General features: G+C 43.0%; 1 protein-coding gene across 1 annotated transcript; it reads left to right on the forward strand.

Moving 5' to 3' along the window:
• The first annotated feature begins 40697 nt into the window (after positions 1-40697).
• Positions 40698-115289, forward strand: LOC136676207 (uncharacterized). The gene is made up of 2 exons (XM_066653049.1): positions 40698-40752; positions 111499-115289. Exon 2 carries the CDS (start codon positions 111897-111899, stop codon positions 112815-112817), a length of 921 nt encoding a protein of 306 aa, XP_066509146.1. The 5' UTR covers positions 40698-40752; positions 111499-111896; the 3' UTR covers positions 112818-115289.
• Positions 115290-144179: the final 28890 nt, after the last annotated feature.

Below are 144179 nucleotides of genomic sequence, written 5' to 3' on the forward strand. Positions count from 1 at the left end.
ATCTGCTGATGAGAAATAAGTACTTTCCAATATTTATGGCTCAAATATAAATGCATATGAACAAAAATATTTGAGAGTGTACTACTATGTGAATATTTAGCAAAAATAGACATATGTGGTGTCAGCGGAATCCTAAGGAACTGAACTATAATAATTATCCAAAAAACCTTGCACTTTTATTACTATGTAGCTTACAGGCCCCTCCCAAAAAGAGAGATCCAGCATGTATTCCACAAGTCAAATATATGCCATATATGTACATTTATATACACCTATAACTCAAAAACGCTTTCACCAAAAATTAAAAAAATTCAAAGACTTGATAAGCCTGAGGAGCAGATGTCATAATTAAATTATGGTGCCACTGCCATCCTAGATGGCGCTATAACACATAAAAAGCGTTTTAATCAGTTATTGTCCAATTGTAGTGCCCCCTTTTGCTGGATTTAGGCCATAATAGACACGCTCCTTCAGGGTATGGTCTTACATAATCCTATAAAGTTTGGTCTGGATTGGGCTTCTTTTCTTGGAGTTATAGATGAAAGCAGCTCACACTTCAGTTTATTGACATGTTGTAACAACACAATGTTAAAAAGTCATACTTTTTTTAAAGATTATTTACCTACAGACTCTACAGATTCCAACAAGACCAATTGTTTGGGAATAGCACCAGATTCCACGGACTAGTTCGAAAACTTCAATTTTCAAACAACTGGCCATTGAGAAAAATCAATACATTTCTTGACAATACTTGCTATTACAAAGTTGTTAGGCAATATACAGAGTACAGAGTCCAGCAAACTGCATGTCAATATGCTTAATTTTCGCTGAGATATTACATATTTTCTTGTTATAGCGCCCCCTAGTGGCTATCATCACGAAACGTCTTCTGCTCTTAGGAAGTGCGTCCATGGACATGCCAGTCAAGTATCATAATGATTGACCTTTGTCAAGCTTGTCAGGGAGCTGCTGAGTTCTGATTGGCCAATGACGTTACAATTTGGCGAGTATCGACTTGTCCTTTATTTTCCACTTAGAGCCTTGCCTAAAGCAGCTGTATGCCAAGCGGCGGACTGATCGGACTTGCGGATGCTGAGATATGAATTTCTAGTATTTAGAGCGCCCCCTATGTGAATTTTCGCACCACCGACGACATGCTACCTCAAAATCATGTCCCTAAGCAGAATCTGAAATTGCAACCCATTTGAGTAAAGTATGCAGAAGTAACAGCTGTTCATGTAAAAAGGGCGATAAGCCGATAAGGTTCATTTGCATATGGCAGCTGCATTGAATTGAAATGTCAACGTTTTTTTGATGATTATTAAGCTTCAGACTCCTGCGAGCGTTTTGACACCAAGCTCAAGAAAATTGGACAAAAATCCACGGACTAGTACGCAAAAGTACTTTTATTTTTTTTTTTTTTTTTTTTTTTTTTTTTTAACCTTGTTCCTGTTTTGTATCATTGTATGTTATGTAGTGTTATGGATGTGATTGTCTTTATGTGTTCATCATCTGATTGTAACAGCGTCTTTGGGTTACTGAAAAGCGCTTTAAAAATTCCATTTATTATTATTATTATTAAAAGTAGGTTTTGCAAATTATGCAAAATAGCAAAAAATCTAAGTGGGCGGAGCTTAGTGGTTGTATCGACCTTTTTGATTCGGCAGGACTCAAGGAATCAGGGGGAAAAAAAATTTCGTCTCTACGCCTCACGTGGTAGAAGCCCCGTAAGAAAAGGTGTTGTCCTTCGCTGTAGCGCCCCCATGAGGCCAATCAGTCTGATTTTTTGCGCCTGAGTAGCGGGAGGGTTTACTACCTACTGGCCAAGCCTCAAGTCTGTAGGCCTTACGGTTTGGGCTGTGCGATCACTTTTAGTGCAGAAAAAGAACCGGAAGAATAATAATAATAATAAAAATCCTAACAATTATAATAGGGTTTCAAGCACTTCGTGCTCGAACCCCTAATAAAAATCCTAACAATTATAATAGGGTTTCAAGCACTTCGTGCTCGAACCCCTAATAAAAATCCTAACAATTATAATAGGGTTTCAAGCACTTCGTGCTCGAACCCCTAATAAAAATAAAAATCCTAACAATTATAATAGGGTTTCAAGCACTTCGTGCTCGAACCCCTAATCAGAACAAAAACAATAGGCTTCCTTTGCACTTTGTGCTCGGAAGCCTAAAAATCCTAACAATTATAATAGGATTTCAAGCACTTCGTGCTCGAACCCCTAATAAATATAGCCGCAAGCGACAATTAACGGGGTTCTCGCAAAATAGGCCTGTCTGGAAACAATAGGCCTATATCGCTGATATGGTACCCTTAAAATCATGTTCTTAAGTAGAATCTGAAATTTGAACCCAGTTGCGTAAAGTATGAAGGAGATACAGACGTTCAAGTGAAACTTGTGATTAGCTGAAGAGGTTCATTTGCATATGGAGGCCATCTTGAATCGAAATGTCAACATTGTTTCTATAATTACCTAGTGTCAGATTCATGTGAATGTTTTGGCACCATGCTCAAGAGAATTGGACAAAAATGCACAGACTTATTGACAAAAGTATGTTTTGCAAATTATGCAAATTAGCTCGAAATCTAAGTGGGCGGAGCTAAATGATCCAAATAGCAGATTAGTTTGTCTTAAGCCAAGGAATCAGGGAAAAAAAAGATTTCGTCTCTAGGCCTTAGGGTTTGGGAGATATAGACCTCAATGCTTTTCCATTTGCTATAGCGCCACCATCTGGCCAAAGGTTGTCATTTTCCTTGGCTGAGTCATTTCACACCTGCTGTACCTTGCTGGTAAGTGTGGTCTTTCTGAACCTTACAGTCTTTGCTCCACATTGCATTTGGCATAACAACTCACATCCACAGCAAAATGTGTAGTCTTAGACTGCCATCTGCTGATGAGAAATAAGTACTTTCCAATATTTATGGCTCAAATATAAATGCATATGAACAAAAATATTTGAGAGTGTACTACTATGTGAATATTTAGCAAAAATGGACATATGTGGTGTCAGCGGAATCCTAAGGAACTGAACTATAATAATTATCCAAAAAACCTTGCACTTTTATTACTATGTAGCTTACAGGCCCCTCCCAAAAAGAGAGATCCAGCATGTATTCCACAAGTCAAATATATGCCATATATGTACATTTATATACACCTATAACTCAAAAACGCTTTCACCAAAAATTAAAAAAATTCAAAGGCTTGATAAGCCTGAGGAGCAGATGTCATAATTAAATTATGGTGCCACTGCAATCCTAGATGGCGCTATAACACACAAAAAGCGTTTTAATCAGTTATTGTCCAATTGTAGTGCCCCCTTTTGCTGGATTTAGGCCATAATAGACACGCTCCTTCAGGGTATGGTCTTACATAATCCTATAAAGTTTGGTCTGGATTGGGCTTCTTTTCTTGGAGTTATAGATGAAAGAACCTATAAAGCAGCTCACACTTCAGTTTATTGACATGTTGTAACAACACAATGTTAAAAAGTCATACTTTTTTTAAAGATTATTTACCTACAGACTCTACAGATTCCAACAAGACCAATTGTTTGGGAATAGCACCAGATTCCACGGACTAGTTCGAAAACTTCAATTTTCAAACAACTGGCCATTGAGAAAAATCAATACATTTCTTGACAATACTTGCTATTACAAAGTTGTTAGGCAATATACAGAGTACAGAGTCCAGCAAACTGCATGTCAATATGCTTAATTTTCGCTGAGATATTACATATTTTCTTGTTATAGCGCCCCCTAGTGGCTATCATCACGAAACGTCTTCTGCTCTTAGGAAGTGCGTCCATGGACATGCCAGTCAAGTATCATAATGATTGACCTTTGTCAAGCTTGTCAGGGAGCTGCTGAGTTCTGATTGGCCGATGACGTTACAATTTGGCGAGTATCGACTTGTCCTTTATTTTCCACTTAGAGCCTTGCCTAAAGCAGCTGTATGCCAAGCGGCGGACTGATCGGACTTGCGGATGCTGAGATATGAATTTCTAGTATTTAGAGCACCCCCTATGTGAATTTTCGCACCACCGACGACATGCTACCTCAAAATCATGTCCCTAAGCAGAATCTGAAATTGCAACCCATTTGAGTAAAGTATGCAGAAGTAACAGCTGTTCATGTAAAAAGGGCGATAAGCCGATAAGGTTCATTTGCATATGGCAGCTACATTGAATTGAAATGTCAACGTTTTTTTGATGATTATTAAGCTTCAGACTCCTGCGAGCGTTTTGACACCAAGCTCAAGAAAATTGGACAAAAATCCACGGACTAGTACGCAAAAGTACTTTTTTTTTTTTTTTTTTTTTTTTTTTTTTTTTTTTTAAAACCTTGTTCCTGCTTTGTATCATTGTATGTTATGTAGTGTTATGGATGTGATTGTCTTTATGTGTTCATCATCTGATTGTAACAGCGTCTTTGGGTTACTGAAAAGCGCTTTAAAAATTCCATTTATTATTATTATTATTAAAAGTAGGTTTTGCAAATTATGCAAAATAGCAAAAAATCTAAGTGGGCGGAGCTTAGTGGTTGTATCGACCTTTTTGATTCGGCAGGACTCAAGGAATCAGGGGGAAAAAAAATTTCGTCTCTACGCCTCACGTGGTAGAAGCCCCGTAAGAAAAGGTGTTGTCCTTCGCTGTAGCGCCCCCATGAGACCAATCAGTCTGATTTTTTGCGCCTGAGTAGCGGGAGGGTTTACTACCTACTGGCCAAGCCTCAAGTCTGTAGGCCTTACGGTTTGGGCTGTGCGATCACTTTTAGTGCAGAAAAAGAACCGGAAGAATAATAATAATAATAAAAATCCTAACAATTATAATAGGGTTTCAAGCACTTCGTGCTCGAACCCCTAATAAAAATCCTAACAATTATAATAGGGTTTCAAGCACTTCGTGCTCGAACCCCTAATAAAAATAAAAATCCTAACAATTATAATAGGGTTTCAAGCACTTCGTGCTCGAACCCCTAATCAGAACAAAAACAATAGGCTTCCTTTGCACTTTGTGCTCGGAAGCCTAAAAATCCTAACAATTATAATAGGGTTTCAAGCACTTCGTGCTCGAACCCCTAATAATAATAAAAATAAAAATCCTAACAATTATAATAGGGTTTCAAGCACTTCGTGCTCGAACCCCTAATAAAAATCCTAACAATTATAATAGGGTTTCAAGCACTTTGTGCTCGAACCCCTAATAATAATAATAAAAATAAAAATCCTAACAATTATAATAGGGTTTCAAGCACTTCGTGCTCGAACCCCTAAAAATAAAAATCCTAACAATTATAATAGGGTTTCAAGCACTTCGTGCTCGAACCCCTAAAAATCCTAACAATTATAATAGGGTTTCAAGCACTTTGTGCTCGAACCCCTAAAAATCCTAACAATTACAATATGGTCCTACACTACTTGTTAGGACCATAATAAATATAGCCGCAAGCGACAATTCCCGGGGTCCAAGCTGGTATTCGCTGGTAGAAGAACAATGTGCTAGCATATGAGCTGTCCTGAGATAGTAGGGGCTTTTGGGGAAGTTTGTGTAGTGTTTGTAAGGTGTTTTATTCATATGAGGTGTCCTGAGATAGTAGGGGCTTTTGGGGAAGTTTGTGTAGTGTTTATAAGGTGTTCCATGCTGTTCTGGCATCTCTTTGGAGGTGTAGCATGAGCTGGAGGAGTAGCGGATGACAGAGACAGCATAGAGCACAGAAGTCACTCTGGAGTTGCACTCTGGTTTCTCACCCTAATGTTCAGGACCCCCAAACAGCAGATATGATGTGGAGTAGCTTGTACTCGAGTCTGTCATCAGTGGACACAGGACACTCTCTGCTGGCTGTGTTTGGCTGTGGACTATTCTCTGTCCAGCAGTGATGCTGAGGGATTTACAACTCCAACACCTGAGTCATACCTGCTGAATAGGTGTCCAGACCATTGAAGAGCAGGTTGAAAGTGAGCAGTCTTTGCAGAGCAAGAAAGTAGCATATGACATTTCCTGATACAGGAGCCACACTTTAAGATAGATTTTGTAGTGCTTTAAAATGTGATCCTTGGTGCTCTGACTTCTAAGAAGAAAGGGTAGTAGATGAGTGAGTGAATTTCTGGTCTGCAGACAGGTGAACGTGGGGCTTGGGTTACAGAGACAGCCCAGAGCACAGAACTGAATCTGGAATTTCACCCTGGATTCTGACCCAATGTTCAGGACCCCACAAAGCATATATAATTTGGGTAGTGGATAATTCGCAGCACTGCAGTGATACTGACATTGTGGTGATATGGCAGTGTGTGTAGTGCTCTTATGAGTGGATAAGACACAGCAGTGCTGCTAGAGATTTTAACACCTGTGTCAACTCACTGTCCACACTGAGATACATATATTTTATTGGTCAAACTTATAGACATAAATTCAGACAGTATCTCATACATTCTCAGCACTGTAGTGACACTGACATTGTGGTACTATCTCAGTTTGTATTGTGCTCTTATGAGTGGATTAGAAAGAGCAGTGCTGATGGATAATTTAAAAACCTGTGTCCACTCACTGTCTACACTGTTACACACACATACTCTGTTGGTCCACATTATAGATAAAAAAGGCAGAGACAGTAGGTCATACATTTTCAGCATATCTGCTCTGTATGTGTCCTGACCATTGAAGAACATGTGAAAGCAAGAGGTGCACCCCTCTCTGTAATGTTAGATCTACAAAGTGCTACTTTGGACAGTGGAGCTGAAAACATGGATACTGAAACTAAAATAAGGAGGTGGTCATTATGTTACTGTTGATTTGTTTAAAACTGCTTTCAATTGTCTGTGTCCTCTGGCCCTCTCTGACTGGCAGGGGGGAGGGGAGGGGGAGAGGTGACAGTCTGTGTGTGAGAAGGAGAAGGAGGGGCTGAGGGGGGATTCAGCAAAAAAGAGAAGACTCCAGGCAGGTGAGTGGGAACAGACATGTATTTGAGCATGAACTAGTGCTTGGATCAAAAGCCAATATGGACATATGTGTTATCATGAGATTCATAAGAACCTGAACTTTAATAATTATCAACAAAATGTGAAACTTTCATTACTGTGTGATAGCAGGATCTGCTTAAAAAGAGCAGTACAGCTTGTATTCAAAACTTCACATAACTAACAGCTGAAAGTGAAAAATGCTTTAGCCAAATGATATGAAAACGCACAAGCTCCTTTCCCATGGTCATCAGAATATAACTGTTTCATCTTGCTGGTACTGCAGTGTAGGTGGCAGTGTAATCAATTATGAACCTATGCAACCAGTTGTTGTCTAATTGTAGCGCCCCCTTTCTGTGCAATGCGGGCATATTTAGCAGACTGCTTCAGAGTAATGACGTACATATGTGCACCAAGTTGTGTTTGATTTGGGTGAAGTTTGTTGTAGTTGTAGCTCAAAGAGTGCATCGAGCCCCGCCCATGCACATTTGTTAAATTACTGCCGCAACAGCATGTCAAAAGTTCAAATTTTGTGAATAATTATTGACCTACAGTCTATACAGATTGCAAAAATACCAGTTGTTTATTGATAAGACAAATTTCCAGGGAGGAATACGAAAAGCTCCATTTTCACATATCTGACTATTGTGGATAAACTATGCATTTTTTGAAAATAGTTGGAATTGCAAAGTTGTAAGACACTATGCAGAGTATGCAATAAAGCAAACTGCTTGTCAATATGTTTATATTTCGCTGAGATATTCCATATTTTCATGTAGAAAATTTGAAATGCGCCCCCTAGTGGCTATCGTAATGAAAATTGTTATGTGCTTAGGAAGTGCTGCCATGGACATACCATGCAAGTGTCATGATGATAGGACCTTGTTAAGGTCATGAAACAGCTGCTGAAATTTGATTGGTCGATGGCGGCCATGTTTTTTCGAATATGACATCATCGTCATAGAATCTAAGTCAGCTCATCACCCACTACACGCATACCAATCGGCATGTCAATCGGACAATCCTGTGAAGCGTAACAATTTTTTTGCTTTTACAGCGCCCCCTAGGCTTGCGGTTGCACAGCCAAGTACTTATGGCTTCCATCCCTTATAGGGATCAAGCATGTGAAATATCGTAACATTCGGAGAAAGTGTTTGTGAGTTATAGCTGTATTTGTGTGATATTTGGAACTCGAGCTCCACCCCTGTATTTGGGCGGAGTCTGGAAGCCGACCAGTGATGGAATTCCAACTTTTTTTGAATAATTATTAAAGTTCAGGTTCTTAGGATTCTGCTGATACCACATATGTCCATATTGGGTACATTTCCAGAGACTAGTTCGCGCTCAAAAATTTGTGCGATTTTGCATATTATGCAAATTAGCTCAAAATCTAAGTAGGCGGAGCTTATGGGTTCTTGAGGCTTTTTTGTAGGGTCTGACCTGAGGAATCAGGGAAAAAAAGAATTTCGTCTCTACGCTACACGGAGCAGGAGATATAGGGAGCGACGCGTTCCGCGTCGCTATAGCGCCACCATCAGGCTGATTGGGCTGATTCTTTGCGCCTGAGTAGCGGGAGGGTTTACTACCAGTTGACCAAATGACAAGTCTGTAGGACCTACGGTTTGGGCTGCCCATCGCGTTTCATCGGAGAAAAAGAAGAAGAAGAAGAAGAAGAAGAAGAAGAGGAAACAGAGCAAAAACAATAGGGCTCCAGCACTTGCAGTGCTTGGACCCCTAATAATAATTAAAATCAGAACAAAAACAATAGGCTTCTTTGCACTTCGTGCTCAGAAGCCTAATAATAACAAATTAAAATCAGAACAAACACAATAGGGTTTCAAGCACTTCGTGCTCGAACCCCTAATAATAAAAATCAGAACAAAAACAATAGGCTTCTTTTGCACTTTGTGCTCAGAAGCCTAATAATAAAAATCAGAACAAAAACAATAGGCTTCTTTTGCACTTCGTGCTCAGAAGCCTAATAATAATAAAAATCTGAACAAAAACAATAGGCTTCTTTGCACTTCGTGCTCAGAAGCCTAATAATAACAAATTAAAATCAGAACAAACACAATAGGGTTTCAAGCACTTCGTGCTCGAACCCCTAAAAGAAAAAGCGGAAAAAACGGAACAAAAACAATAGGGCTCCAGCACTTGCAGTGCTTGGACCCCTAATAATAATAATAAGAAGAAGAAAAAACCCGACAATCGCTATAGGATCCCCACACTACGTGCTAGGACCCTAATAAATAATTGCATAGGAGAATTCTTTTATATATAAATTCTCATAAACTCATCATTTATAAACAATAGTTGAATAATTACATACAGTTTGAATATGTGGACAGATAACTTTTCTATATACACTACACTCTTAAAAATAAAGGTGCTCCAAAAGGTTCTTAGAGCAGTGCCAGAGAGATTGCAAGAAAGAGCCAGAGAGCAATGCAAGAACCATTTTTTTGCCAATTTTGTGGCGTGCAAGCAGGAGCAAGAGTATCGCACAAAACTTGCATTCTTTCTTGGAACATTTATTGCTCTCTTAGTGCAAAAGAATACAAGCATCAGTCTGTTTTACCTCCCCGCGATGCTCACAGAACTGCTTGGGTCTATATATCTCCCACACCCCACAAAAACGGTAACACACTCAATAAACACATGTAACTACATAGAACAAGACCTACCTTAACACTAAACCAGACCCACAAAATGACATGAAATAAAACAGCACACATAAACAAATATTAGCAATTATAGTCAACTATCTATACGCAAGCAGTTCTGGGTATTCCGGGTAATGACGTACCCCCCCCCCCTCACAAACACAGTGGTGGATGCCACAATATGTTTAAATGGGTAAAAAACCCTTAAGATTAAGTGATGGAAATTGAAACATTTAAAAGTTTATTCATACTCACACATCTCTTAAACAATCAAAGTAAGCATCACTCAAAGAACCCTTTGTAGCATGTTTATTTTTTAGCATGTTCATTTACAAAATTTTGTAGGCACCTCTTCTAATGAGTAAATTCATCTACTTTAAGCTGTATCAAGGTCAATTGTGCAAACCCAGCTTGCCTAATCTCTGTAGAAAATCATATAATGAAATGGTGTATTCTAGAACAGCTGCACATGAGCTTAAGGTCACCATACATGTATTGAGTCAGGAGGAATATTAAACCAAGAAAAATGTCCCCAACAGTGCTCAGTGACTAGTGTGGCCTATAGAGGTAATGCCAATGGAACTTTTTTTTCAGATACAGAAATAAACATCCAACATCAGTACCTGACCTCAATAACAATCTCTAAATTTACAACCAAATGCCCACAGAAATACTCCAATACATGATGTAAAGCCTTTCTAGAAGTGTAGAGGCTGTTACAGCAACAAAGTTTTCCCTATAAAGAGAACTGAACCAAATATCAGTATTTTTAACCAAGAAATCTATATTTAAACTAAAATTAAAACAAAAAAAATTAAAAGTCAAAAAAAAAAAAAAGAAAGAAAATTCCAAGAGTCATAAATGAAAACATATATTAAAAGAAGCTTACCTGTCAACAACACGAAGATGAGACCTAGGGGTGCATTTCTTTCCATTTTAACAAGAATAGTTGCCTCACCCTTTGCAGACTGTTGTTATATTGCTTTGCATAAGCTTCTGCCAGCCCTGTGCATGATCCTGTAATGGAAACATCTATTTAAAACCTCTGAAACTTCAAAAAAAGAAGGAAGTTACTGGCTTCCTTCAACAATATTTGAATAAGCAGTAAGGAATGTCCAGTTTCATTATTAGTGCTCTCATTATATAAATCAATGAAGCATGTACTCTTAAACTGGGCAGTAAAAGTAAATACTACGTGCCAAATATTACATATTAAACATTTATTAATAACTGTATTCATTCTTTTTTTTCATCCTCAGAAACCAGCAACGATAACAGTCTTAAAAGGAAGAACTGGTAGAAGGACACACTGCTGAGAAAGTCATATATCTTGCTTATAAAGTATTTACAGGTCACACGTTTTTAATTATAAAAAAGAAGTGTGGTCAAAATCATTGGATAAAAAAAACTGTTCTGGTGTGAAATTACAATAGATTTATGAATTTAGAGAGATGCACCAATACTGGAATTGTTTTATTGAGACCAATATCCAGTATTTTCAGCAATATACATTTGCTGCAGTTACTGCCTCTGCTTCTCTGCAAAGGCTTTACACCAGATGTCTGTGAGTACTTGGTTAGATATTGATTTCGGAAGATTAGTTCTGGCTACACCAAACATGCCAACTCATTCCAATGGTATTGAACACAATCCATCACTCCATAGCTCCATAGAACACAGCTCTACTGCTGAGTAGATCATAAAACGTCAACTATGACAATAATAAAGCTGGGTCTGAGAAATATATGATTTTACATGCAGCAGCAAAGGCCTCAAAATCTTTGACTGAATAACATGCTTATAAAAATTAAAGAAAAAAAAAGAAAAAATCTTTTTTTCCAGAAAGTCAGAGAAATGGAAATATCTGTCTTAAAATGATGAGAAATGAATAATTATTATATATCTCAGCTTTTTAACTGGAAATAATATTTAGACCACTGGGGGGCGTGCATGATGCATGATTATTGACTTGACCTTTGCTTCTGGAATCTGCAGTTTGTAGCCAAGAATTTGTGAACACCTGCTCATCTAATACTATACTTTTCAGATTAAGTGAACTCGTAGGTTGTTCCAATTGGTCCAACTTGGTCCAACTTGAACTTTTCTTGGGCTTTACACTATACATTAAAACATTTCTTTAAGATAAACATTAAGTACATTACTGTAGAATTGAATATAGATAATATATATACACTATATATATATATATATATATATATATATATATATATATATATATATATATTAATTTGTATTAAAAGGTACAATTTGTTCTTAATCTTTTTTTCTGCTTATATTTACCTTGACTAATATTAAAAGAAAACTGTTGCAAATCACAAAAAAATATATAGCCATTATTTCTCATGTTAATAGACCTGTTTAATGAAGAGTATCATTTGTGAAACTAATTTGTTAAAATGAAAGGGAAACTGAAATATACCTAAACAGACTAGTGACTGAAGAAAAACTTTCACTAGCTAGAGTTTCTTTATTAAGACAAAAGTTTTCAAGTAATCGTAAAAAACCTTCATTACATAATACATAATGAGTCATCATGAATATGCATGAAGTAAGCAGGTTTCATGCATACCTTAATGCAGGAGCAAAGTGTTAATTAATGTCATAATTAAGGTATTGCCCTGTGAAGGACTGGCGGCCCCTCCAGGGTGTATTCCCACCTTGCGCCCAATGACTCCAGGTAGGCTCTGGACCCACCACAACCCTGAACTGGATAAGGATTACAGATAATGAATGAATGAATAATTAAGGTACAAATATCATTAGGTTACATGGGTTTTTCATGATGTTCATACAGGTCTTCATGGTAGTCATTAGATAAATGGTGGTAAAAACTGACTGACCAGCCAACACCTAATAGAACAAGATTGTTAGGCATTACTAAATCATCACGTCTTCATGTGTTCATGATGTGTGTGGCCCTCAAAGTAAAGTGGTGAAATACTTATGGCATAGTATAGATCTTCAAGGCAAGCCCGTGAAATGGCCACAGCATGCGGACAAGTCTTGTCATGTTGGAATAGCACACCAGAGTGTGTTTAGAAAAGGTGCAGGCCATGAGCAAAGGGACGACAGGTCACATGTGCCATGATGTCAAACCTACCCACCAAGTTACATTCCTGTTGGCTGATTTCTTCTTGGTGCAACAATTATTTGACAGAGTGAATTATTTTTTCACAACAGTTTAAATTTAGTAAATAAATAAAAATTGTACTCCAACACTTACAGTACCAAGTTTCTTCGTAACACTTTATTGTAGGTCACTTTTTGAAAGCTACATCACACCTTCGTGACAGCTGACAAAAACATACATAAACATTTATAAATGCATATTCCAAAAGGCGCCAATAGTTATAAGGGGTGTATTTGATGTCAAGTTGAGATAACTATAGAATTTTGGAGACATTAGGCTTTGCCGTGACATTTTCTCAGATGAACAACTGATTTTGTGGCTCTTTATGTTGTTTTATTGTGACAGTTTGACAGATATTCACTGACCCTTAAGTAAAGTGATTTGCATTTTACTCTTTATTTGAATGAAAACCCATAAAAATATTATAAATAATAAAATGCAACTCACTTCAATTAAGTGCCTGTGCAAACATATGGCATTACAGTGTCATAGTATTTGTATAACCAGGGAGTGATCTAAGTATCTCTTTGTGCATTAAAATGTTTGTGTATCTTTAAGAGCTGCATCCAGAAGGAATGACATCAGCGGAGCAGGAAATGAGAAAAGCCAGGCACAATATTTTGAGAACCGTGCTCCATCTAGAGTCATCCTTAATTTAGATTTAAATTTAGATTTAGAGTTATATGTTAATAATCATATAAGAATAGTTAGTTTTACTTATTATTATATGTGCATAAATGTATATTTTGTCATTTAAACATAGGTCCAGTAGGCATTGTGTGAACAGAGGTGAGCTTTGAAGCATAAATAACTATTGTGCTGGGAGTGGTCATAAAACTGTGGAAACTTACTAATGAATTTTTTCTTTTTATGTTAGTACTGTCACTACCATTAATTATACTGTGTTTCGTTCTGTTTCTTACCATTGTTTTTGTTAGTTACATCAGATAGCTAGGAGACAGCAGACCACAGTTGGTCATCTGTAAATTTGAGGTCCATTAAAATTTGGCACTGCATTTTCTGGGCAGACAACTCGACATTAAACAGAATTTTAGACATAATGCCACATTCAGGCACTTTTCAATTTACACAGTCCAATTTACTATTTTTTTCCTTCATTACTACCTACAGCCCTACCTTACCCTTTACCATCAACAACGGTAAATCCACAATGGCCTCCCTGAAGACTAGGGCTGTACCTAGCCCCACTGGCACCATTAATGCATCCTGAGTGTCACCATTTCCATGTGAACTTTATGTGCTACATCGTCAAAAATAACAGTAGCGTTCCTACAGTGCATTTCCAATTCAGTGTACTTCAGCTTCTTCCTTTCAAATATATTTTGTAATTCTATATTAACAAAATGTACATTTATATTTGTCTTCCAACCATTTTCATTTCTGAAAATTAAAACAAAGGTTACACTTTTATAATGCCTTTCTAAACACCCGAAGTCGTTTTACAATCAAGTCTGTACAGAACATCCTTCCATTCAACATTCAATGAACACACTGGTGAGAAGCAGCAGTCAAACACACACAGTTCATTCACTCACACCAGGACAGTGGTGTTTTGTTTGTTTGTTTGTTTTTTAGCAAATTCCTTAACCCAACCTGTTTTTGGAGTGCGGGAGAAAACAGGAGACCACACAGACATAGGGAGAATATGGAAACTCCATCCAGATGGGACTTGAACCCAAGATCCCAGCACTGAAAGGTGAACATGCTAACCACCAAGCCACAGTGCCACCCGTTTCACCCAAGAAAAATGAACAAGATATTAAAACTGACTGAGACAGTCCTTTGCAGGGAATGGGGTTTGTCCTAACCTGTCCTTCAACTATCATTAATAGGAATCTAACATGTACCCAGACTGACAGCTTTAGCCAACAGGGTGTTTCCAGAGTCTCTGAGTGGGCAAGTCCAGTAATGATCATGGACTGGGGTAATCCCCATATTATATCCCTGTTTTAATCCTTATACAACATGAATTTTGGCTTGACAGATTTAAACAAAACAAGAGTGCATTGTCAACTAGCATTTAGCTGTTGTAGCCTGAGGTGCCTTTATAGTGACAGGGCAGGAACAGACGACAAAACACCAAAGCAACAGCTACTGTGTGTTCTATTTGTCAGACTAGTTCAAGCAGATAGTCCTCAGCAGGGATGTTTTAATCTGTCCAGTTATATTAGGACATAAACTACAAAAAAATAATGCTTCTGTCAGATAAATTAATTAATTGAGTGCATCAATCATCGATTTGAGACCTAGCCAGCATACTTGAACACTGAAGCACAAGTGTGTGTGTGTGTGTGAATAATATACACAAAACAAACACTGTTATTCTTGCAGAAATGCTTGTAAATAAGTGACAACACATATGTTGCAGTTTGATGCTTAATTTATTAGCCTCTAGTTATGCTAGATAACAAGATGATGTTATGGCTTTTATAACAGTATATTTTGTGTGTGGTATACTTAAGATAGAAGTGTTTAATTCCGACATCGACCAGCTGACATTTCAATATGTGTATATGTTGTGAAGATCAGAGCATTTAACTATGTGTGGTCAGTGTGTGAGGAGTGCCCCCTGGAGGCCAGCTGGTAAAAATCGCATTAAAAGTGACTGGAAATTTCCGTTGTGTTTTTGGTTATGTGAGAGAATGCATTGAAGACATTTGGGGTGCTAGTGGAATAGTTCTTAGTTTTTCTTGGTGATCCTCTTTGGTGTGTGTGAAGGTGTGCCTCCAAAGAGTTGTGAGTATTTGTTTTTCACATATAGCAGTAAAATGTCTGAGATGTGTATGTAAGATGTTTGTTCGGATACTTTGCTTTGAATTTTAGTTGCTAATGCTAAGTCTGCTAATGTTAAGTCAATGATTAATGTAGGCTATATAAGGATATTGAGCATTACTAGGTTATTTACTAACACTATTTAGTTCCTTATTGTGTTCAGTAATGTTTTTCAATATTATTGTGTTAAGAGAAATTATTTTGTTTTTCTAGAACCACCCACACGGACATGTACATAACTGTTGAAGTAAATGTACATTGGGAGACGGAATAAATAGAATTGGTGGAATTTTTCTAATTTGTGCATCCTTACCGATTGCCCACTCAGTGATTACATCTTTATACAATCAGCAAAAAAACATATTCCTCTTCAAAATATGGTCCTTCGAGCCGGATAGGGTGATTACTGAGTGAAAATGACTAACATTCCACCAGAAACTGTGCGTCGCAGGAGAACGATACGTCCACCACTGTGGTTGGAGGATTATGAAACAAACAGCTTTCCACTAACTACAAGCAATCCTGTTGTGGTAGAGGATACATTTCCAGGCAGAGAGGGTTTTGCCGAGATGACGCCCCTCCATACATACCAATGCCCTCCAATGGTGATGGATGCATTACATCAACTACAGGAGGAAAACAGGAGCCTGCAGATGACAGTGATGGAAATGAAGCGTCAAATGGATAAAAGTGGTGTGTTGCCACCACCATCCATACTGAAACATTCAGCACCTCAGGAGCAGTCTCGAGAGCAATGCAAACCTTGTGTGGTACCGGCCGAAGAGGTAAAGGATGGGAATTGTCCACCTCCTCCTCCACCCATAAGGTTCACAGACACCATTCCTGAACCCCCTCCAGTACAGAAAAAGGAACCAGCTTAACCTCCAGGACTCTTAGAAGAGCTCAGAGAACGTCTGAACAAATTAGAAATGTTTATGTTATCACGCCCATCATCACCCTACTATTATGAACCAGGTGAAGATCACAGAGAACCTGCTAATCCCTTTCCTGATCAGCAAGGTATGCCTAACCGCAACCCCTGGTTCTCTACACCACAGCAGAAGCAGGAATTCACACCACTAAGTAGTCAAGAGAAAATATATAGAGGGCCCAAGCCTTCCATTCCCAAGTTTACACAAGATGACCCAAGGGAGTTTGCTAGGTTGAAAGTTGCATTGGAAAATATCCTTCCAGCTGATTCAACAGAGAGATTTAAATATCAGGTTCTGTGTGATCACTTGAAGTTTGAAGAGGCCCTCCTGATCGCTGACTCATACAGCAACTCCAAATATCCTTACACTGCCACCATGACTTCACTGATCAATCAGTATGGCCAGCCTCATCATTTGTCCCTAAGGCGATTATCGGAGTTGATGGATGAGCCTAACATATGCCAAGGTGACACAGCTGGATTCCGGAAATTTGCACTGAGAGTCCGTGCGTTAGTGGGGATACTGGAGCAGCTTGGTGAAGATGGAAGAATTGAGCTGCAGTGTGGATCCCATGTGGTAAGGTTGATTAGGAAGTTACCACAAGATCTCCGTGCCACGTTTTGCCGCTTTCTTTATGGGAGGAAGGATGGAATCCCTTCACTGCTGGACTTTTCTCACTGGTTAGAACATGAACTGCTGATTCAAGAGGGAGGGGATAGTCTGGATCGCATAGAGGAGGGAAAGCAGAAGAATAACAGACTCAAAAGGGAATAGGGCAGAAAATCAGACAGTACACAGAGTAACAACAGTCCTACATGGCACAACCATGGACATAGTCCCAGAATCAAGTACAGGAGAAGCCTCCTCTATTAGAGGGCAAGAGGGGAAGAATAAGGCTTATTGTCCATATTGTTGTAACAACTATCATTTTCTGGACCAGTTTTCCAACTTTAAGCACCTCACTAAAGATCAAAAGCTTATGTGGATAAAGTCCAATAATCATTGTTGGCGTTGTGGACGTCAGCACATGGCTGCACAGTGTCGATTAAAAGTATTGTGTAAGACATTGCAAAGGGAAACATCTTGAAGCTTTGCATGATGTTAATACTAAGACTGTTGTAAAGGAGAGAGCCATAGGCTCTGCAACTGGAGAGATAGTGGAGGCTCCCACTGAGGTCCTGTATCTGGATCATCGTGCAGGCTGTAACCAGGTCCTGCTTAAGATCAGCAAGGTTCTCTTGCGTAATGGAGATATCTCCCTGGAGACTTATGCCATACTGGATGATGGCTCAGAGAGGACAATCTTACTCCAGGAAGCAGCAAAGCCTGAAGCTCCAGGGTCACTCAGAGAAACTGACACTGAGGACACTGCAGGGCTCATCCGTTACATTTACTATTTCCCCGGTTAATCAGCCATCAAGAACATTCACAGTGGGAAAAGCTTTTACTGCAGCACAGTTGGGACTGGCTGAACATAGTTACCCAGTAGAGAGATTGAAGAAGAAGTTCAAGCACCTGAAGACAGTTCCTCTGGAGCCCTTCACGAATGTTAGGCCACTTCTACTTATAGGGTCTGATCACCCACACTTAATAACCCCTGTCAAGCCAGTTCGTCTTGGGCCTCCCGGTGGCCCGGCAGCAGTGATGACACGACTTGGGTGGACCCTGCAAGGGCCAGTGAAGTACATGCAATAACAAATTAGTCCTCAGTAGTGCCTGTTTCTGTCTATATGCTCCACTGATTCTGAACTCCACAGTCAGGTAGAGAAGCTCTGGCAGCTGGATATCCTTCCATACCAAAGTGAGAAACAGGTGACTCGATCACGGCGGGACAAAGAGGCTGTTGACTTGCTGGAGGCTAAAACACAACGTGTTGAAGTTGATGGGATACACTGTTATGCCACACCCTTGCTACGAGTTAAAAACATGCCCACACTAAAGGCAGCACCAGAAGTGGTATTTCCCCATTTGCGAGCAACAGAGAAGCGACTCTTGAAAGATACAGTAAAGGCAGAGGCCTACAAGGCAGAGCTCCGAAAGTTGGAAGAATCAGGTTATGTAATGAGGGTTGAACCTGATGTGGTAAAAAACAGTGTGGAATCGTGGTTCATCTCCCATCACTTAGTGACACATAATGAAAAAAAACGTGTTGTGTTCAATTGCTCCTTTAATTATAAGGACCAGAATGTAAATGAGCTGCTATTGACTGGCCCAAATCTGGGGCCCTCTCTTCTTGGTGTACTGCTAAGGTTTAGGGAGCATTCAATTGCGATCAGCAGTGACATAAAAGGAATGTTTCACCAGGTGCGACTGTTACCTGAGGATCGCTCCCTTATGAGATTTCTCTGGCGCGATTTACAGAGAGACTCCAAACCTGACATTTACAAGTGGCAAGTCCTTCCCTTTGGGACAACGTGCTCACCATGTTGTGCAATCTACGCTCTTCAGCGGCATGTTCGTGACCACAGCCAAGATGGAGCAGAAATGAGTCAGGTGGTGGAAAGATATTTTTACGTCAACAATTGGCTCCAGAGTTTCCGTTCTGTGAGTGAAGCCAGGATGATAGTTGATACATTGAAGGCTGTCTTGAGTGAAGGAGGATTTGACTTGCGTCAGTGGGCAAGTAATCGATCAGAGGTTATATGTCACCTGCCTGAGGAGATCAGATCAAAGAGCAATTAGCAGTGGTTGAACCATAATGACATGGAGCTTCAAGAGCCGGCATTGGGGTTACGTTGGATGTGCCTGACAGACACATTACGATATAAGTCATGGATGCTGAAGTCCTATCCTACCACATTGAGAAATATATACAGGGTCTTGGCCAGCCTGTATGACCCCCTTGGATTCCTCACACCATACACGACAAGGGCCAAGATCATTGTTCAACAGTTGTGGGACAAGAAAAGGGAATGGGATGACCCATTGCTTCCTGCAGATTTACTGACTGTTTGGCAGACCTGGGAAGAGGAACTTCAGCATCTAGACAGCATCTGCTTACCTCGCTGTTACGTGAAGGCCGAATTAGATCATATTGACAGTAAACAGGAGGTGCACATCTTCTGTGATGGGCTGCTTCTAACAGCCCGCTCCAGAGTGGCTCCCAAACGACAACTTTCCATGCCACGTCTGGAGTTGTGTGCCGCTGTCACTGGGGCACAATTGGCTAGGGTGCTACAGAATGAGTTCACTGTGACAACCGATCGAGTCATAATGTGGACAGACTCCACGACTGTCCTTACATGGATCAAGTCAGACTCCTGTCGCTACAAGGTTTTCGTGGGTACTCGCATTGCAGAGATACAGGAGTTGACTGATTTGCAAGCCTGGCGGTATGTGGCATCTTCTGAAAATCCAGCTGATGACCTTACAAGTGGAAAGCCGCTGGCCAGCTTGACAAGGAAGAGTCGATGGGCATGTGGTCCTTCATTTCTATCTACACCACCTAATCAGTGGCCACCTAATGTCATAGAATCCATCAATGATAATTTAGATGAGTTACGGAGAGTTGCCACCTGTTTATTGACAACAGTAACACCTAATTTTGTTATACCAGATGCTCAACAATATAATCATTTCAGTGACATGGTTACTATGACAGCTCACCGTATTTATGGGGCGGCAGCTGAAGTAAATGGAAACTCAACAGTGGAACACTTTAAAGAAGCAGAACTCAGGCTTCTAAGAACTGTACAGCTGGAAAGTTTTCCTAAAGAGGTTCGGTGTCTTACAACTGGAATAGCACTACCTCATAATAGTCGCCTGATAACGTTGGCACCAGAGTTTGATCAGGATCTGCAGCTGATCAGAGTGGGTGGTCGCTTGCGTAGATGCAGTGAACTTGAGCTGAATACAATCCACCCTGTTGTATTAGACCCAAGACACCCTATCACCAGATAGCTCATTCAGCAGACAGACAGGGAGTTAAAGCATCCAGGTGCTGTGCGCTTGTTCGCAGAACTAAGAAGGAAATATTGGATCCTCAGAGGTCGAGAAGCTATAACGAAAGAACAATGGCAGAGTGCAGAGTGTCAGAAATGGAGAGCTAACCCAATTGTGCCAAAGATGCCAGACCTCCCCTCAGCCTGGTTTAGACTGCACAAACCAGCCTTTTTTTCTACTGGAATGGACTGTTTTGGTCCATTTCAAGTGAAGGTTGAGCGTCGAACTGAAAAATGTTGGGATCTATTATTCAAATGCCTAACAACCAGAGCCATGCACATTAAGTGCTTACCAGTATTAATACTGATTCATCCGCACAGCAGAAGTTCGTGTAAAGTATCGCACCTACATCAGACCTGTTAGTCGACTCATTAGATTGCCAGCCGTCCCTAAGGAAGACCAGCAATAGAAAACTTCAAATTTGCCTAACAAATTTGGGGGCGGCTGTTGTGAAGATCAGAGCATTTAACTGTGTGGTCAGTGTGTGTGGAGTGCCCCCTGCAGGCCAGCTAGTAAAAATCGCATTAAAAGTGACTGGAAATTTCCGTTGTGTTTTTGGTTATGCGAGAGAATGCATTGAAGACATTTGTGGTGCTAGTGGAATAGTTCTTAGTTTTTCTTGGTGATCTTTTTGGTGTGTGTGAAGGTGTGCGTCCAAAGAGTTGTGAGTATTTGTTTTTCACATATTGCAGTAAAATGTCTGAGATGTGTATGTAGGATGTTTGTTCGGATACTTTGCTTTGAATTTTAGTTGCTAATGCTAAGCCTGCTAATGTTAAGTCAATGATTAATGTAGGCTATATAAGGATATTGAGCATTACTAGGTTATTTACTAACACAATTTAGTACTTAATTGTGTTCAGTAATGTTTTTCAATATTATTGTGTTAAGAGAAATTATTTTGTTTTTCTAGAACCACCCACACACACATGTACATAACTGTTGAAGTAAATGTACATTGGGAGACAGAAGAAATAGAATTGGTGGAATTTCTCTAATTTGTGCATCCTTACTGATTGCCCACTCAGCGATTACATCTTTATACAATCAGCAAAAAAACATATTCCTCTTCAAAATAGTATATGATAAATACACTGTATTTTCATTTTCTGTTTGGGCATTCTTAATTCTGGATCACATTAACCATTGGCTTTTTTTGGCTCCTGGGCTCCCCCTGAAGTTGGTTATGTTTACAGTACTACTGTGAAATCAAGTCAAATACCCACTGCCCCCATCTCTCTCAATACAGTGGACCATGTTATTACAGGCTAACTCAGATAGTTTTGCAAGGTTGAAGACTCACCAGGCTTGCAATTTACAAAGACTGACCAAACATGCTGATATGAGATTTATTTGTAGTTCTGTCATATTAAAAATATTCAGTGAGGCAGAACCATTAATATTGCATTTTACACTTCAATAATTAATAAATAATATTGACAAGGATGTACGTCTTAGTATAGAGCCCTCAATTGTTCCATAAATATGCATTTTTTCAGTAAAATTACTTTGGAACAATGTTAGCATGTTCAGTTACTGTGTATTAATATTGTAAGGCTCATAATACAAATGGGAATGCTTGGATTTATTTAAAAACAAGAGGATTTCCACCTGTCAAATTGATATCCTTTTTGCTCCACAAACAGCCTAAAACTGTCTTCGTCTCCACCCGCTCTCTCAGACACACACACACACACACACACACACACACACACACAGGTTGTACAATAAGGAGCCCAGGGCTGTGGGCCAGGTGCGAGGCTTACCCTTTACTGACCAGACAACAGGAAAAGATGTGATGAGTAGTGACCTGATTCCCCCATTGCACCTCATCACCTCACACACAAATACCATAGTATCTCCATGGGGATTTTCACTGAAAAACATGTAATTTTATTTTGAAAAATGTTAAAATATTTAGAAAAACTAATGATTTGTCTTTCTTTTTTTTTTATTGCACAGTAAAGATATTGAAATGTCCCAAAAGTGATAAAATATTGGTGTAGTTGTCTACAGATTAAAGCAAAGCATTATAACAACATACACTAATGTATACATACAACTAAAAACATGAATCAATGTACATGGTGAAAAACAATGTTTGAATTTGTGGTATATATTAAACTGATATGCACATGAATGCCCAGACCTTAAGTCGGAGTTTCTCAAATTGTGGGGCGCGTACGTATTGCAAGTGGGGCACAAGGAATTGAAAGAAAACTTTCAATTGAAAGAAAATTTTTATGCCTATTTTTATTTATGCCTTGCCTGGAACCATAGTGCAAAAAATAGTAATTGGCATGTTAATTGAGGTGGAACGGAATAAACCGTACAACAGGGTAGTAGATGTGTGTATAATGTTTATGACATGTTGTGCTGTTTATATTTGCGATGTTTGAAAGGTGTTAGGACTGTGTGTTTTGTGAGTTTTATACAAAGAAGGTGAATGACAACATGATTGAAAGGTGTAAATACTATTGTTTGTTTTAAAGAAACTGAGGCAGATACTTTTAGTTACATGATGTACACTTGGTCATGTTTTAAATAGATAAAATGGGAAATAAGTGTTTCAAAATTTGTTTTGTTTATAAAACAAATACAAACATAAAATTAGCATTAGCTTCGCATAGCTGTTTAAGGGGGAAATGAGTATTCAATAGGAAGCTGGAGAATAACACAAATAAGACTCGTAAATGGACCAATTTAAGGTGGAACTAAATGCTTAAATACAAAAATTATGAATAAGAAGCAAGGGTCTGCCTCCTAAAATGACATTTATGGTTGAAGGGAAAATAACACCAGCCTTGTCTAGTCCAAAATTATAAGATGGTTTAGAGAGCAAATACTTGTAAAAGCAGGGAAACAGTTTGTGGATTGGTTTGTGTGAATTAAACTGATAAACTGGAATAACAACTGCTTCAAAAAGTTTCACAAGCTATACCACTAGCTTTGGCTCTTAAGGAAGAACAGAGAATTCAAGAAGCGAATAACGCCAATAAGGCTGATAAACAGACACACAAGATGGAACAAAACGTTTGACTATGAAACTTGTGAATAAGAAGCAAAATTCTGCCCCCTAAATGGCATTTATGGTATAAGGCAAACTCGATAAGTAACACCAGCCTTGTCTAGTCAAAATATTTAAGGTGGGTTTGGACAGTAAAGGATGGTGTAGTGGAGTACAGACCAGATAACCAGATCGAAATGAAAAGTTTTGAATTAATCTTTTCCAGTCTGAATAAAACCTCTCGTCTGTGACAACATCCATCCTTCCACAGGACTGTTTGTGCCCGCGGGGGTGCAAAGCCCCACACACACGCACACTCATAAGCTGAAACATCAAAGGACTTGAGAAGGACACTTTCAACACATGGCCCCAACACCCCCCCGTCTCTCTTTTAACTAACAGGAACTGTCGAGATAACCTATTTTATAATGCTCTTAAGAGACAGGAACCTCAAACAAAGAAGAGAGCTTTTACGGCCGTCTATGACAATGGCACCTAAATGTCGGCTCCTTATCTCGAGCCCACTAAACAGGGCCAACAAATGTTTTAACCAAAAGTGACCTCGAGTGAACCCCCGTGAATCACCCGCCGAAGCATGGATCAACAGCGACACCAAATGGACACTGGCGAAACTACGCCTCGCTCGGAGTCGCTGGAAAACAATAGCGGAAAATAATCAAACTCTGATTATTTGTGTATTAAACCTATATATTAATGTCACTTTCTGTACCCTCAGATGAATGCCTATCTCCTAATGAAATGTTGTATATTATGGACTGTTCCTATCATGAAGAGAAATCCTACCTCTGAATAGGACTAAACGAATTAATATTCTTTCCCAGCATAGCATCATAAATGGGACGTAAAGATGAAACCTTATGTAACTGTCTGATGTTAATAGTCCAATGTACTCATTGTTATATGTTGATAACGGGTATAAGAATTTTGATACGAGAAATTCATATTCTTTATGTGTGAATCAATGATTCAAACCCCCTTCGACTCTCTCCCCCTAGCGAGAGTCACGTGAGACTGAATTTGTGTCCAATCAGAAAGAGGACTCCTCCCGTTAAGGCGTGACCGCGCCAGCCTTGAAAACAGAGAACAGCCCAACGCAAGTCAGTTCGAAGTTCTGAAGAGTTATGAGGGCTCTACAGAAGTAACGGACCACGAAAGAAAGCTGGAAAGAGAGGACGCCGACGAGAAACTTTGAACAACAAACACTCTCTTCTCCACGACGACGACGAAACAAAAGAAAAACTCAGAGACTTCATTTAAAGCTTACGAGAGACGTCTCGAAATTAGCTAAGAGTATGAAGTTTTACTAATACGTCGAGTAATTTGAATATCTTTCTTTTCTTTAATCTTGTTTATGTTTATTACCTATCGAAGTGTGATCTCACGAGTGATCAAAGCGGGTGAAACTTATTTGTGGCCAAAGTAAGGTATCAACCGTTTGAGTAATCGATAACAGATATATTAACGTTATAAGCTGATTCCTGAAGACATCAATCCTGGAAAGCTGAACAACGAGACTAGCTAATACTCTGAAAAAGCCGCTCCACTACGGTGGAAAACCAGCCACGCCTGTGAAAGTCCACAGAAGGGAAATCTCGATCGACGCAGCTCAGCTCGGAATCGAAAGTCTTCAAATCGACTGGAAAGAGATCCTCCATAAGCGGGCCTGCTTCTCACCATGTGGAACGACGAGAGCACCCCAGGACACGGAGATTAAACAGCAGGACGCGACGGCTCGGTGAAACGGCGAACGAGTAAGCTAGCGTATTTAACACCTTTTCAGGAGCTGATGTCTAAATAAACCTTTTTTATAATTTACCATTTATTAACCTTAGTTAGCAACAATTTAATCACAAGACAGTAGTGCCTAGCCCACCTTAAGGTCAAAATCAGTTCCCCCTGCCGGACACCGTGAGATTACAAGGTTGTGCTATGTTAATTAAATATTTCTCTTTATTACTAAAACTCTCATTCTTGGAAATCACAGTGTTTGCAATTTGTTTATTAATTTCCTGAAAATCCTGACGGACTCATTTAGCATGATTATTATTCATTCTCAAACTAATTATTAATGTTTTAATTGCTTAAGCCAATTATAAATCTTAATTAATTTCATCAAGTCAAATATCAGAGATTGGAGGAGTTTGAATAAGGTCAAGGCTATAAAACAATTTATAAAATTATATGTATATGTATTTGTGGTGTACCTTACTACACTACATATACAGAACAACAAAATTATTTTTTTTTGGCGCCCAACGTGGGGCCAGGAAAAAGGCTTTTAATGAACAAACTGTAAAAACACTGAAACAATATCAGCTTGGGTTTATGAAATACTTTCCGCTGTTTGTGTTGCTGAATAACAATTGAGATTCAAAGCTTGATGTGGGTAATTTCGTGTTGTGTTTGTTACTGCTGAAAAACTGTTCTGTGATATATACCGGTTAGAAAATAAGCTTGGTTGTTTTTGAAAGAGCGCGGCTCTGCGCCATTTTGCATGCATTAAATTGAGGCCTGGGCACGTCTGAACTGCGCGAAATTCCGCTGTAAGACTTTGCCGTCGGATTCGACCTCCCGCCGCGAAACTCCGGCGAAGTGAGACCACCGAACCGAATACCCCCGTTCGTTTTAAACTGGGTCGCTACCAGCGTTAATAACGAGATCGCGCGCTAGGCGATTGGGAGGTTATTAAACAGCCGAAAATACGGCTTGTATGAAGAGCGGTCTGCTCTTGCCAGCTGTTCCTGTTAAACTGAACGCGTATTCAGAAAAGGAACGAACCCCTTTGAAGGGGCGGAGCTGAAACTAAGGAGGGAAATTCAAAACGCCCCCAAAACAGAGGAAGACAAATTCCCTCTTGTGGTATAAGTGCGTAATTGCAGGGAAAAATACTTCATAACTAGCGTCTATTGAAGCGTGTCCTCCCGTGCTCCTCCTTGTGGTCAAGCGGTGCTACCCTTGACGTTTGATTCCCGTACACCCTCTAGTGGTTGGGAGGTTGTCCGCCGAGACAACATAAGTGTTTAGCAGCCCTCTGGTGTTTAAAAGTTGTCATTACAGATGAAATTCTTTTAAAATACCTTAGTGTAAAATCTCTGTTCCCCTTTTTAGATTTTAAGTTTTATTTTTTTTTTGATAGAGTATCTGAGCGTTTAAAATCTTTATCCCATTTTAGATTTTAATCTGACAACGCCCTCTAGTGTTGAAACTTCCCGCTACAGTGGAAATTCCCACTTGTGTTATATTGTGTCTGCCCGTGCCGTGTTGATTGGGATTCCCACCAGCGCCAACTGGTGTCCATTGCTGCTATTGCATTGTAACTTGCTTGTCGCCCTCTGGTGTCCTAGTCTGGTATTACAATTTAAGTTCAACTTAAACACTGAAGCTCGCTGTTGCTGTTCAGACTTACCTTCAGTACCCTCTGGTGGAGAAAACTTGCTATCGCAATTGAAATTGTCGACCAGTTCACACTGATAAGACCTGGTATCACAGCTCTAGTGGCTGTCTCTAAACTCTGCACATCTGAATAATTACAAGTAAAGGCTTGGAAGCATAATAAGTTGATACAACTACAGCAGACAGTGTGCAGTAATTAGAGATTGACACTTTAACTTGATACCAGATCACAAACGCAGTTAAAAGAGAGAGTCTTTTGATTTCGCTGTTCTTAATAATTCTTCAATTCGGAAAATTCCTTTACTTTCATAATTCCTTAATTGGAAATTATATGTAGTAATAAATTTCACTTAATTCAAAATTCTTTAATCCAAATTTTTAATGATTTAATTATTGAAATTTAAAAAAAAAAAAAAAAAATTTCTCTCTTCTTGTATTCACTCGCGCATAGCAACTTTCACTCCACCCTCTCCTACTAACAGACTTCCCTTAGAGATTCACAAGTGAACTCTAACACCATACATACTAGCAGTTACTCTTAGAGCACTCGGTACAGGTGAATTTAGTTCAGATTTAGTTAGAAAAGGGATTAACGGAATTAATCCTAACTAAATAGAATTAAGTTACACCTCGCAGTTAAAACACAGCTAACATGGCAGAAGGGACTTTTTCCTCGGAAGTATATGTAGAAGGTTTGTGGGATGAGGCATTCTCTGTTCTGACCAGCATCACCAGTGATGTGATACCTGGACTCGCAGAAACTGTGCAGAAAACCTCACAGGCCCATCGTGACCACATGGTGGCTAAGTGGGTAGAGAACCACTTAACCGACATCCTCAAGGGCAAGCCCCGAACTGAGGCATTAGGTCAGATAGCCCTCCTCGCTGTAGTACAGCTCAGAGCCAGCGAACGTGAGCTTGAGGTATCACGGCGACAGCAGGCAAAGGTAGAGGCAGAGCTAAGACGACTTCAAAGCGAAATAGCTGAAGGGAACACACTGCCCCAGGTCACACCTGATGTGCCACCTAGTGCCGCTATAGAAAGACAGAACCAGCAGGAAGATAGTGAGGATCAGGAACCAGACTCAGGGACCGCAACCTTTAGAGCTGCTGCAGCACCTCCTCTGGTATCAACGGGTATCTCACCTTCCCCTGTGTCTCCTGTCAGTCGTCCCTTACACCGCCCTGCTAGACCCAGAGCACTGCAACCCAGTGTCTGGTCCCCTCAACCTTTACCCTCTCATGGTCCCTCATACAAGGACCTAGATAAAATCGCGCGTAATATAACCCGCTTTGATCCCAAACCTGACGGTTCTAATGATATCTTTTCCTACCTAAAAGATATTGACTTTTACCTCCAAAGGTTCCCCGGGATCACCATAGATGACAGACTATATGTGATTAAACTGACCTCCAACCGAGACGTCAGCAACTTCATTGAACGTCAGCCAGACTATGTAAAAGCGCGATATGATGTGCTGTGCCAAGCATTGGAGGAAGAATTCTCCAATCACCTGTCACAGACCGGACTGGCCGCTGCTTTGAATATAAAACAGCAACGCCAGGAATCCCCTCAGCAATATTATAACCGACTCAGACAGGCGTACTTCGGACCTAGAAATGACTCCGGAATGGAGGAAGAGTTAAATTTCAAATCACTATTTATCCAAAACCTCCATCCCCACACCAGTCATCAGTTGGGAGTCTCAGCTTGCCCTCGCACCCTGTCTAGCAGACAGCTGCGCGATTTAGCACTCAGAGGTTTCCTAAAATCCCAACAAATTCCCAACAGGCGGTCCGAAACACCCCAAGTCTTCAATGTCGACTCCAACTCCCCACATTTAGAGTTAGAAGGTGCCACCCAGGCCGATCCACAAAGATCCGCCCTGGACCCTTCCTCCACTCCGTGGACCAGTGAGGGCCCGAAACCTCATCTGCCCTCACACCAATACAAGCGCTACCCTCCTCGCAGGCCAGACAGAAATCACGACAAAGATTTCTGGAACCCTCGAGACAGGGCTGGGTATGGTCGTGACTATTACCCTGTAGAAAACCGCGGTGCGGGCCGTGGAAAACCATCACATCCCCATAAGGGATATGAGCGAACAGCTCCGAACCAGCTTTCTGAATCCTATAGAGAAAAGAAAGAGAAATACTGGTATCAAAATAAAGAAAATCACGCTAAAGACAAGCTTAAAGGCAAGGAACTCAGCTCTAAAGAGTTAGAGGACATCCGCCGAATGCTTGCAATGATTTGCAAAGAGAAAAAGAAAAAACCTGACGTTCTTTCTATCACCTCTTCGCGGTCTAACCCAAAGCCATCCTCTAACACCCCAGAAATGTTAGAGAGTTATGTAGGAGAAGTGACAAGCAAAGCTCCGTCTTGCAGCGCACCGTGCGATCTCCTCGTGACCCAAACAAACACTGAAAACCCAATGATACAGGGGGGTGACTTGCAACCACCCTCCAGTGCTGTTTTAGTTGTTCAGTTAGACGGTAAAGGAGGTTTAACGCCAAATGACCCTTCAGTCATTGAAGGCGACACACCCGTCCGACAATTCATGGGACACTTGACTGAGAAAGGGGTTGCACGCAAATTCTACTTGTCCACCATTGTGGAAAGAAGGCTAGTACATGAGGCCCTGTTGGACACTGCATCAGATGTCACGCTCATGTCTTCCGCCTTGTTCCACCAGGTTCGAGCCATTGCGCGGCGTGAAAATCGCGAGATACAGCTCCAAAACTGTTCTCTTAAAATTCAGCCGTATTCACATGCAGGCCTCACTATCCAATCTATGGCACTAATACACTTAGCCATTGGACCAATGACTTTAGTGCATCCAGTCCATGTGTCTCCTCTCGAAACAATTCCCTTCCTCATCGGCAAAGATCTCCTTAATCGCTTCGAACCACTGATTGACTTCAAAAGGTCAAAGATCTAGGCACAAGTGCGTGAGCCTTTACCCATCTGCACCCCACACCACCGGGAAGCTCAGTGTTGCCGTCTCGAAATCCGACCTGAATCAATAGGAGATCCACCAAGTCAGATCCCTCACTTCGAGGAAGAGGAAATTGAGCCTATGGCAGCCACGCCAGAGACAGCAGTCTCTCCCTGGCCCCCTAGTGCCATGTTAGAACAACGGAACACATTCCTGTGCACTTTCACACAGCCGTCCACAACAGACGCTGAATGGTCTCACAATGCAGGACTATCATGTAGACAATGCAGTTCTGGCTCTATGGACCGACCAGTCCGCCATAAGCCAAACCCTCTTTAACACTCTGCGCCTCACTCAACCAAATATTCCTTTGGTGAGCAGTCCTTGTCGTTTTCCTCTTAACCTGACATCAAAAGCAATGTCACCGTTCCACCGTCCAGTGGAACAAAAGGGTAATCACCCATTATTTCTTAGTCGTCCCTAACTTGCCGCACGACGTTTACATTGGAAGTGACTTCTTGGTGCGCCTCGACGTCCACATAGACACCCTCAATGGCGTGCTGTGGTCTTTGACTGATGTTTCAACGGAAACCTGGTCCTCTGATCTCAGCAACCTAGGCTCAGGACAAACTATTCCCGAGGTATGTCAGGTCACTAACCAAGGTTCACTTGTGGTACCTGTGAACGCAGCAAATGTACCCATCCGCTTAGTCATGCGACCTGGCCAACACTTAAGCCACGCGCATGCACTTTTCCAACCGTCACCTCAGTTCTTCGAACTAGGCCTCCCCCTCGAAGCCACACCTTTGGTGGAGACGTGAGCAAGATCCACCTATCTATTCGTACGGAACGAAACCACTCAACCCTTAACGATCCCTCACTCATCCCCTCTGGGTTGGTTAGTCAGTACGAAATTCCATGACTTCGAGTTGCGAATTCCGATCATAGGACCAATGCCTGAATCCCTGCTTCTTGACCATGCAGAATCAAAGGTGTTCTACACTCATCCGACACGAGCTGTTGCTCTCTTCTCAGCTCTGGACATGAGTAACGACGCCATTTGCAGGATAGATCTCGCTGACGACAATCAAATGACGATCACGGTTCTTTCCATAGATTCATCCCCGGAATCCTCCCGGGAACCATCTCTTCTTCCCGAAGCGGGAGAAAACATTTCAAATCCACGTACTTTGAAAGAACTATCTGACTCCGAATTTCGTATCCGAGTCGAACAAGTTCTAAAGGAGGCCGACGCCCTCCAAAGCAAAGAAGAACGTGAGAAACTCTGTGAAGTGCTCCTTAAATATCAAAAATCTTTTTCCAAAGATTCAACGGACTGTGGTCTCACTGACATTCATTCAGTACGCATTCCCACTCGTCCAGGAGCACCACCCACATTTGTCCGCCAATACAAAATTCCGTTGGCATCCTATGAACCGGTACAAGAAATCATTGATGACTTGCTGGAAAAGGGCATAATTCGACCCTGTAACAGCACGTACTCTGCACCATTATGGCCCGTCATAAAACCAAATGGTAAATGGCGCTTAACCATCGACTATCGGAAACTAAATCAACAGGTTCCCCTGTCTCGATGGCCGATGACGCAATTGGAGCAAGAACTTCCCTCGGTCCGAAACGCTAAATACTTTTCCACCATCGATGTAGCCTCTGGCTTCTGGACCATCCCGGTGCAAGCAGAAGACCAACACAAGCTCGCTTTCACTTTCGCAAACCGACAGTACACATTCACTCGGTGCCCTTTTGGATATGCCGACTCACCCGCGGAGTTTAACATTTTCTTAAACAAAGCATGCCCTGATGCCCGCGAGCGAGGCACCCTCATATATGTGGACGACATACTCATGCGTAACCACTCCCTACAGGCACACATTGACGAGATTGATCATGTTCTTGACCAGCTTACAACAGCAGGTGCGAAAATATCACTCTCCAAATGTCAGTGGTGCAGAACAAAAGTGAATTACGTCGGTCTGCTCGTAAGCACTGATGGTGTTGAACCACAAGTGAGTCGAGTGCAAGGGGTAACAAACCTCGCAGCACCCACCAATCTTAAGGAACTCCGCAGTTTCTTAGGAGTATGCAACTACTCACGACAATTCATAGAGAACTATGCGGACCTAGCTCGTCCACTTTATGACCTCCTGAAAAAGGACACTCCGTTCACCTGGGACAAAGCCCAGGAACACGCCATGCAGGCACTAAAATCGAAACTGTGCACGGCTCCATGCCTTGCCTATCCTGACAGTAGCAAAGAATTCTACCTAGAAGTAGGGTTCTCGGACCACTGTCTCAGCTCCGGTCTGTATCAATTACACGATAGAGACAAACGTGTCATAGCCTATGCTAGTAAAACTATGCTGGCTGCCGAAAACAAATACAGTGACTGCGAAAAAGCACTACTAGCAACAGTGTGGACAGTCAAACATTTCTCCAACTACCTAGGTGGTCAGAAGGTGATTGTTGAAACTCATCATCAACCAGTCACTTTCCTAAACAGCCAACGAATTCGAGAGGGTGTAGTAACTAACGCTCGAGTAGCATCCTGGCTAATGGCTCTCCAAAGCTTTGACTTAGAGGTGCGTTACGCGCAAAACTACAAGAGCCCCCTAGGCACAGGCCTTGCTTCCTGCAGGCGATGCGAAGGAAACATTCCTTCCCAAGTGCCACAATCTCCAGAAACCCTCGTACCCACCATGGCTAACCACCACTATTTCGATCCTAACACATGCAAAGACCTTGTCACTGCGTATGTAGATGGTTGTTCGTTCCGCCGAGAACACACCCTGATGGCAGGGGTGGGTATTATCGGAATAAACGGATGGCCTCACGAACCCCTAAGTTTCAAATTGGGTGCTCAGTCCTCCCAATATGCTGAAATAGCAGGAATTCTCATCACAATCCAGTCTGCAGTCCAGAAAAGCGTAAAAACGTTGGTGATCTGCACAGACTCCAACTACGCGCGCCTAAGTTTCACATGCCACTTGAGACTGTGGAAAACCAACAACTACACCACGTCAAACAAAAAGCCAGTTAAACACAAAGAGCTTTTCGCGGCATGCGAACACTTGGTAGACACACATGACCTGCAGATCTACTGGAAGAAAGTGAAGGGTCACTCCCGAGTCCCGGGAGATGACAAAGAATTCAATGATCAAGCAGATAGCTTAGCCAAACAAGGGGCCCGCGAAGGCACATCGTGGACATTCGATCCCTCCCTTTTTCCAAACCCACCCGACATCGAAGTCCTAGCTGTCACACGGTCTCGAACTGTAACGAAGGCGTCGCCTGACAATGCCAAAACTACCATTGTCTCTATTAACCCTGCTTTTTCGGACGCCGACTTAGTTACTCTCCAAGCTCGAGACCCATCAATTTCTAAAATGCTTAGCCATGTCTCTGACCCATCTACTAATCCAATCGCAGCACAGGATCTTGACACCATACCAGGCCTTAAAGACCTATACGGCGCCAGAGCGTCCCTCCAAGTCGTCAAAGGCTTGCTAGTTCATGCCACTGACTCGCACACTTCACCTACGTTCGTGGTTCCTCAGTGCCACAGGGGGGTGATGCTGATGCACGCCCATGACTCCCCATCTGCGGGACACAAAGGGGTCAAAGCAACACACCATGCGCTCAGGCAGGTGGCATATTGGCCCCACATGGTAAAAGATGTGGCTGACTACATTAAAGGCTGTCTGGTATGTTGCCAATTTCAACCCTCGAATCCTCTTCATAGAGCCTCACAAAGCTCAGGTCAGGTAGAGCGCGCCAACCGAACTGTTGTTAGCATACTGAAAAAGTACGTAGCAGCAAATCAACGAGACTGGGATGTCAAGCTACCCCTCGTACTGATGGCCATACGGGCGACCCCACACGACGTGGTCGGGGTCTCACCCTTTGAGTTGATGACAGGGAGACAAATGACTCTGCCTCTACATCTGTTATATCAGCCAGGTGAAGCTAGCATAGCCGTAGCCTACACCACTCATCAGTATATGGAGGACCTGCAGAAACACCTCAAAGCTACTTTCGCCTTTGCCCAGCAGAAATTGGAAAAAAGTGCAGAAGGTCGCAAAGCGTACTATGATCACAAAGCATCCCACGATGAACTCCAAATAGGGGACAAAGTATGGTACTACATCTTTGTCCAACCTGTTGGAAGGTCGCGAAAAACAGGGGGGAATTTGGCCCGCAAATTCCTACCCCGATGGTCCGGTCCCTATAAGATAACAGACAAACTGTCCCCCGTTGTTTACAGGATCAAAATAAACAAAACTCGGGGCAGTACCGAATTCAAATGGGTCCACCGCAACCAAATCCGACCACACACAACCCCCATGGGACTTGTAGGGGATACTAACGCTTGTGTTAGATCATAAACGACAGAACCAAAGGCAGGAAGGGTGTTAGTTAACAAACAACTATAACCTTCTACTCACACCTTAGTTCTCCTATCCCTTTTCTCTTTTTCTCTCACTCTTTAGCAGGCAACGAGCTTCTAACCAGACTGAGGACACTCAGGGTGCAAGATCCTAGTCCCTCATCGTCAATTATTATAAAGTGTTTACCCTAGGAAAATTTTATCAAAAGGGGGGTATCGTGAAAATTTTATAATTTGTCTAAACGACTCGCCGTAAATACCCTAAATCTAACCATGAGCATCTCTTCCGGTAGGATGGCCCCGCTGCTCATTCTCCTGATCGTCGGCTCCCTAGGAACCGCCGTGCTCCCTGAAGTGATCGAACCAGGTCCTGACTCAGGAATAATACTGAAAGACCAGCCGGGACTGCTAATCACTAATTGCCGCCTCCATACCCAGAGAGTATTTGTACGGTTGAATCCCGCCGAAGCGTGTAGCAAAAACCTACCGATAACCACTCTGCAGACTGGCCGGAATGGAGTTAGATGGACTGAGGAAGCTATCAGCCATGCTGAAGCCGACGTAACTCACATGCTCCGCCAGCTACAAAAGTTTACCGTGACGCAATCAGAACTAAATGGTTTTAATAAACGACCTAAACGCTTCATAGGCGGATTGCTAATGGCAGCTGCAACTGTGGGATCACTACTGAGTCTCGGAACGTCCGCCGTCAATGCCGTCAATGTAGCCACTGTTAAACGTCAAGTAGGGGAATTACAAACGGAAATTCCGAACATTAAAATCCAATTAGATAAACAGCAGCAGCACCTGCAAACCATTGGGCAAACCCTACGTGGCACCGTCGTAGTGCTCAACGCTCACAGTGTCACCTTGAACAAAACGCTCCAGACGGTTAACTCCATGCTTTCAGTAGTACAACTTGACCTTGCCCACATCCAGCTTGTGAATATGTTATTGTCTGATATGCTACAAGAAATCAGCTCCTCGGTAGATAGCCTAGCCATGGGGAGAATCCCTCCCTACCTGGTGCCTCTATCCTTAGTACAGGAGATTTTATCCACAGCAACTCGAGAAGTAGTTACCGACCTCTAGGCCCACCTAGCCTATACCTTAGGTAGCGCCATCCCAATTTATGTTAATCCTCAAGACCGAGAATTAGCATTCATTATTAACCTTCCCATAATGGCGCCCGAAAACATATACCGTTTGAAAGATGTTGTCAACGTTGGCTTCTGGCAAGATTCTGCCTACGTTCGTGTGAAAACATCTCTTGTAGCATACCAAGACGATAACCCTGACCTATACCTGGTACCCAATCTGCTTATGTGCACACTCACTAAAGACATTCACTACTTGTGCCCTAGCAAACCTTTCATTCGTGACAGCGCAAATGGGATCTGTGGCCTTAAGCCTATGATGAGTAATACTCAATGCCCGGTAGTCGTCACACCCCGACGTTTGGTAACCAGCACTCAAGCTGAAATTGTTGGAAATCGTTGGTTGGTTAACACCCTCTTTAGAGAGGCCCTACTAACCTATGATCAACATGACACCTCAGAAAGAGTACTCCTTCCTAGCCAAACCTTCTGGGTAGATGTCCCCGTAAACACAATCTTACATGTAGGAGACCTGGCCCTGTATCACCTAAACCCCGACCAATATGAGAGCGACATAGAAATCTCAGAGTTTTTCTCCAAACACACCATCGAGCTAGATACTAAAACACTAACTCGCCTAGAATATGAGGGAACCCAAGTCATTGACCTAACCCCCATAGATAACACTCTTAGAGAACTGTCGTCTCAACCCCTATGGCCAGTCCAGCCTGTCACCTATGCATGGTCCACCCCGGACACCTTACTAGTTACCCTGGTAGGATTAGGATATCTTCTGACCTTTGGTATAGCTTGGTTCTATTTCAAACGCACTCAAGCCCTCCAGAGCAGGTTAGAAACTTGGTCTAATAAAATGGTCAAATTCGTCAGACATAAAAGAGCCCAGAGAGGTGAACCCCCAAGTTTTAGATATGAAGCCGAAGGCCATGTCGAAGAATCAGCTCTCGAGGTTGCGTTTGAACAAGACCTACCCCTAAATAATTAGAATCCCTTCAGCATGCAAACATACACATTCCATATACACCCATACACTTACCTTCCTCCACAGCAAAAGTTCTTTTCAGCTCCATGATCCCTGCCGAACCATAAAACTGAAAAGAAAGGGGGGACTTACCTTCCTCCACAGCAAAAGTTCTTTTCAGCTCCATGATCCCTGCCGAACCATAAAACTGAAAAGAAAGGGGGGAATGTAGTGGAGTACAGACCAGATAACCAGATCGAAATGAAAAGTTTTGAATTAAACTTTTCCAGTCTGAATAAAACCTCTCGTCTGTGACAACATCCAACCTTCCACAGGACTGTTTGTGCCCGCGGGGGTGCAAAGCCCCACACACACGCACACTCATAAGCTGAAACATCAAAGGACTTGAGAAGGACACTTTCAACACATGGCCCCAACACCCCCCCGTCTCTCTTTTAACTAACAGGAACTGTCGAGATAACCTATTTTATAATGCTCTTAAGAGACAGGAACCTCAAACAAAGAAGAGAGCTTTTACGGCCGTCTATGACAATGGCACCTAAATGTCGGCTCCTTATCTCGAGCCCACTAAACAGGGCCAACAAATGTTTTAACCAAAAGTGACCTCGAGTGAACCCCCGTGAATCACCCGCCGAAGCATGGATCAACAGCGACACCAAATGGACACTGGCGAAACTACGCCTCGCTCGGAGTCGCTGGAAAACAATAGCGGAAAATAATCAAACTCTGATTATTTGTGTATTAAACCTATATATTAATGTCACTTTCTGTACCCTCAGATGAATGCCTATCTCCTAATGAAATGTTGTATATTATGGACTGTTCCTATCATGAAGAGAAATCCTACCTCTGAATAGGACTAAACGAATTAATATTCTTTCCCAGCATAGCATCATAAATGGGACGTAAAGATGAAACCTTATGTAACTGTCTGATGTTAATAGTCCAATGTACTCATTGTTATATGTTGATAACGGGTATAAGAATTTTGATACGAGAAATTCATATTCTTTATGTGTGAATCAATGATTCAAACCCCCTTCGACTCTCTCCCCCTAGCGAGAGTCACGTGAGACTGAATTTGTGTCCAATCAGAAAGAGGACTCCTCCCGTTAAGGCGTGACCGCGCCAGCCTTGAAAACAGAGAACAGCCCAACGCAAGTCAGTTCGAAGTTCTGAAGAGTTATGAGGGCTCTACAGAAGTAACGGACCACGAAAGAAAGCTGGAAAGAGAGGACGCCGACGAGAAACTTTGAACAACAAACACTCTCTTCTCCACGACGACGACGAAACAAAGGAAAAACTCAGAGACTTCATTTAAAGCTTACGAGAGACGTCTCGAAATTAGCTAAGAGTATGAAGTTTTACTAATACGTCGAGTAATTTGAATAGCTTTCTTTTCTTTAATCTTGTTTATGTTTATTACCTATCGAAGTGTGATCTCACGAGTGATCAAAGCGGGTGAAACTTATTTGTGGCCAAAGTAAGGTATCAACCGTTTGAGTAATCGATAACAGATATATTAACGTTATAAGCTGATTCCTGAAGACATCAATCCTGGAAAGCTGAACAACGAGACTAGCTAATACTCTGAAAAAGCCGCTCCACTACGGTGGAAAACCAGCCACGCCTGTGAAAGTCCACAGAAGGGAAATCTCGATCGACGCAGCTCAGCTCGGAATCGAAAGTCTTCAAATCGACTGGAAAGAGATCCTCCATAAGCGGGCCTGCTTCTCACCACGTGGAACGACGAGAGCACCCCAGGACACGGAGATTAAACAGCAGGACGCGACGGCTCGGTGAAACGGCGAACGAGTAAGCTAGCGTATTTAACACCTTTTCAGGAGCTGATGTCTAAATAAACCTTTTTTATAATTTACCATTTATTAACCTTAGTTAGCAACAATTTAATCACAAGACAGTAGTGCCTAGCCCACCTTAAGGTCAAAATCAGTTCCCCCTGCCGGACACCGTGAGATTACAAGGTTGTGCTATGTTAATTAAATATTTCTCTTTATTAATAAAACTCTCATTCTTGGAAATCACAGTGTTTGCAATTTGTTTATTAATTTCCTGAAAATCCTGACGGACTCATTTAGCATGATTATTATTCATTCTCAAACTAATTATTAATGTTTTAATTGCTTAAGCCAATTATAAATCTTAATTAATTTCATCAAGTCAAATATCAGAGATTGGAGGAGTTTGAATAAGGTCAAGGCTATAAAACAAATTATAAAATTATATGTATATGTATTTGTGGTGTACCTTACTACACTACAATGGTAAATGCATTCATTCCATTTTTTGTCTTTCTGTTGTGTACCTAGATGTTTCAGTGAAATGATGACCACTTTTCTGTGTAAATATGTTAATTATGGCACATATTTCTTAGCTATTACGGTCCAAAGTTTTTTGAGTCATCAGTAACTACTATTCATTCAGAAGATTAACTAATTTTCAGAGAGATAAACAAATCCAAAAGACCAAAATTAGTATCAGGCAAAAAGTCAGAAAAACAAAACAAACATTTTAACAAACAGGTGTCTCAGAATTGCAGAAATAGCACAAACTATACTCTGTAACTACGTAGGCAAAACAGAGCACTTAAAAGAACACTATGTATTATTTTTACCTTAAAATTACAGCTTCAAAATCACTGTGATGCTTCACTGGCCTGTAATTGTGAGAATAAAGCCTCTGTCGTTGCTACTCTTGGTTCAGCACTGTAGAAACTGCACTTTGTAACTTTTGGAGGAGGGTAGGAAACCACCTCTTCCCTCCCCCTCTCTACCAATTTCAGTACAGTGCTGTAAAAGTTAATTGCAGTACAGGGACCAATCACAGTCACTGTGGTCTGCATAGATGCAACAAATTCAATTTCTGAAGAGGTGTGCATCAAGTCGCGCTGCCTATGGCATAGGTTCAACACAGAAGCATACATTGGGCTTAATACACATGAGAGAGAGACCAGTTATTTGTTTATTTCGAGGGGACGCACCTTGGGTGTGTGTAATAGTTGCTATAACTTATTTCATTGTATTTAATCCTTGGCCATTTCTGCTGTGTTCTTCAGTGTCAGACTAATTACTGATATTCTATTAAAAGGCTGGGGAACCAAGAGTGACACTAGAGACTTTTCACCTACAATGTGTTAAACATGAACTTTGTTACAAAAATTATGATTAGGGCAATAGAGCCATAATACATCTTGGTACTATTATTTATTATTTTGAAGTTAAATACTTTTGTACTTTTACTCAAGTGAACATCTACAACGAGGACTTCTACTTTTGCTGGAGTAACATTTTACTTTGAGTATTCTTTACTTCTACTCAAGTACATAGATTGTGTACTTTGTCCACCACTGCTATGGACCCACTGCACCCTTGAACTGGATAAGTGGTTACAGACATTGAATGAATGAAACTTTGCACTTACCTCTTCCTCCAAGTCTCTTTTAAACCCTGACAGTGTCCCATACTGCGTCTTGACTAAAAGTCAATTTGTGGTCATCTTCGTTTTGATGCGGACTTGACTCTAAAGGTCTTGACCTCCCACTTTCAGGAGAAACGGCTCTCTCAGTCACTGAGCTACAGAAAGAAGCATGAATATATGATTGAGGCAGTCCCGATTTAATGAGTCCCCCAACTGATATAATATAGTAGCTGAATCTGAACAGCCCTGGAATCACGGATACCCATGTATATCTGCAAGCATTACGAACATGACTTTTGCCTACACAGCAAATTCACCAGTGTTAAATCAACACTTTTAATGTTAAATTAACAGCATAAGTTTAAATATTTAACATTCATCAACACTCAGTTTAACTCTAATAGTGCTGATTTAACACTGGTTAATCTCTCACAGCGCCCAGCATTGGGTTCTGAGATAATCAAAACATGAAAGTACATTCCACTTTCAAAGCTATGTGAGTGTAACTTTAAATTGTAAACCTTTCTGTCCAGTACCTGAAAGCTGAATCCAGATTCAAATCCAGGTTCACAATGATTTACAATGGCCAGGAAGTATGATACTATGTCTGGCTGGTCAGGTGCTTTAGCAGTGTAATACCAGCCAGCCTTCAGTGTTGAAGACCTCTGCTAAAGAGCATGTGCCTACCAAGGCAACCTGCCCCCTGGCAACAGCAAGCCGTTTAAATGACCTGTCAGCTCATAATTACTGGTCTAAGGAGGCTGTGTGGTGACGTCACCATAAAGGCAAGTTATATATATTGTATTTGCTTACTAATTTTATCCTGCAAGACAATACTACTTAAAACTTTTTATTAAAACTCATACTTCAAACTTAAACACTGAAACTTCAACTTTAAGCCTTTAAGTTTCAATTGGAATTAAAAAGTTGTATGTACTTTTGCAGAGAACTGTGGGAAACTGTGGAACTGAGGACCATGAAGGGAGGATAGCAGATAGTGATCTGGTCAGTATGACTTATGTAAACCTCACCATACTTTTTATTTTGGAACTCCTGCAACTAAACTAAAATATCTGAAGACTGAAGAGTGAAACATTTATAGAATTTAATGAGTGATAAAGCTGGTCTCTCTTAAAAATATCTATGCAGAAAACTCAATAGCAATTTATTTGTTTATGACTGTAGCGTATGTTAGGTTTTTAATCACACGTCACGATACCTTTGTGAATATATATTTAATATATATATATATTTATAATTTGTGTTTATAGCGTTGACCTTATTCAAACTCCTCCAATCTCTGATATTTGACTTAATGATATTAATTAAAATTTATAATTGGCTTAGGCAATTAAAACATTAATAATTAGTTTGAGAATGAATAATAATCACGCTAAATGAGTACTTCAGGATTTTCAGGAAAATAATGAACAAATTGCAAACACTGTGATTTCAAATAATGAAAGTTTTATTAACAAAGAGAAGATATTTAATTAACATAGCGTAGCCTTGTAATCTCACGGTATCACCGCAGGAGAAACCGGTTTTGACCTTAAGGTGGGCTAGGCACTGCTGGCTTGTGACTAAATTGTTGCTAACTAAGGTTTAATAAATGGTAAATTATAAAGGGATTTACTTAGACATCAGCTCCTGGAAAAAGTGTGAAATACGCTAGCTTACTCGTTTGCCGTGTCACCGAGCCGTCGCATCCTGCTGTGTAATCTCCGTGTTCTGGGGTTGTTTCTCGTCATTTCCACGTGGTGAGAGACAGGCCCACTTATGGAGGAGATTTCTTTCCGGTTGAGTTGGAAGCTCTCGGCTTCAGGCGGAGCTGCGTCGATCGAGATTTCCCCTTTTTGGATTTTCACAGGCGTGGCTGGTTTTCCACCGGAGTGGAGCGGCTTTTTCAGAGTATTAGCTCGTCTCGTTGTTCAGTTTTCCAGGAGTAATGTCTTCAGAAATCAGCTTATAACGTTAATATATCTGCTATCGACTAATCAAAAGGTTGATATCTTATTCTGGCCACGAATAAGTTTCGCCTACTTTGATTACTCGTGAGATCACACTTCGATGGGTAATAAAACATAAACAAGATTAAAAAGAAAGAAAATATTCAAATCGCTCGACGCATTATTAAAGCTTCATACTTTCAGCTAATTCAAGACGTCTCTTGTAAGCTTTTTGGATGAAGTCTGAGAGGGTTTTCTTTCGTGGTCCGTTACTTCTGTCGAGCTCTCGGGACTGCTGTCGAGCTCTCGTAACTGCTGTCGAGCTCTCGTAACTGAAGTGCGAGCAGTCGAGCTGCTATTTTTCAAAGTCAGCGCGATCACTCCCTAATGGGAGGCATTCTTTTCTGATTGGACACAAGTTCAGCCTCACGTGACCCTCACGAGGGGGAGAGAGTAGGAGGGGGTTTGAGTCAGTGATTCACAGAAAGAATATAAATTTCGCGTATCGAAATTTCTTATACATGTTAGTAACATATAACAATGAGTACACTGGGCTGTTAGTATCAAACACCCATATAAGATCCCATCTTGAGTACGTTGTTTACGTCCAATTCATGATGATACGCTGGAAAAGAACATTAATCCGTTTTCTCTATTAGGAGACAGAACTTCTTTTCATGATAGAAACAATCGGCAATATACACCATTTCATTAGAAGGTGGGCATTCATCTGAGGACACAGAAGTGACATTAATAAATTTGTTTATACACATTTAATCAGAATTTGACTATTTTCCGCTATTGTTTTAGGCGACTCCGAGCGAGGCGTAGTTTCGCCAATGTCCATTTGGGGTCGCTGTTGGTCCACGTTGTTGATGGGTGATTCACGGGGGTTCAACCGAGGTCACTTTTGGTTTAAACATTTGCTGGCCCTGTTTAGTGGGCTCGAGATAAGGAGAGACATTTAGGTGCCATTGTCATAAAAACGGGCCGTAAAAGCTCTCTTCTTTGTTCTGTGTTCCTGTTTCTCACAAGAGAAAAGGGGGATGTTTGGCCATGTGTCACTTGAAAGTGTTCTTAGGTGGGTGCGAGTGTGTGGGGGCTGCAAGGCCTTTGCCCCCTGTGGTTCGTGGAATGCTGACTTCGGGACCAGATGAAAGTTCTGGTCATAATGGAAAGTTTTGAATTAAAACTTTTCATTTCTACATTTATATTCGGTCCATATCTATCTTCGGTCCATACTCCACTACAATGACCACAGTTGATTGTTGATTCACTGTAAAAGTAACTTTATTAAAGAAGACCTTTATAATGAACTGCTGGATTAAGCTCTCCACAAATATTGTACAGTATGTACATAAAGAGAAAGCTTTATGAATCTAGTGGCTACTGGTGGTATTTCTACCTGAGGTGACCACAGAAATAAAACTCTTAAACATTACATGACAATGTCAAGTTAGATTCCTTATTAATTTGTGCAGTGCAATGTTCCAATCCTCTAGATGGCAAGCTCTTTATTTGTCCAGTGAACAATCACTTTAGCAGTTATCCCAACATTTGCCCTGCCGAGATATTTGACAGGAACCGCCACTGTCCTCTAATCTGACTTTTGTTTAACCTTGCGATTAAGAAATCACTTAATCACATTGTGCCTTTATCATGATTTATAACTGCCATGAAATATATATATATATATATATATATATATATATATATATATATATATATATGTTCTCTTGCATTCTCTGCTACAGTTTACTTTCAGTCTAAGATGGAAATAGCAACTGGAAAAAGATAAGGTTGTTCCAAATCTAGTTTCTCTGTGTGAACAGGACTAATAGGAATAGCCCCTTTAATACATGTACAGTAACCCAGAAGTTTTCTAGTCTTTAGCCAAAGGAGCTGTATTTGTGAATGCAAATCTCACTAAAATTTGTCTCGGATATTGCCCGTACTTTATCATGGCAGCACCCTAGTGCAAAATTTAGGTAAAATTCAAGTGAGCACACATGTGAACAGTGTCACGGAAATGCAAACAGAATAGATGCTCACAGGTTTCCAGCAGGAACAGGTTTACTTTACTGAAGTTTAAGTCCATCACACACCATAAGAAGAATGCATCCAAAACCAAAAGGAAAATCTAGAGAATAGTAAAATAGCAGGCAGAGGTCAGAAACACAAATCATCAAAGCACTAGTGGTCCGAATCCAAAAGACAGAGTCAAGAGAAACGTAAGAATAGGTCACACACAGGAAAGCTTTCATAAATAAGATAATGCTAAGTATGCAACAGAATAGTTAACAATACTTCACAAATGTGAAATGCCAAAGCCTGGGTAAATATACTAACTGGGTAAATATGTATAAACATAAAACAGCTGTTATTCAAAACTCAGGTGACCCAGAGAGCACAAAAGAGTTCTCATCGGTTGATGGAGTCATGTGCCCACTGGACCATGGGAATTGAAGTCCCTAGGGCAAGTCATAGACTCAAGTGGTAATGTAGCGTGAAGTGAGGGAGGAAGCGAGGCGTCCACACAGACAGGTGTGACAAACAGAGCCTGTAGTGTTCACTACATGTGTGAAAGGATAACTTGATTGGGCCCTGAACTTATTTTCTTTGAACTTACTTTTAAATCACAGTTGGTCCCTGGCTACAGACAGTAAAATGCGTGAATACTTAAAAAAATTATGTGAATAAATTCACTTTACATTTTTTTAATAACTTAAATAACTTTAATATATTAAGTGCATGGTGAGAGAAGCGGCGCTAATGGAGGTCTCTGTGTGGTCAAGACTAATGTGTTTACAAAGCCCCGGTGTCAGTAAATGACTAAAATAACAAACTATGTTGGTCTGGTATTCTAGGCTGTCTCTCTCTGCTCATGGCAGTGAAAAAAAGCATCTTGAGCTGTTTGGACAACAGAAAGTATGAACAGAGATGAGGATAATGCTCTATTACTGCTCCATGGGTGGGTAATATTGACTTGTTTCTGTTTCTGACGATATTCTATGATAGTACCAACAGTGAATAAAACAGTGAAAAAACAGCCATGTACAAACAATTTTTCCCCTCAAACATATCATTTCACCTTTAAAGGTGTGTAGCTTCTCAATGTAAACAAACCAGAGAGAACATCATAGGAATGACTGTTGTTTGTAAGTGGCTGAAATTTAACTTGTCTGTACGTTTTTATTCACTAAACTTTAATGCATTTATTTTCATGCAGTCTCTTGAATTTAAAGTATGTTCCTACCTAAATAATCTGAAATAGCAAATATAATTCAGTATAAGCCACCTATGGACCAGGAATAAATTGAGGGACAAGGAACAAATATGGAGGTAGGTGCAGGATAATAATTTGATGACATAAGGACACAAACAAAGACATGATACAGGAGACTGCAAACAGCTAAAGTAACAAAAACTAAACCAATTACTATAGAATACAATAGAACTAGAGAGAGAGGAAAGAATAAAAAAAACCTAAAACATAGAACTAGGAGACCAAACACAGATGCTAAGGGCTAAACAAAGAAGCCAGGGGCTAAACACAGACACCAAACACAGCTAGGAACTAAACACAGAGACCAAACACAGATGCTAAGTGCTAAACACAGAGACCAAACAAAGATACTAGGGCTAAAGACAGAAGCCAGGGGCTAAACACATAGACCAAATACAGATGCTAGGGGCTAATCACAGAGGCCAAGCACAGAGACTAGAGGCCAAACACAAATGCTAGAGGCCAATCACAGAGACCAGAGGCCAAACACAGGCCAAAGGGGCAATCACAGATGCCAGAGGCCAAACAGAAATGATAGATGGAGATGGAGGTAAGTGCGGAATAATAATTTAATGACATATGGACACAGACAAGATGCAAATAATAGAACTAGAACTAGAGAGAGGAAGAGAGAAATAATCCTAAAACACAACTAGGAGGCTAAAACTACAGAGACCAAACACAGATGCTAGGGGCTAAATACAGAGGCCATAGACCAAACACAGATGCTAGGGGCTAAATGCAGATGCCATAGACCAAACACAGATGCCACGGGCTAAATACAGAGGCCATAGACCAAACACAGATGCTAGGGGCTAAATACAGAGGCCATAGACCAAACACAGATGCTAGGGGCTAAACACAGAGGCTAGAGACCAAACACGGATGCTAGGGGCTAAACACAGAGGCTAGAGGCTAAACATAGATGCTAGGGACTAAACACAGAGACCAAACACAGATGCTAGGGGCTAATAATTAATAATAATTTAATGACATATGGACACAAAGAAAGACAAGATGCAAATAAAGTAACCAATTACTACAGAAAATAATAGAACTAGAACGAGAGAGAGAGAGAGAGAGAGAAATAATCCTAATACACAACTAGGAGACTAAAACCACAGAGACCACACACAGATGCTAGGGGCTAAACACAGAGACCAAACACAGATGCTAGGGGCTAAACACAGAGACCAGAGGCCAAACACAGATTCTAGGGGCTAAACACAGAGACCAAACACAGAAGCCAAACACAGATGCTAATGGCTTAACATAGAGGCCAAACACAGATGCTAATGGCTTAACATAGAGGCCAAACACAGATGCTAGGGGCTAAACACAGAGATCAAACAGAGATGCTAGGGGAGAAACAGGTAGTTATGTGACATTTGAAGTGAGATGTCGGAGGCTGTATCAAGCAAAAAGGGGCAAGCCACCACGTGACTGATAACAATCGAGCCTTCAGATTCTGAGGGACACGTGATTGTTTCATTTTGAGTGTCGCTACCACCTAAAGCCTCGCAGCATTTCATGGGATTTGTGTTGGTATTTGGTGTTGATGAGAGGTAGGCTACTGGAGTGTTTAGTTATTTTTAGTTAATTTAGTTATTATATCATAGATTATATCGGCTCGCGACCCGCCTGGCCCCCACACCACCTCCTCATGAAACTAGCACCGGAGGATGATATGGAGGCTTACCTCCATACGTTTGAGATAGTGGCCGAACGGGAAGTCTGGGATAGAGAGCTCTGGGTCAAAATACTTGCACCTTTCCTGTCGGGTGAGGCTCAGCTTGCGTATTATTCTCTAGCACCGGATCGTGCCCACGACTACGACCAGCTAAAGCGGGAGATCCTCGCACGAGTGGGTCTCAGCCCGGCGGCCGCCGCTATGGAATACCACCGGTGGACCTATCAGCCTGGCCAGACCCCCGGCAACAGATGCTGCAGCTACTATGGACCACCCGCCGCTGGCTACGTCCTGAGGTCCGGAGCTCAGAAGAGGTGGCAGAGCATGTAGCCATGGAGCGGTTCCTGAGGACCTTACCAACGGACCTGAGTAGGGCGGTTGCCATGCGGGACTCAATAAATCCCCGGGCCATGGTGGAGGCCACTGAGGCAGACGAGCGCATGCTCCACTCCTCCAAATCCGCACGAGGAGCCGATGCCTACAGAGCCCGAGTTAGGCCCTCCTCCCTGGCCGGCGAAGACCTGGCTTGCTGGGTGTGGTGTGCATGGGAATTTTCAGAAGGACGGCTCCTACCGCCTGCTGCATGTAGATGTCCGGGCGTTCATGGACTCGGGGAGTACCGTCACCTTCCTCCGCCCGGCTGAATTTCCCTGGCTCCAGCCCTCCCTCGAAACCCTACCCGTCACCTGCGTGCATGGGGAGGTGCGGCAGTTCCCCACTGCCCGCATCCTGTTGGGGGAGCAAGGACGTCAATGGCCCCTCACCGTGGGCCTTGTTCCCGATCTCCCTGTCCCTTTGCTCGTGGGACGGGATTTTCCTGGGTTCGCCCAAGGCCACAACCAGTTCCCCTCTCAGCGACGACGTCACCATCACAAGAGCCGGTCCAGGCCCTGGTCGGCTTTGTTGGCCCAGCCCCAGGAGGATAGCGCAGAAGCCAGCGGTGAAGGTGAGTGTCAGGATACCATTAATCCTCTCTCCTCTCTTTGTCAGCAGATACAAGCGGAGGGAGGGTTCGCCCGAGAGCAGAGGGAGGATGATCGGTTGAAGCAGGCCTGGGAGAACGTTGCGGTTCTGGATGGGGTTCCCCACGTTCCGGGTCCTCTTCCTGACCCACATTTCGCTGTCCATAAAAATCTCCTCTACCGGGTACGCCAACTCCCAGAGGGACCTCAGGAGGCTCTCGTCCTCCCCAGGTCCCACATTGACACGGTCATGCACCTGGCTCACCACCACCCACTGGGGGGACATCTAGCCTGGCAAAATACCTTGGCCCGTATCCTGCCCCGTTTCTACTGGCCCTCCATCCAGGCAGAAGTCAAGAACTACTGCCAGTGTTGTGCGAGGTGCCAACTAACTTCACCCAAGAAACCACCGCCAGCACCTCTCATCCCGCTCCCCATCATCGGAGTTCCTTTTGAGCGGATCGGGATGGACATTGTCAGGCCATTGCCGAAGTCTGGCCGGGGACATGAGTACATCCTGGTGATGGTAGACTATGCCACTAGGTATCCGGAGGCTGTCCCCCTCCGGAAGGCCACCTCCAAGGCGATTGCCCAGGAATTGTTCCTGCTATGCTCCCTAGTGGGGATCCCCAAAGACATTATTACTGACCAGGGCACCCCCTTCATATCCCGGCTGGTGGCGGACCTCTGTAAGCTCCTGCGGACACCTCCCCACCTCGGTCTACCACCCCCAGACAGACGGGTTAGTGGAACGATTCAACCAAACTCTGAAGCGGATGCTAAAAAAAGTGGTTGCTCAAGACGGACGGGACTGGGACCTGTTGGTACCCTATGTTCTCTTTGCAGTCCGGGAGGTCCCCTAGGCTTCGACAGGCTTTTCCCCCTTTGAGTTACTGTACTCTCGTAGGCCCAGAGGACTTCTCGATGTGGTGAGGGAAGCGTGGGAGCAGCAGCCGTCTCCGTACCGTTCCATCATTGAATATGTGCAGGAGATGCAACAGCGGGTGGATGCGTTAGCTCCGATCGTACAGGAGCATATGGAGGAAGCCCAGCGGGCCCAACAGCGCATCTACAACCACCCTGCCCAGCCCAGAGATTCCAGGTGGGGGACCTTGTCCTGGTTTTGGTCCCCACGACCACCTGCAAGTTCCTGGCTACTTGGCAGGGACCCTACACCATCCTTGAAAGAGTCGGCCCCGTGAATTATCGCCTTAACCAGCCTGGTCGGAGAAAAACCCAGCAGGTTTATCATGTGAACCTGCTTAAAAAGTGGGTGGAGCCGATCCCTCAGGTCTCTGGGTTTGCCTCCACTGAGAGTTCAGCTCGGGCGGAGATTCAGTGGGGCAACGACCTCAGCCTCGCCCAACACCAGGAGCTTGTAGAGTTGGTGGAGCGATTCCGGGACGTATTCTCTGCCACCCCAGGGCGGACCCAGTTTGTTCAACACGACATCCGAACCCCTGTGTGGGTGACAGTTCGACAGCGGCCTTACCGTGTCCCCGAGGCCCGCCAGGCAGCCATAGAGGAGGAGGTTGAGCGTATGTTGTCCGCCGGTATCATTGAGCCATCTAACAGTCCATGGTCTAGCCCCATTGTCCTGGTTCCCAAACTGGACGGTTCATGGAGATTCTGCAACGACTTCAGGAAACTGAATGAAGTCTCGCAGTTCGACTCCTACCCTCTTCCCAGGGTAGATGACTTGATCGATTGGCTAGGTAAGGCCCATTTAATTTCCACCTTAGACCTCACCAAGGGATACTGGCAGGTGGCTCTCACTCCAGAGGCCCATCCCAAGACGGCCTTCTCCACCCCTGCAGTAAACTGGCAGTATCGCGTTCTCCCGTTCGGCCTCCATGGGGCCCCAGCCACCTTCCAGCGTCTCATGGATGTGGTCCTAAGGCCACTTTTGCCTTTTGCGGCAGCCTATCTGGACAACGTCAGTCGACCACCTGAGGAGGGTATTGAGTCGACTCTGTGAGGCTGGACTCACCGCCAACCCCCGAAAGTGCCACCTGCCACTACCTCGGTTATCGGATTGGTCGAGGGCTCCTGAGGCCCCAGGTAAGGAAGGTTGAGGCCATCCTTAACTGCCCAAAACCCCGGTCCAAGAAACAGGTACGTGCCTTTTTGGGGTTGGCTGGCTACTACCAGCGGTTCATATCTAACTCCTCTATTGCCTCCCCTCTTTCTGACCTTACTAGGAAGGGCCAGCCGGAGACTGTTAATTGGACGCCCGAGGCCGAGGCCGCCTTCGAGCAACTGAAGGCATGCCTAACCTCCGAACCCGTCCTAAGGAGCCCGGACTTCGATCGACCATTCCGGGTCCAGACAGACGCTTCGGAGTGGGGGCTCGGGGCGGTCCTGGTGCAGGATTTCAACGGAGAGGAGCATCCTGTGTTGTACATAAGCCGTAAGTTAACTCCCCCCGAGCAACGCTATGCAGCCATGGAGCGAGAGGCCCTGGCCATCAAATGGACAATAGAGGAACTCCGGTTTTACCTTACGGGTAGACCATTTATCCTGGTCATGGACCATGCCCCTCTGCAGTGGCTGGCCCGGGCCAAGGATTCCAACCCTCGAGTCACCCGTTGGTTCCTCTCCTTACAGGACTTCTCGTTCTGGGTACAGCATAGGGCAGGGGTCCTACACGGCAACGCGGATGCCCTCTCCCGCTTGCCGGTCTGCTGGGCGTCCAGAGGCCCTCTTCCTGGCATGTCTCTAAGGGGGGGGGGGGGGGGGTGGGGTGGCCGGGGGCTGTCTCATCAATCCAGCAGCTCCATGCCACGCCAGACAACGCCTGGCAGTTACGGGGCCCAGCTCCTCCTACTTCCCAGGGCGGAAGCGACGACATAAAGGACCGCCGAGGGATCTCCGCGAGGGGAGAGAGAAAAGGGGTAACTACTTGTCGACACGAGAGATTGAGTTGTGCTGATCATTTCCCTCTCGTCTTTCTCTTCCCCCCCCCCCGTTGTTTTTCTGTTTATCTTCTCTGGAGCAGACTGATCTGGCGTGAACGTGCAGCCGCCCGCCGCCCTGGACGCTGCCCCGCTGTCCTAGAGAAGGAGAAGCCCTGGCATATTCACTGGCGTCGGCGCTCGTTGCACGTGGTTTTTTTTTTGAACGCCTGAGATTTTCGTTGTTAACTCTTTATGTTGTTGAGCATTAAAAGTAATGGCTGAGTGCTGAACTCTGACTTTAGTTCTCCTGTGGTCCCTCGCCACCGTCTAGAGCGTCACAATATATATATATATAAATATAAATATAAATTATCTGTATTATTATTATAGTGTGTAGGCTAGTTGTTTTCTGAATAAGAACCCATAAGCTATATTTGTCCCTTTCCCAATACTGCTCTCTTGCAGGTTATTGTCCTTCACTTCCAGTTTCATAAGCACACTTGCATTCAGTGTTCAGCATACATCAGTGATGAATTTACTTTGAGTGTTCACCATCACAACTCTCAACTAATAATATTTCCATTCAAACACACACTTTTATATTCAGACCGAGTGGCAAAAATAGTTTATTTTATAGATGGACTTTCCAGGATACTTTGGCTCAGTATTAATTTAGTCTGTTATACATGTCTTTGCACTATAAGCGTCACTAGTGAGAACGATTAAATGAGCCTGAACCTTTTGACTGGAAAGCCCCATTGATTCATGAAGCCTAGTTTTCCCATCACTTAGACAGAGGCTAAGGGCTAAACACAGAACAAGAGGGCAAAACAAGGAACACAAAGACAATAAACAGAACCAACACAGAAACCTTTTGATATAACCATGAAACAGACTGAGGACTGACAGCAGACAATCGACCCACAAACAGGAAACAAAGACATGGGCAATAGAAAGTAACCACAGACCAGATACACCTGGGAATAAATCAAGCCATGCAACACTAGAAACAGAGGGACGAGGAATCACATGACGGAAAACAATCACACAACAATGGGAGCATATACAGGAAACAACAGAACAGAACACAACAAAAGAGCATGTTAAAATATGTGTATGTAAACTCCCTAACCATACTCCCGATGCCCTGAGGACACACATTAAACAGCAATACTAAGCAGTTGCTATTCTCATTTAAACAGCCTGATTCAAACCCTATGGGCTTTTGAATGCAAGTCCAATTGCAAAGCATTTGTCATCTTAACTCATCAATTATTTGGGTCTGAGCAAGGAGGCATATTGGATACATAAGTTGAAAATTAGCTGTAATTGTGAATTTTTTATGAACACGAAGTATTCACACTTTGTGAATTCACAATATAATAAATAAATAGTAAGAAGAAATGTTACAGTAGGTGTAAAGAACAATTATGTAAAATGAAAATAATAATATATAAGTATTATTATAAATAACATCTATGATTGTGGGGTATTCCACGTCTTTTAAGGTGGAATAGTATGTTTGAGGGGAAAAAACCTTTTGCCAACAACCCAAACAATTTACTGTACATTTGATATACATATTTATATTTTTATTTTTTACTACTAAGCACTTCTGGATGGATGCAAACTGCATTTCGTTGCTTTGTACTTGCGACATGTGCAATGACAATAAAGTTGAATTCTATTCTAATTCTATTCTATTCTTTAATAGTTTAAAATAACACTATTTGGACACTGTTACAAAGCTAGTTCCCACTGAGTCTGGCTTACCATGGCAAAAACACAAGTACATAATGGTGAATGGCAGAAAATAAGGGAAAATGGCGTACATATTACAAATCAGACACAAATACAACAATGTTGTGTATTTCAGTCATCTATAAGCACATAAGAGTGTGTGGTTATGTATGTTGTACAAGGTGAGTAGGTCACCGGCATCAACCCTATTGATTATTTTAGTCCATCATATGTCACACTTATTTATAACTCCTTAGTCTTTAGCACAGGAATTTCAACACATACATACATGAAAAACATCTTGTGGGTATGTGAGGAAGATATGCATGTCTTTATGGAAAGCAGAACTCTTCCTTTGTGGAAAGGTTAGTATCTCAGGAAACAGACAAGATTCAATTTACATTCTACATGGTGAATGGTTCTGGCTGGGTGGGTTGTACAGTTCTTAAAGTTTGAAATATTTGCTTTAACCCAGTGAGACCTGACTATTCACTATTCAGTTTCAGACATAATATATTTGTATGGCGATATTTGGGTGAAAATATGGACAAATTAAAGGGTTCTTTGATGGTCGTGCAAAATCTTTAAATGTCTGGATGTGTTGACATCTGGAGACGGGGTCATCCAAAACACTTGATTTACATCATCATATTGCACATCTCTGATAGACTAAAACTCATGCCAGTGTTTATTTGTCTTGAGGGATGAGATAATATGCACTGTTCTTTGTGATAATCCTGTGCTGATACTGAATGCATAGTTTGAATGCATAGCATTCCTGGTCATGCCTAATTTGTCAGTCACCTTTTTAATCTATTCATCACTGGCTTCTGTCAAGCAGATATTTTCACCACCCAAAAAAAAAAGTTAGAGGTAAAAAAAAAAATCAGGCAAAAAAACTGGCGTTGTAGTAAGCAATTTGGTGGGGCACTAGAGGAAGGCTATTCTGAGGAATTTTCTGACCAGCACAGCAAGTTGAATCCTATTGATTGTACTGAAAGGCTGAAGACCCTGGAATGTACTGTTTGCTCAATCAATGTTTGCCACCTTGCAGGCCTAACAGCTCAATATGTGGTTTATCTTTTCCAACACCCCCCAAATCCAATGGTCTCCTGTCCCTCATTGATAAGATTCAGAGACAGATGGGGACAGACAGACAGACGGACCCACAGGACACAGTCTCTAAACTCCACTCACACCAGGTCCTGGTAAATCCCAGAGAGCAAGGGAACAGATCAATAAGGGAGAAAAAGTTCTGAAATCAGAGGAGAGTGAGGGATAAAAGGAGGACGGAGTGACCTTATTTTCTCTGTGGGGACAGAGGCAGTCTGAGTTTAAACTTTGCCAGCTCCTGTATGCTCTGAAATGCTGATTCTTATTGCGATTGGCCAAGGAGGATAGATTTGTTTGTGTACGTGTGAGAGTCTTAAACACAGGCTATGATAGAAATTAGCATGGTGGCGCAGCAGGTAGTGTCGCAGTCACACAGCTCCAGGGGCCTGGAGGTTGTGGGTTCGATTCCCGCTCCGGGTGACTGTCTGTAAGGAGTTGGTGTATTCTCCCCATGTCCGTGTGGGTTTCCACCCACAGTCCAAAAACACATGTTGGTAGGTGGATTGGCGACTCAAAAGTGACTGTGAGTGTGTGTGTGTTGCCCTGTGAAGAACTGGCACCCACTCCAGGGTGTATTCCCACCTTGCGCCCAATGATTCCAGATAGGCTCTGGACACACCGTGATTCCTCACATAATTCAGGGTTTTTATGGAGTCTAGTGACACAGCAATTTAAACAGTTACTCTACTGTTGTGTTCAGAAGGTAGATAGAATTTTATTTATGCTGACATATGTATTAATTATCATTACTAACTCTTACCCTTCCTTCCTCTCTCTCTCTTTCACACACACACACAAGAACACTCAGTTCTAAGTTTCTCTCTGTTTCTCTCTCTCTCTCTTTCTCTCTCTCTCTCTTCCCTTCATTTGTTTTATTTTTTATTTGCTGTGACTGCTCAACCTGCTGACAGATATGTGTAGCATGTGGTGAGTAGCTTATTTATTGATTCCTCTTGAGCTGCTGAGTGGTCACCTTGTCTCACTTTATCAGAACACATCCATGAAGATTTTCCATGAGTGTCAGGGTGGACACTGATAGTTTATGACTTACTGAGTGGTTCAACACTGTATTCCATCCCTGTGATGTTGTAACGATCTGGTACAAGCAGTTCAAATAAGGTGACCTGCATTGACTTCTAGAAGCAATTCTTGCCTGGATGTGAAGCAGTTTTCATTCATAAGCTGTGAAACACGCCAGCGATCATTCTCCTGGGATTTTTTTGCCACTGCTCGATGAACCGTATGATTGCATAAGCATTGATACACCTACAAATTTAGCTAATTCCTTCCGACCCTGGCATTTGGCATGCCCCAATGCAACCACTCTTTTTTGCCAGTCATTAACATTTGCTTTGATATCTATTTTCTACACATCAAACATGACATTCACTCTACTGTACCACCACTTCTCAATTTATAAATCCAATTGCACATCACACTGGTATGTATTGTCCAACCAGCCTTATGAAATTACAACCACCTTAAACAGACAAGGTGACAAATTTTTTGCCTGGAGATAATATATACATTTCTTTTTTGTGCCCATTGCCTTTCCTCGATATTCAGTGGTCCACATACTTTCACATAATACTTAATTGTTTTCTCAAAGTCGTGACTTTTGCACAGAAATGCAAGCAGCAATATTTGTCATGTCTTTTTTTAACAAGTAGATCGGTTGAAATGGACTTTGACATGTAATCTCCTGCCCCGCGAGGAGGCAGGACAAGGGCGGAGACAAGGACAATAACAGACAAAGCCATGTGCGGATAAAGCACATGGCAGGGACAACAAAACTGACAGGACGAAGGCGTGACAGATGCCCCCCCCCCTGAACGCGCAACTCCCGGGGCGCGTACACCTAAACCCCCCAGGAGCTGGCACAGGAGAGGGCAAGGAAAACAAGATAGACTAGGACAAGACAAGGAACCATGCGAGACAGGACTCAGGACAGGACGGGAACAGACAAAGGAAATGGAGCTGGGAACTTGACAGGACTGGATCTATGAGACGGGACTGGGGACATGACATGAGACTGACAAAGGGGGGCAACAAGAGACGGGACAGGTGACGGAATGGAGAACTGGGAATGGACAGGGGACTGGACATGAGACAAGACAGAGGGTTGAAACGGTGGCTGGACAGGAGACAAGACAGGTGATTGAACACTGGACGGATACAGGGACTGAACATGTTTGGGGACAGAAGACTGGACATGATTAACAGGGGACTGGAAATGAGACGAGATAGAGGGTTGAAACAGGGACTGGACTGGGGGCAAGACAGGTGATTGAACACTGGACAGACACAGGGACTGGACTTGACTAGGCAGGGGAAGAGGGACCAAGACATTCAGAGGGACAGACACGAATACAGTGACAGGGACTGGGACAGTGACAAAGGCAGACACGGGCACAGGGACAAGGACAGAGATAGGAACCAGGACAGGGACAGACAAGGGAACCAATATAACTGGGGAATGCCCAGGACTGGCAATAGTCTGTGGAGGAGTCTGAGGAACCAGCCTGGGCACAGTTCTGAGGACTTCGAGGCCGTCCTACGGGCACAACCAGGAGCGGCCGGGGCCACAGTCACGGATGCCGGAACGGCCGAAGCCACAGTCACAGGGGCAGAAACGGCCGAGGCCACAGTCACAGGGGCAGAAACGGCCGAGGCCACAGTCACAGGGGCAGAAACGGCCTTAGCCACAGTCACGGGGGCAGAAAAGGCCTTAGCCACAGTCACAGGGGCAGAAACGGCCTTAGCCACAGTCACGGGGGTAGAAACGGCCGTAGCCACAGTCACGGGGGCAGAAGCAGCTGAGGGAGCTGCCATTACGAAGACAGGAGGCCCTGCGACGACGTCCACGGAGGCAGGGGAACCTGCGACGACGTCCATGGAAACAAGAGGCCCTGCAATGTCGCCGCCAACGGAGACAGGAGGCCCTGCAGCGACGCCGTCCACGGAGGCAGGGGACCCTGCGACTCCGTCCACGGCGACAGGGGACCCTGCGACGACGTCCACGGAGGCAGGGGAACCTGCAGCGGCGTCCACAGAGGCAGGGGAACCTGCAGCGGCGTCCACGGAGGCAGGGGAACCTGCAGCGGCGTCCACGGAGGCAGTAGCGGCTGGAGACGCCGCTCTCACAGGGACAGGCGCGGCTGGAGGCGCTGCTTTCACGAAGACAGGTGCGGCTGGAGATGCCGCTTTCACGACGACAGGCGCGGCTGGAGGCGCCGTTCTCACGAAGACAGGCGCGGCTGGAGGCGCCGTTCTCATGGGAACAGAAGCGGCTGGTTTCACCGCCTTTCCGGAGACAGGAGCTGAGACTTCCACCGAGGCAGGGGCTCGTGCTGCTCGCCGAGCACGAGTTTTAGATATAGCGGGTTTAGGGGCACTGATGGGCGCACTCTCGAGGGACTTCTTTGACCGTAGTTCCCTCGGAGATGCGCCCCTGTTAGCCTCATCTCCCATGTCCAGTGATTTGAGGCTAACAGCCCCTGCCCCTAACCCCCCCCTCCAAAAAAAAAATCTCCCCTGACCTGAGGGGGTTATCCTCGCAAGCAGGGGTAACTGCAGAGACGTCCTCGGGAGCAGGGGTACCTGCAGAGCCGTGCTCAATAGCTGGGGTTCCTGCAGAAACATCCTTGGAAGCAGGGGTTCCTGCAGAGCCGTCCTCGGGAGCGGAGAATCTCTCCGTAAAGAGTTCAAAAAATGTCTCTACATCGATGTCATGAGATCTCTCCTTAATTACGGCTTCAGCCCACCGTAACGCCTCTCCTCTAAGGAGAGATTTCATGAACATGACTTGGACTAGAGCAGGAGTAGGAGGACCGGTTAAATATTCAAAATAGTTTCAACATTGGAATATGAATCCTTTCCAATTTGGACCTCTTTCTAACTCTGCTGTAACTCCCAGAAAAGATTGTAAAAGGAGAGATTGATCACCAACCCTCACGGCCAGTATATCCTCTGCCGTTTTTATGTTCTTCTCTGGGAGAATGTCCGTGTTAACTGCGTCCTTGTGGTCGAACATTCTGTCATGGATCACGAGGCGGACTGACGGAGGCGGACGCACTTGCTAAAACACGGAGGGTTTATTATAACAAAACAAAGGCAAGCTATAAAGAAAAACAACAAGACGAGGATATTAAACTAATAGGGACAGGGAAAACACTGAATGACAAAACTAGGGAACAAACATGACCTGATGAAACAACGGGAGATAAACAACACGACATGACTTAGGACAACGGAGAAAGGAGAAACTGTGAAGACAGACTAGCATAATACCATTAACAAGACATTGGACAAAGGGGAAATGAGAAATGTGAAATGTTCGACAAATGGGAGAGACACAAGGGAACTTAAATACAAGACATAAACAAGACACACCTGGACAGATAACGAGGAGGACGGGTTAACACATAACACAGACGAGGAGGCGGAACAAAGGCGGGACAAGGGCGGAGACAAGGACAATAACAGACAAAGCCATGTGCGGATAAAGCACATGGCAGGGACAACAAACCTGACAGGACGAGGGCGTGACACAGCCATCCCCAGCACTCAGGGTGCAGTTGGGGTTTAGGTGCCTCTACAACCATGGATGCTGAGGGAGGAGACAATTCAGCCCCAGCTGCTGAGCGAGGAGACAGTGCTGTTTCTCTTTGTCTGACTTAATTGCATTATTCTCTTTATGTAGTGTTTTGTGATATTGCTCAAGGTGATTAAAAAGTTTTGACATACAGGCTTTCTGTGTCCCCACTTTGACAAGACAGCCTCTGAACATCACCTCATTTTTTCTACATTCTCCTTCCTAACCCCAAATATTTCCAAACCGAGTACTTTTTGATTTTCCTGTATCCTATTCTGCACTGTTGTCTTTTGTTACACTAATTTCTACTATTTATTTTCCACACTTGCACACATTTTCCTCAAAGCATTTATTTGTAGTATCACTGCCATCTCTTAATCAAGAAAACTTTTTTTATTGGCCCTTTTTCACAGTTCATTCAGATCGTGTGCTCACCTTTTGCGGCATCTATGTCGTATATTTTCATACAGCGGTATATGTAAACAGTATACACTTCAGACTTAATGTATAAGATAACACTTAATCCTGAAGGAAACAGCTGACTATAAAATTGTATAGCATGTTTGTGAGGGACTGGGTTTATTTACTTAATTATTTTCCTTTTGGGGGCAAAGGGGTATGTAGTGGATGTTGGTCATACACCCCGATACATATACATATAATTTTATAATTTGTTTTATAGCCTTGACCTTATTCAAACTCCTCCAACCTCTGATATTTGACTTAATGATATTAATTAAGATTTATAATTGGTTTAAGCAATTAAAACATTAATAATTAGTTTGAGAATGAATAATAATCATGCTAAATGAGTTCTTCAGGATTTTCAGAAATTCTAATGAATAAATTGCAAACACTGTGACTTCAAATAATGAGAGTTTTATTAATAAAAAGAAGATATTTAGTTAACATAGCACAACCTTGTAATCTCACGGTGTCCGACAGGGGGAACTGATTTTGACCTTAAGGTGAGCCAGGCACTTTTAACTTGTGACTAGAGTTACTAACTAAGGTTTAATTAATACAGAATTTATCAAGAACTTAATTCGGTGTTCAGCTCTGGAAGTGCGTAAGTTTAGCTTACTTTTCGTCGGTCTTTCACCACTCGTTTGGATGCAGAGGCTCTTTGGAATCCTGGGAATGGAGGCGTCTCACTTAGTCTCGCGGTTCTTACCGCAGAAGCGTCCAGGCTGAGTTAGCTTGGAGTTCTTTCTTGGTTGATTGAGTTGTCTCGGGCGTACCCGGAGTGTGATGACGCAGGCGGCAGGATCCTCTCTTCGGCCTTCGGTCCGGAGTGGGAGAGTCCAAAATATGGACGTTTTAGACGAAAGTTCGCTGGTTGCTGCAGCTCCAGAACTGAACAACCGCTTCAATAAACTCACTTATTCTAAGACTCTATGGTACCTCGGCAGTGTTTCCTTATTCTGGCCACGAATAAGTTCACCTGCTTCGATTAGTCGTGAGATTAAACTTAGGTAGGTAATAAACATAAACAAGATTAAAAGAAAAGAAAGATATTCAAATTACTCGACTTATTAGTTAAACTTCATACTCTTAGCTAATTTCGAGACGTCTCTCGTAAGCTTTTCTGAAGTCTCTGAGAGGTTTTTCTTTGTTTGTTGTCGGCGTGGAGACGAGAGCGTTCCTTTGATCTCCTCGTGGTTATTATCGTCGACGTCCTCTCTTTTTCAGCGGTCCGTTACTTTTGTAGAGTCCTCGCGACTCTTCAAACTTCGAACTCTTTGTCTGTCTTGCTGTTTGGCCTTTTCAAGGCTGGCGCGGTCACGCTCTAACGGGAGGCGTCCTCTTTCTGATTGGACACAACTCCAGGCTCACGTGACTCTCGCGAGGGAGAGAGAGAGTAGGGGGGTGTTTGAATCTGTGATTCTTACATAAGGAATATGAGTTTCTCGTATCAAAATTCTTATACCTGTTATCAACATATAACAATGAGTACATTGGACTATTAATATCAGACATTTATATAAGGTCCCATCTTGAGTACATTGCTCAAGTCCAATTCGTGATGATACGCTGAAAAATAAAACATTAATCCATTTTCTCTCATTCAGAGACAAAACTGATTTTTGTAATGGAAACAATCGGCATTACACATCATTTCATTAGGAGATCGGCATTCATCTGAGGGTACAGAAAAGTGACATTAATACATTTGCTTATACACAAATAACTCGGAGTTTGACTATTTTCGCTATTGTCTTGCGGCGACTCCGAGCGAGGTGTAGTTCCGCCAGTGTCCATTTGGTGTCGCTGTTAATCCGTGTTTCGGTTAGTGATTCACGGGAGTTCACTCGAGGTCACTTTGGTTTGAACATCTGTTGATCCCCGTGAAAGATAAGGGGTATTGAGGCGCCACTTTGTCATAGGCGGCCGTAAAAGCTCTCTTCTTTGTTTGAGGTTCCTGTCTCTTTAAAAGCATCATAAAAGTTAGTTATCTCGACAGTTCCTGTTAGTTAAAAGAGAGACGGGGTTGTTGGGGCCATGTGTTACTTTAAAGGGTTCTTTGATGCTCTTAGCTTATGAGTGTGCGTGTGTGGGGCTTTACACCCCGTGGTTCAAACAGTCCTGTGGAATGTTGATTTCGGGACCAGACGAAGGTCCTGGTCAGAGTGAGAAAGGTTTAATTCAAAACCTTTCATTTCATTATTCCTTCATTGTCCAATATTCATATTTGGTCCATACTCCACTACATTCCCCCCTTTCTTTTCAGTTTTATGGTTCTGCAGGGAGCATGGAGCTGAGAAGAAACTTTGCTGTGGAGGAAGGTGAGATCAGCAAGCATATTCAAACACATTTCCAGAGCTGATGTATTCCTATTAGTGTATGGGTGCATATGGAATGTGTATGTTTGCAGGCTGAAGGGATCCTAATTATTTAGGGGCAGGTCTTGTTCAAACGCAACCTCGAGAGCTGATTCTTCGACATGGCCTTCGGCTTCATATCTAAAACTTGGGGGTTCACCTCTCTGGGCTCTCTTATGTCTAACGAATTTGACCATTTTATTAGACCAAGTTTCTAACCTGCTCTGGAGGGCTCGAGTGCGTTTGAAATAGAACCAAGCTATACCAAAGGTCAAAAGATATCCTAATCCTACCAGGGTAACTAGTAAGGTGTCCGGGGTGGACCATGCATAGGTGACAGGCTGAACTGGCCATAGGGGTTGAGACGATAGTTCTCTAAGAGTGTTATCTATGGGGGTTAGGTCAATGACTTGGGTTCCCTCATATTCTAGGCGAGTTAGTGTTTTAGTATCTAGCTCGATGGTGTGTTTAGAGAAGAACTCTGAGATTTCTATATCGCTCTCATATTGGTCAGGGTTTAGGTGATACAGGGCCAGGTCTCCTACATGTAAGATTGCGTTTACGGGGACGTCTACCCAGAAGGTTTGGCTAGGAAGGAGTACCCTTTCTGAGGTGTCATGTTGATCATAGGTTAGTAGGGCCTCTCTAAAGGGGGTGTTAACCAACCAACGATTTCCAACAATTTCAGCTTGAGTACTGGTTACCAAACGTCGGGGTGTGACGACTACCGGGCATTGAGTATTACTCATCATAGGCTTAAGGCCACAGATCCCATTTGCGCTGTCACGAATGAAAGGTTTGCTAGGGCACAAGTAGTGAATGTCTTTAGTGAGTGTGCACATAAGCAAATTGGGTACCAGATATAGGTCAGGGTTATCGTCTTGGTATGCTACAAGAGATGTTGTTTTCACACGAACGTAGGCAGAATCTTGCCAGAAACCAACGTTGACAACATCTTTCAAACGGTATATGTTTTCAGGCGCCATTATGGGAAGGTTAATAATGAATGCTAATTCTCGGTCTTGAGGATTAACATAAATTGGGATGGCGCTACCTAAGGTATAGGCTAGGTGGGCCTGGAGATCAGTAACTACTTCTCGAGTTGCTGTGGATAAAATCTCCTGTACTAAGGATAGGGGCACCAGGTAGGGAGGGATTCTCCCCATGGCTAGGCTATCTACAGAGGAGCTGATTTCTTGTAGCATATCAGACAATAACATATTCACAAGCTGGATGTGGGCAAGGTCAAGTTGTACTACTGAAAGCATGGAGTTAACCGTCTGGAGCGTTTTGTTCAAAGCGACACTGTGAGCGTTGAGCACTACGACGGTGCCACGTAGGGTTTGCCCAATGGTTTGCAGGTGCTGCTGCTGTTTGTCTAATTGGGTTTTAATGTTCGGAATTTCCGCTTGCAATTCCCCTACTTGACGTTTAACAGTGGCTACATTGACGGCATTGACGGCGGACGTTCCGAGACTCAGTAGTGATCCCACAGTTGCAGCTGCCATTAGTAATCCGCCTATGAAGCGTTTAGGTCGTTTATTAAAACCATTTAGTTCTGATTGCGTTACGGTAAACTTTTGTAGCTGGCGGAGCATATGAGTTACGTCGGCTTCAGCATGGCTGATAGCTTCCTCAGTCCATCTAACTCCATTCCGGCCAGTCTGCAGCGTGGTTATCGGTAGGTTTTTGCTACACGCTTCGGCGGGATTCAACCGTACAAATACTCTCTGGGTATGGAGGCGGCAATTAGTGATTAGCAGTCCCGGCTGGTCTTTCAGTATTATTCCTGAGTCAGGACCCGGTTCGATCACTTCAGGGAGCACGGCGGTTCCTAGGGAGCCGACGATCAGGAGAATGAGCAGCGGGGCCATCCTACCGGAAGAGATGCTCATGGTTAGATTTAGGGTATTTATGGCGAGTCGTTTAGACAAATTATAAAAATTTTCACGGTACCCCCCTTTTGATAAAATTTTCCTAGGGTAAGCACTCTATAATAATTGACGATGAGGGACTAGGGTCTTGCACCCTGAGTGTCCTCAGTTTGGTTAGAAGCTCGTTGCCTGTTAAAGAGTGAGAGAAAAAGGGAAAAGGGATAGGAGAACTAAGGTGTGAGTAGAAGGTTATAGTTGTTTGTTAACTAACACCCTTCCTGCCTTTGGTTCTGCCGTTTATGATCTAACACAAGCGTTAGTATCCCCTACAAGTCCCATGGGGGTTGTGTGTGGTCGGATTTGGTTGCGGTGGACCCATTTGAATTCAGTACTGCCCCGAGCTTTGTTTATTTTGATCCTGTAAACAACGGGGGACAGTTTGTCTGTTATCTTATAGGGACCGGACCATCGGGGTAGGAATTTGCGGGCCAAATTCCCCCCTGTTTTTCGCGACCTTCCAACAGGTTGGACAAAGATGTAGTACCATACCTTGTCCCCTATTTGGAGTTCATCGTGGGATGCTTTGTGATCGTAGTACGCTTTGCGACCTTCTGCACTTTTTTCCAGTTTCTGCTGGGCAAAGGCAAAGGTGGCTTTGAGGTGTTTCTGCAGATCCTCCATATACTGATGAGTGGTGTAGGCTACGGCTATGCTAGCTTCACCTGGCTGATATAACAGATGTAGAGGCAGAGTCATTTGTCTCCCTGTCATCAACTCAAAGGGTGAGACCCCGATCGCGTCGTGTGGGGTCGCCCGTATGGCCATCAGTACGAGGGGGAGTTTGACATCCCAGTCTCGTTGGTTTGCTGCTACGTACTTTTTTAGTATGCTAACAACAGTTCGGTTGGCTCGTTCTACCTGACCTGAGCTTTGAGGATGGTAGCTAATGTGAAGGCTGGCTTTTACTCCTAAGAGTTGCCAGAGCTGCTGCATGACCTCAGCTGTGAAATGTGTCCCTCTGTCAGAGTCGACACGGCTGGGTAGGCCAAACCGTGAGAAGACATGGTTCATCAGTAAGTATGCAGTGGTTAACGCTGTGTCATTCGGTGCGGGGAGGCATTCTACCCATTTAGTGAATGCACACGTGACTGTGAGGAAGTACTTGTTACCTCTTGCTGTTCGAGTGAGTGGTCCAACCCAGTCTATCTGGAGGTTTGACCAAGGGAAGGATACTCCTTTCTTTTGCAAGGGGGCTCTATGAAGAGGATTCGAGGGTTGAAATTGGCAACATACCAGACAGCCTTTAATGTAGTCAGCCACATCTTTTACCATGTGGGGCCAATATGCCACCTGCTTGAGCGCATGGTGTGTTGCTTTGACCCCTTTGTGTCCCGCAGATGGGGAGTCATGGGCGTGCATCAGCATCACCCCCCTGTGGCACTGAGGAACCACGAACGTAGGTGAAGTGTGCGAGTCAGTGGCATGAACTAGCAAGCCTTTGACGACTTGGAGGGACGCTTTGGCGCCGTATAGGTCTTTAAGGCCTGGTATGGTGTCAAGATCTTGTGCTGCGATGGGATTAGTAGATGGGTCAGAGACATGGCTAAGCATTTTAGAAATGGATGGGTCTCGAGCTTGGAGAGTAACTAAGTCAGCGTCCGAAAAAGCAGGGTTAATAGAGACAATGGTGGTTTTGGCATTGTCAGGCGACGCCTTTGTTACAGTTCGAGACCGTGTGACAGCTAGGACTTCGATGTCGGGTGGGTTTGGAAAAAGGGAGGGATCGAATGTCCACGATGTGCCTTCGCGGGCCCCTTGCTTGGCTAAGCTATCTGCTTGATCATTGAATTCTTTGTCATCTCCCGGGACTCGGGAGTGACCCTTCACTTTCTTCCAGTAGATCTGCAGGTCATGTGTGTCTACCAAGTGTTCGCATGCCGCGAAAAGCTCTTTGTGTTTAACTGGCTTTTTGTTTGACGTGGTGTAGTTGTTGGTTTTCCACAGTCTCAAGTGGCATGTGAAGCTTAGGCGCGCGTAGTTGGAGTCTGTGCAGATCACCAACGTTTTTATGCTTTTCTGGACTGCAGACTGGATTGTGATAAGAATTCCTGCTATTTCAGCATATTGGGAGGACTGAGCACCCAATTTGAAACTTAGGGGTTCGTGAGGCCATCCGTTTATTCCGATAATACCCACCCCTGCCATCAGGGTGTGTTCTCGGCGGAACGAACAACCATCTACATACGCAGTGACAAGGTCTTTGCATGTGTTAGGATCGAAATAGTGGTGGTTAGCCACGGTGGGTAAGAGGGTTTCTGGAGTTTGTGGCACTTGGGAAGGAATGTTTCCTTCGCATCGCCTGCAGGAAGCAAGGCCTGTGCCTAGGGGGCTCTTGTAGTTTTGCGCGTAACGCACTTCTAAGTCAAAGCTTTGGAGAGCCATTAGCCATGATGCTACTCGAGCGTTAGTTACTGCACCCTCTCGAATTCGTTGGCTGTTTAGGAAAGTGACTGGTTGATGATGAGTTTCAACAATCACCTTCTGACCACCTAGGTAGTTGGAGAAATGTTTGACTGCCCACACTGTTGCTAGTAGTGCTTTTTCGCAGTCACTGTATTTGTTTTCGGCAGCCAGCATAGTTTTACTAGCATAGGCTATGACACGTTTGTCTCTATCGTGTAATTGATACAGACCGGAGCTGAGACAGTGGTTCGAGAACCCTACTTCTAGGTAGAATTCTTTGCTACTGTCAGGATAGGCAAGGCATGGGGCCGTGCACAGTTTCGATTTTAGTGCCTGCATGGCGTGTTCCTGGGCTTCGCCCCAGGTGAACGGAGTGTCCTTTTTCAGGAGGTCATAAAGTGGACGAGCTAGGTCCGCATAGTTCTCTATGAATTGTCGTGAGTAGTTGCATACTCCTAAGAAACTGCGGAGTTCCTTAAGATTGGTGGGTGCTGCGAGGTTTGTTACCCCTTGCACTCGACTCACTTGTGGTTCAACACCATCAGTGCTTACGAGCAGACCGACGTAATTCACTTTTGTTCTGCACCACTGACATTTGGAGAGTGATATTTTCGCACCTGCTGTTGTAAGCTGGTCAAGAACATGATCAATCTCGTCAATGTGTGCCTGTAGGGAGTGGTTACGCATGAGTATGTCGTCCACATATATGAGGGTGCCTCGCTCGCGGGCATCAGGGCATGCTTTGTTTAAGAAAATATTAAACTCCGCGGGTGAGTTGGCATATCCAAAAGGGCACCGAGTGAATGTGTACTGTCGGTTTGCGAAAGTGAAAGCGAGCTTGTGTTGGTCTTCTGCTTGTACCGGGATGGTCCAGAAGCCAGAGGCTACATCGATGGTGGAAAAGTATTTAGCGTTTCGGACCGAGGGAAGCTCTTGCTCCAATTGTGTCATCGGCCATTGAGACAAGGGAACCTGTTGATTTAGTTTCCGATAGTCGATGGTTAAGCGCCATTTACCATTTGGTTTTATGACGGGCCATAATGGTGCCGAATATGTGCTATTACAGGGTCGATTTATGCCCTTTTCCAGCAAGTCATCAATGATTTCTTGTACCGGTTCATAGGATGCCAACGGAATTTTGTATTGGCGGACAAATGTGGGTGGTGCTCCTGGACGAGTGGGAATGCGTACTGAATGAATGTCAGTGAGACCACAGTCCGTTGAATCTTTGGAAAAAGATTTTTGATATTTAAGGAGCACTTCACAGAGTTTCTCACGTTCTTCTTTGCTTTGGAGGGCGTCGGCCTCCTTTAGAACTTGTTCGACTTGGCTACGAAATTCGGAGTCAGATAGTTCTTTCGAAGTACGCGGATTTGAAGTGTTTTCTCCCACTTCGGGAAGAAGAGATGGTTCCCGGGAGGATTCCGAGGATGAATCTATGGAAAGGACCGTGATCGTCATTTGACTGTCGTCGGCGAGATCTATCCTGCAAATGGCGTCGTTACTCATGTCCAGAGCTGAGAAGAGAGCAACAGCTCGTGTCGGATGAGTGTAGAACACCTTTGATTCTGCCTGGTCAAGAAGCAGGGATTCAGGCATTGGTCCTATGATCGGAATTCGCAACTCGAAGTCATGGAATTTCGTACTGACTAACCAACCCAGAGGAGATGAGTGAGGGATCGTCAAGGGTTGAGTGGTTTCGTTCCGTACGAATAGATAGGTGGATCTTGCTCGCGTCTCCACCAAAGGTGTGGCTTCGAGGGTGAGGCCTAGTTCGAAGAACTGAGGTGACGGTTGGAAAAGTGCATGCGTGTGGCTTAAGTGTTGGCCAGGTCGCATGACTAAGCGGATGGGTACATTTGCTGCGTTCGCAGGTACCACAAGTGCACCTTGGTTAGTGACCTGACATACCTCGGGAATAGTTTGTCCTGAGCCTAGGTTGCTGAGATCAGAGGACCAGGTTTCCGTTGAAACATCAGTCAAAGACCACAGTACACTATTGAGGGTGTCTACGTGGACGTCGAGGCGCACCAAGAAGTCACTTCCAATGTAAACGTCGTGCGGCAAGTTAGGGACGACTAAGAAATAATGGGTGATTACCCTTTTGTTCCACTGGACGGTTAAAGCGCAAATTCCATCAGTGGGTGACATTGCTTTTGATGCCAGGTTAAGAGGAAAGCGACAAGGACTGCTCACCAAAGGAATATTTGGTTGAGTGAGGCGCAGAGTGTTAAAGAGGGTTTGGCTTATGGCGGACTGGTCGGCCCATAGAGCCAGAACTGCATTGTCTACACGATAGTCCTGCATTGTGAGACCATTCACGATGGGAAGGCCTGGAGCGTCTGTTGTGGACGGCTGTGTGAAAGTGCATAGGAATGTGTTCCGTTGTTCTAACATGGCACTAGGGGGCCAGGGAGAGACTGCTGTCTCTGGTGTGGCTGCCATGGGCTCAGTTTCCTCTTCCTCGAAGTGAGGGATCTGACTTGGTGGATCTCCTATTGATTCAGGCCGGATTTCGAGGCGGCAACACTGAGCTTCCCGGTGGTGTGGGGTGCAGATGGGTAAAGGCTCACGCACTTGTGCCCAGATCTTTGACCTTTTGAAGTCAATCAGTGGTTCGAAGCGATTAAGGAGATCTTTGCCGATGAGGAAGGGAATTGTTTCGAGAGGAGACACATGGACTGGATGCACTAAGGTCATTGGTCCAATGGCTAAGTGTATTAGTGCCATAGACTGGATAGTGAGGCCTGCATGTGAATACGGCTGAATTTTAAGAGAACAGTTTTGGAGCTGTATCTCGCGATTTTCACGCCGCGCAATGGCTCGAACCTGGTGGAATAAGGCGGAAGACATGAGCGTGACATCTGATGCAGTGTCCAATAGGGCCTCATGTACTAGCCTTCTTTCCACAATGGTGGACAAGTAGAATTTGCGTGCAATCCCTTTCTCAGTTAAGTGTCCCATGAATTGTCGGACGGGTGTGTCGCCTTCAATGACTGAAGGGTCATTTGGCGTTAAACCTTCTTTACCGTCTAACTGAACAACCAAAACAGCACTGGAGGGTGGTTGCAAGTCACCCCCCTGTATCATCGGGTTTTCAGTGTTTGTTTGGGTCACGAGGAGATTGCGCGGTGCGCTAGAAGACGGAGCTTCGCTTGTCACTTCTCCTACATAACTCTCTAACATTTTTGGGGTGTTAGAGGATGGCTTTGGGTTAGACCGCGAAGAGGTGATAGAAAGAACGTCAGGTTTTTTCTTTTTCTCTTTGCAAATCATTGCAAGCATTCGGCGGATGTCCTCTAACTCCTTAGAGCTGAGTTCCTTGTCTTTAAGCTTGTCTTTAGCGTGATTTTCTTTATTTTGATACCAGTATTTCTCTTTCTTTTCTCTATAGGAATCAGAAAGCTGGTTCGGAGCTGTTCGCTCATATCCCTTATGGGGATGTGATGATTTTCCACGGCCCGCACCGCGGTTTTCTACAGGGTAATAGTCACGACCATACCCAGCCCTGTCCCGAGGGTTCCAGAAACCTTTGTCGTGATTTCTGTCTGGCCTGCGAGGAGGGTAGCGCTTGTATTGGTGTGAGGGCGGATGAGGTTTCGGGCCCTCACTGGTCCACGGAGTGGAGGAAGGGTCCAGGGCGGATCTTGGTGGATCGGCCTGGGTGGCACCTTCTAACTCTAAATGTGGGGAGCTGGAGTCGACATTGAAGACTTGGGGTGTTTCGGACCGCCTGTGGGGAATTTGTTGGGATTTTAGGAAACCTCTGAGTGCTAAATCGCGCAGCTGTCTGCTAGACAGGGTGCGGGGGCAAGCTGAGACTCCCAACTGATGACTGGTGTGGGGATGGAGGTTTTGGATAAATAGTGATTTGAAATTTAACTCTTCCTCCATTCCGGAGTCATTTCTAGGTCCGAAGTACGCCTGTCTGAGTCGGTTATAATATTGCTGAGGGGATTCCTGGCGTTGCTGTTTTATGTTCAAAGCAGCGGCCAGTCCGGTCTGTAACAGGTGATTGGAGAATTCTTCCTCCAATGCTTGGCACAGCACATCATATCGCGCTTTTACATAGTCTGGCTGACGTTCAATGAAGTTACTGACGTCTCGGTTGGAGGTCAGTTTAATCACATATAGTCTGTCATCTATGGTGATCCCGGGGAACCTTTGGAGGTAAAAGTCAATATCTTTTAGGTAGGAAAAGATATCATTAGAACCGTCAGGTTTGGGATCAAAGCGGGTTATATTACGCGCGATTTTATCTAGGTCCTTGTATGAGGGACCATGAGAGGGTAAAGGTTGAGGGGACCAGACACTGGGTTGCAGTGCTCTGGGTCTAGCAGGGCGTTGTAAGGGACGACTGACAGGAGACACAGGGGAAGGGGAAATACCCGTTGATACCAGAGGAGGTGCTGCAGCAGCTCTAAAGGTTACGGTCCCTGAGTCTGGTTCCTGATCCTCACTATCTTCCTGCTGATCCTGTCTTCCTATAGCGGCACTAGGTGGCACGTCAGGAGTGACCTGGGGCAGTGTGTTCCCTTCAGCTATTTCGCTTTGAAGTTGACTTAACTCTGCCTCTACCTTTGCCTGCTGTCGCTGTGATACCTCGAGCTCACGTTCGCTGGCTCTGAGCTGTACTAAAGCGAGGATGGCTATTTGACCTAATGCCTCCGTTAGGGACTTGCCCTTGGCCATGTGGGTTAAGTGGTTCTCTACCCACTTAGCCACCATGTGGTCACGGCCGACCAGGGAGGTCTTCTGTACAGTCTCTGCGAATCCAGGCATCACATCACTGGTGATGCTGGTCAAAACAGAGAATGCCTCATCCCACAAACCTTCTACATATACTTCCGAAGAAAAAGTCCCTTCGGCCATGTTAGCTGTGTTTTAACTGCGAGGTGTAACTTATTTCTATTTAGTTAGGATTAATTCCGTTAATCCCTTTTCTAACTAAATCCGAACTAAATTCACCTGTACCGAGTGCTCTAAGAGTAACTGCTAGTATGTATGGTGTTAGAGTTCACTTGTGAATCTCTAAGGGAAGTCTGTTAGTATGAGAGGGTGGAGTGAAAGTTGCTATGCGCAAGTGAATACAAGAAGAGAGAAAAAAATTAACGAAAAATTTTTCAATAATTAAAATTATTAAAAATTTTGAATTAAAGAATTGTCGAAAAATTTGGATTAAAGAATTTTAAATTAAGTGAAATTTATTACTACATATAATTTCCAATTAAGGAATTATGAAAGTGAAAGAATTTTCCGAATGAAAGAATTATTAAGAATAGCAAGATTAAAAGACTCTCTCTTTTAACTGCGTTTGTGATCTGGTATCGAGTTAAAGTGTCAATCTCTAATTACTGCACACTGTCTGCTGTAGTTGTATCAACTTATTATGCTTCCAAGCCTTTACTTGTAATTATTCAGATGTGCAGAGTTTAGAGACAGCCACTAGAGCTGTGACCAGGTCTTATCAGTGTGAACTGGTCGACAATTTCAATTGCGATAGCAAGTTTTCTCCACCAGAGGGTACTGAAGGTAAGTCTGAATGGCAACAGCGAGCTTCAGTATTTAAGTTGAACTTAAATTGTAATACCAGACTAGGACACCAGAGGGCGACAAGCAAGTTACAATGCAATAGCAGCAATGGACACCAGTCGGCGCTGGTGAGAGTCCCAATAGACACGGTACCAGCAGATACAATAACACAAATGGGAATTTCCACTGTAGAGGGAAGTTTCAACACTAGAGGGCGTTTATCAAATTAAAATCTAAAATGGAATAAAGATTTTAAACGCTCAGATACTTTATCAAAAAAAATAAAAATTAAAATTTTAAAAGGGGAACAGAGATTTTACACTAAGGTATTTTAAAAGATTTTCATCTGTAATGATGACTTTTAAACACCAGAGGGCTGCTAAACACTTATGTTGTCTCAGCGGACAACCTCCCAACCACTAGAGGGTGTACGGGAATCAAACGTCAAGGGTAGCACCACTTGACCACAAGGAGGAGCAAGGGAGGACACGCTTCAATAGACGCTAGTTATGAAGTATTTTTCCCTGCAATTACGCACTTATACCACAAGAGGGAATTTGTCTTCCTCTGTTTTGGGGGCGTTTTGAATTTCCCTCCTTAGTTTCAGCTCCGCCCCTTCAAAGGGGTTCGTTCCTTTCTGAATACGCGTTCAGTTTAACTGGAACAGCTGACAAGAGCAGATAGCTCTTCACACAAGCCGTATTTTCGGCTGTTTAATAACCTCCCAATCGCCTAGCGCGCGATCTCGTTATTAACGCTGGTAGCGACCCAGTTTAAAACGAACGGGGGTATTCGGTTCGGTGGTCTCTCGCCGGGATTCGCGGCCAAGGGGTCGAACCGAAGGCAAAGTCTCACAGCGGAATTTCGCGCAGTTCAGACGTGCCCAGGCCTCAATTTAATGCATGCAAAATGGCGCAGAGCCGCGCTTTTCCAAAAACAACCAAGCTTATTTTCTAACCGGTATATATCACAGAACAGTTTTTCAGCAGTAACAAACACAACACGAAATTACCCACATCAAGCTTTGAATCTCAATCGTTATTCAGCAACACAAACAGCGGAAAGTATTTCATAAACCCAAGCTGATATTCAGTGTTTTGCAGTTTGCTCATTAAAAAGCCTTTTTCCTGGCCTCGCGTGGGCGCCAATAAAATATATATATTTTATATGTAGTGGATGTTGGTCATACACCCCGATACATATACATATAATTTTATAATTTGTTTTATAGCCTTGACCTTATTCAAACTCCTCCAACCTCTGATATTTGACTTAATGATATTAATTAAGATTTATAATTGGTTTAAGCAATTAAAACATTAATAATTAGTTTGAGAATGAATAATAATCATGCTAAATGAGTTCTTCAGGATTTTCAGAAATTCTAATGAATAAATTGCAAACACTGTGACTTCAAATAATGAGAGTTTTATTAATAAAAAGAAGATATTTAGTTAACATAGCACAACCTTGTAATCTCACGGTGTCCGACAGGGGGAACTGATTTTGACCTTAAGGTGAGCCAGGCACTTTTAACTTGTGACTAGAGTTACTAACTAAGGTTTAATTAATACAGAATTTATCAAGAACTTAATTCGGTGTTCAGCTCTGGAAGTGCGTAAGTTTAGCTTACTTTTCGTCGGTCTTTCACCACTCGTTTGGATGCAGAGGCTCTTTGGAATCCTGGGAATGGAGGCGTCTCACTTAGTCTCGCGGTTCTTACCGCAGAAGCGTCCAGGCTGAGTTAGCTTGGAGTTCTTTCTTGGTTGATTGAGTTGTCTCGGGCGTACCCGGAGTGTGATGACGCAGGCGGCAGGATCCTCTCTTCGGCCTTCGGTCCGGAGTGGGAGAGTCCAAAATATGGACGTTTTAGACGAAAGTTCGCTGGTTGCTGCAGCTCCAGAACTGAACAACCGCTTCAATAAACTCACTTATTCTAAGACTCTATGGTACCTCGGCAGTGTTTCCTTATTCTGGCCACGAATAAGTTCACCTGCTTCGATTAGTCGTGAGATTAAACTTAGGTAGGTAATAAACATAAACAAGATTAAAAGAAAAGAAAGATATTCAAATTACTCGACTTATTAGTTAAACTTCATACTCTTAGCTAATTTCGAGACGTCTCTCGTAAGCTTTTCTGAAGTCTCTGAGAGGTTTTTCTTTGTTTGTTGTCGGCGTGGAGACGAGAGCGTTCCTTTGATCTCCTCGTGGTTATTATCGTCGACGTCCTCTCTTTTTCAGCGGTCCGTTACTTTTGTAGAGTCCTCGCGACTCTTCAAACTTCGAACTCTTTGTCTGTCTTGCTGTTTGGCCTTTTCAAGGCTGGCGCGGTCACGCTCTAACGGGAGGCGTCCTCTTTCTGATTGGACACAACTCCAGGCTCACGTGACTCTCGCGAGGGAGAGAGAGAGTAGGGGGGTGTTTGAATCTGTGATTCTTACATAAGGAATATGAGTTTCTCGTATCAAAATTCTTATACCTGTTATCAACATATAACAATGAGTACATTGGACTATTAATATCAGACATTTATATAAGGTCCCATCTTGAGTACATTGCTCAAGTCCAATTCGTGATGATACGCTGAAAAATAAAACATTAATCCATTTTCTCTCATTCAGAGACAAAACTGATTTTTGTAATGGAAACAATCGGCATTACACATCATTTCATTAGGAGATCGGCATTCATCTGAGGGTACAGAAAAGTGACATTAATACATTTGCTTATACACAAATAACTCGGAGTTTGACTATTTTCGCTATTGTCTTGCGGCGACTCCGAGCGAGGTGTAGTTCCGCCAGTGTCCATTTGGTGTCGCTGTTAATCCGTGTTTCGGTTAGTGATTCACGGGAGTTCACTCGAGGTCACTTTGGTTTGAACATCTGTTGATCCCCGTGAAAGATAAGGGGTATTGAGGCGCCACTTTGTCATAGGCGGCCGTAAAAGCTCTCTTCTTTGTTTGAGGTTCCTGTCTCTTTAAAAGCATCATAAAAGTTAGTTATCTCGACAGTTCCTGTTAGTTAAAAGAGAGACGGGGTTGTTGGGGCCATGTGTTACTTTAAAGGGTTCTTTGATGCTCTTAGCTTATGAGTGTGCGTGTGTGGGGCTTTACACCCCGTGGTTCAAACAGTCCTGTGGAATGTTGATTTCGGGACCAGACGAAGGTCCTGGTCAGAGTGAGAAAGGTTTAATTCAAAACCTTTCATTTCATTATTCCTTCATTGTCCAATATTCATATTTGGTCCATACTCCACTACATTCCCCCCTTTCTTTTCAGTTTTATGGTTCTGCAGGGAGCATGGAGCTGAGAAGAAACTTTGCTGTGGAGGAAGGTGAGATCAGCAAGCATATTCAAACACATTTCCAGAGCTGATGTATTCCTATTAGTGTATGGGTGCATATGGAATGTGTATGTTTGCAGGCTGAAGGGATCCTAATTATTTAGGGGCAGGTCTTGTTCAAACGCAACCTCGAGAGCTGATTCTTCGACATGGCCTTCGGCTTCATATCTAAAACTTGGGGGTTCACCTCTCTGGGCTCTCTTATGTCTAACGAATTTGACCATTTTATTAGACCAAGTTTCTAACCTGCTCTGGAGGGCTCGAGTGCGTTTGAAATAGAACCAAGCTATACCAAAGGTCAAAAGATATCCTAATCCTACCAGGGTAACTAGTAAGGTGTCCGGGGTGGACCATGCATAGGTGACAGGCTGAACTGGCCATAGGGGTTGAGACGATAGTTCTCTAAGAGTGTTATCTATGGGGGTTAGGTCAATGACTTGGGTTCCCTCATATTCTAGGCGAGTTAGTGTTTTAGTATCTAGCTCGATGGTGTGTTTAGAGAAGAACTCTGAGATTTCTATATCGCTCTCATATTGGTCAGGGTTTAGGTGATACAGGGCCAGGTCTCCTACATGTAAGATTGCGTTTACGGGGACGTCTACCCAGAAGGTTTGGCTAGGAAGGAGTACCCTTTCTGAGGTGTCATGTTGATCATAGGTTAGTAGGGCCTCTCTAAAGGGGGTGTTAACCAACCAACGATTTCCAACAATTTCAGCTTGAGTACTGGTTACCAAACGTCGGGGTGTGACGACTACCGGGCATTGAGTATTACTCATCATAGGCTTAAGGCCACAGATCCCATTTGCGCTGTCACGAATGAAAGGTTTGCTAGGGCACAAGTAGTGAATGTCTTTAGTGAGTGTGCACATAAGCAAATTGGGTACCAGATATAGGTCAGGGTTATCGTCTTGGTATGCTACAAGAGATGTTGTTTTCACACGAACGTAGGCAGAATCTTGCCAGAAACCAACGTTGACAACATCTTTCAAACGGTATATGTTTTCAGGCGCCATTATGGGAAGGTTAATAATGAATGCTAATTCTCGGTCTTGAGGATTAACATAAATTGGGATGGCGCTACCTAAGGTATAGGCTAGGTGGGCCTGGAGATCAGTAACTACTTCTCGAGTTGCTGTGGATAAAATCTCCTGTACTAAGGATAGGGGCACCAGGTAGGGAGGGATTCTCCCCATGGCTAGGCTATCTACAGAGGAGCTGATTTCTTGTAGCATATCAGACAATAACATATTCACAAGCTGGATGTGGGCAAGGTCAAGTTGTACTACTGAAAGCATGGAGTTAACCGTCTGGAGCGTTTTGTTCAAAGCGACACTGTGAGCGTTGAGCACTACGACGGTGCCACGTAGGGTTTGCCCAATGGTTTGCAGGTGCTGCTGCTGTTTGTCTAATTGGGTTTTAATGTTCGGAATTTCCGCTTGCAATTCCCCTACTTGACGTTTAACAGTGGCTACATTGACGGCATTGACGGCGGACGTTCCGAGACTCAGTAGTGATCCCACAGTTGCAGCTGCCATTAGTAATCCGCCTATGAAGCGTTTAGGTCGTTTATTAAAACCATTTAGTTCTGATTGCGTTACGGTAAACTTTTGTAGCTGGCGGAGCATATGAGTTACGTCGGCTTCAGCATGGCTGATAGCTTCCTCAGTCCATCTAACTCCATTCCGGCCAGTCTGCAGCGTGGTTATCGGTAGGTTTTTGCTACACGCTTCGGCGGGATTCAACCGTACAAATACTCTCTGGGTATGGAGGCGGCAATTAGTGATTAGCAGTCCCGGCTGGTCTTTCAGTATTATTCCTGAGTCAGGACCCGGTTCGATCACTTCAGGGAGCACGGCGGTTCCTAGGGAGCCGACGATCAGGAGAATGAGCAGCGGGGCCATCCTACCGGAAGAGATGCTCATGGTTAGATTTAGGGTATTTATGGCGAGTCGTTTAGACAAATTATAAAAATTTTCACGGTACCCCCCTTTTGATAAAATTTTCCTAGGGTAAGCACTCTATAATAATTGACGATGAGGGACTAGGGTCTTGCACCCTGAGTGTCCTCAGTTTGGTTAGAAGCTCGTTGCCTGTTAAAGAGTGAGAGAAAAAGGGAAAAGGGATAGGAGAACTAAGGTGTGAGTAGAAGGTTATAGTTGTTTGTTAACTAACACCCTTCCTGCCTTTGGTTCTGCCGTTTATGATCTAACACAAGCGTTAGTATCCCCTACAAGTCCCATGGGGGTTGTGTGTGGTCGGATTTGGTTGCGGTGGACCCATTTGAATTCAGTACTGCCCCGAGCTTTGTTTATTTTGATCCTGTAAACAACGGGGGACAGTTTGTCTGTTATCTTATAGGGACCGGACCATCGGGGTAGGAATTTGCGGGCCAAATTCCCCCCTGTTTTTCGCGACCTTCCAACAGGTTGGACAAAGATGTAGTACCATACCTTGTCCCCTATTTGGAGTTCATCGTGGGATGCTTTGTGATCGTAGTACGCTTTGCGACCTTCTGCACTTTTTTCCAGTTTCTGCTGGGCAAAGGCAAAGGTGGCTTTGAGGTGTTTCTGCAGATCCTCCATATACTGATGAGTGGTGTAGGCTACGGCTATGCTAGCTTCACCTGGCTGATATAACAGATGTAGAGGCAGAGTCATTTGTCTCCCTGTCATCAACTCAAAGGGTGAGACCCCGACCGCGTCGTGTGGGGTCGCCCGTATGGCCATCAGTACGAGGGGGAGTTTGACATCCCAGTCTCGTTGGTTTGCTGCTACGTACTTTTTTAGTATGCTAACAACAGTTCGGTTGGCTCGTTCTACCTGACCTGAGCTTTGAGGATGGTAGCTAATGTGAAGGCTGGCTTTTACTCCTAAGAGTTGCCAGAGCTGCTGCATGACCTCAGCTGTGAAATGTGTCCCTCTGTCAGAGTCGACACGGCTGGGTAGGCCAAACCGTGAGAAGACATGGTTCATCAGTAAGTATGCAGTGGTTAACGCTGTGTCATTCGGTGCGGGGAGGCATTCTACCCATTTAGTGAATGCACACGTGACTGTGAGGAAGTACTTGTTACCTCTTGCTGTTCGAGTGAGTGGTCCAACCCAGTCTATCTGGAGGTTTGACCAAGGGAAGGATACTCCTTTCTTTTGCAAGGGGGCTCTATGAAGAGGATTCGAGGGTTGAAATTGGCAACATACCAGACAGCCTTTAATGTAGTCAGCCACATCTTTTACCATGTGGGGCCAATATGCCACCTGCTTGAGCGCATGGTGTGTTGCTTTGACCCCTTTGTGTCCCGCAGATGGGGAGTCATGGGCGTGCATCAGCATCACCCCCCTGTGGCACTGAGGAACCACGAACGTAGGTGAAGTGTGCGAGTCAGTGGCATGAACTAGCAAGCCTTTGACGACTTGGAGGGACGCTTTGGCGCCGTATAGGTCTTTAAGGCCTGGTATGGTGTCAAGATCTTGTGCTGCGATGGGATTAGTAGATGGGTCAGAGACATGGCTAAGCATTTTAGAAATGGATGGGTCTCGAGCTTGGAGAGTAACTAAGTCAGCGTCCGAAAAAGCAGGGTTAATAGAGACAATGGTGGTTTTGGCATTGTCAGGCGACGCCTTTGTTACAGTTCGAGACCGTGTGACAGCTAGGACTTCGATGTCGGGTGGGTTTGGAAAAAGGGAGGGATCGAATGTCCACGATGTGCCTTCGCGGGCCCCTTGCTTGGCTAAGCTATCTGCTTGATCATTGAATTCTTTGTCATCTCCCGGGACTCGGGAGTGACCCTTCACTTTCTTCCAGTAGATCTGCAGGTCATGTGTGTCTACCAAGTGTTCGCATGCCGCGAAAAGCTCTTTGTGTTTAACTGGCTTTTTGTTTGACGTGGTGTAGTTGTTGGTTTTCCACAGTCTCAAGTGGCATGTGAAGCTTAGGCGCGCGTAGTTGGAGTCTGTGCAGATCACCAACGTTTTTATGCTTTTCTGGACTGCAGACTGGATTGTGATAAGAATTCCTGCTATTTCAGCATATTGGGAGGACTGAGCACCCAATTTGAAACTTAGGGGTTCGTGAGGCCATCCGTTTATTCCGATAATACCCACCCCTGCCATCAGGGTGTGTTCTCGGCGGAACGAACAACCATCTACATACGCAGTGACAAGGTCTTTGCATGTGTTAGGATCGAAATAGTGGTGGTTAGCCACGGTGGGTAAGAGGGTTTCTGGAGTTTGTGGCACTTGGGAAGGAATGTTTCCTTCGCATCGCCTGCAGGAAGCAAGGCCTGTGCCTAGGGGGCTCTTGTAGTTTTGCGCGTAACGCACTTCTAAGTCAAAGCTTTGGAGAGCCATTAGCCATGATGCTACTCGAGCGTTAGTTACTGCACCCTCTCGAATTCGTTGGCTGTTTAGGAAAGTGACTGGTTGATGATGAGTTTCAACAATCACCTTCTGACCACCTAGGTAGTTGGAGAAATGTTTGACTGCCCACACTGTTGCTAGTAGTGCTTTTTCGCAGTCACTGTATTTGTTTTCGGCAGCCAGCATAGTTTTACTAGCATAGGCTATGACACGTTTGTCTCTATCGTGTAATTGATACAGACCGGAGCTGAGACAGTGGTTCGAGAACCCTACTTCTAGGTAGAATTCTTTGCTACTGTCAGGATAGGCAAGGCATGGGGCCGTGCACAGTTTCGATTTTAGTGCCTGCATGGCGTGTTCCTGGGCTTCGCCCCAGGTGAACGGAGTGTCCTTTTTCAGGAGGTCATAAAGTGGACGAGCTAGGTCCGCATAGTTCTCTATGAATTGTCGTGAGTAGTTGCATACTCCTAAGAAACTGCGGAGTTCCTTAAGATTGGTGGGTGCTGCGAGGTTTGTTACCCCTTGCACTCGACTCACTTGTGGTTCAACACCATCAGTGCTTACGAGCAGACCGACGTAATTCACTTTTGTTCTGCACCACTGACATTTGGAGAGTGATATTTTCGCACCTGCTGTTGTAAGCTGGTCAAGAACATGATCAATCTCGTCAATGTGTGCCTGTAGGGAGTGGTTACGCATGAGTATGTCGTCCACATATATGAGGGTGCCTCGCTCGCGGGCATCAGGGCATGCTTTGTTTAAGAAAATATTAAACTCCGCGGGTGAGTTGGCATATCCAAAAGGGCACCGAGTGAATGTGTACTGTCGGTTTGCGAAAGTGAAAGCGAGCTTGTGTTGGTCTTCTGCTTGTACCGGGATGGTCCAGAAGCCAGAGGCTACATCGATGGTGGAAAAGTATTTAGCGTTTCGGACCGAGGGAAGCTCTTGCTCCAATTGTGTCATCGGCCATCGAGACAAGGGAACCTGTTGATTTAGTTTCCGATAGTCGATGGTTAAGCGCCATTTACCATTTGGTTTTATGACGGGCCATAATGGTGCCGAATATGTGCTATTACAGGGTCGATTTATGCCCTTTTCCAGCAAGTCATCAATGATTTCTTGTACCGGTTCATAGGATGCCAACGGAATTTTGTATTGGCGGACAAATGTGGGTGGTGCTCCTGGACGAGTGGGAATGCGTACTGAATGAATGTCAGTGAGACCACAGTCCGTTGAATCTTTGGAAAAAGATTTTTGATATTTAAGGAGCACTTCACAGAGTTTCTCACGTTCTTCTTTGCTTTGGAGGGCGTCGGCCTCCTTTAGAACTTGTTCGACTTGGCTACGAAATTCGGAGTCAGATAGTTCTTTCGAAGTACGCGGATTTGAAGTGTTTTCTCCCACTTCGGGAAGAAGAGATGGTTCCCGGGAGGATTCCGAGGATGAATCTATGGAAAGGACCGTGATCGTCATTTGACTGTCGTCGGCGAGATCTATCCTGCAAATGGCGTCGTTACTCATGTCCAGAGCTGAGAAGAGAGCAACAGCTCGTGTCGGATGAGTGTAGAACACCTTTGATTCTGCCTGGTCAAGAAGCAGGGATTCAGGCATTGGTCCTATGATCGGAATTCGCAACTCGAAGTCATGGAATTTCGTACTGACTAACCAACCCAGAGGAGATGAGTGAGGGATCGTCAAGGGTTGAGTGGTTTCGTTCCGTACGAATAGATAGGTGGATCTTGCTCGCGTCTCCACCAAAGGTGTGGCTTCGAGGGTGAGGCCTAGTTCGAAGAACTGAGGTGACGGTTGGAAAAGTGCATGCGTGTGGCTTAAGTGTTGGCCAGGTCGCATGACTAAGCGGATGGGTACATTTGCTGCGTTCGCAGGTACCACAAGTGCACCTTGGTTAGTGACCTGACATACCTCGGGAATAGTTTGTCCTGAGCCTAGGTTGCTGAGATCAGAGGACCAGGTTTCCGTTGAAACATCAGTCAAAGACCACAGTACACTATTGAGGGTGTCTACGTGGACGTCGAGGCGCACCAAGAAGTCACTTCCAATGTAAACGTCGTGCGGCAAGTTAGGGACGACTAAGAAATAATGGGTGATTACCCTTTTGTTCCACTGGACGGTTAAAGCGCAAATTCCATCAGTGGGTGACATTGCTTTTGATGCCAGGTTAAGAGGAAAGCGACAAGGACTGCTCACCAAAGGAATATTTGGTTGAGTGAGGCGCAGAGTGTTAAAGAGGGTTTGGCTTATGGCGGACTGGTCGGCCCATAGAGCCAGAACTGCATTGTCTACACGATAGTCCTGCATTGTGAGACCATTCACGATGGGAAGGCCTGGAGCGTCTGTTGTGGACGGCTGTGTGAAAGTGCATAGGAATGTGTTCCGTTGTTCTAACATGGCACTAGGGGGCCAGGGAGAGACTGCTGTCTCTGGTGTGGCTGCCATGGGCTCAGTTTCCTCTTCCTCGAAGTGAGGGATCTGACTTGGTGGATCTCCTATTGATTCAGGCCGGATTTCGAGGCGGCAACACTGAGCTTCCCGGTGGTGTGGGGTGCAGATGGGTAAAGGCTCACGCACTTGTGCCCAGATCTTTGACCTTTTGAAGTCAATCAGTGGTTCGAAGCGATTAAGGAGATCTTTGCCGATGAGGAAGGGAATTGTTTCGAGAGGAGACACATGGACTGGATGCACTAAGGTCATTGGTCCAATGGCTAAGTGTATTAGTGCCATAGACTGGATAGTGAGGCCTGCATGTGAATACGGCTGAATTTTAAGAGAACAGTTTTGGAGCTGTATCTCGCGATTTTCACGCCGCGCAATGGCTCGAACCTGGTGGAATAAGGCGGAAGACATGAGCGTGACATCTGATGCAGTGTCCAATAGGGCCTCATGTACTAGCCTTCTTTCCACAATGGTGGACAAGTAGAATTTGCGTGCAATCCCTTTCTCAGTTAAGTGTCCCATGAATTGTCGGACGGGTGTGTCGCCTTCAATGACTGAAGGGTCATTTGGCGTTAAACCTTCTTTACCGTCTAACTGAACAACCAAAACAGCACTGGAGGGTGGTTGCAAGTCACCCCCCTGTATCATCGGGTTTTCAGTGTTTGTTTGGGTCACGAGGAGATTGCGCGGTGCGCTAGAAGACGGAGCTTCGCTTGTCACTTCTCCTACATAACTCTCTAACATTTTTGGGGTGTTAGAGGATGGCTTTGGGTTAGACCGCGAAGAGGTGATAGAAAGAACGTCAGGTTTTTTCTTTTTCTCTTTGCAAATCATTGCAAGCATTCGGCGGATGTCCTCTAACTCCTTAGAGCTGAGTTCCTTGTCTTTAAGCTTGTCTTTAGCGTGATTTTCTTTATTTTGATACCAGTATTTCTCTTTCTTTTCTCTATAGGAATCAGAAAGCTGGTTCGGAGCTGTTCGCTCATATCCCTTATGGGGATGTGATGATTTTCCACGGCCCGCACCGCGGTTTTCTACAGGGTAATAGTCACGACCATACCCAGCCCTGTCCCGAGGGTTCCAGAAACCTTTGTCGTGATTTCTGTCTGGCCTGCGAGGAGGGTAGCGCTTGTATTGGTGTGAGGGCGGATGAGGTTTCGGGCCCTCACTGGTCCACGGAGTGGAGGAAGGGTCCAGGGCGGATCTTGGTGGATCGGCCTGGGTGGCACCTTCTAACTCTAAATGTGGGGAGCTGGAGTCGACATTGAAGACTTGGGGTGTTTCGGACCGCCTGTGGGGAATTTGTTGGGATTTTAGGAAACCTCTGAGTGCTAAATCACGCAGCTGTCTGCTAGACAGGGTGCGGGGGCAAGCTGAGACTCCCAACTGATGACTGGTGTGGGGATGGAGGTTTTGGATAAATAGTGATTTGAAATTTAACTCTTCCTCCATTCCGGAGTCATTTCTAGGTCCGAAGTACGCCTGTCTGAGTCGGTTATAATATTGCTGAGGGGATTCCTGGCGTTGCTGTTTTATGTTCAAAGCAGCGGCCAGTCCGGTCTGTAACAGGTGATTGGAGAATTCTTCCTCCAATGCTTGGCACAGCACATCATATCGCGCTTTTACATAGTCTGGCTGACGTTCAATGAAGTTACTGACGTCTCGGTTGGAGGTCAGTTTAATCACATATAGTCTGTCATCTATGGTGATCCCGGGGAACCTTTGGAGGTAAAAGTCAATATCTTTTAGGTAGGAAAAGATATCATTAGAACCGTCAGGTTTGGGATCAAAGCGGGTTATATTACGCGCGATTTTATCTAGGTCCTTGTATGAGGGACCATGAGAGGGTAAAGGTTGAGGGGACCAGACACTGGGTTGCAGTGCTCTGGGTCTAGCAGGGCGTTGTAAGGGACGACTGACAGGAGACACAGGGGAAGGGGAAATACCCGTTGATACCAGAGGAGGTGCTGCAGCAGCTCTAAAGGTTACGGTCCCTGAGTCTGGTTCCTGATCCTCACTATCTTCCTGCTGATCCTGTCTTCCTATAGCGGCACTAGGTGGCACGTCAGGAGTGACCTGGGGCAGTGTGTTCCCTTCAGCTATTTCGCTTTGAAGTTGACTTAACTCTGCCTCTACCTTTGCCTGCTGTCGCTGTGATACCTCGAGCTCACGTTCGCTGGCTCTGAGCTGTACTAAAGCGAGGATGGCTATTTGACCTAATGCCTCCGTTAGGGACTTGCCCTTGGCCATGTGGGTTAAGTGGTTCTCTACCCACTTAGCCACCATGTGGTCACGGCCGACCAGGGAGGTCTTCTGTACAGTCTCTGCGAATCCAGGCATCACATCACTGGTGATGCTGGTCAAAACAGAGAATGCCTCATCCCACAAACCTTCTACATATACTTCCGAAGAAAAAGTCCCTTCGGCCATGTTAGCTGTGTTTTAACTGCGAGGTGTAACTTATTTCTATTTAGTTAGGATTAATTCCGTTAATCCCTTTTCTAACTAAATCCGAACTAAATTCACCTGTACCGAGTGCTCTAAGAGTAACTGCTAGTATGTATGGTGTTAGAGTTCACTTGTGAATCTCTAAGGGAAGTCTGTTAGTATGAGAGGGTGGAGTGAAAGTTGCTATGCGCAAGTGAATACAAGAAGAGAGAAAAAAATTAACGAAAAATTTTTCAATAATTAAAATTATTAAAAATTTTGAATTAAAGAATTGTCGAAAAATTTGGATTAAAGAATTTTAAATTAAGTGAAATTTATTACTACATATAATTTCCAATTAAGGAATTATGAAAGTGAAAGAATTTTCCGAATGAAAGAATTATTAAGAATAGCAAGATTAAAAGACTCTCTCTTTTAACTGCGTTTGTGATCTGGTATCGAGTTAAAGTGTCAATCTCTAATTACTGCACACTGTCTGCTGTAGTTGTATCAACTTATTATGCTTCCAAGCCTTTACTTGTAATTATTCAGATGTGCAGAGTTTAGAGACAGCCACTAGAGCTGTGACCAGGTCTTATCAGTGTGAACTGGTCGACAATTTCAATTGCGATAGCAAGTTTTCTCCACCAGAGGGTACTGAAGGTAAGTCTGAATGGCAACAGCGAGCTTCAGTATTTAAGTTGAACTTAAATTGTAATACCAGACTAGGACACCAGAGGGCGACAAGCAAGTTACAATGCAATAGCAGCAATGGACACCAGTCGGCGCTGGTGAGAGTCCCAATAGACACGGTACCAGCAGATACAATAACACAAATGGGAATTTCCACTGTAGAGGGAAGTTTCAACACTAGAGGGCGTTTATCAAATTAAAATCTAAAATGGAATAAAGATTTTAAACGCTCAGATACTTTATCAAAAAAAATAAAAATTAAAATTTTAAAAGGGGAACAGAGATTTTACACTAAGGTATTTTAAAAGATTTTCATCTGTAATGATGACTTTTAAACACCAGAGGGCTGCTAAACACTTATGTTGTCTCAGCGGACAACCTCCCAACCACTAGAGGGTGTACGGGAATCAAACGTCAAGGGTAGCACCACTTGACCACAAGGAGGAGCAAGGGAGGACACGCTTCAATAGACGCTAGTTATGAAGTATTTTTCCCTGCAATTACGCACTTATACCACAAGAGGGAATTTGTCTTCCTCTGTTTTGGGGGCGTTTTGAATTTCCCTCCTTAGTTTCAGCTCCGCCCCTTCAAAGGGGTTCGTTCCTTTCTGAATACGCGTTCAGTTTAACTGGAACAGCTGACAAGAGCAGATAGCTCTTCACACAAGCCGTATTTTCGGCTGTTTAATAACCTCCCAATCGCCTAGCGCGCGATCTCGTTATTAACGCTGGTAGCGACCCAGTTTAAAACGAACGGGGGTATTCGGTTCGGTGGTCTCTCGCCGGGATTCGCGGCCAAGGGGTCGAACCGAAGGCAAAGTCTCACAGCGGAATTTCGCGCAGTTCAGACGTGCCCAGGCCTCAATTTAATGCATGCAAAATGGCGCAGAGCCGCGCTTTTCCAAAAACAACCAAGCTTATTTTCTAACCGGTATATATCACAGAACAGTTTTTCAGCAGTAACAAACACAACACGAAATTACCCACATCAAGCTTTGAATCTCAATCGTTATTCAGCAACACAAACAGCGGAAAGTATTTCATAAACCCAAGCTGATATTCAGTGTTTTGCAGTTTGCTCATTAAAAAGCCTTTTTCCTGGCCTCGCGTGGGCGCCAATAAAATATATATATTTTATATGTAGTGGATGTTGGTCATACACCCCGATACATATACATATAATTTTATAATTTGTTTTATAGCCTTGACCTTATTCAAACTCCTCCAACCTCTGATATTTGACTTAATGATATTAATTAAGATTTATAATTGGTTTAAGCAATTAAAACATTAATAATTAGTTTGAGAATGAATAATAATCATGCTAAATGAGTTCTTCAGGATTTTCAGAAATTCTAATGAATAAATTGCAAACACTGTGACTTCAAATAATGAGAGTTTTATTAATAAAAAGAAGATATTTAGTTAACATAGCACAACCTTGTAATCTCACGGTGTCCGACAGGGGGAACTGATTTTGACCTTAAGGTGAGCCAGGCACTTTTAACTTGTGACTAGAGTTACTAACTAAGGTTTAATTAATACAGAATTTATCAAGAACTTAATTCGGTGTTCAGCTCTGGAAGTGCGTAAGTTTAGCTTACTTTTCGTCGGTCTTTCACCACTCGTTTGGATGCAGAGGCTCTTTGGAATCCTGGGAATGGAGGCGTCTCACTTAGTCTCGCGGTTCTTACCGCAGAAGCGTCCAGGCTGAGTTAGCTTGGAGTTCTTTCTTGGTTGATTGAGTTGTCTCGGGCGTACCCGGAGTGTGATGACGCAGGCGGCAGGATCCTCTCTTCGGCCTTCGGTCCGGAGTGGGAGAGTCCAAAATATGGACGTTTTAGATGAAAGTTCGCTGGTTGCTGCAGCTCCAGAACTGAACAACCGCTTCAATAAACTCACTTATTCTAAGACTCTATGGTACCTCGGCAGTGTTTCCTTATTCTGGCCATGAATAAGTTCACCTGCTTCGATTAGTCGTGAGATTAAACTTAGGTAGGTAATAAACATAAACAAGATTAAAAGAAAAGAAAGATATTCAAATTACTCGACTTATTAGTTAAACTTCATACTCTTAGCTAATTTCGAGACGTCTCTCGTAAGCTTTTCTGAAGTCTCTGAGAGGTTTTTCTTTGTTTGTTGTCGGCGTGGAGACGAGAGCGTTCCTTTGATCTCCTCGTGGTTATTATCGTCGACGTCCTCTCTTTTTCAGCGGTCCGTTACTTTTGTAGAGTCCTCGCGACTCTTCAAACTTCGAACTCTTTGTCTGTCTTGCTGTTTGGCCTTTTCAAGGCTGGCGCGGTCACGCTCTAACGGGAGGCGTCCTCTTTCTGATTGGACACAACTCCAGGCTCACGTGACTCTCGCGAGGGAGAGAGAGAGTAGGGGGGTGTTTGAATCTGTGATTCTTACATAAGGAATATGAGTTTCTCGTATCAAAATTCTTATACCTGTTATCAACATATAACAATGAGTACATTGGACTATTAATATCAGACATTTATATAAGGTCCCATCTTGAGTACATTGCTCAAGTCCAATTCGTGATGATACGCTGAAAAATAAAACATTAATCCATTTTCTCTCATTCAGAGACAAAACTGATTTTTGTAATGGAAACAATCGGCATTACACATCATTTCATTAGGAGATCGGCATTCATCTGAGGGTACAGAAAAGTGACATTAATACATTTGCTTATACACAAATAACTCGGAGTTTGACTATTTTCGCTATTGTCTTGCGGCGACTCCGAGCGAGGTGTAGTTCCGCCAGTGTCCATTTGGTGTCGCTGTTAATCCGTGTTTCGGTTAGTGATTCACTCGAGGTCACTTTGGTTTGAACATCTGTTGATCCCCGTGAAAGATAAGGGGTATTGAGGCGCCACTTTGTCATAGGCGGCCGTAAAAGCTCTCTTCTTTGTTTGAGGTTCCTGTCTCTTTAAAAGCATCATAAAAGTTAGTTATCTCGACAGTTCCTGTTAGTTAAAAGAGAGACGGGGTTGTTGGGGCCATGTGTTACTTTAAAGGGTTCTTTGATGCTCTTAGCTTATGAGTGTGCGTGTGTGGGGCTTTACACCCCGTGGTTCAAACAGTCCTGTGGAATGTTGATTTCGGGACCAGACGAAGGTCCTGGTCAGAGTGAGAAAGGTTTAATTCAAAACCTTTCATTTCATTATTCCTTCATTGTCCAATATTCATATTTGGTCCATACTCCACTACAGGTATAAGAATGGACTTTATATACAGTACATTCAGAAAAGCACAGCTACATTACAAGCACATTTCTGTCACTAAATTAACAAACAATGTAAATGTACAATAGTGATGTGGAGTACAATTTTTTTCCTAAAGGAGAGAAGGAAGGAGAGGTAAATATATGTAGCTTTTCCGTATAGAACTGTGTAAAATAAAAGAACATATGTTCTGAACATGAAATGATGCATATGAGCTCAACACTAGTTTTAAATCTACTGTAGTGAAATATATATATATATATATATTTATAATTTGTGTTTATAGCGTTGACCTTATTCAAACTCCTCCAATCTCTGATATTTGACTTAATGATATTAATTAAAATTTATAATTGGCTTAGGCAATTAAAACATTAATAATTAGTTTGAGAATGAATAATAATCATGCTAAATGAGTACGTCAGGATTTTCAGGAAAATAATGAACAAATTGCAAACACTGTGATTTCAAATAATGAGAGTTTTATTAATAAAGAGAAGATATTTAATTAACATAGCGTAGCCTTGTAATCTCAAGGTATCAAAGCAGGGGAAGCCGATTCGACTGCGGTGATACGCTAGGCACTCTAACTTGTGACTAATGTGTTGCTAACTGAGGTTTAACTAATGTAAAATTTATCAAGAACTCAATTCGATTTTCAGCTCTGGAAATGCATAAGTTTAGCTTACTTTTTCGTCGGTTTTCACCACTCGCTTGGATGCAGAGGCTCTCTGAGGTCCTGGGAGTGAAGGCGTCTCACTTAGTCTCGCGGTTTTTACCGCAGAAGCGTCCAGGCTGAGTCAGCGTGGAAATCCTTCTTAGTTGGTTAAGTTGTCTTGGGCGTACCCGGAGTGTGATGACGCAGGCGGCAGGATCCTCTCTTCGGCTTTCTGTCCGGAGTGGGAGGGTCCAAAGTATGGATGTCTTGGACGAAAGGTTCGCTAGTTACTGCAGCTCCAGAACTGAAAATCGATTCAATAAACTTACTTATTCTAAGACTTTCTGGTATCTCGGCAGTGTTTCCTTACTCTGGCCACGAATAAGTTCACCTGCTTCGATCAGTCGTGAGATTAAACTTAGATTGGGCTATAAGACATAAACAAGATTAAAAGAAAAGAGATATTCAAAACGCTCGACGCATTATTAAAACTTCATACGATCAGCTAATTCAAGACGTCTCTTGTGAGCTTTTTCTGAGATTTTTCTTTGTTTCGTTGTCGGCGTGGAGAAGAAAGCGTCTCTTTGTTGTTTCAAAGTTTCTCGGATTTTCTCGTTGTTTTTGTTGTCGGCGTCCTCTCTTTTCCGCTTTCTTTCGTGGTCCGTTACTTCTGTCGAGCTCTCGTAACTGAACTCTCGTAACTGAATTGTGAGCAGTCGAGCTGCTGTTTTTCAAAGTCAGCGCGATCACGCCCTAATGGGAGGCGTCCTTTCCTGATTGGGCACAAGTTCAGGCTCACGTGACTGACTTCATGAGACAGAAAAGAGGGAAGGCTGGATCAAAGATTTTTTTAAACAATAAGTAATAAGATAGACATTTCCCGTATCGAAATTTCCTATTCATATTAGTAACATACAACAATGAGTATACTGGGTTATTAATATCAAACAGTTACATAAGGTTTCATCTTTATGTCCCATTTATGATGATACGCTGGAAAAGAATATTAATCCGTTTTCTCTATTCAGAGACAGAATTTCTTTTCATGATAGAAACAATCAACAATATACGTCATTTCATTAGAAGATAGGCATTCATCTGAGGGTACAGAAAGTGACATTAATACATTTGTTTATACACATTTAATCAGAGTTTGACTATTTTCCGCTATTGTTTTAGGCGACTCCGCGTGAGGCGTAGTTTCGCCAGTGTCCATTTGGGGTCGCTGTTGGTCCATGTGTAGGTTGTCGTGTAGATGAGTCAATGGGGTTCAACTCGAGGTCACCCCTTCTAAACATCTGCTGATTCCCGTGGGAGATAACGAGAGACATTGAGGTGCCACCCTTTCATAAACGGGATTATAACCCTTCCTTTTGTTTGAGGTTCCTGTCTCTTAAAAGCATTATAAAATAGGTTATCTCCTGAAGAGAGGGGGGGGTCGTTGGGGCCATGTGTTACTTTAAAGTGTTCTTAGGTGGGTGCGTGTGTATGGGGGCTGCTCCTTCGGCTTCATATCTAAAACTTGGGGGTTCACCTCTCTGGGCTCTTTTATGTCTAACGAATTTGACCATTTTATTAGACCAAGTTTCTAACCTGCTCTGGAGGGCTCGAGTGCGTTTGAAATAGAACCAAGCTATACCAAAGGTCAAAAGATATCCTAATCCTACCAGGGTAACTAGTAAGGTGTCCGGGGTGGACCATGCATAGGCGACAGGCTGAACTGGCCATAGGGGTTGAGACGACAGTTCTCTAAGTGTGTTATCTATGGGGGTTAGATCAATGACTTGGGTTCCCTCATATTCTAGGCGAGTTAGTGTTTTAGTATCTAGCTCGATGGTGTGTTTGGAGAAGAACTCTGAGATTTCTATGTCGCTCTCATATTGGTCAGGGTTTAGGTGATACAGGGCCAGGTCTCCTACATGTAAGATTGCGTTTACAGGGACGTCTACCCAGAAGGTTAGGCTAGGAAGGAGTACCCTTTCTGAGGTGTCATGTTGATCATAGGTTAGTAGGGCCTCTCTAAAGGGGGTGTTAACCAACCAACGATTTCCAACAATTTCAGCTTGAGTACTGGTTACCAAACGTCGGGGTGTGACGACTACCGGGCATTGAGTATTACTCATCATAGGCTTAAGGCCACAGATCCCATTTGCGCTGTCACAAATGAAAGGTTTGCTAGGGCACAAGTAGTGAATGTCTTTAGTGAGTGTGCACATAAGCAAATTGGGTACCAGATATAGGTCAGGGTTATCGTCTTGGTATGCTACAAGAGATGTTGTTTTCACACGAACGTAGGCAGAGTCTTGCCAGAAGCCAACGTTGACAACATCTTTCAAACGGTATATGTTATCAGGCGCCATTATGGGAAGGTTAATAATGAATGCTAATTCTCGGTCTTGAGGGTTAACATAAATTGGGATGGTGCTACCTAAGGTATAGGCTAGGTGGGCCTGGAGGTCAGTAACTACTTCTCGAGTTGCTGTAGATAAAATCTCCTGTACTAAGGATAGAGGCACCAGGTAGGGAGGAATTCTCCCCATGGCTAGGCTATCTACAGAGGAGCTGATTTCTTGTAGCATATCAGACAATAACATATTCACAAGCTGGATGTGGGCAAGGTCAAGTTGTACTTCTGAAAGCATAGAGTTAACCGTCTGGAGCGTTTTGTTCAAGGCGACACTGTGAGCGTTGAGCACTACGACGGTGCCACGTAGGGTTTGCCCAATGGTTTGCAGGTGCTGCTGCTGTTTGTCTAATTGGGTTTTAATGTTCGGAATTTCCGCTTGCAATTCCCCTACTTGACGTTTAACAGTGGCTACATTGACGGCATTGACGGCGGACGTTCCGAGACTCAGTAGTGATCCCACAGTTGCAGCTGCCATTAGCAATCCGCCTATGAAGCGTTTAGGTCGTTTATTAAAACCATTTAGTTCTGATTGCGTTACGGTGAACTTTTGTAGCTGGCGGAGCATGTGAGTTACGTCGGCTTCAGCATGGCTGATAGCTTCCTCAGTCCATCTAACTCCATTCCGGCCAGTCTGCAGAGTGGTTATCGGTAGGTTTTTGCTACACGCTTCGGCGGGATTCAACCGTACAAATACTCTCTGGGTATGGAGGCAGCAATTAGTGATTAGCAGTCCCGGCTGGTCTTTCAGTATTATTCCTGAGTCAGGACCCGGTTCAATCACTTCAGGGAGCACGGCGGTTCCTAGGGAGCCGACGATCAGGAGAATGAACAGTGGGGCCATCCTACCAGAAGAGATGCTCATGGTTAGATTTAGGCTATTTACGGCGAGTCGTTTAGACAAAAAAAATTTTTTTTTTGATACACCCCTTTTAATAAAAGTTTCCTAGGGTAAACACTCTATAATAATTGACGATGAGGGACTAGGGTCTTGCACCCTGAGTGTCCTCAGTCTGGTTAGAAGCTCGTTGCCTGCTAAAGAGTGAGAGAAAAAGAGAAAGGGGATAGGAGAACTAAGGTGTGAGTAGAAGGTTGTAGTTGTTCGTTAACTAACACCCTTCCTGCCTTTGGTTCTGTCGTTTATGATCTAACACAAGCATTAGTATCCCCTACAAGTCCCATGGGGGTTGTGTGTGGTCGGATTTGGTTGCGGTGGACCCATTTGAGTTCAGTACTGCCCCGAGCTTTGTTTATTTTGATCCTGTAAACAACGGGGGACAGTTTGTCTGTTATCTTATAGGGACCGGACCATCGGGGTAGGAATTTGCGGGCCAAATTCCCCCCTGTTTTTCGCGACCTTCCAACAGGTTGGACAAAGATGTAGTACCATACTTTGTCCCCTATTTGGAGTTAATCGTGGGATGCTTTGTGATCGTAGTACGCTTTGCGACCTTCTGCACTTTTTTCCAGTTTCTGCTGGGCAAAGGCGAAAGTGGCTTTGAGGTGTTTCTGCAGATCCTCCATATACTGATGAGTGGTGTAGGCTACGGCTACGCTAGCTTCACCTGGCTGATATAACAGATGTAGAGGCAGAGTCATTTGTCTCCCTGTCATCAACTCAAAGGGTGAGACCCCGACCGCGTCATGTGGGGTCCCCCGTATGGCCATCAGTACGAGGGGTAGCTTGACATCCCAGTCTCGTTGATTTGCTGCTACGTACTTTTTCAGTATGCTAACAACAGTTCGGTTGGCGCGCTCTACCTGACCTGAGCTTTGAGGATGGTAGCTAATGTGAAGGCTGGCTTTTACTCCTAGGAGTTGCCAGAGCTGTTGCATGACCTCAGCTGTGAAATGTGTCCCTCTGTCAGAGTCGACACGGCTGGGTAGGCCAAACCGTGAGAAGACATGGTTCATCAGTAAGTATGCAGTGGTTAGCGCTGTGTCATTCGGTGCGGGGAGGCATTCTACCCATTTAGTGAATGCACACGTGACTGTGAGGAAGTACTTGTTACCTCTTACTGTTCGAGTGAGTGGTCCAACCCAGTCTATCTGGAGGTTTGACCAAGGGAAGGATAATCCTTTCTTTTGCAAGGGGGCTCTATGAAGAGGATTCGAGGGTTGAAATTGGCAACATACCAGACAGCCTTTAATATAGTCAGCCACATCTGACGCCTGGCGCCGTATAGGTCTTTAAGGCCCGGTATGGTGTCAAGATCCTGTGCTGTGATGGGATATGTAGATGGGTCAGAGACATGGCTAAGCATTTTAGAAATGGCTGGGTCTCGAGCTTGGAGAGTAACTAAGTCAGCGTCCAAAAAAGCAGGGTTAATAGAGACAATGGTAGGTTTAGCATTGTCAGGCGACGCCTTCGTTACAGTTCGAGACCGTGTGACAGCTAGGACTTCGATGTCGGGTGGGTTTGGATAAAGGGAGGGATCGAATATCCACGATGTGCCTTCGCGGGCCCCTTGTTTGGCTAAGCTATCTGCTTGGTCATTGAATTCTTTGTCATCTCCCGGGACTCGGGAGTGACCCTTCACTTTCTTCCAGTAGATCAGCAGGTCATGTGTGTCTACCAAGTTTTCGCATGCCACGAAAAGCTCTTTGTGTTTAACTGTCTTTTTGTGTGACGTGGTGTAGTTGTTGGTTTTCCACAGTCTCAAGTGGCATGTGAAGCTTAGACGCGCGTAGTTGGAGTCCGTGTAGATCACCAACGTTTTTATGCTTTTCTGGACCGCAGACTGGATTGTGATGAGAATTCCTGCTATTTCAGCATATTGGGAGGACTGAGCACCCAATTTGAAACTTAGGGGTTCGTGAGGCCATCCGTTTATTCCGATAATACCCACCCCTGCCATCAGGGTGTGTTCTCGGCGGAACGAACAACCATCTACATACGCAGTGACAAGATCTTTGCACGTGTTAGGATCGAAATAGTGGTGGTTAGCCACGGTGGGTAAGAGGGTTTCTGGAGTTTGTGGCACTTGGGAAGGAATGTTTCCTTCGCATCGCCTGCAGGAAGCAAGGCCTGTGCCTAGGGGGCTCTTGTAGTTTTGCGCGTAACGTACCTCTAAGTCAAAGCTTTGGAGAGCCATTAGCCAGGATGCTACTCGAGCGTTAGTTACTACACCCTCTCGAATTCGTTGGCTGTTTAGGAAAGTGACTGGTTGATGATGAGTTTCAACAATCACCTTCTGACCACCTAGGTAGTTGGAGAAATGTTTGACTGCCCACACTGTTGCTAGTAGTGCTTTTTCGCAGTCACTGTATTTGTTTTCGGCAGCCAGCATAGTTTTACTAGCATAGGCTATGACACGTTTGTCTCTGTCGTGTAATTGATACAGACTGGAGCTGAGACAGTTGTCCGAGAACCCTACTTCTAGGTAGAATTCTTTGCTACTGTCAGGATAGGCAAGGCATGGAGCCGTGCACAGTTTCGATTTCAGTGCCTGCATGGCGTGTTCCTGGGTTTCGCCCCAGGTGAACGGAGTATCCTTTTTCAGGAGGTCATAAAGTGGATGAGCTAGGTCCGCATAGTTCTCTATGAATTGTCGTGAGTAGTTGCATACTCCTAAGAAACTGCGGAGTTCCTTAAGATTGGTGGGTGCTGCAAGGTTTGTTACCCCTTGCACTCGACTCACTTGTGTTTCAACACCATCAGTGCTTACGAGCAGACCGACGTAATTCACTTTTGTTCTGCACCACTGACATTTGGAGAGTGATATTTTCGCACCTGCTGTTGTGAGCTGGTCAAGAACATGATCAATCTCGTCAATGTGTGCCTGTAGGGAGTGGTTGCGCATGAGTATGTTGTCCACATATATGAGGGTGCCTCGCTCGCGGGCATCAGGGCATGCTTTGTTCAAGAAAATATTAAACTCCGCGGGTGAGTTGGCATATCCAAAGGGGCACCGAGTGAATGTGTACTGTCGGTTTGCGAAGGTGAAAGCGAGCTTGTGTTGGTCTTCTGTTTGCACCGGGATGGTCCAGAAGCCAGAGGCTACATCGATGGTGGAAAAGTATTTAGCATTTCGGACCGAGGGAAGTTCTTGCTCCAATTGTGTCATCGGCCATCGAGACAAGGGAACTTGTTGATTTAGTTTCCGATAGTCGATGGTTAAGCGCCATTTACCATTTGGTTTTATGACGGGCCATAATGGTGCCGAATATGTGCTGTTGCAGGGTCGAATTATGCCCTTTTCCAGCAAGTCATCAATGATTTCTTGTACCGGTTCATAGGATGCCAACGGAATTTTGTATTGGCGGACAAACGTGGGTGGTGCTTGTCTTTAGCGTGATTTTCTTTATTTTGATACCAGTATTTCTCTTTCTTTTCTCTATTGGAATCAGAAAGCTGGTTCAGAGCTGTTCGCTCATATCCCTTATGGGGATGTGATGGTTTTCCATGGCCCGCACCGCGGTTTTCTACAGGGTAATAGTCACGACCATAACCAGCCCTGTCCCGAGGGTTCCAGAAATCTTTGTCGTGATTTCTGTCTGGCCTGCGAGGAGGGTAGCGCTTGTATTGGTGTGAGGGCGGATGAGGTTTCGGGCCCTCACTAGTCCATGGAGTGGAGGAAGGATCCAGGGCGGATCTTTGTGGATCGGCCTGGGTGGCACCTTCTAACTCTAAACGTGGGGAGTTGGAGTCGACATTGAAGACTTGGGGTGTTTCGGACCGCCTGTTGGGAATTTGTTGGGATTTTAGGAAACCTCTGAGTGCTAAATCACGCAGCTGTCTGCTAGACAGGGTGCGAGGGCAAGCTGAGACTCCCAACTGATGACTGGTGTGGGGATGGAGGTTTTGGATAAATAGTGATTTGAAATTTAACTCTTCCTCCATTCCGGAGTCATTTCTAGGTCCGAAGTACGCCTGTCTGAGTCGGTTATAATATTGTTGAAGGGATTCCTGGCATTGCTGTTTTATGTTCAAAGCAGCGGCCAGTCCGGTCTGTGACAGGTGGTTGGAGAATTCTTCCTCCAATGCTTGGCACAGCACATCATATCGCACTTTTAGATAGTCTGGCTGACGTTCAATGAAGTTACTGACGTCTCGGTTGGAGGTCAGTTTAATCACGTATAGTCTGTCATCTATGGTGATCCCGGGGAACCTTTGGAGGTAGAAGTCAATATCTTTTAAGTAGGAAAAGATATCATTAGAACCGTCAGGTTTGGGATCAAAGCGGGTTATATTACGCGCGATTTTCTCTAGGTCCTTGTATGAGGGACCGTGAGAGGGTAAAGGTTGAGGGGACCAGACACTGGGTTGCAGTGCTCTGGGTCTAGCAGGGCGTTGTAAGGGACGGCTGACAAGAGGCACAGGGGAAGGTGAAATACCTGTTGATACCAGAGGAGGTGCTGCAGCAGCTCTAAAGGTTACGGTCCCTGAGTCTGGTTCCTGATCCTCACTATCTTCCTGCTGGTCCTGTCTTACTATAACGGCACTAGGTGGCACATCAGGATTGACCTGGGGCAGTGTGTTCCCTTCAGCTATTTCGCTTTGAAGTTGACTTAACTCTGCCTCTACCTTTGCCTGTTGTCGCTGTGATACCTCGAGCTCACGTTCGCTGGCTCTGAGCTGTACTAAAGCGAGGATGGCTATTTGACCTAATGCCTCCGTTAGGGACTTGCCCTTGGCCATGTGGGTTAGGTGGTTCTCTATCCACTTAGCCACCATGTGGTCACGGCCGACCAGGGAGGTCTTCTGCACAGTCTCTGCAAATCCAGGCATCACATCACTGGTGATGCTGGTCAGAACAGAGAATGCCTCATCCCACAAACCTTCTACATATACTTCCGAGGGAAAGGTTCCTTCTGCCATGTTAGCTGTGTTTTAACTGCGAGGTGTAACTTACTTCTATTTAGTTCGGATTAATTCTGTTAATCCCTTTCCTAACTAAATCGAACTAACTTCACCTGTACCGAGTGCTTTAAGAGTAACTGCTAGTATGTATGGTGTTGGAGTTCACTTGTGAATCTCTAAGGGAAGTCTGTTAGTAGGAGAGGGTGGAATGACAGTTGCTATACGCAAGTGAGCAAAAGAGGAGAGAAAAAAGAATTTTTTATTAAAAAAATTTTTTTTTCAATAATTAAAATTATTAAAAATTTTGAGTTAAAGAATTGTCGAAAAATTTGGATTAAAGAATTTAAAATTAAGTAAGATCTATTACTAGATATAATTTCCAATTAAGGAATTATGAAAGTAAAAGAATTTTCCGAATTAAAGAATTATTAAGAATAGCAAGATTAAAAGACTCTCTCTTTTAACTGCGTTTGTGATCTGGTATCAAGTTAGAGTGTCAATCTCTAATTACTGCACACTGTCTGCTGTAGTTGTATCAACTTATTATGCTTCCAAGCCTTTACTTGTAATTATTCAGATGTGCAGAGTTTAGAGACAGCCACTAGAGCTGTGATACCAGGTCTTATCAGTGTGAACTGGTCGACAATTTCAATTGCGATAGCAAGTTTTCTCCACCAGAGGGTACTGAAGTCTGAATGGCCACAGCAAGCTTCAGTATTTAAGTTGAACTTAAATTGTAATACCAGACTAGGACACCAGAGGGCGACAAGCAAGTTACAATGCAATAGCAGCAATGGACACCAGTCGGCGCTGGTAGGAATCCCAATAAACACGGCACGAGCAGACACAATATAACACAAGTGGGAATTTCCACTGTAGCGGGAAGTTTCAACACTTAGAGGGCGTTATCAGATTAAAATCTAAAATGGGATAAAGATTTTAAACGCTCAGATACTTTATCAAAAATAAAAATTTAAAAGGGGAACAGAGATTTTACACTAAGGTATTTTAAAAGAATTTCATCTGTAATGACGACTTTTAAACACCAGAGGGCTGCTAAACACTTATGTTGTCTCGGCGGACAACCTCCCAACCACTAGAGGGTGTACGGGAATCAACCGTCAAGGGTAGCACCGCTTGACCACAAGGAGGAGCACGGGAGGACACGCTTCAATAGACGCTAGTTATGAAGTATTTTTCCCTGCAATTACGCACTTATACCACAAGAGGGAATTTGTCTTCCTCTGTTTTGGGGGCGTTTTGAATTTCCCTCCTTAGTTTCAGCTCCGCCCCTTCAAAGGGGTTCGTTCCTTTTCTGAATACGAGTCCAGTCTAACAGGAACAGAACAAGAGCAGATCGCTCTTCACACAAGCCGTATTTTCGGCTGTTTAATAACCTCCCAATCGCCTAGCGCGCGATCTCGTTATTAACGCTGGTAGCGACCCAGTTTAAAACGAACGGAGGTGTTCGGTTCGGTGGTCTCACTTCGCCGGAATTTCGCGGCGGGAGGTCGAATCCGACGGCAAAGTCTTAAAAGCGGAGTTTCGCGCAATTAGACGTGCCCAGGCCTCAATTTAATGCATGCAAAATGGCGCAGAGCCGCGCTCTTCAAAAACAACCAAGCTTATTTTCTAACCGTCATATCACAACAGTTTTTCAAAAGTAACAAACACAAGACGAAATTGCCCACATCAAGCTTTGAATCTCAATCGTTATTCAGCAACACAACAGCGGAAAGTATTTCATAAACCCAAGCTGAGATTGTTTCAGTGTTTCACAGTTTGTACATTAAAAGCCTTTTTCCTGGCCTCGCGTGGGCGCCAATAAATTTTATATATATATGTAGTGAAATATATATATATATATATTTATAATTTGTGTTTATAGCGTTGACCTTATTCAAACTCCTCCAATCTCTGATATTTGACTTAATGATATTAATTAAAATTTATAATTGGCTTAGGCAATTAAAACATTAATAATTAGTTTGAGAATGAATAATAATCATGCTAAATGAGTACGTCAGGATTTTCAGGAAAATAATGAACAAATTGCAAACACTGTGATTTCAAATAATGAGAGTTTTATTAATAAAGAGAAGATATTTAATTAACATAGCGTAGCCTTGTAATCTCAAGGTATCAAAGCAGGGGAAGCCGATTCGACTGCGGCGATACGCTAGGCACTCTAACTTGTGACTAATGTGTTGCTAACTGAGGTTTAACTAATGTAAAATTTATCAAGAACTTAATTCGATTTTCAGCTCTGGAAATGCATAAGTTTAGCTTACTTTTTCGTCGGTTTTCACCACTCGCTTGGATGCAGAGGCTCTCTGAGGTCCTGGGAGTGAAGGCGTCTCACTTAGTCTCGCGGTTTTTACCGCAGAAGCGTCCAGGCTGAGTCAGCGTGGAAATCCTTCTTAGTTGGTTAAGTTGTCTCGGGCATACCTGGAGTGTGATGACGCAGGCGGCAGGATCCTCTCTTCGGCTTTCTGTCCGGAGTGGGAGGGTCCAAAGTATGGACGTCTTGGACGAAAGGTTCGCTAGTTACTGCAGCTCCAGAACTGAAAATCGATTCAATAAACTTACTTATTCTAAGACTTTCTGGTATCTCGGCAGTGTTTCCTTACTCTGGCCACGAATAAGTTCACCTGCTTCGATCAGTCGTGAGTTTAAACTTAGATTGGGCTATAAGACATAAACAAGATTAAAAGAAAAGAGATATTCAAAACGCTCGACGCATTATTAAAACTTCATACGATCAGCTAATTCAAGACGTCTCTTGTGAGCTTTTTCTGAGATTTTTCTTTGTTTCGTTGTCGGCGTGGAGAAGAAAGCGTCTCTTTGTTGTTTCAAAGTTTCTCGGATTTTCTCGTTGTTGTTGTCGTCAGCGTCCTCTCTTTTCCGCTTTCTTTCGTGGTCCGTTACTTCTGTCGAGCTCTCGTAACTGAACTCTCGTAACTGAATTGTGAGCAGTCGAGCTGCTGTTTTTCAAAGTCAGCGCGATCACGCCCTAATGGGAGGCGTCCTTTCCTGATTGGGCACAAGTTCAGGCTCACGTGACTGACTTCATGAGACAGAAAAGAGGGAAGGCTGGATCAAAGATTTTTTAAACAATAAGTAATAAGATAGACATTTCCCGTATCGAAATTTCCTATTCATATTAGTAACATACAACAATGAGTATACTGGGTTATTAATATCAAACAGTTACATAAGGTTTCATCTTTATGTCCCATTTATGATGATACGCTGGAAAAGAATATTAATCCGTTTTCTCTATTCAGAGACAGAATTTCTTTTCATGATAGAAACAATCAACAATATACGTCATTTCATTAGAAGATAGGCATTCATCTGAGGGTACAGAAAGTGACATTAATACATTTGTTTATACACATTTAATCAGAGTTTGACTATTTTCCGCTATTGTTTTAGGCGACTCCGCGTGAGGCGTAGTTTCGCCAGTGTCCATTTGGGGTCGCTGTTGGTCCATGTGTAGGTTGTCGTGTAGATGAGTCAATGGGGTTCAACTCGAGGTCACCCCTTCTAAACATCTGCTGATTCCCGTGGGAGATAACGAGAGACATTGAGGTGCCACTTTGTCATAAACGGGATTATAACCCTTCCTTTTGTTTGAGGTTCCTGTCTCTTAAAAGCATTATAAAATAGGTTATCCCCTGAAGAGAGGGGGGGGGGGGTGGGGCTGCAAGGCCTTTGCCCCCCCCCCCCCCCCCCGCAGGCACAAACAATCCTGTGGAATGTGACTTGGTCGCAGACGAAAGGTCTTCTTCAGAATGGAAAAGTTTTAATTCAAAAATTTTCATTTCTTCATTTCGATCTGGTTGTCTGGTATTCGGTCTATACTCCACTGCACTACAGTTATAATTAAATTTTATACAATTATGTTCTCTAATTAACAGTAGAGTATATGTATTCTTGATACAACCACAGTGACAGCAAAAGGTGACCGTGTATTGTGAATGTTTAAGCACTCCTGATCCAATTTTAACAGACAAGTGCATTAATTTGCTGAATTTAACATACTATAATATATATATATGAGATTCATACAAGTTTTTGTACCTTTTTATGTGTTTTCCTTCAATATTTGAAATAGAAATTGTGCATAAGAATACCCTACTTGTGATTTAAATTTATGTATCTGCATATAACTATATCACTAAATCTTAACAGGATGATTGAAAACATTATTATTACTAAGAATTATAATAAACTAATTACTACTAATTCCTACTAATTACTAGGAATAATTATTACTATTTTTTCTTTAATGCAGTATTAGGTAAATCATTTTATAGCTGATATTATCAGCCATCTCTGACATTTTATGTCATTTATAGATTACCAAAAAAATCCTACAATACTAAGGTAGAGGTTAGGGTTATTTTAAATGTAACCACTGGAAGAATAGCCATACAGCATAATGAAGGAACATCTACGCGTGTGTGTGTGTGTGTGTATGTGTGTGTGTGTGTGTGTTTGTCTCTGTGAGCATTCTGTCTCATCAGGCTTTTCTCAACTTGGCCCTGTCCATACACATAATGCATGCTTTCTCATTTCATCAGAGCACACACTTCAAACTCACTGTGACAGTGCAGCCTTTCTGCATCCAAACTGTCCCAACAGCTAACATCACACAAATCTCACCAGCCACCACAGAAACGCTGCAAGGATGAAAAAAAATAGTGCCTTTCATAAACCAGGACAAGGTTCTTTCTGATAGATTTAGCACTGCTTGGCGTTTCCTCTGGTTAGCTCACTGATATGGGCCACTTATGGCATGTGTATGGGTCTTAATTCATTTCTATTTCAGCATTTTCCATTTTTCCTTTATGTTTAAGCTTTGTCCCCAGTGTATTCCCAGTTGTCATTTATTGGCTAGCATTAGGAATAATGTAATAGGAGGACTTCCTTCCAACCAAGAGAAAGTGAGGACTTTAAAGCTCTCATCAATGCACTGACGTTACTTTTGGAACAGTATCACCACTCTAATGGTGCTTTTCCATTGCATGAGACCTACTCTATGCTTTTCGGTGCTTGGTCTACAGGACTACAGGCTTTGAAAACCACGACTGCGGCAGTAACGTTAGATGTGGTTTACAGGTCATGGTGTTGTTTTTGCCTTTTGGACCTGAACACAGCTCTGTGCCCCAGTTTTTCATTGATTGTTGCGCATCCAGCTCTTGCTAGGATTTTTAGTCTGTCTGTAATTCAGCATTACTCAAAATGTGAGGTGCGCCCCACCTGCAGTACCTACTAGTGGGGCACACTGAGAATTTGCATGATTGTCTTTATTAATGCCTTCATGTTTTGCCAATAAAGCTTACTCAATAAATAGCACCCACTCACAATAGATTACTTAATAGCCCTTAAACATGTTAAACATTAGATTTAAATTAAGCTTGCCTGGAACCATAGCGGCAAAAATAATAATTAATGTCGGCATGTTAATTGTGGCGGAACAATGTAAGTACAACAGGGCAGTAGATGTGTTTATAATGTTTATGACTTGTGGCAGTATCAAGCATGCAACCCCGTTTTTGAAAAGATGTGTACTGCAAAACTGCATTGCATCTCATCTGTTTTTTGTTTTTTTTTGGGTGCTATTGAACAAGTGGGGTGCGGAAATTCCCCTTCTTTTGAGGTCAGAATGAAAGTTTGAGAACCACTCCAATAATTCAAGGTGCAATTAAACCTCTTAAAAACAAATTTTATGAGCTGCTATTTCACATTAAAACAAATGTGATCGCTCCTGTAACTTGAAGATTTTGCTGATGGTTAATTTGTGCTAGAGGTCTGCATTTCTTAGTGTCTATCAAGTCATTCTGGTCAATTAGTGCACTGCAATGTTTACACGTCACATTGAGTCCCTACTCGGCTCGCTTGGAACCACGTGTGAGCAAGGACTAAAAACTCTACCCATTACAATGGACTCTACTTTGGTAAGTGTATTCAAAAACATCAGTGACCTGAAATGCAGTTTTCAAAACTCTTCATTTTTTAAAATATATCCAATCCCTTGTCTCAGACTAAAATGGCTCAGGGCTTCTCTTACTGCAGCGCTGGTTTAGGCACAGATGAGAAAGAGCGTCTGTGGTTGCTTGGACAGTGAAGAGACGTCTGAATGTTGAAAATCATGAAAAGTGATTAGGACATTGCTCTATTCCTGCTCTGGTAATACTGACTTGTTGATATAGTTACATTACTTAAGTTACTTACTTAATTTTGGAGAAACTGACTCCAAATTCAAAAGACTGAATTTAACTACATTAAAGTAAACCCATACTGATACAAAACTAAACATCTTGAGTCACAAATAAGATTCTGTGGAAATTCAAAAAAGATTTACAGACAAGTTCAAATTGAATCACAAACCAGCTACACACAGCTTTTACATCAAAAATGACATTTCACTTTAAAAGATGTGGAGCTCCTTAATACAAATGGCAGAGGGGATTCGCTGTGAGAACAGTAGCTCTTCAGAATTGTCTAATTTGCCTTTAAATAGTCAGAAAGCACTTAAGCTAAATGATAGTAATGCTAATTGCTGGAGTAATGTTAGAAAATAATTTGTGCCATGCGTTCCCAAAACTGCCTCAGGCTACTATCACTGTATCTTCGGTACCCAGCCATCAGTATTCAAGAGGGCTTTTGCGTGAAACAGCTAGTGGAAGTCCTCTCTCTTTTGCCTCAAAAGCCCTTGAGGCTGCAGTTCATGTCTCACTGATTAGAGATGATTTCTTCAGCCTGCCTCAGCTCTTTACAGCATTATGCTAATGTAAAAGACTTTTGCAGAGGCACCATGTTAAAGCCAGGAAAAAGCTGCACTTGCCCGTCTATAAAAAAGTAGCAGTGTAAAGAAAAAAGGAACAGTGGTATTACGTCAAATATACATTTAGATATGAAAAGGGTTCTTCTGTAAAGTTTGAAGCATTTTTCATTTATTTTGTTAAAGGTAACATCAAAAAACACTTTTTATACAATTCATTTGCTAACTGTCCAGTCTGTGTGCATGCTGATCTAATGTGTTACGAATGGCATGCTAGTGTGTAATGTATGGAGAGAAATTAGTCTCAAAATACTTTACAAATGCATAAATGTTAACCCACAAATTAAACACAAGTCAAAAATATGATTCACTATTCACAAATTAATACATCCCAGTCTGTGTCTCACAGTCTGCATAGTCTATTTGTACAAATACATTCATTCATTCATTCATTATCTGTAACCGCTTATCCAATTCAGGGTCACGGTGGGTCCAGAGCCTACCTGGAATCATTTGGCGCAAGGCAGGAATACACCCTGGAGGGGACGCCAGTCCTTCACAGGGCAACACAGACACGCACACACACATTCGTTCACACACTCACACCTACGGACACTTTTGAGTCGCCAATCCACCTACCAACGTGTGTTTTTGGACTGTGGGAGGAAACCGGAGCACCCGGAGGAAACCCACGCGGACACGGGGAGAACACACCAACTCCTCACAGACAGTCACCCGGAGCGGGAATCGAACCCACAACCTCCAGGTCCCTGGAGCTGTGTGACTGCGACACTACCTGCTGCTGTACAAATACAATTACATTCATAAATACATGATTTTTGTTTTCATAGATATATCATAGTTTTATGCGAAAATATGCGAATTAAAAAAATGCAAATGTAAAATTTTTTTGTAAAATGTAGAATCTGCGTTTGAGACGCATTTGCGCAACATTTAATGTGAAAGTTCAAACAAAATGCCGCCTAAACCGCTGAATTCAGCTTCATATCACAGACAGTTAGGAGTCGGTGATAACTGTGGAACACTTTTGAAGGTGCCCTAAATTTAACAACGCTAAAGTCCAGCGGAACTTCCCTAATTTCACTGCAGACAAGTTGTCAAATAAAATACGTTAAAATCATCCCATATTTGGACACTAAAAGCCGTGTTGCTTATTGGACTGATACGGACTGGACTGGGACTGATATGTTTCGTAATTTTGAGATTGGACTGGTAAGGCGGGTGATTTCTTTCCGACAGACAGATGCTCTCCCTCAGTCGGAGGGAGGGGCAGATACACCACGGCTCCTAAATAGAATATGCGCTTCTCATTGGCCATCAGTTTTATTTAGCCAATCAACAGCCAGAGTTAGCTATCTATCATTTACTGCGGCAGCCAATTGAGTCATAGTCCCGCCTACAGGAGGCTGTTTTCCTGCGGCCCTGACAGCAAGAGGTCAGTCCTAAAATACTGGGGAAAACAACAGTGCCACCTAGCGGTGGCTTGTTCGCCCGCTGGCCACATTTGTGGATCAGGCTGCATTTGTATTTGGATCAAGTGAAATGCGAAAGGAAAGCCTCAAAATCCAAAAACCCACGAGAGGAAATGAACAAATGCACGTCACGGAAAACACGTGAGTGACTTGATCCATAAATGCAGTTTCTACATTTTACAAATACATTTTAAATTAGCATATTTTCGCATAAAATTATGATATATCTATGAAAAAAACCCATGTATTTATGAATGTAACTGTATTTGTACAAATTGCAGACTGTGAGACACAGAATGGGTTGTATTCATTTGTGAATAGTGAAACATATTTGTGACTTGTGTTTAATTTGTGGATTAACATTTACGCCTTTATAAAGTATTTTGAGACTAATCTCTCTCCATAGTAATGTGCTAAGGTGAGTGAATTACACAGCAGTGCTGCTGATGCTTTTAAACCCTGACGTTTCATTTCTATGTCTTTTAATAGTCTTCTAATAACAATATCCAGGCAACAGCATCCTATGTGCAGCAGTTTGTGACAATTGATGTATTAGATGACGAGAAACACAAAGTGTGCAGCAATAGATGCACTGCTTATGACATTATACCTATAACATAGGCCAACAAGGTAGGTGTGTCTAACACAGTGACCAATGAGTGGACACTAAATTGAAATAGTCAAGGAACACTGTTGTGTCTGATCCACTCATACCAGTGCAACACACACACACACACACACACACACACACACACAAACATCATCATAACATCAGTGTCACTGCAGCACTGAGAATGATCCCGACACCCAAATCATATGGTTTATGTTATATGGGCTTACAAAGTATTGGTAGGTGTTTCCAAACATTTGACTGAGTACAAGACACACAATGTCCACTTATGTCCAAGAATTGAAGTTCCAGAAGCAGTTTCTGCAGGGTCAGTTTTGAGTTTGTGAGCCATATGAAGGTACAAGGCACAGAGCCAGTTCTGAGTTCTTAAGCCATATGAAGGTACAAGGCACAGGGCCAGTTTTGAGTTCTTGAGCCATATGAAAGTACAAGGCACAGCTGATGTAAACTATCGATTCAACTGGCTTTGATCAGATATGAAAAGAGAAAAGTTTTTTTGTTTCACAGATCAAAGAATAGGGAATTGAGGTCTACAGAGTTAACGTTAAGGGCAAAGACATGTTAAGGTTTGTAGGTCAGGTCCTGAAGCACTAGGCTTGCTGTGGCTGTCTCTCTCTGCTCGTACAAGCACTGGAGCAGGTGTTACTGTGTGTCAAACACTATGCAGTCTGTCCAGTAAGATCAAACAGCCACTGTCCAGCAGTGGTCATTACATGAAGAGAAATACCCTGAGGCGCTGTTGGAGATGAAAGACAAGACAACATGAAAGAACAAATCAGGAGTGGATAGAGGACAAAGATTTAGCTTGCATTCTACCTCAGCACAGAAAAGTTCTAAGCTACATATACTGAACAAAAATATAAACACAACACTATTGTTTTTACTCCAATTTTTCATGAGCTGAACTTAAAAATCTAAGACTTTTTCTATGTGCACAAAAGGCCATTTTCTCTCAAATATTTGTTCACAAATTTCTAAATCTGTGTTAATGAGCACTTCTCCTTTGCAGAGATAATCCATCCACCTCACAGGTCTGGCATATTAAGAGGCTGATTAGACAGCAGGATTATTGCACAGGTGGGCCTTAGGCTGGCCACAATAAAAGGTCACTCTAAAATGTGCTGTTTTATCACACAGCACAATGCCACAGATGTCAATTTTGAGAGAGCATGCAGTTGGCATGCTGACTGCAGGCATGTCCACCAGAGCTGTTGTCCATGAATTGAATATTCATTTCTCTACCATGAGCCATCTCCAAAGACAAGAGTTTGGCAGTACATCCAACTGATCTCACAAATGCAGACTATGGATAACAACACCAACCCAAGACCTCCACTTGCAGCAGCTTCACCACCAAGATTGTCTGAGATCAGCCACCTAGAGAACTGCTGCAACAATTGGCTTGTGTAACTAAAGAATTTCTGAGCAAACTGTCAGAAACCATTTAAGGGAAGCTCATTTACATGCTCTTCATCCTAATTGGGGTCTCCACCTGACTGCGGTTTGTCATCATAACCAACTTCAGTAGGCAGATGCTCATATTTTTACCCCGCTTTGGGACTTGAACCCTCTCTGGGTGACTGTGAGGAGTTTGGTGTGTTCTTCCCTTGTCTGCGTGGGTTTCCTCTGGGTGCTCAATGCACATTGGTAGGTGTATTGGCTACTCAAAAGTGTGTGTGTGCGCATGTTGCCCTGTGAAGGACTGGCACCCCCTCCAGGGTGTGTTTCTGCTTTGCGTCCAATGATTCAGTGGAGATTCTGGACCCATCCTGACCCTGAACTGGATAAGCAGTTACAGATAATGAATTAATTAATTAATTAATGGTTGTCCTCTATGTGCAGCAAAATATTTTTTTGTTTGTTTTACAATCCTCTCCAGGGTGTGGTTATCCCTATTGCTTGTACATTTTTTTCCTTCCCTTCGCTTCTCTATTAATGAGCTTGGACACTTTTTGTTTACTCTGTGAACAGTCAGCCCCTTTAGCAATGACCCTTTGTGTCTTGCTCTGCTTGTGTAAGGTGTCAATGGTTGTCTTTTGGACAACTGTCAAGTCAGCAGTATTCCCCATGATTGTGTAGCCTACAGAACAAGACTGAGAGACCATTTAAAGGCCTTTGCAGGTGTTTTGAGTTAATTAGCTGATTAGTGTGTGGCACCAGGTGTCTTCAGTATTGAACCTTTTCACAATATTCTACATGTACACATATGACCTGGCAAAACAGGTTTGTTTAACCTGTTTAATATTGGTTAGTTATTCTGAATAATGAATTAACTGATTAATATAATTGTAGTATTAAGCTTTATACAGTGTGATTTTATTTTATATGTCATAATGTATGTAGTGTGTGACTTTTCTAATTGTTGCCCTGAAGCATATTGTAGTTGAATACTGGTGGAAAAAAAACAATATGTACCTGTTCACTTGGAATTGAATTCTGTTCAGAAAGTCAAAAATAAAATATTACCAACCTCTCCATTGAACCAGCTGTGATGTCTTAGAAACAAGAAGTATGAGTGGTGTAGAATGTATTTTGTTTTTTTGACTGATAAAAGAAATACAGCAACAAGTGCTACACCTAAATTGATAAAGATCTGTTTCAACTCGTGTAACATATTTACAGTTTATGTTACAGTTTACACAGTGTTAAATAATGTTTTATTCTGCCTTTTTCTTTTTAGCTACGTTGGTGCAGGGATATTTTTGGAACACTGAAGTACTTTGACTACTTGGGGATACTGCTCCTGTTATTTGGCCCATTCCTCTTGGGATTGTTCAATGTTCCTCACCAAGGGTCTTAGTGGTTTCAAATGAAATTGGTTGTAAAGGACCAGCTGTAAAATATCTTCTTTGCATTGAAGTACATACATCCACTGAACAAATTCTGCTGGCATGAGTGATTTCTGTTTTAGTAGTTTATTGTTCTTCACTATGTCAAATCTTTTCTCCACATGACAGATGGTTTGTGTCTCTGTGTTTAGGTTTTCTTTTTCCTTTTGCAAAGGATATTTGAGTTGTCAAATAGCACCTCAAGGAGTCAAGGACAAAAATATGGATTATATGCATACTCTGGAATACCTGTTACATCTGTCATTTCGTAATATATTTTACGAAAATTTGCAGTAAAAGGCTATCATCTCTTTAGCATTTTAACATCACTTTCCTTAGCAAGTGCACCTCTTAAGTCTTCTATGTTAGTTTTTCAGACAACATCAGAAATGCAGTTCTTCAGCAACTCAGTAATGTTCTTCAGTCTTCCTTTTGTTCCCAAACACTATACTCATGTTTACAAAAGTCATGGTAGCATGTACCTTGTATCATGCTGACACAATTCTGCATCTGTGCAAAACAGTAGGTTGCAAATTCTTTGAGACCAGTGATTCTGGTCTCAAAGGATGTGTCTCCCAAAACATCGGGCAACAGCTTTGAGAACATGTGCTGAACAGAAGCGTAAGACTTCTGTGGGACAAGCGTGGGACAAGGCAAAAGTTATGATCCTGTAACACAGGGTGTAAAAGAAGGAGATGATTAGGCAGTGTTTCTCATTCAAGCTCTCAAGTTCTGTAATTTACTAAAGTATTTCCAATTAGGGTGACTTTGTACTTTAATTCCAGTATATTTCAAAGTCAAATATTTTACTTTTTACTCCACTACATTATGAATATTTGCTGTTCCTTTTTGTTCATGTGTGAATAAAACCATAACACTGTTGCAAGGAGACAAACAAACACAGTCACCGCGCTAAAACAAGTGAAAATGTTTCTCAGCCTAAAACCAAAAATAGCAAAGGCTGTTGTGCGAATTTGAGTAATCACTTTCAATTCTTAGAACCAATATGAATTAACAAAATGGTTTGTACTGCTTAGTATTTAGCTGTATTTCAGTCATCAGTAACTACTATTCATTCAGAAGATAAACTACTACTCAGAGAGAGAGAAACAAGTCCAAAAGACAAAAACGAGCATCAGGAAAAAAGTCAGAAAAACAAAACCATAGCCTGTTTAATAAACAGGTGTCTCAGAATTGCAGAAATAACACTTTTTCAAGCCATCTGAGACAACAGAATTCCTAAACAAATCAGTAGATTCTATGTGCAAAACATAATAGTTGCTGACTAATTTTCATTTATGAACATTGTGGAATGAATCTTAGGGGTTGACAAACTCCAGCATCACTTCTGTGTCTGACCCAAACATACCAGGACAATATACACTAACACAGCACCAATAAATCCGTGTCACTGAAAGTCATCCTCAAGCTCTGTGGTGGTCCTAATAATTGGAGAACAAATTAAAAAAGAGCTGATACATTGTAACTACAAAATGCATACACATGGCAAACATCCCTTTAAAAGCACATTCTTTGCTTGCTTTGCAATTCTGCATTTATTCATTCTCTGTAACCGCTTATCCAGTTCAGGATCGCGGTGGGTCCAGAGCCTACCTGGAATCATTGGGCGCAAGGCAGGAATACACCCTGGAGGGGGCGCCAGTCCTTCACAGGGCAACACAGACACACATATACCTACGGACACTTTTGAGTCACCAATCCACCTACCAACATGTGTTCTTGGACTGTGGGAGGAAACCAGAGCACCCAGAGGAAACCCACGCAGATACGGGGAGAACACACCAACTCCTCACAGACAGTCACCCGGAGCGGGAATCGAACCCACAACCTCCAGGAGCTGTGTGACTGCGACACTACCTGCTGCGCCACCATGCCACCCTAATTCTGCATTTAATCACATTTAATATATTCAGTATACTAAATGGGCGGTGCAGAGATGCAGTGCAACAAATAGAATTTAATCATATAAAAACAATGATTATTTACATTTTTGTTATAATGTTTGACATTCAAATTTTACATAAAATGCTTAAATCTGTATCTTTTAGCCCAGTAACTTTGCCACATTTTACTTATTGAAAAATATATTAAATATGTAGACAACTTCACATCTGTGAACTGTTATTCACTGTTTCTGTATTATACATTCTGATATAACATCTAAAAAGAGGCACAAAATCTGCCATTTTAATGGATCAGAACAAAACTTTTAGGTTGCTTTGGCAGAGTCAGACACAAATCTTACAAGCCCCTGATCTACAACTAAAGTTTTAGTACTTAGTAAAACTTCATTAACATTCAAATTAACCAGAGCTCTATCTCAAGGTTTCCGATATTCATCAGTGAGCTAACTGCAGCTAACGTTTGTTTATTAAATCTACCAGTTCACCCACTCCTGGTGTAGACTCACCTGAAACATCTCGCAACTCTTCACCAGCGGTCGATGATCCTGAGTCAGTTGAAGTTGAACCACTTTCTGTTGCCGACAGATGTGATTCACTCCTCTTCAAAAACATTATGTCCATGTTTACTTCCCACAATTGCTTGCTCAAGCTTGCTTACTGAGGTGAACTACTGGCAGGGTTGCCAGGTCTAGTATTTGACACTTTGAACTAAGAATAAAAAAACATTAGATTTACTTATTTCAATAGTGGACATTGGTTGCACACAAACTAACTGTTTTGGCAGCAACTTACAGAATTGTGTTAAATCAAAACAAACTATGTTCAATAAGTCCAAGTACTTCATGCTGATTGAAAATAAATGGTTTGTTCTGATTTAACACAATTCTGTATGTTGCTTCTATATGTTTAATCATCAGGAGTACTTTGTATTGACTGAAAATAAAGTGTTTGTTTTAGCACAACTCTCACAAAGTTAAATTTGAGACAAACTATTTATGGTCTACACGTGTGCTGTGTTGATGCAAGTTACTGAAATTTGAATAGATAAAATAGCTTAAACTCTATTTTATTACAACACAATCCCTTAATTTCAACGCCTTTTGATCACCCAACTAGGAATATCTTTTTTCTTTTGTCCCAGTTCTCACACTGAGTAACCTCCCAATATTTTTCATATCAATGCTTTCATAACTGTAAAAAATAAACTAAAAAATTCATTATAAATGTAATTTCTGGCAAGCATTACATTTAAAGTATACATTAAAAAAATTTTTTTTGACTAATATTTCTAATTAACCATTTCTTCATCATTAATATTATCCACTTTTTTTATTGAAAACAATACAATTTTGTTACAAACCTTTTATTGCAGAAAATGGATGCACAGCAGGTGCCCCCACTTGAAATGTACCAAATTAATGTCACAAAATGTCAAATGTTTCTAATAAACAGAAAACGAAAATGTTACACTTTTGGTTGTTATTGGATCAGGTCTAGGTTTGGCAGATGTGGTAAATTCATTAATTTAAATCAGAAGTTAGGTTTACCAAATAGCCAGCTTTACTTTGTAGCATTTGAAAAAAAAAATGAATTAAATGAGAATGTGTTGAATAAGTCTCCGTTTCCAATTCTGAGGAAATGTCCACTTTCTGTGGGATTCAGATTTCAGTTGCAATCAGTTCATGCCTACCAACACCGTCCATGTGAACCCATTCAATGAAACTCCAAGTCCTGGACTCTTTTGCATGCAGTTGGTCAAACAATTAACTCTCTCTCTCTCTGGTTCGTAGGTGGCTTGCCACTCCAGATATTGGAGAATTCCATGTGTTGAGGATAGGAAGAAATCCAGTCCACTGAATCATCCATCATCCCTACTGCAAACTGGTCCAGCTCGATGAAGCCAACAAGACCACATCATTCGCAAAAAGTAGACATGGAATCCTGAGACCACCAAACCTGACACCTTCCACCACTTGGCTATGCCGAGAAATTCTGTCCATAAAAGTTATGAACAACGGGCAGCCCTGACGGAGTCCAACTCAGACTGGAAACCAGTCAGACTTACTGCTAGCCATACGAACCAGACCCCTGCTCTGTTTATACAGGGACTGGATGGCTCGTAGCAAAGAGCCTAGTACTCCATACTCACAGAGCACCCCCCACAGGATATCCCGAGGGACACGGTTGAATGCCTTCTTCAGATCTACTAAATACATATAGACTGGTTGAGCTGGTCCTGTGTTCTACGACCAGGGCAAAATCCACATTTTTCCTCCTGACTCTGATGTTCAACTATCAGTTGGACTCTCTTCTACAGTACCCCTGCATAGACCATACCGGGGAGGCTAAGGAGTGTGTTCCCCCTATAGTTGGAACACACCCTCCGGTCTCCCTTCTTGAAAAGCGAAACCACCACCTGTGTCTGCCAGTCCAGGGGCACTGCCACAGATGTCCAAGCAATGCTGTAGAGTCATGTCAGCCAGGCCAGCCCCACAACATCCAAAGCCTTGAGGAACTCAGGGTGGATCTCATCCACCCCTGGGGCCCTACAGCCAAGGAGTTTTCTAACTACCTCAGCCACCTCGGCCCAGGTGATAAACAACCCCTCCGTGGGGTCCCCAAGCGCTGCTTCCTCTATGGAAGACGTGCTGGTGGGATCGAGAAGATCCTTGAAGTATTCCTTCCACCGCCTAATGATGTCACCAGTCAAGATCAACAATTCCCCACCCTCACCATATACAGTGTTGGTGGAAAGCTGTTTTCCCCTCCTGAGTTGCCTGATGGTTTGCCAGAAACTTCTCGGAGCAGATTGAAAGTCATTTTCCATGTCCTCACTGAACTCCTCCCATACGGGTTTTTGCCTCGCCAACAGCTGAAGCTGCAATCCGCTTCACTCTTCATTACCCGTCAGCTGCCTCCAGAGTCCCTTGAGCCAGCCAGGCTCGATAGGACTCTTCTTCAGCTTGACATCCTCCTTCACCTGGGGTGTCCACCACTAAGTGTGGGGATTACCACCACGACAGGCAGAGACAGCCTTGCAGCCACAGCTCCGTTCAGCCGCCTCAACAATGGAGGTCCGGAACATGGCCCATTTGGAAGACCTTTCTGACAAGTTCCTTTGCCAAATATTCCCAGCAAACACTTAGCACATGCTTGGGCCTGCCAGGTCTGTCTGGCACCCCCCCCACCAGCTAATCCAACTCACCACTAGATGGTGATCAGGTGACATGTCAGCACCTCTCTTCACCTGAGAGTCCCCAACGTACAGGCACTAAGCCAGGGGGCTATGAGTAAGCCCATTCCTGCCTTACACCTCTCACCCATGGCAACTCCAGGAGATTGGTTCCAGAGCCCATAACGTGTGTTGAGGTGAGCCCAACTATATCTAGCCGGTACTTCTCAACCTCGCTCACCAGTTCAGGCTCCTTTCCTTCCAGAGAGGTTACATTCCATGTTCCAAGAACCATGTTTCAGTAACCAAGGATCAGAATGCCAGGGTCCCTGCCCTCGGATGCCACCCAGTCCACATTGCACCGGACCCAGATTACTACCTCTCCCACAGGTGGTGGGCCCATGGGACAGTGGACCCATGTTGCTCCTTCAGGCTGAGCCTGGCTGGACCCCATGTGTGAAAGTCCGGCCACCTGGCACTTGCCGAGGAGCCCCTCGGTTTTTATGGATCACTCTTTGTCTGGCCCATCACCTAGGACAAATTAGCCTTAGGAGACTCTATCAGTGGCTATTACCCTGGACAACATAGCTCCTAGGCACGCACAGGCTCGGTGACCCCTCCACTAGTTAAGGTGGTGATACAGGGAGGGGATATTATTCCAATTCTAATGTCAGAAAATTAATAATAATTATAAGTGCACTAAGGTTTAAAGGGATCTAAATGCCTATCAGTGCATTACAATGATCTTAAAATCGTGACAGGCTTGCTCACTCATGTTCTAAGCCGTAGCATTAAAACCAGCCACATCACACAGTCCAGGAATGTAGTCATATATCTTTTGAACGATGTGTCAAGAACAAGAACTCTGTTCTCCTCACTAGCATATGTTAGTTTTCAAGCTTTGGGCCTTTTCTGCACACATTATTACCTTTTGAATAACTTCCAAGGTGTAGAAACATAGAGATATCGGTTTCCTTTACATGAACATTGCGCCAAGAACAAGAACTCTTCACCTCACTGGTGTATTTTAGTTTTCAAACTTTGGGCCTTTTTTGATAGATTGGCTGCACCCAACTCCATTATTACCTTTTGAATAACTTCCAAGGGTGTAGCACAGCTTTGATGGATACCTCATATTTAAGGCCAAGAAGTCCAAACAACATGGCAGTTGCAAGGGCCACATTCTCCAAATTTTGAAACACCACCACACCCTTGAGTATTAATCTAACATCAGAAGAGTTACTGCTGGGAGTCTCTCTGGCAACATAGATCTCCACTGTTATTCCCTCTATGGCACTTAGAGTGTTGGCCTCAGTCATTTCCTTGAGAAAGCAGAAAAATTTCTTTAGGGGTAGGCCTTTTTTTACCCATTAAGAAATGGCATGTTTTAACTTACACAGACATAATCTCAAACCATTAATTCTGGGCTAAAAATGCAGCATGTTCTGGTATCTTCTCACTCAGCATTTTGCCATATAATCACATAACTCTGCAATTGATAATTGTCTGACACATTCTAATTGCTTAATGACTTAGATTAAATCAAGTAAATAAAAACACTGGTAAAAAAAAGTCATAATGTTCATCCCAACCGAATGGACATTTTTGCACTAAAGCCACTCTACATTAAATTTGTATCTTCAATTGTATCACCTGGGTTTTACATTTACTCAGATTTTTTAACTCACATCAAAGTATACAGTATAAAGTCCAGCAGTGTTTAGATATTTTGCTACCCCAGAAAAAAAAAAAAAAAAAAACACTGTTAATTTATTTATCGTATATATGTTGTAATCACTCATCCAAACAAAGAACTGATTCATTTTCTTTCTGGACTATTAGTAATTATTTAATATGTACTCACCGTTTACTCCTGCATCAGATTCTCAGGATCCTTGTTGAGTTACAAGCACAAACTTTTTATGATGCATTCTCTACCAACATCAACATCATCCACAAGAGTTAAAATAAAGTACACGGAGACCCAGGTGGCGCAGCAGGTAGTGTCGCAGTCACACAGCTCTGGAGGTTGTGGGTTTGATTGTCTGTCGGGTGACTGTCTGTGAGGAATTTGGTATGTTCTCCCCGTGTCCACGTGGGTTTCCTCCGGGTGCTCCGGTTTCTTCCCACAGTCCAAGAACACATGTTGGTAGGTGGATTGGTGACTCAAAAAGTGTCTGTGAATATGTGTTGCCCTGTGAAGGACTGGCGCCCCCTCCAAAGTGTATTCCCACCTTGCCCCCAGTGATTCCAGGTAGGTTCTGGACCCACCGCGACCCTGAACTGGATAAGCACTTACAGATAATGAATGAATGAGTGAATGACATGGAGACCATTTAACTTTAAAATTGTCAAAAGCATGGATGAAAGTAGGCAAAAATGTTTTGTAACAGTTAACCTGAGGCTGGCATTGGCATAAAAAATCTGAAAAACTCCTAACTGTTCACCTATGGAAAACAGACTAAAACTATGGCAGAGATAACTTCCCAGAAGCATTACTGGGTACTAAACTGGTGTAACACTCCAGCAAACAGCCTTACCAGAGTTTTCTCTCATTCCCAAGTGTATAACTTCGAATTAGAGTATTTGTTGTCTATGTAGTAAAATCATTCCACAAAAAACCACACGCCTGAAATTCATGGAGTTTATGATTACTTTATGATTAGTTTATGATTATCTTAATCTCACTTGATTAATTTTACATAAGCAAACAAAAAACAAGGTTTTTTATTGTACATAGGTATATTATTGTTTAACCTTTATTTAAATGAATACTTAAACATCAGTAACAGTAAATAAGTAGTAACTAGACATATGTACTCAAGTAAATGTCTGGTGGATTTTTTTAAATATATATATGGAATAATGCATACATTTGCCTACTTACTATTACTATTATGTTAGCAAATACACAACAATATAGCCAAAAATAGAATTCTCCTTTAAATTATAAAAAATTCTTATTGTTTGTGATGATGCTAGTGGGTCTAGCATATCACCAGCCCTTAACATCAACCCTAACCCCGCATTCTGCGGGGTAGAAACACAACTTATATAATCAGCTTTGTAAGTCTTGAATGTCTGAATGCGTCTGTGAGCTCCATATACCGTTAGAAAGTGCAGATCCTACCGTTTCTAAAAATAGAGCTCTTATCGCGGTGCTGTGAAGCCTCTGGAAGTAATCCAGTGTGAAAACCACCTAAAAATCAAGGTGCTCCTTCAAAATTTGTGTGTCATGTTCGTCATGAAATATTCTAATCATATTCACTATAATCAGAAAAGAAGACGCTGCAAAGGAGCAAGAAAGACGGTGTTTACTTTCAGTTTCGTTTTGACTCATATCACGTCATCTCACGCTGTCTCTGGGTGGAAAAATATGAGTCATCAGCAAAAACATATTCCTATTATTGATTTATAGTTTTTCAATGTTTTTGTAGGTTTCACATCAAATAATAATGCATTAGATCAACAAATATAAACTAAAAAGCTTAAATAATTCTTTATTGTGTATGTTTATCTTTAATAGCTATATACATAGGGTTCATAGGTTTGTGAGAGACAAAAGAAAACAAACTTTTAGTATAAATAAAGAAAGAGACATTTACTTAGCTGTTTCCTGGCGGGAAAGGCGGCACAGATCATTTACTCTTCTTGGGGGTTTGTGGGCACTTGGGAAGGATGCTGGAACAGGGGGTGCAGGTCCACTCAGATGGGAATAAAGAAAATTAAAGCTTTGAATTATTACTCTCTACATGGAATAATTAACGTACTGGTGGATATTGAAGTGATGTAATTATTGTCTGGAGGGGAGGTGTTTGTTTTCTTTGATAATATCCGCATGTAATATCCAGTTAGCACAGTAGGTGGGGCTAGGCTTATTATAGGTGGAGCCAGAGGAGAGTTAGAGAGGGGGGCGCTGTATTCTTAGGGGTAGACTAATGCCGGAAAGATTACGAATGATCTGCTATTGAGCTGGCGTCTTTTTTTTTCTAAGGGGTGACAATTCACGGAGTTTGTTAGTGTGTGAATGCCCTTCATGTGATTGTGTTTTTAAATTTTTTTTTTTTTTTTGGAAAATAAAGGGGAAATTTGATCAAGTTTAGTCCTCCTGCCTTCTGTTTAAGTTCACATACCACTGCAACAAGGGTTCCCCCATACCATTTGAGACCGCACTACCATAAATGGTGGCACTGGTTAAAGCCGAACGGAAACAAAGTAGAGGGGGCAGGAGCTGAATGGGATGAGACCCACAGAAAACGGCAAGAAGGAAGTGCCAGAGAAAGAGCAGGTGTCGATTGAAAAGGAAGAACGGAGGAATTATGCCACGAGGAAGGCAGCTGGGGAATTGACAAGAAAAATGGACACAAATGCCGAAAAAATGGAGCGTGAGATGGAACGTGACATACAGGTAGCGCCGGCAGATGAAGAGAATCCTAGCTCCTCAAGTATGAGCATTGAACAGCTCACAATGTCATTTCAGGCTTTTCTACAAAGACAACAAGAGCGTGTTGAAGTACAGCAACGAGCCTACGAGAGACAAAAACAAAGATGGCGAGCGTTACAACATCAATTTTCAAGAAACAGTGCAAAGTAAGCAAAACCAAGGAGACAAAACATAGATGCAGCAAGAAAGTATGGACAATCAACAATTAATAGTAAGACCCCCAAATGAACAATTGCCCTTCACATCGCATTCTATAGGAAGAAGTGGAAAAGTACCAAAGCAAAATCCTTCTAGACCAACGCTAAGACTCCCGGAATTGAAGGAATCTGATAACATAGAACGTCATTTGACCATGTTCGAGAGAATAGCTCTGACAGCAGGCTGGCCAGTGGAAGACTGGACAATTCACCTGGTTCCAGGACTAGAAGGAAAACCTAGAGAGTCGTACATTTCTATGGACGCAAGAGACATCGGAGATTATAACAAAGTAAAAGAAGCAATACTACGCAAACATGAAATTAATAAAGAAACATATAGGCAATAATTCAGAAATACAGGCATCAAGGACGGAGAAACGCCAAAAGAGTTGACTGAAAGGGCTACATGAAAGGTGGATGAAGCCTGAAGGAAAGCCAAACATGGAAATTGGGGATACTATTTTCCTCGAACAGTATCTCAAACTCAGGAATCCAGACCTTTGCACATGGATTATTGATCGCAATCCACAGTCCACGACAATGGCAGTGGAACTTGCAGAGGCTTACAACGCAGCCATGCAAGCCGAGAGGGAGTTCAGAGGGGAGACACGCAAGAGTTGGGCAACACCACCAAAGCCAAGTAAGTCTAGGAGTGTTTTGTCGAGAAGTCCTGATACCCTTAGTGACTATAGGGAAAACAGAACCGCAGGCCTAGATTTTGTGCTAAAAGCCACAATAGTGTTATTGTTTTTTGTTTTTTTTTAAATTCGATTAAATTTATTTGTCACATACAAAGTTATACAAGTACAACATTGCAGCGAAATTACTTTCCGTCTGTCCACTCACCCAAACAGGGGTTAGGTGTGCGCAACAGGCGCGACAGCAGCAGGTTCCCGAGCCATCTTACAGTTAGAAAAAAACAGCTGGATTACAACAGGGAAGTGGTGGTTATAACCCGTTTGGCTGTTTCTGTACCCGTTTGGAAGCTGTTTTGATCACTCGGGTTTTCCTGTTTTCTCGTTTCCACTGTTATTTCTATATCTATTTTTATAACCTACTAACCATCCATAGATCTATCTTTTAGATTGTCTCCGCAGGTATATTCATTACAGAGGCACTAAAACTGCCACCGGACCCTGGAGTAACGTTCTTGGTGTAAGTTACTAAAATCAACTAAGCAATTCCATGGCTACTACTGGCTGTTTTGCCTGCTCAGAGTGTGGCATGTTTAGTTTAACCCCCTTTTCCACCTCTAGCGATAAAGATAGTGGTTGTGTTTGTAGTAAGTGTCAGCTAGTTAGCTCTCTGGTGGATAAAGTGGACTAGTTAGAAGTGCGCATCCGGAGCTTATTATTGTTAAGGGATAAACAGCGAGATTTAGTGTTAGCAACTCCGGGTGCCTTAGGGAGAGTTAACACCCCCACGACTCCGGCGTTAGAGCCCTCACAGCGGAGTGAATGGGTGACGTCTCGGCGTCATAGCCGGAAAGCTAAGGCTGATGCTAACGCTGAGGCCAAAGCTAGCCCACCGGGACACCACGCTCCTCCGATTCGCGTGTCAAACAGGTTTGCCCTGCTCAGCGAAGCACCCGCTGAGGAGCCTGTTAAGAGTGCTCTGGTTATAGGAGACTCTATTGTTCGACACATGAAATTAGCTACTCCTTTAGGGGCGCCGGCAGTAACAGTTAGCTGTTTATCGGGAGCCAGAGCGCCGGATATTAGTGGCAACCTTAGACTGTTAGCTAATAGGAGATATTCGAGGGTAGTCATTCATGTAGGGGCCAATGATATTCGTCTGCGGCAGTCTGAGGTAACTAAGGGTAATATTACAGAGGTGATTAAACTGGCCCAGACGATGTCTGATGCCGTAATCTGCTCTGGCCCCATACCAATGCGGCGTGGCGACGAAGCTTACAGCAGACTTTGGGCGTTAAACTGCTGGATGTCCAAGTGGTGTTCCGAAAATTAAGTGGGCTTTATAGACAATTGGTTATAGACAATGGGAGGGTGCTGCCTTACTTTCTTGCAGCATAGCACATAGTCTTTTAGTTAGTCAGCAGAGTAGTGTAGATAGCTGCTGACAATCCAGAGCCGGGACCAGGCCGCAGACAGACAGGCTAAACCGACCGTCTGCGAACTGTCTTGAGGCGTCACCTAGGTTCAACTGTATTGAGACTGTGTCTTTCCCCCGAACTAAATGTAAAAGTAGAAAAACAAAATCAGCCTGTTTCAGCAACCTAATCAATATTAAATCATACACAACACCTAGCAGCAACACCTCAGAACTAAAATTTGGGTTACTCAACATAAGATCACTAAACTCAAAAGCACTCATCGTAAATGATATTATAAGTGATCATAAATTCAATGTTTTCTGTCTCACGGAAACGTGGGTTAGACCAAATGAATATTTAGCACTAAATGAAGCCACCCCCCTAGGCTATAATTATGCACATAGCCCAAGAATATCAGGCAAAGGAGGTGGAGTATGTGTAATTTACCAAAATACCCTAGAAATTAGTCTTAAACAATGTGACACCTTTTCTTCTTTTGAGGTTCTCTCCACTATTATTACAAATCCGGCCACAAAAAAAGGACGCATTTTTATTATGCAACATTTACAAACCACCAGGGCCTTACTTAGAATTTCTGAAAGAATTCAGCGATTTTGCTACAAACCTAGCGGTGTGCAATCATAAAGTTATAATTGTAGGAGATTTCAATATCCATTTTGAGAAGGAAAGTGACCCACTAAAAAAGGCATTTACCTCAATCTTAGACTCTATTGGTATTACTCAAAATGTAACAGGGCCTACACACTACTGCAGCCACACTTTAGACTTAGTTCTGACACTAGGTCTTAACATTGACAAAATTAATATCTTACCGCAATCCTCAGCAATCTCCGATCATTACTTAATTTCATATGAGCTACGTTTTAGCCATAATATATGTAGGAAACCCTCGCTATTCTACAAGGCGTATAATAAAACCATCTACCGCCCTACAATTTATAGAAAACCTACCAGAACTATCGACCCCAGTTCCAACTCCATCAGACCCAATGGACCTAGATGTACTAACTGATTACCTAGAAAATACCTGTCGATCTACTTTAGAAAAGGTAGCACCACTTAAACATAAAAGTATAAGACAGAAAAAGCTCGCACCATGGTATAATGATAAGACGCGTACTTTAAAACAAACATTACGAAAACTAGAACGGAAATGGCGATCAACCAAGCTTGAAGTGTTCCATTCTGCCTGGAAGGACAGCCTTATAGAGTATAGAAATGCCCTCACTAAAGCTCGCTCAGCATATCTGGCCTCGCTGATCTCCAATAATAAAAATAATCTGAGAGCACTGTTTAGTATGTTTTCTATAATTACAAAAAATCAAGCAGGTTCTGAACAACTAATTCCAGCAACTCTCACCAGTAAAGATTTTATGGACTTTTTTAATAATAAAATTGAGAATTTTAGACAACAAACTCAAGCCACAGGATCAAATCCATCCTGGCTGCCACCCAATGTGAATGATATAAAACATAATATAACTGTAAAAGAAAGACTTGAAACCTTTTACCCACTCCCACAATTAGAACTAGAGAAGATTATCACCTCCGCAAACTGTACAACTTGCACACTTGATGCAATTCCCACAAAGTTGCTCAAAGAAGTACTACCAGCTATTATTGATCCTCTTTTAACTATAGTAAACTCATCCCTTAGTCTGGGCCATGTACCCAAAGCTTTTAAACTAGCAGTTATTAAACCTATGATCAAGAAACCAAATCTTGATGCTAGTACACTGTCTAATTACAGGCCTATTTCTAATTTGCCATTTCTGTCCAAGATCTTAGAAAGAGCTGTGGCCCAACAACTTAGTTCATATCTACATAAGAATCATATATATGAAAAATTCCAATCTGGATTCAGGCAACATCATAGTACAGAGACAGCTCTAGTCAAGATAACAAATGATCTTCTTCTTGCCTCTGATCAAGACCACATATCCCTGTTGGTGCTTCTTGACCTAAGGGCAGCCTTCGATACAATAGACCACAATATTCTCATAGAAAGGTTAGAAAACATGGTTGGAATCACAGGGACAGCCCTATTATGGTTCAAATCTTACTTAACGGAACGTTATCAATTCGTAAAAGTAAACAATCTAAATTCAAATTATTCTAAAGTAAGATTTGGAATTCCACAAGGCTCTATCTTAGGACCATTATTATTTACATTATACATGTTACCGCTAGGCACAGTTATAAGAAACCATGACATTAACTTTCACTGTTACGCAGACGACACACAATTGTATATTTCAGCCAAGCCCGATGACAAACACAGATTAAAGAAAATAGAGGACTGTGTAAAAGACGTGAAAGGCTGGATGTTGCGTAACTTCCTCCTTCTAAACAGCAACAAAACAGAGGTCCTGCTTTTGGGTCCAAAAGTGGCAAGAAATAAATTATCAGATTTAATTTTAAATCTCGCTGACTCTCCAATTAAACCTGGTTCAGCAGCAAAAAATTTTGGTGTCATAATTGACCCGGATTTATCATTTGATCAACACATAGGTAGTATCACTAGGATAGCTTTTTTACATTTTCGCAATATTGCTAAGATTAGAAATGCCTTATCCCTTCAGGACGCAGAAACATTAGTACATGCCTTTATTACTTCAAGGCTTGACTACTGTAACGCACTACTGTCAGGATGCACCAGCAGCAATTTAAGAAAACTTCAACTAGTTCAAAATGCTGCAGCTAGGGTCCTCACTAAAACTAGAAAATTTGAACATATCAGCCCAGTTTTATCATCACTTCATTGGCTGCCTGTTAAATTCCGCATTGACTACAAAATTTTGTTATTAACATATAAAGCTCTACATGGGCTTTCTCCTGAATATCTTCAAGATACAATTTCCTATTATGAGCCTCCACGTTCACTCAGATCACAGAATACTGGATTTTTAATTGTTCCCAGAATTCAGAAGGCCTCAGCTGGGGGAAGAGCCTTTTTTTTTATAAAGCCCCCAGACTCTGGAATGATCTTCCAGAAAATGTTCGGGACTCAGACACAGTCGCAATCTTCAAATCTAGGCTAAAAACACATTTGTTTAGTTTATCTTTTGGTAGCTAATACTCCCCCATAGATAAAGGCGGCAGATCCGGGGGGTCCATGGACACAGGGAATTATAGTAAACTGAGACGCTGGTGCTGTCGTCCCGCCGCTTCTCGCGATCACTCAGGTTTGTTGACGGTGGAGCGGAGGGATGCCAGTGTTTCAGGATGCTCCCGTGTCTGTGTGTCCTCCTGGTTCTCTCCTTTTAGTTAAAGCTGTCATAGTCAGATCTGCCGGAGTCATTAGCCACACTCTGGAAATTTTCATATTTTCTACTTTACAAGCACAAAACAGTTCAAAACTAATTCCATCCCTTTACATTTTTCCGAGTACACAACTGCCCACCTGTCTGTCTGGACACTGATGGATGACTGTCGAGACCCTCCTCCACGCTTCAGACCAGCTGCCCATGCTCCAGCAACCACCAAGTGCCTTGAAGCTGTCCCTACACTGAAGTTCTCATGGACTACTAACTATCATCACCAGTAGATTGACCAGAGGAGGATGGGTCACCCCTTGTGAGCCTTGGTTCCTCCCAAGGTTTCTTCCTCAGCTGGGGGAGTTTTTCCTTGCCACTGTCGCCCCTGGCTTGCTCACTTGAGGGTTTTACATTTGTTTTTACATTTCATGTCAAATCTTTGTCTTACTGGAATTCTGTGAAGCTGCTTTGTGACAACATCAGTTGTGAAAAGCGCTATATAAATAAATTTGATTTGATTTGATTTGATTATATGCTATGTTACACCCCTAAGTCCAACATTGAGGCAGAAAGCTCCACAAAGGCAGACACAGTAAAGTAAAGATAGGTAAACGCAGTCTTAAGGCATTGGTAGACACAGGAGCAAGCTAAACATTGATAACCAGAGACAGTTTGCCATGCGTGCAAACTTAACATACTGGGAAGGTGAAGGTTAGATGTGTGCATGGCAATGAAAGAATATATCCTACTGCAGAAGTGCATATTACTATTAAAGGGCAGGTTTACCTATTAACGGTGGGGATATTGGAGAAAGCCCCAGATCTGATTATTTTGGAGAGAGATGTCCCTGTGCTATTAGATTTACTTAATGTGCATAATACAACAGTGGAGGTATTAGTAGCTACGTGTAGTCAAGTGAGAACGAGCAAGACCAAACAGTTGTTGGCACAAATGCCGTTTTTGTGTGAGAAAATAGGAAAGAAAACAAAGGTAGAGCAGAGAAGGGATAAAATAAATGATACAAACTGGAAAGAAGAGTTACTAGAGTTTAAATTTGATGAGTTAGTCTTACCAATAGATATTGGCAAGCTGCAAATGGATAATGCAACCCTGAAGCCAATGTTTGCTTCATGTAATAAAGGCTCCCTACGGAAAGATGGTAAGGCCCACTTTGAATTAAAAGAAGGAAAGCTTTATAAAGTTAAAGCAGGGAAGGGACTGCTAGTAATTCCCACTAAACTTAGAGCTATGGTGCTAAAAATGGCACATACTGAACATTGGGCATGCCATTTGGGCCACATAAAATCTATCCAGAGAGTAACAAGTAGATTTTATTGGCCTAAATTGTACCAAGATGTGGTTTAATTTTGTAACAGGTGTTCCATATGTCAAAAAACTGCACCTGTAAAATGGTCTGATAGGGTTCCGCTTATCATTTTGCCAATAATCGGAGTGCCGTTCTCAAGAATAGCAATGGATGTAGTGGGCCCATTACTAAGGTCGCAATAAGGTAATCGTTACATTCTAGTTATTTGCAATTACGCAACCCGATACCGTGAAGCTTTTTCACTAAAGAAAAACATACAGCAAAGGCAAATTGTAAATGCTTTAATAAAATTAATATCAAGAGCGGGCATCCCTAATGAAATTTTGACAGATCAGGGCACCAATTTCACTAGACTTCTAGCAGAGGTATTTTTGGATATCAAGGGTATTAGGACTACTCCATATCACCCCCAGACAGATGGACTGGTTGAGCAGTTTAATCAGACACTGAAGAATTTGCTATGTAAGTTTGTGTCAGAAACAGGTTCTGATTGGGATGACTGGCTACCCTATCTGTTATTTGCTTACCGGGAAGTGCCCCAACAGTCAAGTGGCTTCTCGTCTTTCCAGTTGCTATATGGGAGAGAGGTGTGAGGCCCACTAGATGTACTCAAATAGGCATGGGAAGAAGATAACCCAGAACAAAAGATGAACATTCTGACGTATGTGCTGAAGATGCATGAGAAATGCAGCATCTCACAGAACTGGTACAACAGAATATGACAGTAGCCCAAAAACAACAGAAAAGCTAGTACGATTCTACAGCAAAAGAAAGAACTTTAAAGATGGGCAAGAAAGCTATTATTCTACTACCCCCGTCAGAAACAAATCTGTTAGCAAAGTGGCAGGGGCCGTATGAAGTCAACAGAAGAGTGGGTCAAATGACATATGAACTCCTACTCCCGGACCACGGAAAGAAGTTGCAATCAAACCACATCAATATTTTGAGATGGTGGCGAGGGAAAAAAAAAACACTGTCTCAGAACAAATGTGGATAAGAGCAGTGGAAGAGGAGGTTTCAGAGCAGTATCTCCCAGCTAGAGAAGGGACTGTAGTACATCCGATTTTGTCCCATCTATCCTTACAAAGACAAAGAGAGATGGAACAAGTGATTCCGGAAGGCATATTCAGTGAAGAGCCAGGAAGAACAGATCTCATCGAGCATACAATTAAGTTGAACCAGACTGAACCAATTAGGCAGCCAAGCTGTATAGTGCTGGTGTGCTTAATGCCAAAGCTCAAAATGTAAGTGTAGACCATGTTACAGCAAGGAGTCATTGAGGCTTCTAAGAGCGAGTGATGCATCCCAGTAGTACTGGTTCCAAAGGAAACAAGTGGAATGAGGTTTTGTGTAGATTTTTCGAAGCTGAACAGTGTCTCCACATTTGATTCTTACCTGATGCCAAGGGCAGAGAGTGAAATTTTTAACTACTTTGGGCATGAGTAAAGAATATTGGCAAATTCCATTGAGTCTAGAAGCCAGAGAACTGACTGCATTTAGAGCACCAAGTGGCCTCAATCACTTTAAGGTCATGCCATTTGGCCTCCAGGGGGCAGCAGTGATCTTTCAGAGTCTCATTGATAATATTTTGAGGGGATTTGAAGATTTTGTAGCTGCATACATTGACAATATCGTCATACACAGTACAACAAGGATGGAGCATTTACAACAGGTGAAGCTGGTGCTGGAAAGGATTAAAGAAGCAGGCCTAACAGTCAATCCTACAAAGTGTATGATCGCACAACCTGAAGTGTCCTACTTGGGATATGTTCTGGGTAATGGGGTTCTGTGGACAAAGTAGAAGCAATTAAACAAAGCCCAGTGCTGACAACTAAGAGGAGGGTGAGATCTTTCCTATAGAGGTGGGCGATACCAGGAATTTCCAAGTAAATACAGGGACAGTATCGTCAATATCGATACCGCTAACACTACTCTTCGCAATTACAAAAGTGGGGGGGGGGGGGGGGGGTGGCTGGGCTGGGCACGCTGCTCTGTGCTGAGTCACACACAGACTTTAGCGGGAGAGCAGCAGGAGAGAAAAAAAGCTTGAGTATTGATGTTTTACACGAGTATTGATCAATACCAATACCAGCGTTGGTATCGATATTATCGATATTTGAATCGATCCACCAACATCTACTTTCCTAGGCTTGGTAGGATGGTATAGACACTTTATACCTGACTTCTCCAGTAGGGCAGCATTTCTGACAGATCTGGCAAAGAAAGATCAGCCTCAGAGAGTGAATTTGACTTCAGAATGTGAGCAGGCATTCCAAGATCTGAAGGCATGTTTATGCTCAACTCTTCATTGTTGAAAAGCCCAGAGTGGGACAAGCCATTTATAGTGCAAATGGTTGTGTCTGGGACAGGACTTGGAGTCACACTTTTACAAGGAGAAAGGAAGGAAACAACATACTATTTTGTATATCAGTAGAAAGTTATTCCCACAAGAGAAGAACTATTCTACTGTTGAAAAGGAAGCATTGGCCATCAAGTGGGCCCTCGATTCCCTAAAGTAATACCTGTTGGGACATTAGTTCACCTTGGAAACAGACCATCGTTCTCTTCAGTGGATGCGGAGGATGAAGGATACCAGTACGGGAATTACAAGGTGGTACTTATCTCTGTAGCCCTTTAGATTTGAGGTACGGTGCGGAAAAGGGGCAAAGAACATTACAGCAGACTTTCTTTCAAGGGACTCAGAGGAGATCTGAGTTTAAAGTAGTAGGTATGTGATGATGCTAGCGGGTCTAGCATATCACCAGCCCTTATTAAAATAAGAGGGAGAGACAAAAGAAAACAGACTTTTAGTATAAATAATGAAAGAGACATTTACTTAGCTGTTTTCTGGCCGGAATGGTGGTGCGGGTCATTTGCTCTTCTTGGGGGTCTTTGGGCCCTTGGGAAGGAAGCGGGAATGGGGGTGCCTGTTGACCTGGAAGGGAATAAAGAAAATTAAAGCTGTGAATGATTACTCTCTACATGGAATAATTAACATAACAGTGGATATTGAAGTGATGTAATTATAGTCTGGAGGAGAGGTGTTTGTTTTTTTGGGAAATATCCGCATGTAATATCCAGTTAGCCCAGTAGGTGGGGCTAGGGATATTATAGGTGCAGCCAGAGGAGAGTTAGAGAGGGGGGCGCTGTATCCTAAAGGAGTAGACTAATCCCAGAAAGATTACGAATGAGCTGCTATTGAGCTGGCGTTTCTAAGGGGTGACAATTAATGGAGTGTGTTAGCACTTCATGTTTTTTTTAAATGTTTTTTTGCAAAATAAAGGAGAAATTTGATCAAGGTTAGTCCTCCTACCTTCTGTTTAAGTTCACATACCACTGCAACAAGGGATCCTCCAGACAATTTGGGACCACACTACCACACTGTCATCATGGCAATAATGACAAATAAGACTAATTAATAAATACATTTACAAAATATACTAGTCAAATAATTATATCAGCCAAGGCATAAGATATTTAAAGAAAAAAAACACTTTATTTTGTCATGTTCCGTGATTTCTGTATTGTTAATCTGTATTGAAATCTCTGTATTGTTGTATGTGGACGATTTAATGCCTTCTGGTTGAATGATACACTTATAATTATTTCATGTTTAGCCATAACGCTGAGTTTGCTTACTGCAATGCTAAACTAGCTCCTACCTGCCATTTCCCCCACTGTCTGTGTGTCTGGAAATTATCCAGCTGTGTGCTTTCACACACACATTTTCACCTGCCTCGAAACCCTAAGCACCCTCAACAAAACCTGAGGATTTCCTGCCTAAATCCGCTTGCAGAGTGGCTTTCTCTCAGGAGATTTGTAAGAAGTTAGATTACTGTCAAAAATAAATGTGTGCATGCTCATATACTTTCGTTCATAAATATTTAATTTGTACACAAAAGTCTGTTTTGTGTGTTTTGTACGAATACAACTTCAAAAATATACAATTATAAAGACTTACATATGCGCCTTGAATTATTACAGATACCACTTCTACATTACGAACATGCATTGGAAAGTGAGAAATCACTGTCAAAAATACGTCACTGGACTCACAGGCAAGATGCATAGAGCAGAAGGCCAATCGATTGGATATAGTGCACATGCACACGTATACATATTGCTTCAAAATCACCTCTCTCTCACGAGATTTGACATTCCATACTTTCACTTTATTACAGTGTTACAGTTATTGATCATATCAATTCCACATTATGAGAATGAGTAGGTCCGATTTTTGTTTAAATTAAATATGTTTTAAACAATGAACTCAGGTTTTAGCAAAAACATATTATTTTTTTTTGGTAAATATAATAAGAAAAGTTTTTATAAAACTGAAAGACCATTTGGTAATTTTTTTCAGTGTGGCTTACTATCAAAGACAGTTTCAAAAATCATCTCACCTGATAATTTAGTTCTCATTTGTGTTCAGGAGTTAATATAGAAGAATTTCATTAAAGTGTTTTTTGTCTTCTGCTAGTTCATCATTACTGACCTACAAGATACATTTCAATGACGCAAAACTTTTTTTCCCTAAAAACAGTGGGGGGCATAGGTCAGATGGGAGGGGCATTTATAGCATCCTAATTGTGAAACAATATAACGGGGACCTTTGGGATTTATGTGAGACAGTGGAGTTTGAAGTTAAAATTTAGTTACTCATATTTAATTAAGGTAGATAGTTTAGTGGATAGAACTACAAATAGATTATTTATAAAAAAAAAAAAATTACTTTTTTTATTATAAATAAAAATATTCTTTTGGAAAGATTCCTTATGCTAAATGATTTTTCAGGTATAACTCAATAAAGTTCTTCTGTTAATATTAAATTATATCCAAAATTCAAACTGCTTTACTAGAAGTTCTTATAATCTAGGACAGGGGTCGGCAACCCGCGGCTCCAGAGCCGCTTGCGGCTCTTTGATCCCTCTGATGCGGCTCGGCTTTTGAAAATAATTAATGAGTATTTAATTAAAATATTAGATTATTGCGATCTTGTTACTTAACCGTCAACCCAACGTCTTTTTTTCAGAGTTAAAAAATGTTTTGCTGTATGCAGAAATGTTATTTCATTTTCTCTGCAGTCGTTCATTGATTTCATAAATGTAACACAGTATAGTTTGTTTATACATAGCACAAAGGCAAAAAGACCCTGTTATATGCAGTGTTATTTCATTTAAAATTTCAAAAATGGTTTTGTGGCTCCCAGTGTTTTCTTTACTGTGTGAAACAGGTCCAAATGGCTCTTTGAGTGGTAAAGGTTGCCGACCTCTGATCTAGGACAATATTCTCTAGATATATCTCCCAAAGAAAGATGTTAAAGCTCAGATACATCACACAAGGTCACCTTATGCATATCAAACTTGTAGATTAAGCAGTTGCCAGGTGTGTGTGTGTGTGTGTGTGTGTGATTTCACTTAGCAATGCCCCAGAGCTTTGCTCCATTTCATCCATCTCAGTCAGGCCTAATTATACTTTCACACTTTTTGTGTAATGACCAAACATAGAAGCTAACATTTTGCCCTATGAGAGAAAGATACAGAAAGATCAGCGCTGTCCTCCAAGGGTCACCACACTCTTCCAGCTCACACTGACCCCTCTGACCCCAAGCATTTGCTGTGCCATGTAGAGGATTTGTGACACCAGCTGTATTCTCAGGCAGATGTGCACTGATATTCTGAATGCCAGCATAACTTAACACAATGTATGGCAAATACGGATTAATTAAAAGTACAAATACATGTATTACATGCTATACAATTACAATTATGCCAATTACAGTTATTACAGTTACATATAATACATGCATTACAGTTGAATTTATTAGTTACATGTATGACATCCATTGCAGTTACATGTATTGCAGTTACATTTTGTGTATTACAATTACACGTGTACTTAATATATTAAAATGACACATTTTATCCTTACATGTAGTACATGCATTACAATTATAAGTATGATAACTACATATATTGAAATTAACTGTACCATATGTATTCGTATTACCTAAGGCAGACACACATGCCAATTTTCTTTTGCTTTCTCATTTGATATGTAAGCAACTGGACATGAGATTAATGACTGCAGAGGGCTTGGCTAGAGAAATATACAGTTCAAATGTTACTTATAAGCATACCAAAATAACATATACGCTTTTTATGTGTAACCACTAGAGCATTTAACATCAGATTACATCTGATTAGAATGTGCTTTGACAGTTTTACATGCATCAAGGCTGCTTCACGCACACACACACACAGGGGAGGTGTGAGATGTGGTGGTGGGCATTGTGTGTGTCGCTCTGGGCTGGTGGCTGTCAGCTTTAAAGCAGCTGACAAGAGCCTGTGGCAGACACGCACACACACACACACACAGTGTCCTACAACATTCACTGCACATACCCATAGTATGTGGCAGGACAAAGAGGAAAAAAAAAAATATATATATATATATATATATATATATATATATATATATATATATATATATATATATATATATACACAACAACAATAATAAAAGACTAAATCAATCTATGGAAGAAATCATTTGTATGTATCTATTTTGCTCTTTGTGGGGACAGACTGTCTGCAGGATGATGGAGAACATCAGTATAAATAGAAAATAATGAAATGGAATAGGACCATTAACTTAAATACAGCATAGACAATTCTGGGGAAACACAGTTCTCATAGCAAAACAAATTCCCCCGAACAAGTGTGTTCATTAAGCAGCTCTGTAAGGTTGATATGTTTGACTATGAAGACGATTGTAGCTTGTTTGTTGCCAAAGTTTAACTCTGCAGGTTTTTATTCACTGTTTGATTTACCACAGATACTCGTTTGCAACTCGAGCTGTTTAGTTTTGAAAGTTTACTTTCACACAGTTATAGGTCTCACAAATTTGCAGTCAGTACCGCCTTAAAGGACTTGTTGCCCAATGTAGGAAACAGCTGTTTTCTTTGGTTTGTTTTCATTCAGAAGCTCCATGCCTTTTAAACTGGCATGGTTTGTCTGAGGAAAAATTGACTCGTTTGTATATGGCTGAGGTTTATTTGTCTGTAAGTTTTAGTCACAGTTTGAACTACCACAGAAACTCATTAGTACCTTGAGTTGTTTACTTTTGTAGTATTTTGGTCTGTTTATATTCATGCAGTTAGCTGTCTCCCAAATTTGGAGATATTTCCACCTTAAGTAACCCGAAACAGCAAAAATAAGTGAATATAATTCACCTTTATGTAATAGTACTTGGTCGAGTCCAAATGCCACTCCCCCACCCCAAGAATCAGTGACAGCACCAAGCACCAAGGTTCCAAAATTCACGGACAGAACTGGTTCAAGAACCAGAGTTCTTTTTGTAGAAAAGTGCTAAATGGTATGCATGTTTGGAGTAGGAACATCTTCATCACAAAGTTTGGTGGTCTCTTCACCATCCAAATGCCTCCTGGTGATTTTTCTCAGCCGTGGCCTGAACCACTTCGGACAGAGCCATTAGTTTCTTTCCCATTTACAGAGACTGTGCACAAACACCAGACTTTTTTCTGCAAGCATACAGACTGGGGAGCTAGCAAAGGGTAATTAAACCTTCTCTGGATTTCATAAAAAATGTATAGCATTCTCTTTAGGGTCACCATGCTTAATGCCAAGTGCCGGCTAGGTGGTAAAGAATCCCCCTAGCATTGCGCTGTGGAGCCACGGAACTGTGTTTACTCGAGGGAGTTCGAGTGGTGTTTGTGATCTACAACCAGTAATTATATGTCAGTTCCTGACATCTTTAATACCATCAAATCCTCACAGAACAATGTTCAAACAGCATGTACAAGCACTTCTCTAAAGAGTTTAGATTATCGCTGCAGCAAAAATCGTCTTTTAATGTCTGAAGAAATGTTGCATAAGTAGGTGTCCGAAAATGTTTGTCTATGTAGTGTAGAGGGAAAATACTGGGGGAAATAATGAAGGCTGAAGTAATAATGTGTAACTGTTCTTTTTTTTACACACACTGCCAACATTTCAGCTGCTGAGAAAGGAGAACAAATCTAAGTGACTGCTGGTTGTATCAGCAAAACACCTACTGTGCAATCAATGAGTTGCCGGCATGCATGCACACACACACACACACACACACATACAAAGCACAATTTACACCCACCATCTGCTTCTGCCACAAACAAGCCATTAGAACAAATTAAACCCCGCTAGGTGCTGAAAATTACATTCTTATTGAGATTAACTTATTTTATGGTTTGACATAAAGAGTTTCAAGAAAAGGCACAAATGCACAGGTCTAGCCCAGTGCTACTGCTGTGTAATGTGTTTACAATGGTTAGAGTAGGATATAGGCTAATAGAAGCAATATAATAGGCTAATAAAAGCAATACGCATACAAAATTGTAGACATACAAAGGCCCTCACCATTAAACTGTAACTACAGGTGAAAGAGAGAGAAGAAGGGAGACTGAGAGGAGAGTAAGAAAGACAGAGTGAAAGACTGGGAGTGGAAGAGATGTGAAGAATAGAGGAGGGAGAGCTTACATCATGTCAGGATACCAAGGGAGGTAAACACAGGGTAGGTTTTTATTTAAACAGAAACAAACAAGGAATAAACTAACTAAAACCAACTAATCTAAAGAACAAGAAACTAAATAACAAGACACCAGACAGAGACCTGAAAACTAACCTAAGTACAGAGACCCGAAAAGCTCATCTATACACAGAGACCACTAGACAGAGACCTAGAAAGACTGACTCAAACAGAGGCCTAAACATAGAGAGACACGAATTTAAAATGGTAGACACTAACTGAGACTCAGGACAGGGCTCAGTTAAGGACCAAGGTGAGGCTAAGGAGCAGACAGGAACAAAACAATAATAGAGCCATGTGCTCCTAGCACATAGCAAACAATATATATATATATATATATATATAGTCTTATAGCTATATCCTAATGTTGCTGTGGCAGTTTATGATCCAATCAGCAAGCCGCTACCCTTAACATCTACAGTTACTCATGGAGCCCATCACTGTTTCACTAGCTCTTCACAGGGGTCACCAGATGGGCACCTCCCCTCCTCTGTGTTTCGCTGAATTAGGCCCACAACACCTATAGAAGGCTCAACAGTGAAGCCTAGCGTCCCAGACCCACTCCCCTCCAAGCCAGATTTACAGTCATTCCCTGCCCTTAAGCATCAACAAAGGTAAATCCACACTGGCCTCCCTGGTGACTAGGACTGTAACTTACCCCACTGGCACCGTTAATGCATGCTCAGTGCCATGTGATCTTCATGCTACATCACCAACCATCACAACAGCACCTCTACAGTGCATTTACCCAACTAATCTGTGTTCTCCTTATCTACCACTGACTAGAACTTTTCAGCTGTTTCTGATAACTGCTTCACAGCTGCCCTTAGTTTCCGGCCCCTGATGCTGAACTGCACAAGCAGGGATGTGGCAGACTTGGCTACAAATCCCCTGACACCTATCTCCACCTGTGTTACATGTGCCTGCCACCCGCGTTCCCTCACCTCAGCCGCCAAGTCTGCATACTTCAGCTTCTTCCTTTCAAATGCTTCATCAATTGCATCCTCAAAAGGAACTGTTAACTCTATGAAATAAGCTATCCATTTATCTGGCCTCAGGGTAGTTAATGCAATGCACTCTGGGACCTGCAGTGTTTTACCTATGTCCACTAGCAATTTCCAATCTCGTGCTTCAACCCATCTACCAATATTTATAGCCTGTGCGCACTCTCGAATAGTAATCATTTGCCTTCTGGTGATGTAGCCTTAGTAAAAGCTTTCCACGAATCACCTGACCCAAGGCCCTCTCTTTTGCATTGCACTTGGCCAGTCACATTCCTTAGCTCCTGGCTACCTGCACTGCCACTCATGGGTTCCACTTCCTTCCTGCTTTTATGACTGGCACTGCTGCTTTAACCACTGCATCCTTCGATCCTGCCAAAATTATCTCACAACTCACTTTTGCACATTTAAATTCCTCAACTAAATTTGAGTGGTAGCTCTAGTACCCCTCTCCCATACCATGCCACACTACTAAACACTGTGGCACCCCTAGCCACTACCTTATAGCCTTGTTTATAACCCTTTCCATCCTGTCTACTTCTGTAATCAAAACGTCATAAACTGCTATCTAATACAAGGCCAAACTGCAGACACCATAATTATATTTATTCACTGCTAGAGTGGGACTTGGAGATGGCTCAAAATTGTTAAGTTGTTATTGGATGCTCATCTATTTGGCTGCAAGAGGACACATGCTTTAAATCTTGCCTAGTACCTTTAGAATGTTACTCATTGTTAAACAAATTGTTAAGGCATAGTCTTTATACATACTAGGTAAAGTCTATTCCTTCCAGAAACCTTTGCTTTTCTGCCACCAGACTTTCTGCCCATATCTCCTAGGACTAAGAACTAGACCTGGTTCCTTCCTTTGGAACTCTCTCCACAAACACATCTCAAAATGAATATCCCATGTTCATTTTTAAAACTTAGCTTTTCAGTTTAGCTGTTTATAGTTTGATCTAGGGTTTTTTTCTTTTCTTTTCTTTTCTTATTTGAACTGCCTTTAATGATTCTATGCACTTTAGTATCCTGATTGTTTTTCTGTATGTAAAGCAACTTTGAGTATCCTGAAAAGCACTGTAAAATAAATAAACAAATTATTATTAGAATACAGGTACACTATGCTGACCCAAAATTACTTCTGAACTTATGGCCATAAATAGGTACGATGTCACACCACATTTGCTTGCAGTAAAAGCATCTAGTCTTCTAGGAAGTCTACACTTAATGATGAATTGTTATGTGGATCTGATGGCATTCAGCCTCAAAACTGGTAACATATATTTTACAATGTCCAGCTAAGCTTTAGTCTAAAACCGGCTATCCCCAGATTTCAACTTAGGACTAATGTGTTCCCAAGATCTGTTTTGAGTCAAAACTCTTGCTGGAGAATTCTGGACATACAGGAGTTTTTAGGCTACTGGTAGAGAGCCCAACTAGAGCAGAATTGCAATAATCCAGTCTGGAAGTGATGAAGTTAAACAACATTTTTTCTATAGACTTTTCACAAAGGGTGCTAATAATTCTCACACATACACTTATGGTACCAGCAAAAAAAAAAGAACACACAGAGCTCTGCCATCCTGATGGTGTGAGTACATATTCCCTCCTCTTTCCTGAGTGAAATGTATTTTTAGTTATTTGTTATTTGTTAGTTTCGTCCGGGCTGTGTGTCCTCTGTGAGCCAAAGGAGCTTCACTAATACAAATCCACTTTATCACTACCAGGGAGGAAACGTTTAACTCCTGCAGTAAGTGCATGGGCTTTAGATCTCCAGCCTGCAACATGATCTTACAAAGGACTTGTGGGAGCTGCTACAATCTTGGGTGAGGTTGCTGGCATAATTATCAGAAGTCCAGCAACCTCATCCAAGAATTTAGGAATCTAAGGACCTCTGCCTTTATATTAACTTAAATCACTGATCTTGAGAAGCATTTGGTAGGCCTTGGTTTAAAAGAATTTGGACCAAAAAGACATATTATATGGTCTTAGTTCCAGAGGATTAAAGTTATATTTTGCCAAGTCTTGGTTCTAGGGCCTGTGAGTTTGCAAAGACATCTCTGCATCTCTTCTAACTTCTAACGTTTTTTCCAGATTCCTATGTTTTCAGGTAAAATTATGGAGGCAGTTTGTACACACCCCGAATCTTCAACACCTGCTAAACAGTCAAATTATGATATCTCCACACCATGCCACACATAACCATTTCTGCTCTTCTCCAAAACAGAAATCAAGTTGAAATTTGAACAGCTTTATTATTTGCCAATGCTTTATATTAATGCTGTTTTAATCCATGAAATGAAAGTGGCATGAAAAAATAGATAAGCATAAAACCAGAGAAGAAAATGATGCCTCAAAACCCAGCAAACAGTAGCAGCAGCATTAAATGTTTTCTATTTAATCTATTTAATTCTTGCTATAATTGCAAAAATTTTATTCATGTTTTTGCTTTTGGCAGTAAAACCATGAGCCTGAATCTTTGCTAAACCTAAAACCTGTTTCAGGGCTGTTTCTACAGGTGTATTGGCTATGACTACAGAAGTGGAGGCTGAGGAGGATATTAAGTCTCATTAAGAGTGCAGTGCCTAGTAGAACTATCTAGAAGAGCTGAGCTGTAGTTGCCAGTAGGTGTCATAATGGTTGCGGTTCTGTCAGACAGGTGATTAATATATTTAAACTCACACTACAACAGAACATACCCTCATCATTCATCAACAGTACAAGGCAACTGAGCAGGAATGCTAAAAATTTAATCCATGTGCCTGAGCTTGTTAGCTGCTAGCTTTCATTAATAGAGTATACTTTTGGGCCACATTAAGCTCAACACTTTTCTGAGGGAAAGGAAGCCTAATTTTGTGTCCATTTTCAGAGGGGCCCAGGTTCAGTAGGAGCTGTCCCAGAAATGCACTCTTGAGTGCTTTGCTGCTGTTGGCCATGGCAGCAGATGCTCTGCAATAATGAATCACCACAGAAAAGGAGCAACAGATTTTGTCCCCATTCATATTATGTTGTTAATATGAGTGACAAATAGATGTTTTTAGATAGTGTTAATACTATTTTATTTAAGTTGATCTATTGTGTTGAATTCTTTACTATAACATCATTCATTCATAGTCTGAAACCACTTATTCAATTCAGGGTCACGATGGGTCCGGAATCACTGGGTGCAAGGCAGGAACACACCCTGGAGGGGGCGCCAGTCCTTCACAGGGTGACACACCCACTCACACCTGCGGACACTTTGAGTCACCAATCCACCTACTAATGTGTGTTTTTGGACCGTAGGAGGAGAGCCACGCGAACACGGGGAGAACACACCATACTCCCGGAGTCACCCACAACATCCAGGTCCCTGGAGCTGTGTGACACTACCTGCTGCGCCACTGTGCCACCCACTATAATGTCAGTTAGTTCATTTATATGATAGTACTCTCAAGGGAAATAATAAAAAATATGACACACTTGAACTAGACAGTTTATTTAAGTTACCATTTGAGCAAGCACTGGTGCTACCACGTGTTGTTATACTGCACTCTATATATGATATTTAACGTTTGTCACTGAAACGGTGTGCAGAAAATATAAGATCATTAAGCCTAATTCACACCAGTCGCTTGCCCCAAGAGCACTTAATTCTGTACAGTTTCTATAGCTTGGCATTTCATGCACACTTTAGCACTGCAGTGCCACGAGGTGCGCAAATGACTGATTTTTAATGCACCTGTGCATGGGGGTGAGCATTAAGATTACAATGATTTAAAACTTGCTCGTAAGCAGTTCAGAGGCATTAAAACTGCTTCTGAAACAACTAATTTCATTGGCAGCTGATGGTTTGGAGCTTGACCGTGCATTTCTGGGGTTTGGTGGTTAATTTACATCTGAACTGTGGAGCTCCTATTACAATCATTCACTCTAGTTCATTTTAGCAACACAATATCTGCAATGCCAATGTCTCCCAAGTCACAACACAGACATTCCAATGGATTTGCGTACAGAACCACTTTCGCTTTTGAGGCAGGGGGTGACGTGTGGTGTAAAGGGAGAAATTAAAGAACACAACATGCAGATAAAGAACTTGTCACCGCCCATTTAATCCCCAGGCCTTATGTTGTTTTATTTTACAATGCTGCTTAATTATGTAATGAAATTTTCACCTGTGTGTGTTGTGTTGGTATGAGTGCCACACCAACCTCATTGGTCCACCTTGTAAATGTAGAGTCAGAGACAGTAGCTCATCTGTTGCTGCACTGTTTGTGTTGGTCATCCACCAGTCCTTCATTAGTGGACACAGGACGCTACCCACAGGACACTGTTGGCCAGCAGTGACACAGAGGGCTTTAAATACTTCACTTTACAAGTGTCACCTGTGCCAACTAGACACACCTCAACAATGTCAGTGTCACTGCAGCGCTGAGTATGATCCCCCACCCAAATAATACCTGCTGCATGGGGTCTTGACCATTGAAGAACAGGGTGAAAGTAGGCAAACAATGAACTCCAGTTTGATATTGTAGAACTACAACGTGCTGCCGTGGACATTGAGTGTAGAAACAAGGTGGTGGTTATAATGTTATGATCGGTGTATATAGGTACTAATGCCTGCATGGGGGTTTACTGTTAATTTACTGAGCTACGTAAATATAACCCAAATATTAATATGGCTTCACCTTTCCCCCTACACTGTTAATCCAAACCAAATGAGAGACATGTTCTGTGTTTAAGAATAAGAAATTCTTGTTGGGTCCTGACTTTCTTACAATGTCAGAGTTTGAACAATTTCCTGTCATTGTTTTCCATTCATTTACCTACTCATAAACACAAAAGAACACGCGTGTGCACTGCTGTGGCCACACAGGGGGATAAAAGAACACAATTACTGCAGTTAAAACATTTTAAGGGTGCTGGGCATAGCTGATTTACACTGTAACAGACTTTATGAGGCTACACAGCAGCAGTTCTCTTGCTGCACATGTGCACTAGAACAGTAATGACAAACCAGCCTTGGCCAAAAAGCTTGAATCTGGTTTTAAGCTGAAAATTCCAGGGGAAATGAGTGTTCTGAGCCAAGATTGGTTTCACATTAAGTACCGTCACTGTGGTCAAATCTGGGAGCCAAGGAATGCTGTTAACTATCAGGAGTTTTTGAACACCAAGGTGGAAGCCAGAGCCAGTACAAACAACCCTTTTTTAAGTTCTTAGGTACTTCAAAAAATCTGCTGTCGTAGATATTATTCCAGGCAAACAAAAATCAAAATAGTTTTTGTCCTGCCATGTTCTTTGTTGTTTAATTTTGGTAATTAAGCACCCACATCCCCTTAATATGCAACCATGCTGTTGTGAGACAAGCACAACCCAGATAACAGGCACATCTGGGACAAATCTGTGCCACATTGTTGTTTGGGCCAAATGTTGGCCAACTGTCATAAGCTGGGGCAGCACGGTAGTATCGCAGTCATACAGCTCCAGGACCTTGAGGTTGTGGGTTCCCACTCTGGTTGACTGTCCATCTGTGAGGAATTTAGTGTGTCCGTGCGGGTTTTGTCCAGGTGCTCCGGTTTCCTCCCACGGTCCAAAAAAAACACAATTGTAGGTGGATTGATAGAAACAGCCCAAGTTACCATTAATCATGTTTGTACTTGGGTTTTGCAAAATGTTAAAAAGAGATTGGCTTAATTTTGTAACATGACATAAGAAATGATTGAAATGAAATTATTTTCTGTACATAATGGCAAACCAATATTTAATTAATTAATTCATTCATTCATTATCTGTAACCGCTTATCCAGTTCAGGGTCATGTTAACAAATAGTCAAAAAAAAAAGTAATATTCACAAAGAAAGTGTTTTCTAAATGCAACAGTGTTTGAATGAATTTGTAAATAAATTCAGATAATTTCACTGCAAGAATAAAGGTGCTGACACAATCATCTGGAGTGAAAAAAAGGAATTAAGGTATAGGTTTCCATTCATTCATTCATTGTCTGTAACCACTTATCCAATTCAGGGTCATGGTGGGTCCGGAGCCTACCCAGAATCACTGGCTTCAAGGTGGGAACACACCCTGGAGGGGGCAGTAGTCCTTCACAGGGTGACACACAAACACACATACCTATGGACACTTTTGAGTAGCCAATCCACCTACCAACATGTGTTTTTGGACCGTGGGAGGAAACTGGAGCACCCGGAGGTAACCCACACAGACAGGGGGAGAACACACAAAATTCCTCACAGAGCAGGACTAGTATACACTACTTCCAGGACCAGTAACATTTGCAAGAGAGTTCAGTTCCCCATTTCAGTACAGTGCTGTAAAAGTTAATTGCACCAGGGGGAGCAGAAAAAAAAAAATATTCAAAAATAAAACTTATTTTGGTCAGGGGCGTAGCCACAGCTGGGACTGAGCCTTCCCACATTGGACCAAGACTGAACCAGTCAGCCAAAGTCAGACAAAGGTCTGCAGTTCTCCCACAGCCAGAGAACCAGAGAAAGCACTTCTCATTGGTAGTTACTTATTTAGCCAATCAGCAGCTGTCCATCAATTTATAACCAATATTATGTCTGAGAGAATTTCAGTTTATTTATATTGGTAGTATGTTTGTTACCAAATGATGAATATTTGACAAGCACAAGTAATTACCCAGTGCCTTGTGTTTAAAAAATCCCTGTGTTCTTGTATGTTTTTGTTGACTTCATGCTCTTGTGAGTATTTTAGTTAAGTACTGAAATATTAAAGTTATCTCATAGTAAATTTACATGTGCAGCTAACATATCAATTTATACAGTTTTATTAGAATTGTGCTATTAAACCAAAGCCCCTCATAGATCTGATTTCTTGCTGGGATTGATCTTAAGCCTTTGCAATAATCATGCTGTCTAAGCAGCATCTTTATATGCCACACCTGTGAGGTGGATGGATTATCTCTGCAAAGGAGAAAAGTGCTCACCAACATGGATTTATTGGAAACATGGAAAAATTTATTAACAATATTTGAGAGAAAAAAGGCCTTTTGCATAGGATACATCTTAGATCTTTGAGGTCAGCTCATGAAAAATGGGAGCAAAAACAAAAGAGTTGCATTTATATTTTCAGTATATGAACATTTGGTAAAGTTTTCATAGAGAAATAGTTCTTCTTGGGTCTAAGCCCCAGGTCTACTCACAGTCTAGGCATGCCCCTGGCACTTCTCACAATTTCAGAGGGGCAGTTTATCTGTCTATCAAATAAAAAAATGGTCAAAAACATGCAGTGCTAAGTGTGTTTATCCCCAGAACATGGCCATTAAAATAGAGCATTTAGTCTTAAATCACCAGTTTCAGAATGAGTGAACTGTACAAGTAATGGCTCTTTGCCATATTCATATATTGTCCGAAAATTGAAACGAGCTTTGTTGAATAAAGCCTGGGCTATACAGTTTGTACACAGCCCAGGTTTAAACTGACCTCAGGAAAGAGCTCACAGCTGCAAAATTTTCCATGTCTCTATTACTCAAAAACGTTCCACTTAAACTGGTAAACACAGTGGTGCACATGCGAGTGGAGACTGTAGTAACATTCTATCTGTTTACAGCAGTCTCCACACATACACACCCTGACAGACTACACCTCCCGTGCACAAAGCTTAATTATCCAAACATCACTCCTCACACATGCCCGGAAACAAGGCTAGTGTGTAATGTTGTCAGGAACGAGGGGCGGATATAAGGAGGGCGGACGCACTCGCTAAAACACAGTTCTTTAATAAAGGGAGGTAACCAAACAAAGCACGAAAACATACAGGGAAACAAGGCAGGCTAAATTAAACAAGGGAAACTAAACAGGGCAAACCGGACTGACAGACTAAAGAGTAAACGAGGGAACGAGAGAGGAAAAGAAACTACGACACGAAACAACGACTAGGGAAACAAACACGCAGAAACTGGAGACAGACGGACAGACCAGGAAACACGACCGACTAGACATAGGATAAATGAGAAATGAGAAATGTACGACCAACAGGACGTGACACAAGAGGGCTTAAATACAGACACAAACGAGACACACCTGGACAGATAACGAGGATGGGCTAACACATGACACGGACGAGGAGGCGGGACGAGGGCGGAGACAAGGATATAAACAAAACATAGCCATGTGCGAATAAAGCACATGGCAGGGACAACAGACTGACAGGACGAAGGCGTGACAGATGCCCCCCCCAAGAACGCGCAACTCCCGGGCGCGTACTCCTAAACCCCCCAGGAGCTGGCACAGGAGAGGGCACGGAAAACAAGACAGGACAACAAACCAACGGGTGACAGGACTCAGGACAGGACGGGAACAGACACAGGAGCTGGGGACACGACAGGACCGAATATACGAGACGGGACTTGGGACATGACAGGAGACTGACAAAGGGGGGCAGCAAGAGACGAGAATGGACTGGACAGGACAGGAGTGGACACATGGGACTTGACAGGGTTTTTGACATTGGACATGACACTGGATGGAAACAGGGACTGGACAGAAGACGGGACAGGTGACAGAACTTGGTGCTGGGACTGGACGGGAGCAGAGACTGGTGACAAGACACTGGACAGGATAGGAACGTTAGACTGGACAGGGGTACGTGACTGGACAGAAGACAGGACAGGTGACATGACACTAGACTGGAACGGAGACGGGACTGGAGACTGGACAGGGGATTGGAAGGGAAACTGGACCGGAGACAAGACAGGTGACTGGACATTGGACAGATACGGGAACTGGACGTGAGACAAGACAGAGGGTTGAAACGGGGACTGGACAGGACTAACAGGGGACTGGACAGGAGACAAGACAGAGGGTTGAAACAGAGACTGGACCGGAGACGGGACTTGAGACTGGACAGGGATTTGAAACAGAGACTGGACCGGAGACAAGACGGGTGACTGGACATTGGACGGATACGAAGACTGCACATGACTAACAGGGGACTGAACCGGGGGTTGAAACATAGACTGGACAGGGCTGACAGGGGACTGGACATGAGACAAGACAGAGGGTTGAAACGGGGACTGGACAGGACTAACAGGGGACTGGACATGAGACAAGACAGAGGGTTGAAACGGAGACGGGGCTTGAGACTGGACAGGGATTTGAAACAGAGACTGGACAGGGCTGACAGGGGACTGGACATGAGGCAGGACAGGAGACTGGACTGGACTTGGTAGGGGAACAGGGACCAAGACGTTTACGGGGACAGACATGAATACAGTAACAGGTACAGGGACAGAGACAAAGGCTGACACGGGTACTGGGACAAGGACAGAGACGGGAACCATGACAGGGACAGACAAGGGAACCAAAATAACAGGGGGGTGCCCAGGAACCAGCCTGGGCACAGTTCTGGGGATCGGCCCTGAAGTCCTTCGGGCCGACCTACGGACATGGACAGGGGAGGCCGTAGCCACAGTCACGGGGACAGGAGAGGCCGTAGCCACAGTCACGGGGACAGGAGAGGCCGTAGCCACAGTCACGGACACAGGAGCGGCGGGCGCCGCCGCCGTCACGGACACAGGAGCGGCGGGCGCCGCCGCCGTCACGGACACAGGAGCGGCGGGCGCCGCCGCCGTCACGGACACAGGAGCGGCGGGCGCCGCCGCCGTCACGGACACAGGAGCGGCGGGCGCCGCCGCCCTCACGGACACAGGAGCGGCGGGCGCCGCCGCCGTCACGGGCACAGGAGCGGCGGGCGCCGCCGCCGTCACGGACACAGGAGCGGCGGGCGCCGCCGCCGTCACGGACACAGGAGCGGCGGCGCCGCCGCCGTCACGGGCACTGGAGCGGCGGGCGCCGCCATCACGGGCACTGGAGCGGCGGGTGCCGCCATCATGGGCACTGGAGCGGCGGGTGCCGCCGTCACGGGGACTGGAGCAGCGGGCGCCGCCGCCGTCACGGGCACTGGAGCGGCGGGCGCCGCCATCACGGGCACTGGAGCGGCGGGCGCCGCCATCACGGGCACTGGAGCGGCGGGTGCCGCCATCACGGGCACTGGAGCGGCGGGTGCTGCCATCACGGGCACTGGAGCGGCGGGTGCCGCCATCACGGGCACTGGAGCGGCGGGTGCCGCCATCACGGGCACTGGAGCGGCGGGTGCCGCCATCACGGGGACTGGAGCGGCGGGTGCCGCCATCACGGGGACTGGAGCGGCGGGTGCCGCCATCACGGACACTGGAGCGGCGGGTGCCGCCATCACGGACACTGGAGACCCTGCGACGACGTCCATGGAGGCAGGGGAACCTGCAGCGACGTCGTCCACGGAGGCAGGGGAACCTGCAGCGACGTCGTCCCTGAAGACAGGAGAGGCGCGCGCCGCGCTCTCAAGGACAGGAGTTTGTGCTGCTCGCCGGGCTCGCGCTGGAGCTGTAAAGGGTTTAGGGGGTTTCACAGGCGCACCCAT

The sequence above is a fragment of the Hoplias malabaricus genome, chromosome X2, assembly GCF_029633855.1.
Source record: "Hoplias malabaricus isolate fHopMal1 chromosome X2, fHopMal1.hap1, whole genome shotgun sequence".
Taxonomy (NCBI): domain Eukaryota; kingdom Metazoa; phylum Chordata; class Actinopteri; order Characiformes; family Erythrinidae; genus Hoplias; species Hoplias malabaricus.

Excerpts from the sequence above, each read along its gene's own strand:
- LOC136676207 (XM_066653049.1), top strand. The coding sequence starts at position 111,897 with ATGCCTTCTTCAGATCTACTAAATACATATAGACTGGTTGAGCTGGTC.